Source organism: Macrotis lagotis, chromosome 2, assembly GCF_037893015.1.
Source record: "Macrotis lagotis isolate mMagLag1 chromosome 2, bilby.v1.9.chrom.fasta, whole genome shotgun sequence".
In the NCBI taxonomy this organism is placed as follows: domain Eukaryota; kingdom Metazoa; phylum Chordata; class Mammalia; order Peramelemorphia; family Peramelidae; genus Macrotis; species Macrotis lagotis.
In genome coordinates this window covers 69,641,571-69,785,749 of record NC_133659.1, presented here as the reverse complement: position 1 = coordinate 69,785,749, position 144,179 = coordinate 69,641,571, and the positions used below count along the sequence as shown (strand labels likewise).

Here is a 144,179-nt window from a genome sequence, read left to right as displayed (position 1 = left end):
TAACTGACAAACCCATAAGGGCTAAATAAAATTGAGCTATTGTGATCATTATTTTCTTATTATTTGAATTCAACACATTTAAGTTTCTACTCTGGTCTTGGTTGAAGATATAGAAACAAAAATAATACAGAACTAATCCTCAAGGAGCTTATAGTCTACTGAGGGAGATGATGTAAATTCCCGGAGAAGTAGAAAATGAGGTAATTTGTGGAGAATCAAGCATTTACAGCGGAGGGGTCAAAAAAGAATTCGTAGAGAAAATGATACTTGAGATGAATCTTGAATAAAAAGAAGTATTCCTGATGAGGATCATGGATTTAAAGGTAGATCACATAGTAAAGGTCATCTAATACAATCCCTTTATTTTAAAATTAGTAAACTCTGAGCCAAATAGATCAAGTAACTTTTCCAAGGTCACACAAATAATAAATGGCAGAACTAACATTTGAACTCAGAGCCTCTGACTCTTGATCTGGAACATGGGTTGAAGTTATATGAAACTCTAAACTCTAAACAATTTAAACTATTTTAAAATAAATCTCTATTAGCTTATACCTCATTTATAATTTTCTCATAAAACTGGAGTCCAGATATAAAAATATGGGAGAAGGGCAAGTTTTTTTTTAACTTCCTACTTGTTTGGATTCTGGATAAGAAGAGGTCATATTAACTTTGATTTGGCTAAGAAATAGAAAATAGTTGTAATGTAATTACATGAAGTAGGCAGTAATAGAGTACCAAAGTTGGAAAAGTCCTTTTAAGTCCTAATAAAAGAGGAGTTAAGCAAAGAAGACACAGGGAAAGCACTGTATTGTGAATGTGAAGACAGGTTCTAATTCAGATTTGTCATGGATTAGCTGAGTGACCTTAGCCAAGTCACTGAATCTCCCAGAGCATTGGTCTCCTCTTTTTTACAATGCAAAAGTGATAGAAAGAAAACTCCTTAAATTCCCTTATAATTCTACTGGCAATGATTTTCTGAAATCTAGAATAGATCCACAAGCAGAGAAAATGGAGATAGCCAGGGTACTTTCTTTTGACTGGGAACAAATTGATTGACTTATCTACAAATATCCCAATCCCATCCATTTGGGATTCAGTCTTTGAATCTCACTTGAAAGGTGTATGGGGAATGAAAAAAAATATATTAACAATACCCCATGCCGCCTCAACCAGACCACAGCAGACCATTGGCACCAATCTGTTTATCTGGAAAATGGAATAATGCAGACTCTATCATTAGTGTGGCTAACTACAATAAAATCTCTGAATTGGAGAGCCTGAACAATACCCATTTACCACAAAAGCCCACAAATTGAAGGCCACCTTTGCCAGCCATGGAATTCCTGAAAGGATTATCTCTGACAATGAGCCACAGTCATCCTCAGAGGAATTTCTTCATTTTGCCAAAAACTTGAGATGTTAAACACATCACAGTCAGTTCATGTTACCACAGAGTTAGGACCTTTGCAAAGGACTGGTGGTGAAATGCTCAAGGAATGAAACCATGAGACACATTGGATGATGCCAAAGCTAATGACCAAGACCCCTACCTCAGCCTATTCAGGGAGAGGAATGCTCTGTGGGCAACTTGAAAGTCCCTTTCCTGGTTATTATAGAGCCAGAGACTCTGCTCAGCACTCTGGACTGTGCCTGGAATGCTGGGCCCCAAGGCAGGAACTCTGGATCCTAGTGAGAGGCTGAATGACAACCACTACAAAAGTGTAAACCACAACCAAACTACTCACACCACTAGGCACTGGCCCACCCCTTCGGTATGTGTGAAATGCCGGCCCTCGGAAATCTGTGGCTGTCACTAAACATGACCAGGAGGTACTTCTGCATGTGTTTATGTTTAAGGCAATTCCACAGCCCCAAAGGCAGGTTCCAGAAGTGATCAACAATTCATTCAATAAATATTCCTACAATACCTACAAAGGGCTCAACACTAGACAAGGGCTAAAAGGGAGACCAAAAGTCTTAAACTATATTCAGGGAGGCATACAGTTCCAAATGAGGGAAGTGATGTTATTATTATACTTTGTCAAAAAAATGGAGTGTTCTAGGTTCTGTTTTCTAGGTAAAATGTTGCCAAATTAGAGCATATCTATAAGAGGGCAACAGGATGGTAGTAAAAGGATCAGAAGCCATTGAACCAATATGTACAGTCAAGCACAGCAGATTCTGCATTGACCAAATGTGAAAACATATATATGTGTCCTGTAGCCTGAGTCCATCACTGTTCTAAGTAGGAGCCTGAATAGGACCTTTTGAAGCAGAGACTATTAGACCATCACAATACTACTATACAGAGAGTTCTTGTTCAAATAAATCTTATTCTTGATTCAATTTAATAAGTATTAATTAAGCAGTACCAGACACTGTGCTGAGGTCTGAACAAAGAAAGTCAAAAACCAGAATGCACATTCTCAAAGAGCTTATATTCACCTGGGTGTGAGGAAAGGAGACACATATTATGTACACAGATGAATAAGTATAAAACAGGGTATGTTTAAGTGTCCCAAGTACTATATTGTATTTGAGAATTACATTTCACAGGGAATTCAGTGTGGGTTCAGGTAGGTGACAATGTTGTTCCCATATCACAGATTCTGGCTAGATGGATTTAGGTTAGAAACCAGGATGGAATAATTGATATAGGGAGAGGAGTTGAGGGTCAAAAGGAGGAAGAGGAATAAGAGAAGGGGGGGATGGGAAAAAATCAAGGGAGAGAGAGGATCTTTAGCAAGAAGATTAAAGGGGAAAGAAATGATCTATACTTTTTATACATTTTTATATATTTTATATAGTTTTTTATATCAGCTTCCCTAAATAACTCATGAATGATAGAAACTGGCTATATCCCCTCCAGTCCCATTGTGATGTAAATGGAAAGATTGGAGGAATAAAAAAATGGGAAATGGTAGTTTCCAGTCTTCAGAGGCCAAGGCAAGTTGCATCCTTAAAAAATGGGTGACTTCTTTGTAGTTTTCAGACAAGTTCGACTCTTCTGACCACTTTTATGGTTTTCTTTTTCTTTTTTTTTTTTGCTTTTTTTGCAAGGGAATAGGGTTAAGTGACTTGCCCAAGGTCACATAGCTAGGTAATTATTAAGTGCCTGAGGTCGGATTTGAACTCAGGTCCTCCTGACTCCAGAGTCCAGTGCTGTATTCACTGTGCCACCTAGCTGACCCCCCCCCCCAACTTTGGGGGTTTTCTTGGCCCATATTGGAGTGATTTGTCATTTTGTTCTCCAGCTCACCTATAAGTGGGAAAACTGAGGCAAACAGGGTTAAGTGACTTGCTTAGGGTCATACAGTTAGTGTCTGAGACCAGATATGAACTCAGGTCTTTCTGATTCCAGGCCTGGCATTCTGTCCACTGTCCCCTTCCCTAGTATTCTATTTTAAGTAATGCCCTTTGCTTTACTATGTTGTCACTTTTTTATGGAGAAATAGTTTTTTTTTAAATGGAGCTTTGTGATAAACAATCACCTTTTTTTGAGATTCTTGAAAGTCAGAGGTAACTAACAGAGAGGAAATATTAGAAGGAAAGTTGGGGTTACCTAAAGCTAAGATACTTGAAATACAGAGAATGCATTAACTACTGAGAGGATCATACAAGGCTTTCCTAGAAGGTGGAATGTCACTGAGCTGAAATAAAATAGGATTTCTAAGAAGTGGAGATTTCTAAGAAAGGAGCTAGACACACACTTAGGAAATAGAGAATTCTATATCTATAAAACATAGGCTTTAATGATCAAGTTGGGGAGCCAAGACATACATACATGTATTGAGCAACAATACCATACTGTATATGACTAAGCCTGAGCAGCAACTTTACCTAAGAACCCAAAGTCAAAGGAAAGTTTTGGTATTCTTAGCATTGGTGCCAATAGAGCCAGTCAGTTTAATTTTGTTTTTTGAAAATTATTCTATTTACTGAACAAGGAAAAAACTCAATTCAGTTGGATAACATGAAGGTAATAATACTGGGTATTAGTTTATCACTATATACTTCACAAAGGAGTTCATAGAGATTTTATTTCATTCTCACAACTTTAGGAAATAAACAGGTTAGGTTCTATTATGGACATTTTATAGGACCTAGCACCTAGCACAAAGAGACCAAATACAAACGAACACAGGCACTAGATAGGCAAATATAGACTGAAAATAGTGCTACAGTCAATCATACAACCAGTTGCCAGAATGCACCAGGGAGATAGTAGAAATGAAATTAACGGATATTTTCTGTAATCTATTGCCAATAACCAAAGCATTGTGCTATAAAGACTAATTTCAATCCTCTAAAGACTTCTAGAGGCTTCTTTCTAAATCCTCTTTGGCTCATGCCCCCAGCCATGATTTCACTTGGAAATTTCTGAGGAAATTATATTTTTCTAAAGACCCATACCTCCCAAAGAAATACTCAAACTTTTTTAATCCCAGGGAGAAGGGAAAAAGCTAGTTTCCTTGAGAGTCCTGCTTTCTGTTGAGTCTTCATCTAAGCAGATATCTATATAGTCTTCCAAACTTATAGTACTAATCTTGGTACCTTGCTTTCTCACAAGAGGAAAAAAACTCAATTTTGCTGGGAGACAAATAATACTTTGGGCATTATAACACAAAACCAGAGCAGTGTTAGGTCAAGGTTGTTCTTCCCAACATGATTCTCTGTAGTACCACACTTCTCCTTCCATGTTCCAGATTTCCCAACAACTGATCCTTATTCCTCCTTTCCTAATGGGTTATAAGGCTCTCTGGAAGGACCACTTGGGTACCCAATCCTCTCTAAAAGGAAGCAAGTTGGGGCAGCTAAGTGGCGCAGTGGATAGAGCACTGGCCCTGGAGTCAGGAGTACCTGAGTTGAAATCTAGCCTCAGACACTTAATAATTACCTAGATGTGTGGCTTTGGGCAAGCCAATTAACCCCACTGCCTTGCAAAAAAAAAAAAAAAAGGAAGCAAGTTCATGTTTGTAATAGGTTCTCTCAGTTTTTCTCCAATAAAAATTCAAGCTTAATGCTTTGCAATGATCTCAAAAATTTGCAGGAATGGTTCAATTTAAGATCTTTCTAGTGTCTAACAAATGCCTTGTTTAGGCTTCAGATTAAATGGCCTGTCCAAGGGCAAACAGCTAGTAGGTAGCTAGAGCTAGAACTAGATTCCATTTTCTCCTGATTCCATGCTTTCTAGGACATAATCCTACTTCTCAACTCAAGATGTTGGGGTGGGGAGGTGGGGAGGAGGAAAGTAGAAAAGAATAGCTGATTAACTTGAAACTGGTATTATAATGGAGGCTGAGGCACTAAATATACTCAAGTGACACCCATACCTGGCAAAAAGACAGAGTCCAAGCTAGAGTTTTTGGTGATGAGAAATAAGAGTAGTTAGTTCCAAAAAGTCTTCAGAAAAGACTCATGGACAGGAAACACTCTAGGGAGAGGAGAGAGAGAAATACTTGGAAAGCTGCAGTTGTAGAGGGTTTGTCAGTTGTCCCTGATTTCTAGCTCAATGCCTGAGGGATTTAGATGGAAGAGAATCTCACCTTAGAAGAAAGGAGAGTTTCTTCTTGGTTTGAGCTGAGTTCATATCTCACTTCCATCAAAACTCATTGATTTATGTATTTTCTGGTGTTTTCTACTCTATACAAATTCTTCACTTTCAGCTTTCTATCTACTTGCTATTCACAAAATGGGCTGTTTTTGTGTATAGTTAATCTTTGATGAGAAAGGACCAAGTTGTTTGAATGAAAGCCAAGAGTTCCAAAAGCATTTATGGAAGTTACTTTCCTTCTGAACTCCTAAAATTGTAGAGCAGAGATTTTTGAGGAATCAAATAGACATAATTCTATTTCATTTTCCCTCTTAGAGATTGGAACAAAAGAGAATTCAAAAGAGTTACTCTAAGTATATAAACTCCTCATAATATAGACTCTCTGAAGGGGCCTAGATTCCAAAGGTATATTTCCATACTACCAGAAAGCTGTATCTATAAATTTCTACAACCGATCAGGATATATCTGACATATTACAGATGAAATTATATATATTTTTGTATTTGGAATTCTCAGTGGAAAAAAGTAACAGTTTCATATGCTGTTGAAATATGAAGGAAAGGGAGTTTGCAAAGTTGAAGCCTGACACACAGTATGAGGAATCTGTGTCAAGTCCCCATAGAACCCATAGGCAGGAATTTGGAACCAAAAGAAGATACACAGAGAGAAATAGAATCCTTAAAGGCATGGAATGCTCAGAAAATTTCATGACATCAGAAAAGGGGCACCCCTTTGTGAGGAGTTATATGTGCTGAGAAGCTAACTGATGGAATGAATGGAGAGAGAAAAAGAGGAAATAGAGGCAAGAAAGATAAAGCATGTAGAGAATGTGAAATGACTTTTAAGACTGAAACATTGTTTTAGACTTAAATATTGAAAATGAAGAGCATAGTCTGGTTCATAACACTAATTTAGAACTTGATTGTGTCAATGAAAGTGAAAGGTTTAGGAGAGGACTTAGATGGTTAGGACAAAATTAATAGAATCATAGCTTTTTATTTTACATTTATTTTGCAGTTAATGAAATTGAGGTCCATATAAATTAAATGACTTGCCCCAGATCACATAGATAGTAACTTGCAGAGTAGGGATTTGCATTGAGGATCTCCTAATTCTATGTATACTCTGTCCACAGCACTATGCTGCTTCCCAGAATGAAAGTGAAAAGACTGAAGATGGGGGAGCAGATTAGGCCCCTTTATTGTCCAAATGATTGTCATAAATTATTTCATATCCCCTGGCCAGATGAATTCCAGTTATTATACTGAGTTATTAGTGACTTCTAAGGATATGAAGAGCAATGTTATAAGGCCAAAAACAAGTTCAGATCATCTTATTTTTCAAAGTGAAGGACAGAACATGGATTCTTGATTCTAAAGTATAGCAAACTGCCTTCCTTCTATTCCTTGTAAAATATAAAACAGATTGCTGAAGAGACAATTTGTGAGCACTTATAAAGAAAAGAGGTCATCCCTGAATGCCAGTATTGATTTATTAAGAATTAATAAGAACATCATTACTATGCTAGACTAATTACATTCCCTATTTCAGCCCAGTTCCTAGACCTAAAATAGCTTAGAAATAGATTTCTAGATTTCAAAAAAGGCATTTAGCAAAAATCTTGATTTTTTACCCTTATGAAAAAGATAGATAGATTTGAATTGGTTAATGGTACAAATACTTTGGTTCAGAATTGGTTGACTGACTGACTAAATCCAAAAAATACTGATGGATATTCTGGTATCTACATGGAGAAGTGGCCTAATGATCTGTCCTTGGCTTAATTCTTTTCAACTTTGTAATCAGTGAATCGACAACATGATTTCTAACATTCCAACTTTATGATTCAGTGGTTCCGATCCATTCAGTAAAGCTTACAAGCTGAATTACTGCCGTCTACCCTTCATTCTCAAAGATGACCATAAAAAGTGATGCCATATCATGTATCGACCTACTTTCACCTCTAGAACCAGATATGGGTCAGAATAATTGGAAATGGCCCTGGATGCATTTAGGTAAAATGAACCTCTAGTGATGTGTCACCAGTTAGTGCTACATACACCTCCTAATCTAAATGCAATCACAATATATTTGTTGATTCTCATTAGTGATATTAAAAAAGAGGCCATCATTTGTCCATACCTCAAAAAAACCCACATATCCTCCAAAGATATTGGTTTGGTCAAAGCACAAGGCACCCACAGATAGTGTTTCCAAATTGCTATTTCCATGTGATGACCAACTGGAAACATGTAGCAGCCAATGTTGTACCATGCACAGAAAGCATTTATTAAACAGAGCATTTATAATGATGGGGTTGACAATGAACCAATAGAGAAGAAATTACCACTGCCAGACATGGAACTCAGATCTTGTTTAGAAAGCAAAATATTTTGAACTCATAGGCTGTTTCTTTTCTTTCATATTCTTGAGGTCTATGAAGGCCCTTGCCCTTTGACACCAAGAGGAATCTCCTTTTCCTGTATATGAAGCTCTCTTTGAAGTCAATGGCAGTTTTAATCATAAGGACAGATGTGGCTGCTGGGGTGGAATGGAAGGCAAGAACCAGCCTCCAACTCAAAAAAGTACATTCCATTGTACAGACTGTTATGCTTATGTTGTTTCAATGTTAACATCTGAGGTAGCTATTCTTGTCTATGTTTATATGTCCGATTCATTGGAATCAGCCAGGCAGAATTTTATTAATATTATTGATGGTTGCCATAACAATAAGTGTGTGAAGATCATCCTCCAAAGACATTGTGACAAGTATTGGGCTGATCACAGTCTGTAAATTGCATCAGAAAGAAGATCTCCAAGGGTGAAGGGAGATGGAATTGGACATGACATTGCTATTTTCTTTGATCTCCTTGGGGGATTTATATAGTGACTGGTCCTGAATAACTTCCTACCAGGGGCCTTTCTCTGGGTGTGGTTTGGGGGTTGACTGACCATTGGAGAAGAGCCTAAAAGTTTCTTATTGGATAAATGAAATGAGACCAAGAGCAATGAACTAACTCATATCTCATTCTTTTCTTGACCTTTGAAATTTGTACTGTTTAGATGGATTGGGTAATAGACAGGAAACCAGTGGCCTAGTGCCTTTGACACAAATTTAGTGGGTGACCTTCAACCAATGAGTCAATCGATATTTTTTGAATATTTACTATGTACCTTACTCTGTATGACATGGATAGTCAAAAAATATAAGACATGGATCCTGACTTAGAAGAGCTTTCAATCTTGATAGAGGTAAATGGGTGATTCTTATTACCCAACACAAAGAGACAACATATAAAAAGTTTTTTCAAACCTTAAGGCACTATATAAATACTAGCAATTATCATGTATCATCATTATCTTTATTTTAAAAGAAAAATAAATTTGTGTTGCCCTTTACTTCCATCCTAGCTCACAAGAAGAAAGATGGGGATGAAAAGGATATAGAGAAGATGAGAAAAGTCAGATGTTTATCAAATATAGATGCAAGGTCATAAGAGGCAAGCACTTGGTCCCCTCAACTACTTTTTCTTCACCCAAGATTTCCTTGGGGCACTAAATTGTACTTTAAAAGGTATCAACTGGGCTTCAAAAGTTACCCAGGATGAAGCTTTTTTCTGAGAGAACCTGGCACAGTAAACATTTAGCTACCATTCCATTCTCTTTTTCCAACTCACAGATGTATCATTAGGATGAATGGAATGCCATCTGTGAAGTCTGTGAGTGATCACTTTAGAGAAAGGTGCTCTGTAAAATACAAGAGATTGTAATCACTAAACCATGATGAAAATGGCACCCGATTGAAACATTTCATTTAATGTATTCCCCTAAAAGGAGAGGAGTGGGCATGGAGGGAAGCCTAGTTGAACCATTGCCCTGAAGACTGAGGAAAGGGCAAGGGAGAGCCAAAATAGTCTCAAACTCCACCCCACCCCTATGGAGACATTTGTATAGTATTTTAAGGTTTTGAAAGCACTTTACAAACCTTATCTCTTAATTCTCATAACAGTCTTGAATGACAGGTGCTATCATTTACACATGAAAAAACTGAGACTTGAAAAGGATAAATGCCTTGCCCAGGATCACACAGGTAGAATTTGAACTCAGGTCTTCCTGATTTCAGATTCTGCACACTACAGAATATCCATTACACTAGCTAAAGAATAGAAAAATAGAAAATGAAGGTGCTGGCATAAGAATGTGAGCCCACAGAATATATTGAGCTCCTGTGCCAATTAATTTCCTCTACAATTTGTTTATCAGCAGGACAAGTTCTTATGCAGAGTTACTTCACTGGGAACTCCTGATAGAACAAATGACCTTTGGGTACATATCAAAGGAAACATGGGCTAGTCACACAAGCAAAATAATCTTTGCCCACTGAGGCCTGTTTTTTCTTTCATAGAATTTACATACTTCATTAAACCCTAACTAAAAAAAGGCCCCCTTCCAAATAATAAGAGATCCAGATCTCCAATTACATTACAAAGTGTTAAACATCAATACCAAATGATATTGGTTTAAAAAATTAGAAAATTAGATCAGCAGACTAATACTATTAAGAATCAGAAACAACTCAGTATCCAGTATTTCATAAATACTGGACTATAAATTACTTGAGGAAGAAATTCCCAAAGTCAATAGTGGCAGCATCTGTATTTCAAATATTTCAGATAAAATTAAAATGTGGAGTCAGAGATTTGGATTCAAATCCTACCTCAGATCCTTGCTTCTTGCAGTCCCTAGAGAAGTCATTTAACTTCTCAGTTATACCACTTATGAAATGGCCAAATTGTATTTAACAACCTCTAAGGTCCCCTCTACTTCCAAATATGTGATCCCATGAATTCTAGAGAGTCGTTTGACAGAAATTAGTTTTGATCAAGTTCTTATATCATATGAACTTGAAATATATATACATGACTTAAATATTAAAAATCAAACCATTAAAATTTATTGATTTGTTTTGGTTTTTGCAAGGCAATGGGCTTAAATGACTTGAGCAAGGTCACATAGCTAGTAATTATTAAGGGTCTGAGGCCAGATTTAAAAGCTCAGGTCCTTCTGACTCCAGGACCAGTGCTCTATCTACTGTGCCAGCTAGCTGCCCCCCAAAATTTTTTTTGAAGAGAACAAAGTAAGTTACCTTTCACAATTGTGACTGGAGGAAAAATCTTAACCAAACCAAAGATAGAGATAGTCATGAGGGATATGTAATTTAGATTACATGAAACTGAAATGCTTTTACTTACAAAGTCTTTGCAACTAAGATAAGAAGAACGAGTGTCAGTTGGAAAAAAAAAATTGTATCATAAATCTCTGATAAAGTTAGCTAAGTGGCAAAGTGTATAAAGTTCTAGTCTGTTTGCAGGAGGACCTGAGTTCAAAATCAAGCCTTCAGACACTTATTAACTGGGTAACCCTAGGCAAGTCTCTTAACCCTGCTTGTCTAGGTCTCCTAGAAGAAAATGTTAATTAAGTATCTTTGCCAAGAAAATCCTAAATGGTGTGACAAAAGAGTCAGAAAAGACTGAGAAATTACTGAACAATGACATAAATCTCTGATAAGGGCACCTTAACCGAGATACTTAGAGAATTAGCAACAGATCAGAGAGAACTTGAGTCTTTGCCCAGTGGTTATATCAAAAGACAAGAACAGCTTTCAAAAGAATTGCATACTATTAAAAAACATGAGATTGTTTCATATCACTAATGATAAGAGAAATACATGCCATAAAACCTCTGAAATTTCATCTCGTACTAGAATATTGGCAAGGGTTGATTAAAGTCAGAAATAGTCTATTTGGAGGCCTACAAAAGCCAAGCACACTAATATACTTATAATAAAACTGTTTATTGATTTAACTATGCTGGAAAACAGATTTTAATCATGGTCCTATTGGTTTTTTAAGTTATTAAACTTTCTGAGCTTTTTGACCCCATAGATTCTACTCCTAGAGATAACCCCCCCGAAGAAGATAAATAGATGATAGATATAAATAGAGGATAGACAGACAGACAGATATCCCAGCTCTTTTGTGTTAGTAGGGAGATAGAAACCAAAAAAAAAAAAAAAAGATGCCTATTTATTAGGGGAACAACTAAACAAATTGTGATACATGAATGTAATGGAAAATTATTGTGACTTAAGCCACTATAAATATGAAGAATTCCGAGAAGAATGGAAATACTTATATAAATTGAAATGGAGTGAAATAAACAGACCCACAAAAATTATCTATGCAATAACATTGGAAATGGAAATTACCAAAGAGTTAAAATTAAATATTATTTACTTATAATTACCAGACTTGGCCCTGGAGAAGAATTAAGAAAATTTACCTGCTTCCCCACTTCTCAGTGGTAGGAACAATTGGTATTGAATAGTATATACTCTCAGACTTTATTGATTTTTTTTGACTTTGGGAACTGCTTCTCTCTTTCTCTCCCCCTCTCTGTGTCTCTGTCTCTGTCTTTATCTCTCTGTTTCTCTTTCTCCTTCTGTCTATGTCTGCCTTTGTCTGTCTTTCTTTCTGTATCTCTGTCTCTATCTTTCTCTGCCTCTGTCTCTGTCTCTCTGTCTCTGTATCTCTCTCTCTCTCTCTCTCTCTCTCTCTCTCTCTCTCTCTCTCTGTCTCTCTCACTCTCTCTTTCTCTAGCCCTCTCTTCCTCTCTCTGTGACTTTCTGTATCTGTTTGTCTATCTCTTTCTGTCTGTCGCTCTCTCTCTGTCTCTCTCTGTCTCTCTGTATCTCTCTCTGTCTCTCTCTGTCTCTCTCTCTCTCTGTCTCTCTCTCACTCTCTCTCCCTCTCTTCCTCTCTCTGTGACTTTCTGTATCTGTTTGTCTATCTCTTTCTGTCTCTGTCGCTCTCTCTCTCTGTCTCTCTCTCTGTCTCTCTCTCTCTCTCTCTCTGTCTCTCTCTCTCATCTTTGTTACAAGGATTGGCCCGAGGATAGGAGAGGAAAGAGGTATCTAGTTGTACATGAAGGTGATGTTTTAAAAAAATACATCAATAAAACATAAATTTTTTTAAAGTAACCTTCCTGGTAGTAGTACATAGAGAACAATGCACACATCAATAACATTGTGAGATGAACAATCTTAATGGAAGCAGTTCCTCTCAACAGTCCAAGGAGCTAGAAGAACTGTATTTGATTGGCTATGGACTATATTATCCCCATCCAGAGGAAGAAAAACAAAACAAAACAAAACACACACAAAAAAAACAATCTTTCTGAAACTAATGAACATTTTATAAAAATTATCTCTTACATATCTCTTTCCCTTAATCCTAATTCCTTATACTGAAAATTACTAATTTGCAAACATGCTTATCAAAACATGCATGTACAATACTAACCTGACTGTTTGAGGGGAGTGGGGTGGGAAGGGAGTGTGGAAGGAAATTTTGTAACTTAAAAATATACTTGTACATATGGATGAAAATAAATAAATGCATTTAAAATAAAAAAGCCCCTCTTCCTCCTACTAAGGTTTTAACTTATAATTAAGGTATTAATAAAAAAGAGCTTTCACCTTTTAACAGGATCTAGTAAAGTCAAAAATACCTAGGTTGGCAGAATGGCAGGAAATGTGGAGGCTATTTGCATGTTGAAAGGCCTATCCAGTGTTGTTTCAAAACATATCACTTAGACAAATGCCTGCCCAGCCTACTTATAAAGCCTAACTAGATGTCTGTAAAGTCGTCCAGATGTCAGAGAGTTAATCAATAAGCCAATAAGCATTTATTATGCACCCATTTCATGCTAAGCAGAGTGCTGAAAAATTCATTGCTTCTAGATCATCTTTAAAGATATATTAACCATTCTTCTATTGCAGCATGGGAGTGTATTTCCTCTAAGCAGGTTTGGTTTGTTTGGTTGTTTGTTTGCTCTTTTTTTTTTTCCTTTGAGGAAAATACGAGAATATAGAGTGCTATAGATAGGTAGGAAAACAGAAAAAGAGCCCATCAGATGTGGAATTTCAGGGCTCCTACTTCATTATTTTACCCAAAACTGACCCTGGAAATCTGTTCCAGGGAGAGTTTCCCCTTGCCTTGGTTAAATCAAAACATGAATAAAGCCCTAGGTTTTGAGAACTAAACTAAATAAGTCTTTAAGCTTGTCAAATTCTTCCCCCGGGGCTTGCAAATATTCTTTGGATCAAGGAAGGTAAATTTGCCTTTTAACTTATATTGGCTGACATTTATGTGAGCTTTCAAGTTTACAAAGCCCTTTAATATATTGTATCATTTCAACCTCAAAACAATCCTTTGAGGTAGGTACCATGGTTATTATTACCCCCATTTTAGAGATAAGAAACTGAGTCTAGAGAAATTAAGTGACTTGCCCTGGGACAGTATGTGTCAGAAACAGATTTGTCCTGAATCCAACATCCCCCTCCCCTATGCCACAACAAAGCTTTTTCTCTTTCTCAATCTATAGAACTGCCTCCCTTCTCTTGACATATATCAGTCAACTAGCATTTATTATGACTTACTATGAATCAGACTATAATTCTAAGGTCAAGGGATACAAAGAAAGGCAAAGACACCTCCTGTCTTGCAGGAGCTTACAGTCTAATTTGTACATACAAATGGACATACTGTGACATGAGGCAATCCCAGGGAACAGGAAACCCACCCATGAATCTCCTTGTTTATAAATTGAGGGAATTGGACTCCCAAGAAGAGAAAGGAAACTATTCTAAGAACCAATTTCCTATAGTCCTTTGAGTAGGAAACAAGGAAGGAGGGTGGGTGCTCTTTGCAGCTGTCAGCTTCCTTGAGGTCTGGCTAATTACTACAGTGGCCTTCAAAGACTAGTCCCTGAGATGCCACATGTAAGGAGAGCCCTGAAGCTAAAAGTGGGAAATGGCCAATTTTCTCTTGGGGTACGAGCACCCTCTGGTGGCTTATTTTCAATACTGTGGAAAAAGCAGTGAAAGGGGAGTTTTGTAGGCAGTTCCATCCAGTTCATTCTCTTGCCTCCAGGCTAAACCGAATAATAGACCATGCAGAATAATGAGTGTTCCAGCATTTCTGTCAGTCCTTTCTAGAGTCCCTCCCATTCAAAAAATTTACTCTATTTTGTTCTTTTCTGTATCTTCTCCAACCTTTTCATCAACTACACTCCAGGCTCATACATGGTTGGATTCAAATGATCAATTTTATTTTTGTTTGTTGTTGTTGAGTTGTTTCAGTCATATTCAACACTTTGTGACCCCCATTTGGAGTCACAAATACTGGAATGCTTTCCTATTTCCTTCTCCAGCTTGTTTTACAGATGAGAAAACTGAGGCAAACAGAATTAAATGACTTGCCCAGGGTCACACAGCAAGGAAATCTCTGAGGCCAGATTTGAACTCAGGAAGATGAGGCTTCAGGTCAAGTGCTCTATCCACCATGCCACCTTGCTATCTAGATTTTTATTAGCACATCCTTATTGTAGTATTCTAAAGTATGTTTTCAGTATCCAGTTTCTGTCCTGTATCCAATCTTCCATGTCATTCTACTCAAAAGCCTTCACTGACTCCTCTCTGGCTACAAATTTAATTCCAGATTCCAACTTTTCTATTATCTGGCTCCAATTTAGCCAACTGGAGCCCACTAAATTTATCCCAATTTAGTTTATCTCCCATTATTCTCCTTCAGTCATAATAACTTGGATTTATTTATTTAGCATTTCAAGATTAGCAAAGAACTCGATATCACAGTTCTTACAACCCTCTGAATTAGTTACCTCTAGGTATTGTTATCCACCTATTATAGATAAGAAAAGTGACATTCCTATAGGATAAATGATTTGACCCTGGTCCCATAGCTAGTCTTAGACAGAGGATTCATTTCCAGGTCTCCCCTGATTGATCCCCACCTCCCCAAAACCTCTATGTTCAAGGTAAGCTGGGTTTAACTGCTATTCCCTGAGTATATTGTTCATTTAGTTTCTTTTCCCTGGCATATTCTCCATATCTTGCCTTCCTTCCCTCCCCCTTGAAAGAGCATTTTAATCAAACCTGTGAAGTTGAGATGAGGAATTTCCAGTGTACCAATCTTAGAGAGTGATCCAGGGAACTGTTCCCTAAGGTGTGTCATAGGTAAATTTTATCTCAGGTCTTCCTGACTCTCCCTTCCCATCTCAATATTTACCACTCAAAATTATGCCCATCCTCTGAGACTCATCTCAAATTCCTCTTCCTTAGAGAAACTTCCCTCCCAGAAGTAGTTTTTCTTTTCTATTCTCCCAAACTATTTTGCTTCAATTTCTCTTAAATCATATATCAGATCTTACCTCAGCCTCTATTTATTCCTGTTCCCGCCTTGCCTCTCCTCATAGACTACAAGTTCATTGTAGGTGGTGATATTTATATCTTTCACATACATGGGAGCCTGAGGAAGATTTGTGGAACTAAAGTGAATTAAATTGATGCCCTATCAATTCATTTTTATAACGACTTTTAGAACCTTCCCTTTCTCTCTATTCTTAACATAAGTTCCATAGTCCAGTCTCTCTTGTCCCTTCCCATCTGTATTATTGAAATAGCCCAGGGGAAGTTAGGTAGTACAGTGGAGAGAGTGCCAGCCCTGGAGTCAGGAGGACCTGACTACCTCAGCCACTTAAGAATTACTTAGTTGTGTGACCTTGGGCAGCTCTTAAGCCCATTGCCTTGCAAAAAAAAATAGCTTCTCAAGTGATCTCACTACTTCCAATCTCAATTCTATCCATTCCATCTTTGACACATCTGCGAGATTAAACATTAAAAGGCATTTTCTTCATTCTACTTTCCTGCTCCAAAACTGTCAGCAGCTCCACAGAAGGGGAAGGCCGTCGACATGTTGAGGATGTCTGGTCCACTAACGACACTATAAACCAGGTAGATTTGGTCTTTCATGTCCTTCATGTCCTCCTACATCCTCTTTTAGTGCTGCTTTTCTCCTTCCTGCCATCCCAACTGCATAGACTCAAGTATTGCTATCTTATCAGCATCCTAAAGGCTTCCTGACCCTTCAATTAGCCCTACAGCCACATCTTAAATACTAGTAGCTGCTTCCACCTGCCCTGCAGCTGAATCCTCCTCTATGTGCATCCTTCCAAATTAAAATCTGAGACCCTTGAAAACTGGAACTGTCTCTCATATTTATATCTTCAGGACTTGGTTTAGAGTAAGTACTTAATTTTTTTCATTAATTTTTTTATTCATTAATTCATCATGTTCTGTATTCATTCTTCCTCTCAATTTTTTTTTTCCTGAATGAAGCCCTGTCAAGGTATTGGAGGAAATTTTAAGTTTTGAGATGGTTAACGAAGTTCAAGTTTTGACTCCTAGAAAGATCTGAATCCTAAAAGACAAATTCAGACTAGCTCAGGAGAGCTAGCTGGAGAAGTAAACCTAGAGTCAGAAAGATCTGAGTTCAAATATGGCCCTCAGACCCATAGCAGCTATGTAAGCCCGGATAAGTCATTTAATCTCTGTTTGTCTGCTTCCTTAACTATAAAAATAAGAGTATTGATATCACCTACTTCTCAAAGTTGTTGTAAGGATCAAATGAGAAAATATTTATAAAGTGCTTAGCATAATGTCTGGCACATAGCAAGTCCTATTTCTCTTTTATAATAACAATCAGTAGGGTTGATATTTTTGTGCATGGAGCCATCACCTCCACAGATTTGTTAAGCCAGCCCTAGTTGGGGATCTTGGAAATCAGATGAGAATAAGCCTACCTGGACACACTTCACACCCTATTATCCATTCCTTATTCTGAGGGGAACCTGAAACTTAGAGCATCATGAATGAATGAATAAGTGAATAAGTGAATAAGTGGATGGATGGATGGATGAAATAATTTTTAAGTGCCTACTCTGGACTACATTCCTGGGATACAAATAGTCCTTGTTCTCAAAAAGATTAGATTCTTATGATGGAGACAGCACATTTGAATGGTTTCAGCTGCCAGTCAAGGTTCCATAGTCCTTCGGGTAAAGGATTAAAGCAGATGAAATGTCTCTTGACCAGAGAGCCAATGTGCCTCTTGAAACTAAGATCACAGAAGTTACTGCTGCCATATTCTGAAAAATACTTGGGTAGCAGCATGTTGCAATAGAAAGCAGATTTGATGGGGCAATGAAATCTTGGGTTGAGGCCTAGGTCTGCCAGTAATAACTAACTGTATACTTTGGCAAGTCTTGTCATTTTTCTAGGTCTCAATTTATTCATCTGGAAAATAAATATATTGAACTAAGGTCCATCTCCATTTGGAATTCTATGAATAAATGAGACTGACACACCATCATTTTTATCATTACCATCATCACTAACATTTATTCAGCACTTTAAGATTAGCAAAGTACTTTATGCATTGGATCTTCACAGCAACTCCATAAGGTAAGTACAATTACTATTCCTATTCTGCAAACAAGGAATTGAGGCCGAAAGAGATTAAGTGACTTGCCAAAGGTCACGGCAAGAACAGTCAGGATTCAAACTCAGACTCTATCCACAGCTCTCCCAAGTAGGAAGTTAGATTGGTCCTTCCAACTCTACCAAGATTCTAAAATGATTTTATGTTTCAGGAGTCCATGAATGTGAAGGAAGGAGTATGTTATACTGTTTAGCATGGACATTTCTAAATAGTCCTGCATTCAAGGACATAGGCAGTATCCTGGTATTAATCTAAGCCCTATTCTTGCATTTTACCATACATGGACTTGGGAAATGACCTCTGCCTGGATGTGTGCACTGAAGTTCTTAACATTAGATAGACCCTGGGAATGCTGAATTTACAAGCAGCTTAAGAAAACTAACCTTTGAATTAATGCCAATATATCTTTTCATGCAGCTTTTAAGTATACTAGCCCTGGGAATAATGACAATAATATTTGACATTAGTATCCCACTTTACAATTTTCAAAGTACTTATGAATTTGAAAATGTAATTTTTTAGGGCACCTTCTTGAACATAAACTGCACCAACCTCTATTTTAGGGGGTACATGTTGGGGAGGGAGGGGTGAGAATATTGGCATCAGTCTTCCCAAATTACAATGAAATAAGGCTAAGAATTCTGGGCTGGGCACCAGAGCTATGACCAGAAAATAACTGGGGTGATTATCTCCATTTTAGTTTTGGTCTATACTTAGCCTCCCCTGATTTCTGTTGTTGAGGAAGGAACCAAAATAATCAGTATTTTGAACTAATTCTAAAATTTCCAAAGTAGATTCAACTAGCACAAATCATGAACCTAAAGTGATTCTAAGAATCTTAGCCCACTGTGCCCAGCCACAGCCATATGACAGTTCAGAGGGACCAAAAACAAAACAAAACAAAACAAAGACAAGAGAACTTCATTATTGGGATGCAGCTCTTGCATTCAGAATAGGATCAGGTTAAAATTATAATAATAGTATGATGCTTAATGTAGTGGCTTTGAAGCTTAAACTCCTTTGCCATAAGCATCACTAGTTACACCATATATCATTTCATCAAGGAAGTAGAAATTTTTATTTGCTTCACTAAGTTGCAGATGAAGAAATTAAAGCTGAAAGTTGTTAGCATTTTGAAGTTGGGAGAATCTTGGACAACATCTAATCCAATCCTTTCATTTTACAAAGCAAGAGACTGACACTCAGAGAGTCTAGTTATTAGCTAATAATGCTAAGTAATTGGAAAAAATAAGAATTTAAACCTTAGACTTCTGGCTCTAAATCCAGTGAGCTTTCCACTCTTTTGAAACTAAGTAAACTGATCATACTTCCATCCAGCCCAAATTGAAACCTCACATTTCCTTCTATTTTGAAATTTTATATTCAGACTACTAATGTATAGGGCAAGATCAGAATGTTACAAAAGTGGAATTTGACAATAGAGATAACAGTAAGTGGCTAATCTTTTAACCTTCCCAATGGGCATGACTTGGGGAGCTAGAGAATAGGGAAGGAAGCATGTGGCTATGCAACTCCAAAACACAATATCTAACTTACAAGTTATACTTTGAGACTATTTAACCCCAAACATTTCCTAAATGGACAAGAAACTCTAACAGGGTAGTCATTAAGTATTTATTAAATGCTTACCATGTATCGTGCTAAGGTTGGGGGAAAAAAAGTAAAAGAAAGACAATTCCTGTCCTCAAGGAACTGAATTCTAATGTGGGAAGGTAAAATATTGGAAAAAAATTGAAGAAGGGTGGGGAGATGGTAGAAGAAGTCCGTAATACAACCTGGAAAGGAATGAGACATCACTGAACTAGAGCTCTTCCATAAATGAGGATTCTGGAAGGAGTCACACAATGAGAGAGAGAGACAGACAGAAGACATAAAAACACAGATATACAGAGAAAAGTGAGATATATAGAGAGACAGAGACAAAGAACAAGACAGAGAGAAGAGAGATGCTGCAAAAGAGTTGTTTTTTAATATGTGGATTCTAGAGCTGAGGTGAGACTTCAGGATGAAGAACTAGGTCAAGGTAGAGAAAGTCTAGTAGTGGGGTGGCTAGGTGGTGTAGTGGATAAAGTACTGTCCCTGGAGTCAGGAGTACCTGGGTTCAAATCCAGTCTCAGACACTTAATAATCACCTAGCTGTGTGGCCTTGGGCAAGTCACTTAACCCCATTGCCTTGCAAAAACCTAAAACAAAAGTCTAGAGAGCATAGACAAGACCTTTGTGCACTTGGAATCTTGACAATAGAAGAATGAAACAGTTCAGAAGAATCTGCTCTGTTAACTTCTATGGCCCTAGGACTATATAGACTGCCATATTCCTCTGCTTTGGGCTCCCTCAGATCAGATCCTAGAGGTAGCCTCTGTGACTACAAGGTCCCTCTTGAGGCAGTTAGGTGTTGAAGTAGAGTGCTGGGTCTGGAGACAGGAATATTTGAGTTCAAATCCTGCCACAGATACTTAACAAATGCATAATTCTGAGCAGGTCACTTAATCTCTGTCCACCTCAGTTTTCTCAACTATAAAATGGAGATAATAAAGCTGTTATGAGGATCAAATGAGATAATATTTGTAAAGGTCTTAGCACAATGTCTTAAAGAAAATAATTAAAGTACCTAATAAATTCTTGCCATCATCATTCTCTTCCTCTTCTTCATCATTTTCCCTTCTTCTTCTTCTTCTTCTTCTTCTTCTTCTTCTTCTTCTTCTTCTTCTTCTTCTTCTTCTCCCCCCCCCCCCCCCCCTTACACACACACACACAGAGGATGGGACTATTCAGACACACTTCTATTTTGTATGATTGAGGTATCAGGGAAACTCCTATTCCCTCCATCTTAAGCTGTCATTATTAGTAGGACTATAGAGGAGTGTGTAAAATATATTCACTAGAAACTTTAAAGTTAAATTTGCATTATTGACATATCTCTCACACCCTTAAGTCAAGACAATCAGTCAAATAATCACCAAAACTCTGATTTTTAATATTTATTCATTTCCAAGATATACATGCTCACACTGAAAATTTGAAAATGAACTCTTCTGAACTGGTTAGATCTGGCTCTAGCACCCCCCTAGATTCAGGTCAGCAGAAGGAAGGGAGAAAAACATTTTAAGAGGAGAAGTTGACCTGAACAGTTCCTGGAGGCAAAATAACAGAAAGCATATGTGTATATAGGACAGTGACTAGATAAAGAGATCTGGATGGAGAAGTGGGTGACAAATATAAATTTTATCATGATAGAATAAGGGAGAAAATAAGGCAGTGGGAAAGGAAGGCGTACTCTGTTGAAATCTGCTCTTCATATTTTTCTTACAGACTAAAAATGAGAAGCGAGTAAAAAACACTTTGGGGGTTCAAAAAATATCGTTACCAAGTGGTGTAAATTACATTTCAAATTATCATAATCCTTCCAAACACCTCCTTGGGTCTGATGCTTCTACACTCTCTAATTGCAACATTCCTCTTTCCCAGTAAAAGGTTAATTAGACTTGTCAACATCTTTCTAGAATATTACGGTTTTCTTTTCCTAAGAAAAAAATTGCATTAAATTGCTTATTAAATTGAAGTGCCACTAGGGGAATACTAAATCTATTGTAGTTAAGTTTCTGAGCTTTCCTTTGTTTTACTGCACTCAAATTTTAAGAATAATTTCATTTCAATCTGTAGCCAAACTTTGATTTTAAGAGTTTTGATTCAACCAAAAATCAGAGATATTTGTTGGTCCTAATGTTTTTCTCCCTTGATAGAAGTTGACTGATTCGTTCTTCTTTACCTCTCTTGTATCTGCCTCCTTCTCTTCCTCTGACCCTCTGTCTTTCTATCTGTCTTTGACTCTGTCTCAGTCTCTGTCTTTCTTTCTCTCTGTCTCTCACTCTTTCCCTCTCTCTGACTCTGGCTCTCAGTCTTTCCTCTGTCTCTCTGTCCATCTCTGTCTCTCTCACCATTGTCAACAACTTATATGAATAATTCTCTCCACTTAGTTCAAAATTAAAGGGCACATAACCTTGTGACAAGTCAGCTTTGGAAAAGCTTCGGAGACCTTTCCAGTCTCTTCTTGCTTTGTTTTTTGTTTATTTAGCTCTCTAGGCTACACTGAGAGAATATTGACCTGGAGTGGGGATGAGGGGTGTTAAGGGCTGTTAAGAGGTTCCTTGAACTTGTAATTTTGAGTTGCCATATTTTCCAGAAGCTTTGAACATGTCAAGGTTGAGGATCCCCCTAAGCTAAAATAATTTGTTATTGCACCCCAAGCTAGATGTCCTATGTGTCCTTGGAAGGCAATACAGATGCCAACTAGTCTCTGCAAGGCTGGGATAATGCTTGTGCAGCTAGGGTTCCTTTGCAGATAAATGAATCCTCCTATCTTCATAGTCTAGCAGTTTCTAAGGAAAAGGAATGAGGCTATTGACATCACTTTATTCCTCCCTAAGAGGAGTGAACTTGTCTTTTTTTCTGCCTTTGTTGCATCATTTCCCCTTCACGTGTCATGCTTCTTCCTGATATCTTCCTTTTTTCCACACTATTATACCATTGTAAACTTCTTAAAGGACTGTGAACTCTCTGCTCCACCTTTGATTTCCACATGAATGCTCATTCCTCTAATAGACCTAGTTTTCTTGTAAATTTTGTGAGGCTGTGATTTCCTGTTGACAAGGGTGAGCAGAAGTATTCTAAAGAAAACTGCTCCAGGGGCAGCTAGGTGGTGTAGTGGATAAAGCACAGGCCTTAGAGTCAGGAGTACCTGGGTTCAAATCTGGTCTCAGACACTTAATAATTATCTAGCTGTGTGGCCTTGGGCAAACTGCTTGACCCCATTTGCCTTGCAAAAACCTAAAAAACAAAAAACAACAACAAAAAAAACTGCTCCAGAAAGCACCTGGGGAGGGGCAGCTAGGTGGTGCAGTAGATAGAACATTGGGCTTGGAGTCAGGAAGAGCAGAGTTCAAATCTGGCTTCAGACACTTAATAATTGTCTAGCTGTCACTTAACCCCATTGCCTTAAATAAATAAAATTTAAAAATAAAAATAAAAGTAATTGGGGGCCAAAATGGTTCCCCACCCCAGTTAGTAACACTATAAGCTTTTTACCAAGAAGCTCTATTTAACTATCCAGCAGTCTGTAATAAGATGGGATACATATTGGGAATTTGTAAGCATATAGACTTTAGAGAAAAGTCCTAACTCAATAAAAACTTGAAAATTTATTAAAATGACTCCAATAAATTTATGAGTATAATTTTAAGCAATAACACTATGGATAAATGTAATCTGGGCTTCTCTGAGTATACCCAATTCTCTTAACAAGGAGATGCCATTGAAGGGCCATTTAAATATTCCCATTATCTAGCATGGAACCCACTACATCCCTTACCATGTGAGCAGGAATAACCACCTTTGATTGGAAAGATTGAACTGGTGGTTTTCTTTTCTGTTGTTTCTGCTGTACTTCTTTCAGTAACTCTTATCTACTTCAGAGAGAGGATGACAATGCCAGTCCTACCAAACACATCATGAATTGAACCAATGAGAGGGGGACGACTTTCCTTTCCCTACTCCTTTTTTGCCCAGGCTCTAAGAAATGGGTTCAGGGACTGTTTATTCTTGTTCTGTGTTGTTTGCCCTCAGTTTCAGGTGCCAGAAGTAACCACTTCAGAACTTCAGAGATTGTGAAGTCAGGATAGCTGGTGGGTGGAATCCTAGGCCATGGTAGATGCCAAGCTGCTGGGATTAGAACTACGGTTTGACTGATTCATTCTTCTTTACTTCTCTTCTATCTGCCTGTGCTCTATAGGAACTGAGTTGAGCTATGAAGCTAGTCCCCTTATTTTTCCCAGAGACTGAAGTGAGACAGAGAGGGAAGGGGATCAGGCCTCCCATAGATTACGAGAGTTGTGTTTAGAACGTTTGGTGCAAATGTTTCTGCATAAAACTAATCTGTCAATGGTTAAATGAAGCTGAAGGATAGGGAACATACACCTACACTTGGAAGAACCCCGCCAGTGGGGGGTTGAAGCCATTTACAAAGAATCTAATGACCCTGGAGAACCAAGGGGGTAGAAGTGAAAATATAACCTACCTGGCCTTCAGGAATGATGATCTATATTATATGCTGGGGCTATTCCTACCCACATGGAAGGGGATGAATTGGGGTATATTGAGCATGATCAAAAGGCCCCTCAATGATGTCTTCATATACTAGGGACATAAAGAGGGAAGTCTGGGCTACATAGGGGGTGGGGGGAATTGATAATAAAACGAGATACTTTGGGAAACAAACTTTATCTGGTCCAGGTTCATGTGTGCAAGAAAGAAATTATTTAAGGAAAGTTAATGCGACTAGGTGAATTGAACCAAGACCAAAAAAAAAAAAAAAAAGAATCAGTTGATTTCATTTTTCTGGATTGGGATCTGGCTTTTGAGGTCACTGCCATATAACTCCATCCCATTGCTGAGCTGTGGTGAATTCAAGCTATCACATCTTTCTGCCTAAGTCTCTGTCAATCCTGGGATCAAGTGTCTTTGTTGTCAGGAAATCAATAATTATTTAAACTTCTAGAAAACATCAAGGTTTACAAGATACTTCCCTCAGAGAATAACATAGTTAACAAGGCATATGAGTCAAGTTTTGGGGTAAGTATTGGGGACAAAGAAATTCAAAAGGTAGTTCATACTTTCAAGAAGTTCACAGTCTATTGGGGGGAAGGAGGGAGAGACAACCTGAAAACAACTACTTTTTCTATACAAGATGCAGGGTAACTAGGTGGTACAGTAAATAGATCACTGTGCCCAGAATTTAGAAAACTCATCTGCCTGAGTTCATATCTAGCCTCTAGCTATGTGTCCCTAGGCAAGTCACTTCACCTGTTTGCCTCAGTTTCCTCAGCTGTAAAATGAGCTATAAAAGGAAATGGCAAACCACTCCAGTGTCTTTGCCAAGAAACCTTCAAAATGGGATCATTTGACCCCATTCACTCAAGATATGGCTGAATCAACTCAACAACAACATACAAGATATATCCATGCTAAATTAGAGATAGCAGAGGGAAGAAGACATTAATATTCAAGGGCAATGGGAAAAGCAGATTTAAAAGATAGGATTTTAGAAGGGACTTGAAGGAAGTCAGGTAGTCCAGGAGATGAAGATGAGGAGGTTGAGGTTACTAGGCAAGGGAAACAGCAAGTGAAAATGCTAAATCAGGAGATGGAGAATCTAGTTCAAAGAACAACAGGAAGACCAGTGTTATTAGATAGTGGGGTGTCAGGAGTAAGGAATATAGATATGTAAGAAAGGATCAACAGAAAATTTTACATTTGATCCTGGAGGCAGTATGAAAATAGGTAATACAAGAATTATCATGTCCACTTTATAAATGAGGAAACTGAGTTTCAAGTTATTTGACTTGTCTTTTGTTACATAGCTGCATCACAGAGTTAAGAGTTGAACCCAGTACATCTAATTTCAAGCCTTGAGTACTTCCTTGATGTTCCTTTATTATAATAATAACAATAATAATGATAGTAATTCACATTGGTACTTAGAAATATTTATTCGTACACATACAAAATGAAGGCTTCCTTATGCCTAATTCCAAACTTCCCTTTATATTTTAGTAATGCAGAAGATAGAGTGCTGAGCTAACAATCATCTAGAAGACCCAACTCAAACACTTTACAAGCTGAGTGATCCTAACTATAAAATGGGAATAATAATATCACTTACACACCAGGCTTATAGTGATGACCAAATGAGATCATACTTGCAAAGTGTCCTGTAAACCTTAAAGTTTATTTAAAATGCTAGTAATTATTCTATCAAACAGAGAAAAAAATTTAAAACAGCAAATGAGCAACTTCTCTAACTTCTAACTTCTAACTCTAACTCTAACTTCTAACTAACTTCCCTAAGTAGTATTTGACATAATTGAATACTGTTGGTAGAATAAAATCTCCCTGAGGATAGGGGATGCTTTCTATTTGTCTTTGTAAATCGAGTGCCTTGTTAACACAAATGAAAAAATAACAAAACTATTTATTGAGTTGAGGTTATCATTTGTTTTTGTTTCTCTGAGACCTGATGCCATAACTACATATTTCTGAACAATGAGTTCAAAAATAGAACAAAAACTAAAACAAAGGTCTTAGAAATGCTGAACATGATCAGATTATATAGTTACCAATTCTTTTATATCTTATGCCATTTGATTCCCTCAAAGAAGTTAAAAATATGTGTGTACTCCATAGGTGTATGTATACACATTTGTGTATATATACACACATATTTATAATATGCATATATATATATATGTAGTATGGATAATTTTCCTGTCCTTCTCATTCAACAATGGGCTCTGTGGGAGTTAAATTAGGTTGTTTTCAATGTCTCTTCTGGTTCTAAATCCCAGGACCTGTGGGCCACTTGGTATTTCTCAACTTAATATTTTGTTTTTCATTCATATATATATATATATATATATATATATATATATATATATTTCATGATATTTCATGAGTTAGAGGTAGTTGAGTAGTAAAGCAGACAGAATACTGCCCTGGAAATCAGAAAACAAATTCAAATCCTGCCTCTGACAATTCCTTTGTGACTTTGGATGAATCACTTAATCTCTCTGAATTTTAGTGTCCTCATCTGTAAGAAGGGATTAAGATCTTACATCACCTGCCTCACAAGTATAAGGAAAATGATTGGGAACCTTTAAGCACTACAAAAACACAAGCTGCTATCATTAATATTATGATTACACATTTGGGGAAAATTCTACCTCAAATGACACCCTTTTTTTCAGCCATCTGCTTCAAATGGCTGTGGGATAAAAGAACAGAGGCTTCAATTTGTCAGATTCATTTTTAATATAGTTAAATCAACATTGACATACCACTGGTCATTTGAAAAGGTTTTTGTACTCATTAGCAATTGATTAACACTGTACTACAGAATGTGATTGAATCTTCTCTGTTTTGTGTGTGTGTGAAAGATTCTAAGTCTTTCACTTCATTTCAGGGTCCCATGGCTCTATGAAACAGATTTGGAGTTTTGTTTTTGTATTTTCATTTGGTCCTCTTTCATTATAGGGGCAAGAAGTGGTATCCTCACTATACCCAGAATTGAGCCTTGGCCAGATGCTGTAGTCAACTTAGTCAGAGTACCTGAGATCAGAGCCCAAGGAAGAGCTTTGAACTTGGAACCTGATGAGTCTGTTTTATATAGTGACAGAGCTAAACTGGTAATTAATTCCCTTTCTGTTCCTAGAGACTGTCGAGATACAAGGGGTGATTGTGCCCCAGGTATCTGACAAAAAATTGCATGTTTATCCTTTCCAGATCCTTGAAATAAATATTCTCCTCATAAAAGTTTATCTGACTGTTAAGTAGATATAATAGGTTAAATGGAACTAAGATATGAGAAACTCCTAAAATTTGGGGAACCCCATTGGTAGATATTGGAAGCAGTTGTAAAGAGACTAGACATCTCCAAATTCCCTTAAGAGTACCAGAGAACCCTGGGGCAGGAGTGAAATATAATATACTCAACCTACAGGCAATGTGAACCAGAGCAATCATTATTGTCTATTTTTATTATCAATGTTTAGCATAGCCAACCCTAGTAAATACTATCTATATCTATAGAGAGAAATATGTAGACATAGACATAAGTGTGTGAAAACAGATATATGCGCATATGTATATGCATATATTTACATATGTGTGCATGTAACCCTATAGCTCTTCATCTTTAGGATATGAAGACACTCATCACTTGTGAAAACTCATAAAGAAGAGGTAAGCTCAAAGGTAGATCGAAGGTCCTGGTGATTCAAGTGTAGAAACATAATTCAAGGGTCCTTTGAAAGCAATGACAAATCAAAGTCATTAGGAAGATCAGAAAGACTTCATTCAGAAGGCAGTTTTTGAGGTGTGTTTATATTTTTTAAAAAATATTAAATATTATAGCTATAGATCAGCTCCTAATGGATGAGAAATGTGCACATTATCCAGAAACAGTCTTTGCTCTCTGGTAGATTTTGTAGTGATTTCTTTGATCAATTCAGTCTTGGCCATGTCCTTTTATAAGTAAGATAGTTTATGCTGGGCAGATGTGATTAAACTTTAAATAGTTCCATTGGATGTAGAAATCCTTTTATACCTTTGGGATTAATGGCACCATCCACCTACATCTTCAGGATACTTTGTATGCTTTTCAGACACCAGGTGTTCTAATCGCCTCTCTGATTTATCATATGTACAATCTGCTTCAGATCCCTATGACACCCTATTGAACCAGGATTTCACAGGTCCCCAGTGTGAATTCCCAAGACCATTTGGAACTAGTCTCCTGCTGGTCAAGTGACAAATGGGCAATAGCACCATCTGCTGGTATTTGAAATAAATTACAACTACTATTACGGTCCATGGTTATCTAGGTATTCTTAGATTTAGAACTGCGAAGAATCATAGAAGTAATCTAGAGTAATCCTTTCATTTTATAGATGACAAGCAGGGGTCCAGAGAAATGAAGTGAGCTATCATGGTAGGCATAGTTTATTGACCTCCTTCCATTGAGTAGGACATTCTCATTGGTCAGGGGAAAGCACCCAGGGTCATCTCCAGGCTTCCTGATCTATATCTGACCACTGGACCTAGATGGCTCTGGAGAAGAAAGTGAGGTTGGTGATTTTGCACCATCCTCCCTCACTTAAATACAATTCACTTGCGAGTTGTGGTCCCCTTCAAGAACAAAGGACAAACAATACAACCCATTGGACAAGTTGGCCTTTGCCCAGGTGACTTAAAGGGAGAACCTAGATTTGGGCTACTTTAACAAGGAGGAGGAAGGAAAGAGTCATGGTGTACTATACTTTACTTAATGATTCTGTCATGTGACCTACATACAAATTATCATACAAATTTACAAAGCCAGATAACATATAGACAAGTGTATAGTTCAGGCATAAAATGGGAAGGAAATTTAAAGGTCTAGTCCAAATCCCTTATTCTTCATAAGAACAAACCAGAATAGAAAAATAAAAAGTGACTTTCCCAATGGTCACATAAGTAGCAAGTAATGTTGGGGCTTAACCCCAGGTCCTTAAACTGTAAATCCAACAATCTTTCTCTGACTGTGCTCCACTTAAAAACAAAAAAAAAAAACCCTCTAGAACCTTTTGTTCCATTATAATAATGATCTGAGGGAATTGACTTTCATTCAGATCATGAACTGGAGAATCAGATCCAAATCCCAAGTTTGCCATTTATTACCTGTGTAACCTAGTTCACAATGTTTCTAAAGTCTCAATTTCCTCATTTGTAAAATGAGGGTGTTAGACAAGATGACCTCTAAAATTATTACCTGCTCTATATCTGAAGTACTAATATTCTTTATATTTATTCAGCAGGGCTTGGGAATATAACCCTGAAATAAAGGCTTATTTTTCTAGGTCTCTACCATCCCTGGATCCACATCAACAACAATGATTAATTACATTAGATTTTCAGAGTACACCAATCATCCCTCATATAAGCAGACCTGACTTGGTGCTAGGACAACTTCTTAGTATTTATAAACTAAGTTGTAGAGTAATTGAATAGGAAACTCAGGAAATTACAGATCCTTCCTCTACTCACTAGCTCATTATAGACAACATGATTTTTGTTTGCTATCAAAGATAACTTGGAAAAAATGGAAGCCCTAGGGCAGTAATGAAGTGTATATCCTAAGTTTGAAAAGGGGTGTCAATACTTTTTTTATGGGAAGAAGTAAAGTTTAGGGAAGGAAGATACTGGAGATAAGAGAGTACTTGAAGAATAGGTGGTGATTATTGATGTTTAAGGTGGCCCAATGAATAGAGAACCAAATCTGGAGTCAGGAAATCCTATGTTCAAATAGGTCCTTAAGGGCAAGTTAATTAATCTCATTTACTTCATTTTCTTCATCTATAAAATGAGACATTCCGGTATGTTTCCAAAGAAATCTCAAAACAGGGTCATGAGGAGTCACATATGACTGAAATAACCAAAAAGGAACTCTAATGGTTTTGGACCAGTGCCTTCCCTACTATTAATTGTCTGAAATTTAACCACTACATAATATAGCTATAGATAGATCATTTGTATATCTTACTACTTATACATAGTTATATACATGTTGTTTTTCCAAATAAATGAACAACTGGAGAGTTTTTAACCTTTCTTTTTTCCTTGCCTTTTGCCTTTCACTGTATCTCTAATACCTAAGCACTTAAGCACAGTTCTTGAAACATAGTAGGTATTTAATAACTGTTTCTTGATTGACTAACTGGGTTAAAAGCAACAGAAACTATCCTCACGCCACTCCACATTACTGGGATACAAGTTATAGCTGCCTAAAGTGCTGAAATCCTATTTTCTATCCAACAAAAAACCACCTGAAAGTTGCTTGAAAGGAGTTTTCTTGGGGAAAATCTAAGCATAACATTTTTGTGGTTTATCCTCTGCCAGGGGAGTCTTTTCCAAAACCTGAAGACAGCAATAGCTGGGTGGTTAGGACAGGAGGATGTATTACAAGATGCATTCTCCAAACTGGGCAAGGAGTCAGAACAACTCCTTTGATAAGTGAAGTCCAATGCTTTGTCAAGGTGACCATGCTCCTGTGATCTAAGCACTAGCCTGGAAACTTTCCTTCACCCAGGTTATGATTGAGACCTAATTCCATCCCCCTTCATTCTTGACCTAGGTACAATCTCCTACATTAATCAAGAACTGATTCTTAGCATTTATTTGTATTTATACACACACACACACACACACACACACACACACACACACACACACATATATATATATGTATATATATATATATATATATATGTATGTATATTGTATTTCAGCTGTACTGCCATCTGGGAGAATAAATTGTTCAAGCAAATGTCCAAGGTTCCTTCATTTAGGGAAGAAACCAGTTAAGAAGCAGACAGATTCACTAATTATATAAACAGAAACTTATGAAAAGAGATGTTTAGAGTTTCATTTAACCATTGTTTTTCATTTACAAATGAGTTTAATCTATATTTATTTATAAAGTATATACTGAAGAAATTTCTTCTGATCAAATTTGAATAGCTTGTATTTCTAATATTGAAATCCACCATATGTTATTAATTTAGGAAAAAAAGCATGGAAAAAATAGAAACAATACAAATAATTCTGTACTTTATTGCCATATGACTTTGAAAACAAGGAAGGTCTATAGGAAAACTCATCAACATTTTTATGCATAGAAATGGTTAAATGGTTTATCCTACATAATTATTTGATTTTTTTTCTTTCAACAGATCCAAGATGATGGAGAAAAGATAGGGACTCGTCTGACTTTTTCCCAAATTCCCCTCCAAGCAAAGTTAAAATAATGACTCAAAACAAATTCTAAAGTGGCAAAATCAACCATAAGAACTGGGTGAAGAAGTATTCCAGTCCAAGACAACTTAGAAGGTCAGTGGGAAAGGCCCATCTCAGGGACATAAGAAGAGATCATAGCCCAGCTCATACTGTTGACCCCAATAAGATAACATTGAGACCCTGAGCCCCGGTATAAGCCAGTAGTCCAACACAAACCAGCAGCATAATCCCAAGTCCCTGTTAAAGCCAGCATTGGGGGTTCATATCCCAGGACAAGGCATTGGGCAACTGAATCTGTGGCAAAGGCTTCCAGAATTCTCAACCAATAGACTCTAAAGAGGTTGGACAACTGGTCAGAAAGAGATTACAGGGGACCATTAGTTGGCATTGGTTGCAGGACTCTGTTGCTTAGCCAATAGAGGGATACTCATTGTGATGCCAGGACAAAGAGGACTACTAGTATACTAGAGTTACTGGCCAGGGGAGCAAGGCCCCTGATCACAGTTCCATGTTCTCATGAAGTTGTTTTCACACAAGATCACAGGGCAGAAGAGGAGTAAAAATACCTCTCCTTAGATCATGACACCATAGAAGAACTGAGACCTTACAGACCTCTAGAATTAACTCTGTAAACAACAGAATAAAAACATGAAGGTTGGAGCCTCCTCAACCCCAGAAAAAACCCTCAATTTTAAAGGGACTCTAGAAGTCAAGAAATAGTCTGGAAAAATGAGCAAGCAACAAACAACATCAAAATCAAAAATGATCCTGATCATAGAAATTTACTCTGGTGAAAGGGAAAATGAAAATATAAACTCAGAAGAGGACAGCAATGTCAAAAATGTGAAGCCTCAATACAAAGTAGATTGATCTCAGTCCCAATAAAAATTTGCAAGAAGAGCACAAAAAAGGAGTTTAAAAATTCAATAAGAGAGGTAGAGGAAAAATTGGGAAAAGAAATGAAAGTGATAGAAGAGAATCATTAAAAAAAAGTCAGAAAATAAGATAAAATGTACAATAATTCACAGAAGAAAACAAACATTGAAAAGTAGAATTGAATTGGTCAAATGAAAAGAGAGGTACAAAAATTCATTAAAATAACCTCTTAAAAATAGAATTAAACAAATTAAAAAGAGGTACAAGAGCTCAATGAAGAAAATCATTTCTCAAAACTTAGAGGAAGCTAAAATCTTCACAACATATCAGGAAACAATGAAACAAAATTAAAAGACTAAAGAAATAGAAGAAAATTAAAAATAGAAGAAAATATGAAATATTTCATTGGAAAAGCAATTAACCTAGAAAATGGATAGAAGAGAGATAATTTAAGAATTATAAGACTATATCAAAGCCATGATTTTGAAAAGAACCTAGATAGAATATTACAAGAAATTATTAAGGAAAATTGCCATGATATTCTAGAACCAGAGAGTATGTATTGTGGCATAGAAGTCTCACAACCAAAAGAAAAAAAACAAAAATTAAGCCCATCATTTTCAGATCATAATGCAATAAAAAATACTGTTCAAGAAAGTCTATGGAATCATAGATGGAAAATTAATTGGAAATTAAATAATCAAATCCTAAAGTATGAGTGGGTCACAGAAAAAATAATAAAAACACTAAAATATCTCATTAAAGAGAATAACAACAATGAGATAATGTATCAAAATTTATGGGATACATCCTAATGTAGTATTTAATGGAAATCTTGTACCTCTAAATATTTACATCAACAAAATAAAAAAGGAACAAATCAAATTCCCAATTAAACAACAATTGGAAATCCTCAAACTCTAAAAGAAAGATTAATAAAATTAAAAGTAAGAAAACCATTGAACTTATAAGTAAAACTAGTAGTTGGTTTTTATGGGGGTGGGGGATAAAGCAGATAAAAGAATGGTTAATTTTATTTTAAGAGAGAAAGAAGAAAACCAACTTACCAGCATCAAAAGTCCATCACCAGAGCAAATTAAAGCAATTTTTAGAACAATTTTGCCCAATTGTATATAAATCTGACAAACCAAGTAAAATGGATGAATATTTACAAAAAAATATAAGGTGCCATATTAATAGAAAAGGAAAAAGAATATTTAAATAGCCCTACTTTAGAAAAAAAAAATTTAACAAGTCCTCAGTGAAATCTCTAAGAAACAATCCTTAGAACCAGATGGATTCATAAGGAATTCTGCAAAACATTTAAATAGTAGCTCATTCTAATATGACATAAACTATTCATAAAATTGGCAAAGAAGAGTCCTACCAAATTTCTTTCATGATACAAATATGGTGCGATTACCTAAACCAGAAAGAGTGAAAATGGGGGAAAAAACTATAGGCCAATTTCCCTAATGGATATTTATGAAAAATTTTTAAATAAAACACTAGCAATTTATCATGAGGATAATATATTATGATCCGATGAGATTTTTACCAAGATTGCAGGACTGGTTCAATATTAGGGAAAATATGAGAATAAAAAACCATTTGATCATCTCAATAGATGTAAAAAAAGCTTTTGAAAAAATACCACATCCATTCCTCTTTAAAACACTAAAAACACAGGAATAAATGGAGCTTTCATTAAAATAAGTAATATCTATCTAAAACCAACAGCAAATACTATTTGTAAAAGGAATAAACTACAAATCATACCAATAAGATCAGGGGTGAAAAGAGACTACCTAATATCATTAGTTTTGTTCAATGTTGTACTAGAAATACTAACTATAGCATTGAAAGAAGAAAAGGAAATTGAAGGAATTAAAATAGGCAATAGGGAAACAAATCTATCACTCTTTATAAATGAATCCCAGGGAATCAGCTCAAAAATTAGTTGAAATATTTAACAACTTTAGCAAAATTGCAGGATATAAAATAAAGTCATCATATATGATGACATTAAACATAAATCATCATCATCATTCTATATTTTACCAACAAAGTCCAGGAGAAAAACATTTAAAAATAACTGTAGTAGCAGGTACCTAGCACAGTGGATAGAGTACTAGTCCTGGAGTCAAGAGGCCTTGAGTTCAAATCTCACCTCAAACACTTTAAAAATTACCTAGTTGTATGACCTTGGACAAGTCACTTAATCCCATTGCCTTGCAAAAAAAAAAAAAACAAAATAATTCTGTAGACAATATAAAAAAACGTGGAAATCTATTGGTCAAGACAAATCCAGGAATTATAAGAACACAATTATACAAATAAAGTCATATTTAAACAATTGAAAGGATACCAATTGCTCATGATAAATCCAGTTCATATAATAAATATGTGATTATAAGTTAATATATTTATTTAGCACTATAGTCAACTATCAAAATTATTCTATAGAGCTCAAAACATTAATAGCAATTGATCAAGAATATGAATGAAATTGATTTAAAAAAATGAAGGAAGTTTGTCTAGCTATACCAAATCTCAAACTTAATTACAAAATGATAATTATCAATCAATCTAGTACTGTCTAAGAAATAGAGTGATAGACAATAAACAGGAGGAATATTAATATAATCTTGTATTTGATAAATGCAGTTCCAAATTTGGGGTATAAGAACTGACTATTTGTCAAAAACTGCTGGGGAAAAAATTGGAACACCTCACATAATACCATGTATCAAGATCAGGTAAAATGGGTACATGATTTAGAGATACCAGATAATATCATTGCAAATTAGGGGTTTATGGAATAATTTACCCATCCAATATATGGAGAAGGGAAGAATTTAAGACCAAAAATGAGATAGAAAATATCATAAAATCTAAGATGTATTATACTGACTGTATGAAATTTAAAAGGTTTTGTACAAATAAAACTAATACAATCAAGATAGGAAGAAAAGCAAAAAGTTGGGAAGCAGTATTTATAGCAAAAATCACTGATAAAGGCTTCATTTCTCAAACGTATAGTGAACAAATTTATAAGAATACAAATCATTCTACAATTGATGAATGATCAAAAGATATGAACAGTTTCCAGAAGAAATCAAAGCTAGCTACAATCTCTATATGATGCTATCTATAACTATATGAAGAAAAGTTCTAAATCACTATTAAGAAATTCAAAGTAAAACAACTCTGAGGTATCACCTAATTCCTTTCAGACTGATTAATATGACAGAAAAGGAAAATGACAAATGTTGAATGGAATGTGGAAAAATTGGGGTACTAATGTATTATTGGTAGAGTTGCAAACTAGTTTAACTAGACCAGAGAAAATTTTGAAACGATGTCCAAAGGGTTATAAAACTGTGAAAACTCTTTGACCCAGTAATATCTTGCTACATCTGAATCTCAGAGATCTCCCCAAAAAGGAATACTACTTATATGACTACAAATATTTTAACAGCTCTTTTTGTGGCAGTAAAGAATTGGAAATTGAGGGATGCTCATCAATTGAAGAAAGCCTGAACAAGTTATGGCATATGATTGAGATGAATACTATGTGCTATAAGAAATGATGAGTCTAATGAGTCTAATGCTTTCAGAAAAACCTGAAAAGACTGAACTGATGGAAAATGAAGTGAGAAGAATCAGAACACTGTATACTATAAGAGCAATATTGTATGATGATCAACATTGATTGGTGAGCAATACAATAATCTAAGAGAATTCCAAAGAAAACATGATGAATTATGCTATTCACCCCAAGAGAAAAAACTGATGAGTATGAATACAGATTGAAGCATAATTTTTACTCCATTGTTTTCTTATTCTTTTGCTTTGACTAAAATGGAATTATGTTTTGAATGACAGTACATGTGTAACCTTTATTCAATTACTTGCTTTCTCAATGACAGGGTAGGGAAGAAAGGGTAGAAAATAATTTGAAACTCAAAATTTTAAAAAACTAAAGGTTAGTAATGTAATTGGAAAAAAATTAAATAATACTACTTTAAAAAGAAAAAAATATATTTTTCTTTTCAAACATTTATGAAAGAGTCTTTGTATTAACACAAGTAAAAAAGGAAAGAAAAGATTAAAAAAGGACAAGAAAACCCAAAGGAAAAAATACCATAAATGAAATATATTTACTTTTGTTTTAGAAGAGTTTATTCACAGGAAAAAAAATTGAGTAAAATAGAAAAAATAATGGTTTTTCTCCTATAAATGAATCATGTTTAAATCATTATTAGAGACCCATCCAAAAGGATTTTGTTTTCCAAAAGTTGTTAAGTAAGGGAAAAATGTAACTGATTGGAGTGGGCTTGTCCAAATCTAAACTGGCAAAATGGTGTAATAGACTCCACTAGATGTGGAGTCAAAAGGAGCCTGGTTCAAATCCCACCTTTGACACTCATTAGTTTTTTGATCATGAATGAATTTCTCTGTATTAATTTTCTCATCTGTAAAATGTGAATGATAATAATTGTTTGAAGTTCATATCCACAGGATTTATGTGAAGTTCAAATGCTATTTGGCAGTTCTTCAAGCCATTATTAAGTACTTTACTCTATGTCCAACACTGAGCTCAGTGTTAAATATAAAAAGGTCAAAAATTAAACAATCCTTTAAGAATGTTACCTTTCAACTGAGGGTGAACAATATGAAGACAAATAATGATTGGATACAAAATAACTTTTGGATAGAATATTAATAGTTTTATATAATGTTAAAGTTATTTTTTATTATCATCCAAGCCATTTTCTTCAGTACACAGATCTCTTTAAGATTAAACTTTCTATATTGATTAAATTTAAGTCAACCACACTACCCTCCAAAATAAAATTTTAGTGACTTTTGGACAGGAATCAAATATAGAATATGTCAACTCAGAAGTGAGTTTCCCCTCCCCTCAAGTTGTGAGTAAATGAAAACAAGATCGGGGCGGGGGGGGGGGGGAGAATACTTTTTGGGTCTCTGGTTGACCAGAACCTGTTGATGTGACCTTTGACATGAGACCTCCAAAGGAATATATTTATTGACAATGATATCATTTTATTATATTATCATTATTTTATTACTTATAATCCATAACATCAATTTGCCTTCCAGAATTATTTTCCAGTTAAATAATCTCTCCCAAGAGGAACATGGTGAATTTTCGAAAATCTGTGAAGTCTTGGCAATTCCTATATTATTTACCATAAAAATTTTCACTTGGATAAAATTGCAGTAGGTCACTTGATATAAGCATGGGTGGATATTTGATGCATGATCTTTTCTCTCTGTGTTGATTTGGAAATTGTAAATCACATAATTGGATGAAATGGTTTTGATCTAGCCAAGTTGTTAATGATGGCATGGGGCTATAACTACATAAACTTGAAATTATAGCAGCAAATGACAAGCTATATTCAGGAGAAGATTGATTGGTTTGCTTCTGATTATTTTATATCTGATTACCCTGGATGAAGCTGGGGGAAAAAATGAGACTCACATCTGCTTATCTGTTGCATTTTTTTCTTTCTAAATATCATATGACTTCAAAACAGCATTGACAATTTATTAAAAGAAGAGAAAGAAAACATTATCACATCTACCTGAAAAAACCAATTTATTATCTATTTACCCCTGACTATTTAAAGCAACTTGTCCATAATTGGGTTAAAGATTTGCTTTTATGTTTTGGAGAAATGGTCTAATATAGTGCCTTGAATTTTACATTATAATCAAGTCTATATTTTTGGTTAATTTTTAAGAATTTCATGTTATGCATGTTTATCTTGTTGACTGTGACTCCATGATGAGGAATAATTCTCCCAACCCCCCACTGAGGATTTTAATGAGAATAGAATAATCTACATAATGAGGCAACTAGGTTGGACTGCCTGCTGATCCTAGAGTTAGGAAAACCTAAGTTCATATCTAGTCTCATATATCTATTAGCTATCATGAAAAAGTCATTTAGCTTCTGTCTGCTTCAATTTTGCCCTTGTGTAAAAATGAGAATAATAATAATAATTACTTCCAAGATCTCTTGTGAAGACCAAAATTAGATAACCCATGTAGTGTACTGTGTAAACCTTAAAGCAATCTTCAAATTCAATTATTAGCTATTGAAAGTTTAATTCAGAGCATATATAGACAAGTCATAGGAGGGAGCTTAATATGAAGGTATAATATATTATAAAGATGGAGTTAATGAGTGAAAAAGATATGTCCTGGGAGAAAAGGAAAGGAGAGGTACAATGGACTAAGATATTTATGGAAAAGAGTGAAGAAAAAGTTTTTGCAATGTAGTAAAAGGGGAGGGAAGGTGAGGGGAGGGGGAATGAGTGAGCCTTCATTCTTATTGGAGGAGGCTCATAGGAAATAATTTTTTTTATTTAAAAGCATTGAAAAAATATTGAAGCAACTTCTCTGATGGACTTATGATAAAGAATGTGATCCATCCCAGGGACAGAGCTAATGATATCTGAACACCGACTGAAGGACATTTTTTTTTCTTTTTTCTCTCACTTTATTTTTCTTGAGGTTTCTCTATCTTTATGGGGATGGGGATGGGGGATTATGTCTACTTTTTTTTAAGGTTTTTTGCAAGGCAAATGGGGTTAAGTGGCTTGCCCAAGGCCACACAGCTAGGTAATTATTAAATGTCTGATACTGGATTTGAACTCAGGTACTCCTGACTCCAAGGCCGGTGCTCTATCCACTGCACCACCTAACCGCTGCAGATTATGGCTACTTTTACGACAAGACTATTGTAATAATGTTTACACACACACACACACACACACACACACACACACACATACACACTTACTTCAAAGAGTATTCATTCACCTAATCACCATCTAAAAGATTTATGATCCTGTGCTAGGTGCAGAACAAGATAAATTGGATCACCAGGATTCATGTCCTCTTCTGACATTATTGTCAACCCTGATGTTAGTTTCTGTTCAGATATTTTGAATTATCTCAAAGAGTATTCTAGAGATCTCAAATATAATTTAACTAAATACATTTTCATCTTTTAAAAGTGTTGTTGGTCACACTCTAAAAACAACAGAAAGTCAGAAGGCAGGAGTTTTCATAAATTCAAATGAATAGGACATTGCAACTTCAAAAAAAATGGGAATCTCTAATCTCAGAAGTTATTTATTCACTTGCTGGCTTGCAGCCATTCCTATCCTAGCCCTAAGTCCAACCATTAAGTCTAGAAGTTCTGTTCCCAGTTCCTTTTATTTCCACTTCCCAACAGCCAATACCCAGGACAACAAGGGGTAAGAATAATCAGAACTCACTATGTACATAGGTCAAATTGGTAGTTGCCTATATGAGAGTAGGAAAAGTTCCACCTGATTAAGAAAATATCTGTTTCACCTGATTTCACCTATGATCTGGATATCTGAGGATTCAAAATGAAAATAGTCCTGAGTGAGGGAAAATATTTCTTTAAATTCACACTAAATTGTAAAGGATTGATAAAAGATTTTTTTCATGGTCATAGAGTGTTAGACCTGGAAAAAAAGAGTTGATTCTGAGTAAAGGTAATGCTAAAAATAGGGAGAAGATATCAATGGGAACTTGAATTCTAAAAAAAGACTTGAATGTGAAAAAGTACAAAAATGAAGTAACTATGGGTACATAAATATATACATTAATTTTGTTCAGGTTCAGCCCTGATACTACTTCTCCTCTTACTGTTGCTACACCCTCTGATTGACACCTTTTTTTTCTCATGACCACTTTCCGGCTCATTACTTTGCCTTTGGGGAAGCTAAATGGTGAAGTAAATAAAGTGCTGGATCTGAAGTCAGAAAAAACAGATTTCAAGTCTGACCTCTGACACTTACTAGCTGTGTGACCCTGGGCAAGTCACTTAGGCCATAATTATCCACATAAAACTGGAGAAGGAAACAGCAACCCTTCCAGTATCTTTGCCAAGGAAATGCCATGGTTACTTTGCTCAATAAGATCACAAAGAATCATATAAAAATGAACAGCAACAAACTTTTCCTTTGGCTATTAACTCTATTACAGCCATCCTTCATTCTGATGCCCCTGCTTGATAAGTATCATGAAGGCTCTAATCACACTTTGGGGAAAAAATTTTTTTTTAAACTGAGAGGAAAGCAACACCCAAGCCAAAGAAAGGTTTTTTATTTGGTTGTCCAAATAGATTACCTATTCAACCTTCTGAAATCTTAATCATATTATCACCATTCATAGGAGCTCTCTTCAATCCCAGATCACCCAGCGCTTAGACCCTTTCAACTTTCTACTCTTTTATCAACAAATGCACTTAAATCTTTGACCTTTTCAACCAATATTTCTTCTAATTCCTGTCCTCAATGAAAATAGGGCCTATCATGAGAATGTTAGCATGCTTTGTAATATTCCTTCTCTTACTTAGTCCAACTTAAAAGATAAGAAGTACTTGGCATCCTCGTTGATCCCAGTTTCTACTCCCTGATCATTTTTCTACTATCATCCAACAATGGCATTTTCATTTTGACCTCAAAATAATCTACTTCTTGTCATACTTGTTGCCATGATCTATAGACCTCCAGGCCACTCTTCTAACCTTTTAAATGAATTGAGTGCTACTTTGTTCATAGCCTACCACCATACTTAGATGATTTAATGTTTATTTTAACAACCCCCTGACCAAGAAGACCCATAAATTTCTCAACTCTATTTAGCTTCATCATCTGACTTCAGACACAGTTATACCTTAAATTTCACCATCTCACAGAATTGCACTATCTGCAAGGTATAGGATATTGAAAATACACTGAAACCCACAAATTACTATCTTTGAATCTCTCCTACCTTCTCACTCATTCTATATCTATGTGCCCTTTGATCCTTTGATTTATCCCTCTTCTTTCAGATCATCTCCCTCACTCTGGCACCATTATTATTATATACCTTTCAGTGGACACCATTTATTCTCCTCAGTAAACTAAATTGGAAAGGAAAATGGAAAAAAGAGAAAAATTGCCAAACCCAGTATATTTATTATTGGTATGTGGATTAAGGTTAGAAAATATGTAAATTAAAATGACTTGGTAAAATTATAGCATGTTTTTATCCATCCCTTAAATAGCTCAACAACCCATCCCATTCCCTTCATTTTCATTATTTTCTCCTTTTTTCTTCCTATATATTCACCTTCTTTTGTCTCACCTCTTCCCCTCACCATTCCTTTATTGTCGGCTAAATGTCTTATTCTCCTCTATTCTTTAGAAATACTGGAATCATATAGCTTAATTAGTAGGACTTCATTCTCCCACCAGACATTCCCTAAAATATTCTACAAATTCCCACGAAAGCCAAGATCTTCTAAAGGAAATGCACATTTAGAAAGATTATAAGACTAATCTTACTACATTAATAGATTCATAACAACTAACTTCTATGGTTAAGGGCATAAAAGAATTTCCACTCTAACCCACACACTTAAAACTTTCTGAAATGTTCTCCTTGTGGGCTGAAATGTTCCATATTTGATGTCAGATGAAAAATGATATTTCTCAAACACTTGAGGTAAATCAATTTGGCTGGCTTTTTTGAGGTCCATAAGTATGAAAAATGACATTCTAATCCCTTGAAAATTTTATTTGGCCATTTTTTAAAAACCCAATTGAAAATGGTTGAATCTTACAGCTTTATGTGTGGGCAGATTTCATTGAAAGAGGTAATTTTATTTAAATGTAGAAAAAATAATAAGCTGAAGTTAAATGCAATTTGAAAATACCTCAGTGAACAAATTGGAAGAGATTTCCAAGGATTTCTAGGGTGAACTTGGCAGGTTTGTTCTTTTGATCATTTGGAAATTGGAAATGGTCTAATAAGCCACAACTATAAGAAAGTCCAAATATAAAGTGACTATATTCACTAAGTTGAAAAGTAGGATGCATTTGGGCCAGTTCCTCAATTCTGGAAGTAGCCACTGGTCTGTAGAGTGAGTAAATTGGAAAAAATCTGTCATATGAAATCCACTATGATTAGTGAAACAAGACCATATTAATCCATCAACAGGAATTTATGAAGCACATATATGCCAGGCAGTCATTGAAGCTGAGCTTTGAAAGAGTTTGGGAATTCTAAGAGGCAGAAAGGAAGAAGTATATTCTAATCAGCATATTGACAGTCCTAGGTGAGTCTGGGCAAAGAGGGCGGATCAGCCATGGATCAACGTGATTAAACGGTTGGGGCAAAATAAATTTTGCTTTAGCTGAAGTGAAAAAAATCAGGGGTAGCAATCCTTATCTCAGACAAAGCAGCTGCAAAAATAGATAGCATTAAAAATACAGAAGGAAGGAAACTATATCCTCCTAAAAGGTACCATAGACAATAAAGTTATTTCAATACTGAATATATATACAGCCAATGGGATAGCATCCAAATTCTTAGAGGAGAAGCTGAAAGAAGTACAGGAAGATATAGAATCAAAATTCTACTAGTGGGAGACCTCAACCTCGCACTCTCAGATCTGGATAAATCGAATCATAAAATAAACAAGAAGGAAGTTAAGGAGGTAGACTGTTAGAAAAACTAGATATGATAGACTTATGGAAGAAATTGAATGGCGATAGAAAGGAATATATTTTTTTTCTCTACAGTGTATGGCACTTATACAAAAGTTGACCATTTACAAGGGCATAAAAACCTAATGATTAACTGCAGAGGGGCAGAAATAGTGAATACATCTTTTTCAGATCACAATGCAATAAAAGTCATATGGAATATTTGGCAAGGGAGATATAGATCCAGAACTAATTGGAAACTGAATAACCTCATTTTAAGTAATGAGTGGATCAAACAACAAATTAAAGAAAGAATTAATTATTTTATCCTAGATAATGACAATAATGAAACAACATACCAAAACCTATGGGATTCACTCAAAGTGGCTGTCAGGGGATATATTATATCTTTAAATGCTTACATGAATAAATTATAGAAAGAGGAAATCAATGAACTAAATATGCAACTAAAAAATTAGAGAAAGAACAAATTAAAAATCCCCAATTAAATACCAATTTAGAAATTCTAAAAATTAAAGGAGAAAGCAATAAAAGCAAAAGCAAAAAAACTATTGAATTAACAAATAAAAGCAAAAGTTTATTTTATTAAAAAACAATAGAATTTATATACCTCTGGTCAATTTGATTAAAAAAAAAAGAAAGAAGAAAACCAAATCACTAGTATCATAAATGAAAAAGGTGAACTCGCCACCATTGAGGAGGAAATTAAAGTAATAATTTGGAATTATTTTGCCCAACTCTATGCCAATAAATTTGACAATCTAAGTTAAATGGATGAATATTTACAAAAATATAAGTTACCCAGGTTAAATGAAAAGGAAACTAAATATCTAAACAACCCTTTCTCAGAAAAAGAAATTCAACAAGCCATCATTGAACTCCCTAAGAAAAAAATCTCCAGGGCCTGATGGATTCACAAATGAATTCTACCAAACATTTAAGGAACAATTGGTTCCAATCCTATATAAACTCTTTGGAAAAATAGGGGGGAGACTGACCTCTGCCTAACTCTGTTTGTCTATGAAACCAATATGGTGCTGATACCTAAACCAGGAAGAATTAAAACAGAGAAAGAAAATTATAGGCCTATCTCCCTGATGAATATAGATGCAAAAATCTTAAATAAAATTTTAGCAAAATGATTACAACAAGTTATCACTAGGAAAATATATTTTTGACCAACTAGGATTCATCCCAGGAATGCAGGATTGGTTCAATATTAGGAGAACTGTTAGTATAATCAATTATATCAATAGCAAACCTATCAGAAAATATATGATCATATCAACAGATGCTGAAAAAGCTTTTGACAAAATACAGCACCCATTCCTACTAAAAACACTAGATAACATAAGAATAAATGGACTGTTCCTTAGAATAATAAGCAGTGTCTATCTGAAACCATCAACAAGCATTATAATCAATGGGGAGAGGCTAGAGGCATTCCCAATAAGATCAGGGGTGAAACAAGTATGCCCATTATCACCACTACTATTCAATATCGTATTACAAATGTTAGCTTCAGCAATAAGAGAAGATAAAGAAATTGAAGGAATTAGAAATGGGAAGGAAGAAACAAAACTCTCACTCTTTGCAGATGACATGATGGTATACCTAGAGAATTCCAAGAAATCATCCAAAAATCTACTGGAAACAATGAGCAATTCTAGCAAAGTTGCAGGATATAAAATAAACCCTCATAAATCCTCAGCTTTTCTATATATAACTAGAAAGATGCAGCAGGTATAGGTAGAAAGAGAAACCCCATTCAAAGTAACCTCAGACAATATAAAATACTTGGGAGTCTATTTGCCAAGTCAATATCAGAAACTTTTTAAAAACAATTATAAAACACTTCTCACACAAATTAAATCAGATTTAAATAACTTGGCAAACACGCACTGCTCATGGATAGGTAGAGCTAATATAATAAAAATGACAATTCTACCAAAACTAACTACCTAAGTAGTGCCATACCAATCAAAATTTCAAAAAATTACTTTAATGAGTTAGAAAAAAGTCTTAAGTAAATTCATATGGAGAAATAAAAATTCAATAATTTCCAGGAATTTAATGGGAAAAAGTACAAAAGAAGGGGGCTTAGCCCTACCAGATCTAAAATTATATTATAAAGCATCAGTCATCAAAATTGTCTGGTATTGGCTAAGAAATAGAGTGGTGGACCAGTGGAATAGACTAGGTACAATAGCAGTAAACGATTATAGTAATCTCCTGTTTGATAAACCCAAAGAGTCTAGTGGGATAAAAACCCTCTCTTTTATAAAAACTGCTGGGAAAATTGGAAGATAGTATGGAAGAAACTTAGATCAGACCAACACATCACACCCTATACCAAGATAAGATCCAAATAGATACAGGATTTAGACATAAAAAAAAATACCAGAAGCAAATTAGAAGATCAAGGACTGGTTTACCTGTCAGATCTATGGAAAGGGAATCAGTTTATGACTAAGGAAGAGATGGAGAACATCACTAATAGCAAATTAAATTATTTCAATTACATTAAATTAAAAAGCTTTTGCACAGATGCAAGCACTGTAACCAAGATCAAAAGAAATGTAGTAAACTGGGAAACAATCTTTCTGCCAAAGGACTCATTTCTAAAATATACAGAGAACTGAGTCATTATTTTTTTTTAAAATAGCCATTCTCCAATTGACAAATGGTCAAAGGATATGCAAAGGCAATTTACAAATGAGGAGATCAAAGCAATCCATATTCATATGAAAAATTACTCTAAATCATTACTTTTTAGAGAAATGCAAATTAAAGCTTCTCTGAGGTACCACCTCACACTGTTCAGACCAGCCAATAGGACCAGAAAAGATAGTGATCATTGATGGAAGAGTTGTGGGAAATCTGGGACACTATTACATTGTTGGTGAAGCTGTGAACTGGTCCAACCTTTCTGGAGAGCAATTTGGAACTATGCCCAAAGGGCAACAAAAAAATGATCATACCCTTTGATCCAGCAATACCAGTACTGGGTCTATACCCTGAAGAGATTATGAAAAAGGGTAAAAATATCACTTGTACAAAAATATTATAACAGCCCTGTTTGTGGTGGCAAAGAATTGGAAATTAAGTAAATGTCCTTCAGTTGGGGAATGGCTTAGCAAACTGTGATATATGTATGTCATGGAACAACATTGTTCTATTAGAAAGCAGTAGGGATGGGAATCCAAGAAAGCCTGGAGGGATTTGCATGAACTGATATTGAGTGAGATGAGCAGAACAAGAAAAACACTGTACACCTTAACAGCAACATGGGGCAATGATCAACCTAGATGGACTTACTGATTCCATCAGTGCAACAATCAGGGAATATTTTGGGCTCTCTGCAATGTAGCATACCATCTGTATCCATAGAAACAACTGTGGAGTTTGAACAAAGACCAAAGACTATTGCCTTAAATTTAGGGAAAAAAACTGATATCTTATTGTCTGATCTTGCTACTTTATGTTTCTTCCTTAAGGATATTTCTCTCTTATCACACTCAACTTGGATCAATGCATACCATGGAAACAATGTAAAGCCTGATAAATTGCCTTCTGTGGGGGGTGGGGGGAGGGAAGTAACATTAGGGGAAAAATTGTAAAACTCAAAATAAATAAAATCTTTAATAAAAAAGAAAGTAAATTTTTGCATTGATTAGGAAAAATAAGGGATAGATATGGGGAGAGAGTGGTTACTAGGAAACATGCATAATTCTTTGTGAGGATCTTTTTCTCCCAAACCCAAAATATGGATCAGAAATATATTTGGCAGTAACTTTGACTGCTACTCTTAGTTCTTGTTCTCACTCAATTTTATTTGCAAGCCAATCAAAAATGATTTGAAGAGTTAATCCAAAATAATATGCTCCATGGCTGACTGGGAAACCATACATATACATACTCACTCATACACACCCTGAGGCATTGTATTGAATGAGTACTGAGTCATAACATGAACCTAGCATAACATTTTTAGGAGTCCATAAATATGAAAGGGTATGTCCCAGATGTTACACCTGCATAATTATGAAGATATCCTCCTCCCAGGTAGATTTATGTTCATCAGTTTCTCTCCCCCAAAGTATCAGGCTAAGTGAACTATGTATGATTTATGAAATTAAAAATAAAGGATCTTATTCTCTCAGGCTGAGGACAAGCTTATTGATATCAATTGAGTTTTTCTAATCTTTTTGTGTTATTCTCTGTCAATTCAAGATTCCTTCAGCTAGACATTGCCCTTCCTTACTCATACTTTTCCAATCTATTCAGAAAAGATGTGAGATATTTCCCTATTCTCACACAAAATTCTTGGAATCCTCTCTGTAAACTGTAGCATGGGCATTTGGTCATTGAAGGATATTGGGTGCTCAATTCTTGTTTTAAGATTCTTTGTCAGGACACTTCTGGCCAAGATGGTGGAGAGAAGACAGGTACTGTGCTAAGGTCTCCTGGTTTCCCCCTCAAAAATAACATGAAAGAAACCTCTTAACAGAAATTCCATCAACAAAACGTAGAAAGAGAAGCTAGGAGAAGAACACATACCAAAAGGTAAGGAATTGTGGGTGAACCAGGAGCAGAGAGCAGAAAACTAGTGCAGGGGCAGCAGCAAGTTGAAGCCAGAGGACTGATCCTAGCTGTGGAGGTTTTGGTGACTGGCAGGTCCAAGGACCAACATTAGCCACGGAATCTTTGGTTGGGGGAGTGGAAGTATGGGAAGTCTCAGCCAGACTGGAGGGCAAGTTCCAGCACAGTCTTGCAGAGCACAGCTAGACATCAACGGGGGGGCTGGGGGCCTGAGCTCCATACTTTTGGTGTAGCCCTCTTCCCAGAACAAACAGTAACTGCCCCTCCACCCCCTCAGGCTCAGGTGTTGGCAGCAGAGATCCCTAAACTGAAAAGGAAATTAACTACCCCCCGCAGGGCCCAGCCTATATTGTCCAAGGACAATTCTGCTGCCAACCCCTTAACACCTCCAGACCTAGGGAGAGGGCCTCAAACACTCCAGAGAAAGCAACCAACACCTCCTACTGACCAGCCCACTTAGAGTACTAAGCCAAGTATACAAAGCCTCTAGGGTTTTCAAAAGCAAACCTCTGAGAGTCAGCCCCTCCTCCAACACAAGATCCAAGGAAAATGAAGAAAGGCCATCAGAAAGGAGGGGCCCATTGAGAAATATTTAGAACTAACAGATCCTAACCCAGAAAGATCTAGAACTTCTGACGAGAATATGAATTGGTCTACAGCCCAAAACTGACTTCCTTGAAGAAATCAGGAAGGAATTTAAAAATCAATTGGAAAAACTGAGAAAAGAAACTCAAGAGAAAATTAACACCTTGCAAGAGAAAATTAACATCTTGCAACAAGAAAACAAATCCTTGAAAAATACAATTGGACAAATACAAAATGTGAATAATTCTCTGTGATCCTCAATTGGGCAAATGCAAAAAAGAAAATAATTCTCACAAAACTACACTTGGGCAAGTGGAAAACATCTTCAAAAAAAGAATTGACCAATTGGAAAAGGAGTTGTAAAACATAAATGAAGAAAATTCTTCTCTAAAAAAATGGAATCTGTGGAAACTAATGACTTTATGAGATAACAAGATTCTGTTAAAACCAAAAGGTTGAAAAAATAGAACAAAATGTAAAATGTCTCATCAGCAAAATCACTGACCTGAAAAATAGATTGAGGAGAGATAGCCAAAGAATTATTGGCCTTCCTAAAAACATTGAAGAGGACAAAAAGCCTAGACTTAATATTACAGGATTTAGTGATGGAAAATGGCCCTGATATCATGGAACCAGAGGGCAAAATAGTTATTGAGAGAATACATAGAACCCCTCTGGAAAGGGATACTAAAACAAAAACACCAAGGAATATTGTGGCAAATTTCAGAACTGCCAGATAAAAGAGAAAATCCTGCAAGAAGCCAGAAAGAAGCAATTTAAACACCAAGAAATCACAGTAAGGATTACACAAGACCTGGCATGAGAGATGGAAGGGCCTAAAGTGAGATATTCCAAAGAGCAAGGGAGCTTGGAATGCAACCAAAAATGCACTATCCAGCAAAACTGAGCCTTCTCTTCCAGGGGAAAAGCTGGACATTTAAATGAAATGGGAGACTTCCAACATTTCTTGATGAAAAGAACAGAGCTAAATAGAAAATTTGGACATCAAACAGGAGACTCAAGAGACACATGAAACTGCTCTCCAATAAGATGAAACTGTCTATATCCCTACCTGGGAGAAAGATTCTCATAACTTAAGAGTTGTAACTCTATTGAAGAGAATATACTTAGCCAGAAGTGATGTACACTCATGACTTTTCTGTGACTCAGAGTGATTAAAAACAACACCTTCTTAAAAGGGGGACAATAAGGAAATGGGAGGAGGGAGGAGATTGAATGGGGTAAATCTCATTACAGAGATAAAGGACCTATTGCAATAGAGGGGAAGAAGGGAGAAGGTGAGAACCACCTGAATCTTACTCTCATCAGCTTTGGTTTAAAGTTAACATGCATGCACACAGCTAAGTTAAGAGACTTATATTACCTTTCAATGATTAAATAGGGAAAAGTATGGGGGGGGAAGAAAAGGGGAATTAACATAAAGAAGGGAAATAAGAAGGGGCAAAAGGGAAAGGGGAAAGAAAGGGGAGGAGTTGGATATAGGGGGCAAACACACTGAAGGAGGCGATATTCAGAAACAAAATACTGGAGAATATGGATAAAGAGAAAAAAGAGGAAAAATGCAAAGAAAGGGAAGATATCATGGAGGGCAATAAAGAGTTAGTAATTATAACTTTAAATATAAATAGGAGAAACTCTCCCTAAAAACGAAAGTGAATAGGAGAGTGGATTAAAAACCAGAATCCTGCAATATGATGCTTAAAAGAAATGTATTTGAAGCAGAGAGATACATATAGAGTAAAGGTAAAAGGTTGGAGCAAAATATATTTTGCTTCAGTTGGAGTGAAAAAAGCAGGGGGTAGCAATCCTTATCTCTGACAAAGCAGATGCAAAAATAGATAGTGTTAAAAGAGAGAAGGAAGGAAACTATATCATTCTAAAAGGTACCATACACCATAAAGCAATTTCAATAATAAATATGTATGTACCAAGTGGTATAGTATACAAATTCTTAGAAGGGAAGTTGAAGGAGTTACAGGAAGAAATAGTCAGCAAAACTCTACTATTGGGAGACCTCAACCTCCTGCTCTCGTATTTAGATAAATTTAACCATAAAGTAAACAAGAAAGAAGTTAAAGAGGTAAATCGATTTTTAGAAAACTTAGACATGATAAAATTATGGAAGAAATTGAATGAGGACAGAAAGGAATATACTTTCTTTTCTGCAGTACATGGAACTTACACAAAAATTGACCATGTACTAGGGCATAAAAACCTAATAATCAAATGCAGAAAAGGCAGAAATAGTGAATACTTCTTTCTCAGATTACAATACAATAAAAATCACATGCAATATTGGGTCAGGGAAATATAGACCTAAAACTAATTGGAAAGTAAATAACCTCATTTCAAAGAATGAGTGGATCAAATAACAAATTATTGAAAGAATTAATTATTTTATCCTGGATAATGACAATAATGAAAAAACATACCAAAACCTACTGGATACACTCAAGGGGGCTGTCAGGGGGATATATTATACCTTTAAATGCTTGCATGAATAAATTACAGAAAGAGGAAATCAATGAATTAAATATGCAACTAAAAAATTAGAGAGAGAACAAATTAAAACCCCAATCAGATACCAAATCAGAAATTCTAAAAATTAAAGAAGAAATTAATAAAATCGAAAGTAAGAAAACTATCGAACTAATAAATAAAACCAAGAGTTGGGTTTTATGAAAAAAACAATAAAATTTATAAACCTCTGGTCAATTTGATTTAAAAAAAAAAGAAAGAAGAAAGCCAAATTGCTAGTGTCATAAATGAAAAAAGGTGAACTCACCACCAAAGAGGAGGAAATTAAAGTAATGATTTGGAATTATTTTGCCCAACTCTATGCCAATAAAGTTGATAATCTAAGTGAAATGGAGTAATATATACAAAAATATAAGTTGCCCAGGTTAAATGAAGAGGAAATTAAATACATAAATAACCCTATCTCAAAAAAAGAAATTCAACAAATCATTATTGAACATCCTAAGAAAAAATCTCCAGTGCCAGATGGATTCACAAGTGAATTCTATCAAATATTTAAGGAACAATTGCTTCCAATTCTATATAAACTCTTTGGAAAAATAGATGAAGACAGAAATTTGCCTAACTTTTTCTATGACATCAATATGGTGCTGATACCTAAACCAGGAAGAGTCAAAACAAAGAAAGAAAATTGTAGACCTATCTCCCTGATGAATATAGATACAAAAATCTTAAATAAAATCTTAGCAAAATGATTACAACAAGTTATCACTGGGATAATACATTTTGACCAAGTAGAGTTTATCCCAGGAATGCAGTGTTGGTTCAATATTAGGAAAACTGTTGGTATAATTACTTATATCAATCAATAACAAACCTATCAGAAATCACAGGATTATATTCATAAGATGCTGAAAAAGCTTTTGATGAAATACAGCACCCATTTCTACTAAAAACAATACACAACATAGGAATAAATGGACTGTTCCTTAGAATAATAAGCAGTATCTGTCTTAAACCATCAACAAGTACTTTATGCAATGGGGATAGGCTAGAAGCATTTCCAATAAGATCAGGGGTGAAACAAGAATGCCCATTATCACCACTACTATTCAATATCTTATTAGAAATGTTAGCTTCAGCAATAAGAGAAGAAAAAGTAATTGAAGGAATTAGCATTGGTAAGGAAGAGACAAAAATGCTCATGCTTTGCAGATGACACGATGGTATACCTAGAGAATCCAAAAAAATCATCTAAAAAACTACTAGAAATAATTAGCAACTTTAGAAAAGTTGCAGGATATAAAATAAACACTCATAAATCCTAAACATTTCTATATATGACTAGCAAGATGAAGCAGAATGAGCTAGAAAGAGAAATTCCATTCAAAGTAACTTCAAACAATATAAAATACCTGGGAGTCTACCTGCCAAAGCAGACACAGAAACTTTTTGAAAACACTTACAAAACACTTCTTAGACAAATAAAATCAGATTTAAATAACTGGGCAAATATTAATTGGCCATGGATAGACCAAACTAATATAATAAAAATGAAAATTCAACCAAAATTAAGCTACTTGTTTAGTGCCTTACCAATCAAAATTCCAAAAACAAAATTTTAGAGTTAGAAAAATCCATTTGGAAAAATAAAAAGTTGAGAATTTCCAGGGATTTCATGAAAAAAAGTACAAAAGAAAGTGACTTAGCCCTGCCAGATCTAAAGTTATATTATAAAGCATCAGTCATCCAAACTATGTGGTATTGGCTAAGAAATAAAGTGAGGGATCAGTGGAATAGACTAAATGCAATAGCAGGAAATGATTATAGTAATCTGCTGCTTGATAAGCCCAAAGAGTCCAGCTAGTGGGATAAAAACTCTCCCTTTGATAAAAACTGTTGGGAAAATTGGAAATTATTATTGCAAAAACTTGAATTAGATCAACACCTCACACCCTATACCAAGATAAAGTCAATTTAGACATAAAAAATTTTATAAGTAAACTAGGAGATCAAGGAATAGTTTACCTTTCAGATCTATGGAAAAGTAATCAGTTTATGCCCAAGTAAGAGATGGAGGACATCATTAAAAACAAACTAGAGGGGTGGCTATGTTGCACAGTGGATAGAGCATGGGACCTGGAGTAAAAAGTAAATGAATTCAAATCTGGCCTCAGATGCTTAATAACTACCTAGCTGTGTGACCTTGGACAAGCCACTTAACCCCACTGCCTTGCAAAAAAAAACATAAAACAAACTAGACAATTTTGATTACATTCAATTAAAAAGCTTTTGCACAGACAAAACCACTGTAACCAAGATCAAAAGAAATCTAGTTAATTGGGAACCAATTTTTACAACTAGAATTTCTGACAAAGGACTGGTTTCTAAAATACACAGAGAACTAAATCAAATTTTAAAAAAACAAGCCATTCTCAAATTGACAAATGATCAATGGATATGCAAAGGAAATTTACAGATGAGGAAATCAAAGTGATCTATAGTCATATAAAAATTGCTTTAAATCACTACTTATTGGAGAAATGCAAATTAAAGCATCTCTGAGATACCACCTCACACATCTCAGACTGGCCAATATGACTAGAAAAGATAATGATCAATGTTTGAGGGGATGTGGGAAATCTGGGACACTAATATATTGTTGGTGGACCTATTAACTCATCCAACCTTTCTGGAGAACAATTTGGAATTATGCCCAAAGGGCATCAAAAATGTGCATACCCTTTGATCCAGTAATACCACTATTTGTTCTATGCCCTGAAGAGATTATGAAAAAGGCTAAAAAACATCATTTGTACAAAAATTTTCATAGCAACCCTGCTTTTGGTGGCAAAGAATTGGAAATTAAGTTAATGTCCTTCAGTTGGGGAATGGCTTAACAAACTGTGGTATATGTAAGTGAAGGAACACTATTACAGTATTTGAAGCCAGGAGGGAGGGGAATCAGGGAAGCCTGGAAGGATTTGCATGAACTGGTGCTGAGAGAGATGAGCAGAACCAGAAGAACATTGTACACCCTAACAGCAACATGGGGGTGATGGTCAACCTTCATGAATTTGCTCATTCCATTAGCACAATAATTAGGCACAATTTTGGTATATCTGTGATGGAGAATACCACCTATATTAAGAGAAAGAATTGTGGAATTTGTACAAAGACCAAAGACTATCTTTAATTTAAAAAGTTATCTTATTATGTAATTTTGCTATCTCTTATGCTTTATTTTTCTTTCTTAAGGATATTTCTTTCTCATCACAGTCAACCTAGATCAATATATATATATATATATATATATATATATATATATATATATATATATATATATACACACATACTGTGGAAACAATGTAAAGACTAACAGCCTTCCTTCTGTGGGGGACTGGGGTGGAGGGAGGGAAGCAAGATTATGGGAAAATTTCTAAAATTCAAAATAAATAAAATCCTTCTAAAAAAGATTCTTTATCACTTTTGGCCAAAATGAAGAGAGAAGCCAGGCATTGTCCTAAGGTCTCCTGACTTTCCCTCAGCACTAATGTGAAATGAGTCTCTTAACAGAATTAAAATCCACAAAATCCAGAGAACAAAGGAGAAGAACATCTACCAACAAGGTCTATCTTAGGGTAATGTGGTTGAGCCAGAGGCAGAGAGCAGAGAGTCAATGCAGGGGAAGCAGGGTGAGATCTGGGACTAACCTCAGAACAACCACGGAAGATTTTGGCTTTGTAATCAGGCAGGAGATCTCCAGCAAGGTTGGAGGGAGAGTTCCAGTTTAGTGGGTGGGAGAGCTCCAGCACAGCAGCTACACATCAATCTGGTCAGTTCCAGTTGGCTGAAAGACCAGGGCCATGGACCAGTATCTTCAGTAGAGTCCCCATTCTTCCAGTCAAGTTCCCCCTGCCTCATCCCAGTGAGAGAAAAGGACTCTTCCCAGAACAAAAACAATAACAACCTCCCCATCCTACCCCCCACTCCTAGGCTCAGGTGTGGGCAGCACATCTCTCTTAATACTGAGAGCACAATAAGATTAACTATATAGCCCAAGAGTCCAGCATACATTGTTCACAGATAATTTAGACCCTGCTGTTCCCCCCACACCCCTCCCAATTCTAGGGAGTGGGCAACAAATCAAGGTCACAGACACTCCAGAGATAGCCTATAGCATTCCCTACTGACCAGCCCACTTGGAGTTACTAAGCCCAGTGAGCTAAGCCTATAGGGTTTTCAAAACCAAAGGTCTGTGAACCAGGCCCCCCTCCCCAGCACAAGATCCTAGGAAAATGAAGAAAGGTCAGTAAAAAGGGAGGTCCATTGAAAGATAAAGACCCTAACTCAGAGTGAGCTAGAACTTCTGAGGAGAATATGAATTGGTCTACAGCCCAGAGAGACTTCTTAGAAGAGATCAGGAAGGAGCTTAAAAATCAGTTGGAGAGGTGGCTAGGTGGCACAGTGCATAAAGCACCAGCCCTGGAATCATGAGTACCTGGGTTCAAATCTGGTCTTAGACACTTAATAATTACCTAGCTGTGTGGCCTTGGGCAAGCCACTTAACCCCATTTGCCTTGCAAAAACCTAAAAAAATCAATTGGGAAAATTGGGAAAATTAACACCTTGCAACAAGAAAGAAAATTCTTGGAAAATATGATTGGACAAGAGTAAAAAGAAAATAATTCTCTCAAAACCATAATTGGGCAAATGGAAAACTCCTTCAAAAAGGAATTGGAAAAGGTAAATAAATAATATTATTCTCTTTAAAAAAATACTGGAATCAGTGGAAACGAATGACTTCATGAGAGAATAAGAGCCTGTTAAACAAAACCAAAAAAAAATGAAAAAATAGAAGAAAACATAAAATACTTCATCAGCAAAAATACTGGCCTAGAGAATAGATCAAGAAGAGGCAATTTAAGAATCATTGGGCTTCCTGAACACATTGAGAATAAATAAAAAGGTAAGACTCAGCTTTTGAAGGAAAACTCCTAATATCATGGAACCAGAGGGCAAAATAGTTATTGAGAGAATACATCAATGCCCTCCTGAAAAGAATCTGAAAATGAAAACACCAAGGAATATTGTGGTCAAAATTCAGAACTTACAGATCAAAGAAAATCTTGCAAGCAACCAAAAAGAGACAATTTAGATACTAATGAACCACAGTAAGGATTACGCAGGACCTGGCTGCATAAATATTAAGGGATCAAAGGAATACAATATTCCAAAGAGCAAGGGAGCTTGGAATGCAGCCAAGAATTCACTATCCTGCAATACTGAGCCTTCTCTTCCAGGATAAAAGATGTACATTTAATGAAATAAGAGACTTCCAACTTTTCCTGATGAAAAGACTAGACCTAAATAGAAAATTTAGACTTCAAGCAGGAGAGTCAAGAGACACATGACAAGGTAAAAAAAGGAAAAGAAAAAAAAATTCTATCCAATAAGATGAAACTGGCTATATCCCCACCTGGGAGAAAGATTCTCATGACTTTTAAGAATTATAAATCTGGGGGTGGGGCAGAGTCAAGATAGCAGCAGAAAAAGCACCTCTCTTAGGTGCTCACTCCAAAATATTTCAAAAACATTAAAATTATGAGAGATAGGTCCTGTGTAATCCTTACTGTGGTTCATTAGTATCTAAAATTTCAATACAACCCACAGAAAGTTCCAGTGAGGCAATTCTCCAAGCCAAGGTAACCTGGAAAACAGTGGGATAACTGTTCCACTGGGTGGAGGGGCAGCACCACAGCAGAGTGAAGGAACTGCAGCCTCCCAGGAACAGGGTGCCTGGGAGTGCCAGCAGAAGCAGTTTCCTGACCTGCACCCCAGGGAGCACCAATCACAATTTGGAAGATCAACCAGGAGACTTCTGCCAGAAAAAGGGCAAAGTCCAGAACCTAAGCATGGCCATGGCATTCAGGGCAGCTGCCACATCCCAGATCCCAGTAAACAGAAGAATCCCCATGGAGTCACACAGCAGGAGCCTCCAGGCAACTGCCCTGAGTGTGCAGCCCACCAAAGGTAAGGGAGTGGAGGGAGACTGCCAAGGTCTGTCCTCTGTCCCTGGAACAGGACTCCAAAAAATATAGAAGTTGGACTCAGGTTATGACAGAGTTCAAAAAAGATTTTGAAAATCAAGTAAGGGAGATAGAAGAAAAATTGGGAAAATAATTGTAATTCTATTAGAGACTATACATAGCTAGAAGTAATGGACATTCATGACTTGTCAGTGACTCAGAATGATTTAAAATGATATCTCAAAAAGGGGGAACAATAAAGAGAGGGGAGGATGGAGGAGATTGAATGGGGTAAATCATGTTACATGAAGAGGTACAAAGGACCTATTGTAATAGAGGGGAAGAGGTGAAAACTGCCTGAATCTTACTCTAATCAGATTTGGCTCAAAGAAAGATTAACATACACACTCTCAGTTAAGTTAAGAAATTTATCTACTTTACAAATATTAAAAGATTCTTTACCTCAAATCACAGTTCCACTGGTTATTATATAGATAGCACTCAAAATAGACTCACAATTGTGAAACTACAAGTCACATGGGTTAGTCAAGACAAATTCTCTAAGTAGAAATTGGGGAAGGGTTACAATTAGGAAAATTAAAGCTGACTAGTTGGATTGTAAATGTTTTCTTTGGGTATGATATGCCAATCTTGCCTTGAGACCATTGCCCAAATATTGTAATCATCTCCTCATAAGTCTCCCAGTACAATTCAGCCTTCACACAGCTGTACAATGATTTAAATAATTTTCCTAAATCACATTGTTACTACTACCACTGCTACTGTTGCTGCTGCTATACCACACAGGAAGCATTCTATTTGCTCTATATCCTATTCTATTTGATTATGTCCTTGTTGGAATGCACTTTGTCCTCCTTTCTGCTTCTTATAATTCCCATCCTCTTTCAAAGCTCAATTCTAGTGATAACTTGTTTAACAGTTAATAAACATTTCTTAAGCACTTTCTATATAACAGACTCTGTGCTAAGTCCTGGGGCTACAAAAACCAAACAAAAAACAATCCTTGAACTGAAGGAGCTCACCATTTAACTAGGGGAAATAACAGTATGTATAAAAGCTATATACAAGATAAATAGGAAATAATTTACAGAGAGAAGGCACTAGGATTAAAGAGCTGGGAAGAAAGACTTCCTTTGGAAGACAGGATTTTAGTGTGAGTTTAAAAAAATTAAGGAAAGCCTGAAGATGAAGCTAAGGAATCTAGATTCAGGGACATATTGGCTTGTTTGTGGAACAGCAAGACCAGTGTATACTTCATTGCATCAAAGAGTATGTGATGCATCATAAGATATAAGAACACTGAAAAGGTAGAAGGGGACTTTATTGTAAAAATCTTTGAACACTACACAGAGAATTTTGTATTTGATTCTAGAGATCATAGGGAGGCAGGGAATTTATTGAGTATTGGAGTGATATGGTCAGACCTAAGCTTTCAGAAAATCATTTTAATGACTGAGTCTCTAGACTGAAGTAGGGAGAGAAGCAGACCACCAGCAGGTTATTGTAGTAATCCAGACACTAAAGTGGTGAACATGTCAGGTTGAAAGAAGGGGGCATAAAAAGAGCTGTCAAACAGGTGGAATTGATAGACCTTAGCAACAGTTTGGATGGAGCGGATGGTGAGAGATAACTATTATGTACCTAGGTTGTGAGCCTAAGGTTCTAGAAGGAGGGTGTTGATTTTGAGAGGAATAGGGAAATTAGGAAGCAGGGGAGGAGTGTAGGGGGAAAGAAGAGGTCAGTTGAACATATTTAATTTAGGATGTCTACTAGTCATCTAGTTCAAGATGTTGGAAAAATAGTTGAAGATGTGAGATTGGAGGTCAGTAGAGATTTTAGGACAGGTGAGATAAATTTAAGAATCATCAGCATGAGAGATGGTAATTAAATCCATGCGAGCTAAGATCACAAAGGAAGTAGTATAGAAAGGGGGAAGGAAAAGGGGCCAATGACAGAATCCTGTGGGACACCTATGGTTATAGAGGAATAATCTGGAAGATGATCCAATGGAAGAAACAGAGAAGGAGTGGTCAAAAAGTAGGAGAATCAAGAGGAAAATAATATCCTGCAAACCTAGAGAGAAGAGAACATCAAAATGAGCAATGCTCATCAGTGTCCAAGGCTGCAGAGAAATCAAGAATGAGGACTAAGAATTGACCTTAAGAATGGTGCACTCTCATTCCTCCAGGATAGCATTAATTCCTCAGTTAGGTATTTTAAGTCCTTCCTAATATGACTATAGCTTACTCTCTCAGAATTATTTTCCATCATTCCTCTTCATGCACATCCTTGTCAACTATCATACTTCCTACTGCCCAAACTCTGAATTCCATCTCTTGACTGTAGGCTCTTGCTCAAGCTAACTCTCATCTGTGGGGCAAGCTCCGGCCTGAACTCTGCCCCTTGGAATTCTTTTGCTCTCTAGCAAAAGTTCATCTCTAGTGTCACTTCTCTTCACAGGCCTTACCACTTTGTATCTATATCGCCTATATGTTGTATTTATTTCTTTTTGCTGTGAAGATTTTTTTTGCCCTAAGAAGCCTAGGACTATTTCATTTAGACATTTAATTCTACTCAAAGTTTAGAAAGTATTTGGTATGCAGTAAGCTCTTAATAATTCTTGTTCATTGATTTGTTTAATAAATACTTGTTTATTTATCGAATATTTTGAATGAAGCATCCACACAAACTCACCCATTCTTTTTAATGTAAATAAATAGCAGTCATCTCTGTGAATTAGTACATAATTTAGCATGGCTTGCGCAAATAGGAGACTTCACATTTTGATGGGACCTCTGCTAATATAAAGTTGTAGCTGTGACTGAAGGACTGAGTTAAGAGTGGAGAGGGGGAACAGAGTGAAAAAGTTGAAAAACCTGAATGAGGGGCCTCCCCTGAGGCCATTTCCTTTCCTCCCTTTATTACTCCCCTTTCTCCCTATCTCATGCACACACACACACACACACACACACACACACACACACACACACCCCGCAAAGCAATGATATTATGGTGTTATGGTGATATATACCTAGCAGTAAATTTCAATCCATTCCTTTTCAGTGAGATTTTGCAGTAGATAGATCACTATACCTGGGGTCAAGAAGACCTAAGTTCAAGTTTGACCTTAGATACTATTATGAGTCACTTAACCTTTCTTTGCATCTTCATCTATAAAATGAGGGTAAAAATAGCATCTACTTCTTGGCATTACTGAAAAGATAAAATAAGATAATATTTGTAAAATACTTTGAAACCCTATAGTTCTTATAAATGTGAGTTATTATTGTTATTATTATTATTATTATTATTATTATTATTAATCTCATTGATCATCTGTTGCTTTGGGACATTGGGGAAAAGGTTCCATATTTTTTCAAATATGTTGTATCTCACCCTCACCCCAGTATAATATAAGCTCCCTGAGGTAGGTTCTTTTTTTAAATCTTTATTTAGTGCCTAATACACTTTCTGACACAAATTCAAATTCAGACATTTATTAAACATCTACTATGTGACAAGGGAAGAGTCAAATCCTGAAGATTAAAAAAAACAAAGATAAAATGATATGATTCTTACCCTCAAGAAGATTTCTCTTTTGGAGAGTAACAATTTGTACACATTTAAGTAAAATACAAAATATATACAAAGTATTTGGAGAGAAGGGAGAGCATAGGTCTGTGTGTGAAAGGTAAATAAATATTTGAACAGGAATTGAAAGGAATGGAAGGATAGGAAAAAAATCATATGGGGGAAACTGAAGGAATGGGATTCCCATGGAGAGGTATGAAGAAACAGAGAGTATTCGTGAAAGTAAGGAGCTTTGGCTCAAGCAGTCTTAGGATTCTAAATATAGTCATAAGACAGTACATGGTCATGCTGATTATAGTAGCAAAGGCTATGTTGATGCATGGGGAAAAGGACTGAATGAGTGAGTGAGGAGGGGCCGTAAGTTAACAGTACCTGGTCTCACTGAATGGGCAAAGTTTTAGTAGGGGAAAGAATCTAAAAGGCCAGGCTGGACCATTGTTGTTCAGAACTTATTCCAATTATGAGTATATTATTCTGCCTTCCCCCAGACATGAGGAGGTTGAACTCAGAAGAAGCATAATAAATGCTTAGTTGGTTTCCATTCCTGGTGAAAGACTGCAGACTCATGACATGAATGAGTGACAGAAGCTAGCTGAATTTAAATGCCAAAGTTAAACAACTTTCATGAGGAAGTTAAAAATTTCATAATATCTGTTTTAATTTTTTTAGTTGGAGAAAAGCATTAATATGTAAATTCATCCTTTGTAATCTCACTGAAAATGTCATTATGTCACCTGCTATGGTAGACAGCACAACAAGGATGATGTATACATCAATTGGGTCCCACATAATTTTTATCTTCTCTGCTATGGCTCCATATTTGTAAGACTTTTTTGTTCTCTTCATATTAGAAATTGTAACCATTCGATATGGTGCCATCTGTTAAAAACATTACTCTTAAGTTTTTCTACATCAATACTATATCCTGGCAATTATGGGCAACAGTTTGGTCTGTGATAATGGTGTGACTCCAGTCCGTTTTAATGAATTCTCCAGGAAACTTCAAGGTCTATATTTATAGACTAAGGATTTATCATTTGTCAGTCTATAAAGGATGGCAAGCTTCCACTGCAACATTATTATCAATATCATTTTGTTTATGTTGGTAGGGGATACTTTTTCAGGTATAGATTGAACTAGATGGCATTTAAGTCTTCCATCCCTAAATATCTGTGGTTCCATCATAATAACTCTGACTTGAAAGCTACTTCTATCTGCATTGTATTTATTAAATTCATTCCAAAGTTCGAGGTCATCAGCATCTCTTTGAATCCTTAGTCTGTCATTCAGAATACTCTTCCTCCTAGTTTTGTGTCAAAGGAAAATCTTTGTCTTCTTTCAAATCATTGATAAAGTATTAAACAAAATTGGGCCAAGAATATCTTTTTAATGGAATGTTGCTTTATTTGGGCCTCATAGGTTGGGTTAGAACAAAGATTCAGATTAGAGAAATTGCATTAAATTGGAACTCAGGAAGCTAGAACAAGCATGAGGTCTAGTACTATGTGGTTCAGCAAGCAGACAGTCACCAAATGTGCAGGCACACACACACACACACACACACACACACACACACACACACACACAAATTCAGGCAGAGAGCCAACCACACACAGTTCCAGGAGCAACTATATGAGAGACAGGCACATGTACCCTGCATGCCTGTATGGAGTCTGAGCAGAGAAGTTTTATACCTTAAACATAGGTTTGGTTGAGAACAAGTAATTGATGCCAGATATGACAGGAAGCATTCCTAAGCAAACTTAGAAATGGCAGAGAAATTCCCCTGGGTCATTTATCAATATCAGATTTTAGTGGGAGAGTTTCCTATGTGGAACCAGTGAGGGTTCAAATTGGTAATTAGAATCCCAGGAATGGGTGTTAGCTACAACCTCTACAGTCTTGTCTAGTTAAATTATGTTTATTTACATGTTTGACAAGGGATCAGAATGAGTTAGGATAGTGGAAAAATGGTTGCTGTCTATCATTGCTAAAATGTTTATAGCTATTAGGACCACTTAACCTAAATGATTTTACATAGGAGTCCTATCAATTACAACTATAGGATCAAACTATACACACACACACACACACATACGCAGTCATGCATTCACACATACACACAAGTTATGAATACAGTTATAATTGTAGCTGTAATGTTATAATTATAATTATATACCTTGCTGTTCAGTTGATCCAGTTGTATCTTATTTTTCATGATTCTTTCCTGAGGGTCTTCTTGACAAAGATACTGGAGTGGTTTGCCATTTCCATCTCCAGCTCATTTTACAGATGAGCAAACTGAGGCAAATAGGATTAAGTCCAAGGTCCCACAGCAAATAAATGCTTGAAGCCAGATTTAAACTCAAGATGGTGAGTCTTTCTGACTCCAGGTTGGTTCTCCATATCCTCACTGGAACACATAGCTTCCCTAATTATGTAAAGTTATATTTACTGTTATATTTATAGTGGCTAGGTACCACAATGAGTAGAGTGGTAGGCCTGATGTCAAGACTTGAACTCAGCTGTGTGAACCTGGGCAAATCACTTCTTTTGCCCTCAGTTTCTTCATCTCTAAAATGGGATTAATAATAGTACTAACCTCCCAGGGTTGTTGTGAAAATCAAATATTTGTAAATTGTTTAGCAAAATTCCTCACACTTAGCAAAGCACTACCTAAAACTTACACTTCATATATTTGCATGCACACACATGTTATATATTATATAAAAAATTCTTATCACAATTATTCTACTAGAGACATTCTTCCAAATATCCATAATAACACTTGGTATCCAGTCATTCAACAAACTCAGAGTCCTCATAACCATATTATCATCTAATCTACATGTCAATTTCTTCCATAAGATTACCATGAAATATTCTGCCAAATTCATTGTTCAAATCAAGATAAACTATACCTTCTCTGACTGACAAGGCTAATGGTATGGTCAAGAAAGGAAATGAGGTAAGAACAGAATGACCAATCCATGTTGAAGCCAAAATGACTCCTTATAATCAAGTTCTCTTGTCAGAAACTAAAATCTACTTATAGAGAATCCAAGGCAGGTTCATGTTTTATAAAATTCTGCTTTATAACTCTGGTGTTACAGTGAGGTTTTGAAGTATTTGCTGACAATTCTATGAAATTGCTTGAAATACCAAATTGGTTATGTTGCTATGCTGATGACTTGCATCAAAATTTTAAATAAATATTTTCAATGGAGACAGAAATGATAGAGATTTAGTTACTGTATAACCAAAAGAATTTCCAGATGGATAAAAATAGAAAGCAATCTACTATATCTCCAAAATTAAAATTCCCTAAATTTCTTCCATAGCATGTCTTGAATTATAATGGAAAATATCCTTCCAATAAGAAGTTGATGAATATGATCTCTTACTGGACCTACTTTAACAATCATTTAATATCCAAACCTGAAAAAGCAAGGTAAGCCATACCATTGATAAACTCATAAAATATTAGGATATTCCATAAGAATTATTTGTTTAGAAAGATGGACATGTATGAAACTAATTTCTTTTTTAATGAGAAATCTTTTTTTAATGTCTCTTTCCACTTTTTGTGGAATTAGAAGAAATTCAAAAAGTTTGCCAAGATAAGAGAATCTGAGCAGTCTCCAATTTACAAATGGGTTGTGTTTCAAAAATTCATTTGTGAGTTTGTCCTTTGGAACTTGGAGTGCAGCTCTAAGATGGTCATGCTGCCAGACAAATCCGCAAAAAATTATTTAACACATAATGTACTGTATAATGGTCTAATAGAATTCACCCATCATGTGTAAAAATCTTAGTATAATAAAATGACTACAGAGTTCCAAAACAGTGTGCCTACAGTATATCTCCACTAATGAATTATTTCTTGACAATAAGGCCTCTCTTAGTGGTTCACTTCTGCAGCCATGGGGCTAGCACTGGCAAAACTGAAGGAGTGTTAGAGCTCTGAGATGGATAAACAAGATGTGAAAAAGTGAGCATTCTGGAGCGAGGACAGACCTGGATGACTATGGAATGATGAATGGGAACAGAGGATGGAAGACTTAAAAATATGTGGGATGGCATGAGAGATTGAGTTCCAAGAGGTAATGTTGGATATATGGGGAAAAGAGAATAAGGATGAAAATGGAAGGATTGATGAAAGGATTTGCATTTTCTTATACTGGGGATTGATGAAGAATGGTGACAAATTTTTTTCTATTGCCTACACCTTCCTCCTACTTTTACTCCATTCCATGTTTGAAATACATTCCCTTCTATGTCCAAAGGGTAATCAAACTATGCATAACTTTTGGTCCAGCAAAACAGCTACTAGGTCTGTATTCCAAAGAGATTACAAAAAAAAGGGGATAAGGACCTATATGTACAAAAATATACATTGCAGCTTTTTGTAGTGGCAAAAAATTAGAAATTGAGGGAATGCCCATCAATTAGGGAACTGCTGAACAAGTTGTAGTATATGTTATAGAATACTCTTGTGCTATAAGAAATGCTGAGCAGGAGGATTTCAAAAAAACCTGGAAAGACTTACATGAACTGATGCAAAGTGAAATGAATTATGTCCCTAATCAATCAAAAGTTTATTAAGCTCAAGTGCTAGACTCCGCTAAACACTGGTGACAAAAGAAAGGTAAAGAAAACTTCTGACATCCAGGAGCATCACATTCTAATAAGGAAGACATGTAAACAATTAAGTATTTACAAAATATGTGTACTCACCTCTCCCTTTCAAAATCATTTATTTTTTGGCCAATATGACCAGAAATGATAATGATCATTGTTGGAAGGGTTGTAGGAAATCTGGGACACTATTACACTGTTAGTGGACCTGTGAACTCATCCAACCTTTCTGGAGAGAAATTTGCAACTACGCCCAAAGGGCAACAAAAATGAGCATACCCTTTGATCCAGCAATACCACTACTGGGTCTATACCCTGAAGAGATGATAAAAAAGGGTAAAAAAATCACTTGTACAAAAATATTCATAACAACATTGTATGTGGTGGCAAAGAATTGGAAATCAAGTAAATGTCCTTCAATTGGGGAATGGCTTAGCAAACTGTGGTATATGTATGTCATGGAACACAATTGTTCTATTAGAAACCAGGATGGATGGGAATTCAGGGAAGCCTGGAGGGATTTGCATGAACTGATGCTGAGCGAGATGAACAGAACCAGAAAAACACTGTACACCCTAACAGCAACATGGGGGTAATGATCAACCTTGATGGATTTGCTCATTCCATCAGTGCAACAATCAGGGACAATTTTGGGCTGTCTGCAATGGAGAATACCATCTGTATCCAGATAAAGAACTATGGAGTTTGAACAAAGTTCAAGGACTATTCCCTTTAATTTAGGGAAAAAACAGATATCTTATTGTCTGATCTTGTTATCTCTTATACTTTTTGTTTCTTCCTTAAGGATATGATTTTTCTCTCATCAGACTCAATTTGGATCACTGTACAACATGGAAACAAAGTAAAGACTGACAAATTGCTTTCTGTTGGGGTGGGGTGAGGGAAGTAAGATGTAAGTAAAACACAAATAAAATCTTTAATAAAAGGAAAAATAAAAACAAAATCATTTATCTTCAAGGTCTACCACCTCCTTCATGAAGACCTTTTTAATCCACCCAGTTAAAAGAATTATCTTCTTCCTTAAATTTTGCCAGCAAAGAACTAGGGAAAAAAGGAATAAGCACTATACATTATTAACATGATTTAATATTATAGCATCATTAATTTATAAATGTATGATTCCAAGAAAATTATCATAGGGTTATATTCTAGAAATATATCAAATAATCCACAAAATATCCTAAATCATTTTATGATTCTCTTCTTTACCCCTACTATATCTATGCATATGCAGCATTCATCCAGTATAATGTAAGCTCCTTGAGGGAAGGTACTGTAGTATTTTTTGGTCTTTATATTTCCAGTGCACAAAACACTGTATGAGTAAGTATTAAATAGCTGTCATATTGAATTCTTCTCTATTATTAGAGTTAGATTGTTTCTGAAATGGGGCAAAACAACTGATGGAGAAGAATATGGAGTCCATAGCAATTCTATCTGCTCCAAGGGAAGCCCATCATAAATTCTGGATTTGTCATGTTTAAATCCATAATTATCATTTTGTTCCTCAAATTCACTCCTATTTCTGCCATTATTTCCCCTATCAGTGGAAACTATATTCAATTAATTTCCCAAGTCTGCAGCCTAGCTGATGCTTATACAACATTTTGAGATTTGCTAAGTATTTCATAAGAGGAGTTAGGTTTTATAGTGAATAGAAAAATGGAGCTAGAATCAGGAAGATTCATTTTCATGAGTTTAAATCTTGTCACAGGCACTTACTATGTGTCTCTGGGCAAGTCACTTAATTATTTGCTTCAGTTTCTTTATTTTTTAAAATGAACTAGAGAAGAAAATAGTAAACCACACTAATATCTCTGTCAAGAAAACCCCAAATGCAGTCAACAAGATTGAGACAGGTTTGAAAGACTGAACAACAACAAAAAGTCCTTGATGTAAATTATCTCCTTTGATTTCTAAAAGAACCCTGGGAGGCAGGTATTCCAAGCACTACCAGCCCATATAGCAGACAAATCTTATCCATAGAAATAGAATGATTTGATTAGTCAAAGAGCAAATGTCAGAGGTAGGATTTGAAACCAAAGAAATTCCAGTCCTTTCTTCAACAAATTCTGCTTTTCTCTGATTACCTTTGGCTATTGCTTGTACCCCACCCCATTTACCCAACCAATTATCAATATATTAGCCATTCTGCATTGATGTCTTAGATGATTCACTTTTGGTCAGTCTTATCACACCTCTCTCTATGGGTACACATTCTTCCCAAGAAGATAGCACATGATGCTCAATCTATTTCCATTCAGATGACGATGATGATGATGATGATGTTGATGATGATGAAGTTGATAACTAGCATATATGTAACGCTTTAAAATTTGCAAAGCACTTTACATATATGACTGCATTTGATCTTCAAAAAGCCCTTAGATGGGGCAGCTAGGTAGAGCAGTGGATAGAGCACTAGCCCTGGAGTCAGGAGAACTTGAATTCAAATTTGACCTCAGAAACCTAATAATTGCCTAGCTATGGGACCTTGGGCAAGTCACATCCCATTGCCTTAAATAAAAAAAAATTTAAAAACCCTAAGTAGTAGATGCTAATATTATTTTAATTTTGCAAATGCTTAAATTGCTGTTGAGAGGTCAAGAAATGTGTAGAGCATCACAGCATTTGTTGGTTCCTGAGACAGAATTTGTACTCAAACCTTCTTTACTTTTAAGTATAGAATTCTATCCATCAGGTCCAGTAGCTATCTATAGAGTGTGTCCCAAAAATTTTGGTATGGTTCCAAACTTTAATAGCTTAAAATTGTATCAAGGAGAAGTTAGGTAGCATAGTGTATAGTGTACTGTTCTGGAAAAAAAAAGTTCAAATCCAACATCAGACACTTACTAGCTATGTAAACCTGGACAAATTATATAACACTGATTGCCTCCAAAACAAAATTAAAGGCAACAACAACATAATACCAAGACTTTTAACCCACTATATGTTATATCCTTAGTTTCTTTCCAGGCTCACCTGAGGAATTGAATCCTCTGTAGAACCCTTCCTGGTCTCCCAAGTTGCTGTAGCTCCCTCTCTCTTACTATTATCTTGCATATATATCCTGTATACATATTATATCCCATATACATATTATATCCCACTAGAATATAAGTTCCTAGCAGCAGAGACTGCTTTTGAGACTATTTTTAAAAAGTTTAATTTTAATTTTAATACAACTTTAACCAATAATTTGAGATCTGGTAGAAAAACCCTCCTTCCTTAGTATTCCCCAATAACACCTTCTGATATTCCCCTCATTTATGTAATTCTGTAAAGAAGTCCATTGGTATTTTTATTGGTGTTTTTTTTAGTCTACAAATTAGTTTAGTTAGTGTCACCATTTTATTATATTAGTTTGACCCACCTATTTGCATTAGCAATCTCTCTAAATTACTTAATTTATTCTTTATTTGTGTCAAAATCGCTTTGCATTTTTATGTAGGTTTTTCTGCATGTCTTAGTAAGATGATGTTGGAGCATTTGGTACATTTCATTGTAATTGTAAAAAAAAGTAATTATCTTTCAATCCAATACTCATTTCTATTAATTATTTTGAGATATAAATGGTCTTATCCAGGTTTATCTTGGTAGTTTCATCTATTAATTGTTTCATGGCTTCTGGATTTTCTAAACTCAGACTTTATTTCCAAATAAAGATATTTTAATATTTTATTTCCTGAAGATTATCTATTTCTAACTAGTGAAATATTAGTAAAGCTAAGATTTCTAAACTTAAGATAAATTCTAATGGCTGTTTTTAGTATTTTTATCATATATAATGCAAACTAGAGAGAGAATGCCAGGACAGGCAGAAAATTTGTGAAAAAGTATAGAACCAGGAGATGGAAGACCTTGTTCAAGAACACAAGGAGGCAAGTGTCACTGAAACTTGAAGTACATAGAAGGTATTAAAGTATAAGAAGACTGGAAAGGTAGTAAGAGACCAGGTTATGAAGGACTTTAAAAGTCAAATAGAAGCTTTTATACTTTTTACTGGAAGGCATAGGGAGTAATTGGAGTTTATTGGAGAGTCACTGCACTTTAGTTAGATTAATTTGATAACTGAATGAAAGAAGGAATAGATTGATGGGCCTGAACCTGGGTAATTGAAGTGCCAGAAGAGAGAAGAGGGTGTATGAAAGAGATTACTAGGATAGAAATGACAAGACTTGACCATTGATTGGATATGGAGAGGTGAGAGTGAGGAGTACAGGATAATACCTAGAATGAAAGCCTGGGTGAGTGGGAGGATGAAAGTACCCCTGACAATATTAGAGAAGATGTAGAGGAAAGGATTTGAAACAGTAAAGTAAAATGAGTTTAGTTTTGGATACATTGAGTTTAAGATGTCTATTGGACAGATATCCCATGTATAATAAGTAGTGAAAGATGTGAGATTAAGAAAGAGGTAAGGGCTAAATAAATATATATGAGTATTATGGGAGTTAATCAAATCTCTTAGTGAAACAGTATAGAAGGAGGAGAAGAAAGGAAAAGAGAGAGCAGATGGAGAGGACAAAAGAAGGGACATTTAGAAGGTGTGACTCAGATGAAGATGCAGCCAAGAAAACAGAGAAAGAATGGTCATAAAGGTAGGAGGGAAACCAGAAGAGAAGTGTCATGAAAATCTAGGAGAAGAAAACATCAGAGAAGGAGGTGGATCATCAGTGTCAATGGCTGAAGAGAGTCCAAAAGCAATGAGATTGACAAAATGCTATTATTAGATTTGACTCAATGGTAACTTTTGAATGAGTGGTTTTACTTACTTGATGAGGTCAGAAGGTTGACTACAGTGAGTTATGAAGAGAGTCTAAGGAATGAAAATGGAGGTATCCATTATAGAGGACCTTCTCAAGCAGTCTAGCCACAAAAAGAAGAGATTTAGAACAATAACATAAATTAAAAAGAACATGTAAAAGTTTTCTGAGAATGGAAAAGACATAGGCATGTTTATTTGTACTAGGGAAATATCCAGTTGACAGATATTGACAATTATTAAGAGAGTAGGATTGATAGAAAAACAATCTACTGGAAAAGACAGGTCAAAATGAGATCACTTGTGCATGTAGATGGCATATTGCCTTCGCAAGAGGAAGCCTAACCCTTCATGTGAAATAGGTATGAAGGAGCTAATTGGAGATAGCATCTAAATGATATGAGCTAAGAAAACGGGAGAAGAGGTAACTCTCAGCAAATCATTTTGATTTTTTCCAGTGAAATACAAAGTAAAATTCTCAGATGAAAGGGTTAGGGAGAGGAGCCATAAGAGGTTTGAAAAAGAATCATGAGGTTTGGAAAAGATCCTGGAGTTAGTGGACTAATGAATCAATTAAGGAAGTATAAAGATGGAAAGACATGGTTCAGGCAATAATACAATCAATTGGATTTGGAACTGTTTGAATGACTGGATTGAAAGAATAGTTGAAAATGGTTCAATTTCAATGTAGCATTAGTTCTTGAATAAAGTATTCTGGTGACTTGCTGTTTAACATTTTTCTTAATAATTAGAATAAAAAGCAGAGATGCTGGGTTCATCAGATTTCCAGAAAACACAAAGCTAGGAGGGATAACTAATACACAGTGTCTGACAGATCTAATTAGATGTTTATTGACTATTGATATAGTCAGGATCCAACATTGTAGAGTACTTGGCTGAATCTAAGATGAAGCTAAAGAAGTCTAAGAGTAAAGTCAAATATGGCTCCATTAGTTTCACAAATTTAAGATGGAGGAGATATGGGTAGACAACAATTATTTTTTCAAAATCTACATATCTTCATAACTCAAAATCTTCGTAACTCACTGTAGTCAATCTTCTGACCTCATCATGTAAGTAAAACCACTCATTCAAAAGTTACCATTGAGTCAAGGATCTACATATGAACTGCATTAAAAGGGAGTGCAGTTTCCAGGAATAAGAAGGTTGGCAATTTCATCCAACTATGCCCTTGTCACACTTCCTCTAAAATATCATGTTCATTTCTGGAACCATAATTTAAGAAGGGCATTGATAAACTGAAAATTGTCCAGAGAAGAGCCCTCAGAGAAGTAAATGTATTATTAGCCCATGTCATCTGAGGACGCTTTCAAGGAATTAAATATGCTTAGTTGAGAGAAAAGCCACTCCTCCTCAGGGAGACTACTATATCGTAGACTAAGTAGTACTCTGACCCTGGATAGGATACTTATAAAATTGAATAAGTAACTTTTTCCTTTAGCTCTGAATCCTCAGTCAAATATTGCAGTTTCATAGGATGTTGTCCTTTAACTGCATCCCAATATTAGCTTTATCACAATTTCTGGCTTAGGAGACTGAAATAACCATTTAATACAGAATAAAATATAAATATATAAATATTACAAAGCAGGTTAAACTTACTTAAAGCCAATGAATTTAAAGGTAAGGGAAAAGGAGGAAAGGGAAGGGAAGAATCACTGGCTTCAAGATACCAAATTAGTTTTGAGAACTCAGACTATTCCCTATGTCTCATAAAATTCCATCATGCCACCTCAGTAATAGAGATCCAAAAGTATTGCAGCTGTGCTCTTGACCTCTATTCTCTTGATATTTCAAAGTTTTTATTCATCTCCTCCTCATGATCTCTTAGTTTGGGAAGATTTAGCTTGTCAGTCAAAATCAGTCCTTATCAATCCCAAAGTAGGTTGAAATTCCCTTTGGGGATAAAAGAGATCACTTGGAGAACTTCAGGAATGAGGAGATGTACCTCTTTAGCATTCTGTTAAACTAGTCTAGGAGAGCAAATTTTATAAATTTTGCAGACTCCTAGAACTTGAAGGAGAGTCAGAGAATGACTAGTTTGACCCATACTGAAACAGAAATGCCCTTTCCAACATCTCTGACAAGTGGTTGCTCAGTATCAACTTGATAACTTTCAATTAGTATATCACTCATTCTCTTGCAGTGGTAATCTACTTCACTTCTAAAGGTCAGATAAAAATGTGAATAGACAAATGTTTATGGATAGTTCTAATTGATAGCAGGATTTTCTTCACACCATTCTAAAATCAATCTTTGTTCCTTTTTTTTCTATCCTCTGGGACCAAGAAGGTCTCTCACATACCACAGTCTTTCAAACACTTCAAAGTAGCTATCATATCCCCCTCAGACTTCTCTTCTTTTTTTCTTTCCATTTTCTGCACACCAACAATCTTTTATTTATTCACATTCACTTAATAATTCAACTAATGTTTCCCAAATATGTTTCAATGTCTTGTAGCTATATTACTAACAAATATTTTTAGTTACTAAATATCTTACAGTTGGAGACCTGACTAGACAGGGCATTAACACCAAAGGCAAAGTGGTTTAAATCATTTCTGGGTATTTTTTTTCTTTTTAGTCTGAACCCAAATACTCAATGTTTGGTAGTGATTTTTACTATTTGTTCTCTGAGGTAAAATTTCTCACTTTTAAACTGACTGTTTTGACTTTGTATAAATGAAAATGCACAGAAATATGTCCTCCTGACTTTATTAGTTCATTTTATATACCTAACCACACTTTCTTTATCCCATTTCCCTTCTTCAGTCCATTAATAGACTAGTCCAACTTGGGCAAGTCAACCAAGCCCTAACATTATCTTCATGGGGTATATGAAAGCAATTAAGTAAAAGTAGTCACTTTTAAAATTAGGCATCATTTCCTCTAGCCTCTGTCTCTGCCACTAACTCTCATGTTTCATAAGAATTGTCCATTTTTAAATAGATATGGGGGAAGGGAATTAGAGTAAAATTTTTTGTCTTACATTCTTTATTATGACTGGAGATATTTCTGGCAAACATAAATATACCTTCATCAGTCAGAAAAAGAGCCATAAAGACTAGGTCACAACCACAATGCAAATAAATGATTCATTGAGTTCCTTTATAATAAGTCTTATTTAGAGACCAGCTATTCTGAAAAAAAAAGATCAATTAGATTTTTTTCTCCTTCAAAGAAAAATGTCTCCCTACAATGTCTAGAAGTCAGAATGATATTTGGACTATCTTGTAAAACTCCAAAAGTTTCTAGACACTATGAAATTGCTGCATATTAGGAGGATGTCCAAAGTATATATATTCTCCTTCAAAAATGCTTCTCAAAGTGAGAGTAAAAGCATTTCTCTTGTATCTTGACTCTTGTGGCATGATGGCTTCAGTAGGTTAATGTCAACAACTGTTTCGTGGTATAACAATTTACTTAGAAATTTCCACTTTTATGTCTCATCCATCTGTGTGATTTTTACCATTTATTCTAGTAAAGAATTACCAAGAAGAAATAATGAAGAATGTCATCAAAGAAAGGTAAGTTAGTGAAAAAATCTCATCCTCATTTATTAATGTAAACATGGAAGGTTCAAAAACTCTACTGATTAAATCAACCAAAAGTGTAAATTTGAAGCCCCTAGTCCCTTTTAATTATTCCTGTTATCTTTACAGGTAAAAAGGTGACCACCTGGCAAGGGTAGTAGGAGTTGGAATACAGAAAAGGTTCAGAAAATGGGTGTCACATGGAAAAGTCAAGATAAAATCAACGGACAAACTGTGGACTCCGTTTGATATTCATCAAAAGATGGAAAAAATACTTGAAAAAGGTCATAATACATTGGGTGACTCCCTGGACTTCCCATGGTGAACTTTCAGAGATGTGGAAAAGAGCGAGTATGAATAGTTTATTAGCTGCATCTTTGGAAGAAAATGTTCAAATCAATGAAATTACAAATTCACTGGTATATTTGGCATAATGGAGCAGAAACACCTGGGTAAATCACCTGATGGAAATTTATGCTTCACTGATCTAAGCCCTGAAAATTCAGACTTATAGTTCTAAAGCCACAGAAATAACATGATACCTTAAAGAGGAGTTCCAAGCAAACACTAGCATTCTAGAGATAGATTATGTGTCAATTTCTTGGAGCCTTTATTTGAAACTCAGAAACTGGACAAATAACTGAAATAAACCAGACTTCTTTAATCATCAAGGAAGGAGGGGTAGATAAGAAGCAAAAATATTTATATAGTACCAACTATGTACCAGGTAGTTTATTAAGCACTTTGTAAAATATTGTCACTTGATAAACCTTTGGTGATGAATTTAGAGATTTTTCTCATTAAAATGTTAAACTATTGTTCTATTAGAAACCAGGAGGGATGGGAATTCAAGGAAACCTGGAAAGATTTGTATGAACTGATGCTGAGTGAGATGAGCAGAACCAGAAAAACACTGTACACCCTAACAGCAACATGGGGGTGATGATCAGCCTTGATGGACTATGCTCATCCTGGCAGGGCAACAACCAGGGACAATTTTGGGCTCTCTGCAATGGAGAATACCATCTGTATCCAGAGAAAGAATTATGGACTTTGACCAAAACCAAAGACTATTACCATCAAATTAGGAAAAAAACATATTATTATGTAATTTTACCATCTCAAACTTTATTTTTCTTCCTTAAGGATATGATTTCTCTGTCATCACATTCAACTGAGATCAATGTATGACATGGAACCAATGTAATGACTAACAAAATGCCTTCTGTAGGGGGTGGGGGGAGGGAAGCAAGAATGGGGGGAATTGTAAAACTCAAAATAAATAAAATCTTTCTAAAATAAATAAAAAAATATTTGAAAGAATCAAAATAAAGCAGCTGCTCACCAAAAAAAAAATCTTTAAAGTTAAAACTCTGGTAATTGTTTAGCAATCAGCTCACTGATAAAAATAAGAATATCAACAATACACTTTTAAATTCAATCTCTTTTTTTAAACATTTTCTGCATCAATTTCTTAAGCCTAAACAATCCACAAAATAACAAACCATGCCTTAATTTGCAACATTTAATAATTTCCCAGGTATGAATTCTCACATTGAAGTGATTCTAGCAGACCCCTGGTTTTCATTTTTGAATGACCATCAATAAGCTTCAGGCTCTTCTTTTTCTTTTTTTGAGGTGGGGCATCTCTCATACTACTGTGATCATTCATTGATATTGTGCCAGAAGAGAATTTAGATGCCATTGAGATCAATCCTTTCATTTTGTAGTTGAGGAAACAGGGACACAGAAAAATTGAGTAACATATATAAGATTACACATGCAATAAGTGACAGAACTAGAATTCAAACCCAATAACTTCCAATCTATCACTCTGTTCACTAACTATTCTTCCAGAGGAGGAAAATAAAGAGAAAAACTGATGGAAAATGTCTAGATTCAACTAGAACAAGGGAACAATATGTTAATACCACAGTGAAAGTTTTATGAGTTTGAGTTTTTGCTTTTGATGAAGGCAATCAAGGCTAGGTGACTTGCTCAGGGTCACAGCTAATAAATGTCTGAGACCTAATTGGAACACAAGACTGCCTATATTCTAGGATGGGTACTCTATCCTCTGTACCACCTAAATGCCCTTGTTATTTTTTTGTAACAGACCTCAGAACTGGCCAAGATGGCAGAAAGAAGCCAGGTCCTGTGCTAAGGTCTCCTGATCTTCCCTCATAAACAATATGAAACAAATCTCTTAATGGAAATCCTATGGACAAAACCCAGACAGGGAAGCTAGAAAAACAACACGGACCTCAAGGTCTGTCTTCAGGGACTGGGGGGTGTGGTTGAGTGAAGAGTGCTGACAGTCAGTGGGGGAGGAGCCAGAGCAGGACTAATCTAAGATCAGCCTTGAGGGTTTTGCACTATGGGAACCACTTCCCTGTGGGAACCACTTTGCTCTGAGAAACAACCAGAGAGTGGAGGCATGGCAGTGGGACTGACAGTCTGGGATTTACATAAAGGGCTGAAGAGAAGGCTTCAGCCTCTATCACCCCCTACTGGATGGGAGGAGATGTTACATACAATAAGAAAAATCTTCAACACCCCCCTCCTAGCCACTCAGTGGGCAAAGCTTTCAGCATGACCTACTGGCCAGCTGGAGATAATACACTCATTGAGTAAAGCTTGTAGGGATCTCAATACCAAATCTCTGTGAACCATCCCCTCCCCCAACAAAAGATCTTAGGAAAATGAAGAAAGATCAGCGAAAAGGGGAGGGAACCATAGAAAAAATCCTAGAAGGAAAAAAACCCTAATTCAGAGAGAGATGTAGAACCCCTGAAGAGAATGTGATTTGGCCTCCAGCAAAGAAAGATTTCCTTGAAGAAATCAGGAAGGAGTTTAAAAATCAATTGGAAAATTTGGGAAAAGAAACCCAAGAGAAAATTAAGACCTTGTAACAAAAAAGAAAATCCTTAGAAAATACAATTGGACAAATGCAAAAAAGAAAATAATTCTCTCAAAATCTCCAATGATCAAAGGGAAAACTCTTACAAAAATAGAATTGACCAATTGGAAAAGGAGTTGTAAAAAGTAAATGAAGAAAATTCTCCCCTAAAAAAATGAATGGAATCTATGGAAACCAATGACTTCATGAGACAACAAGAATGTTTTAAATAAAACCAAAAAATTGAAAAAATAGAAGAAAATGTTAAACACCTCATCAGCAAAATCACTGACCTTGAGAATACATGGAGGAAAGATAGTCTAAAAATTATTGGTCTTTCTGAAAACACTGAAGAGAAAAAAATCTTGGACTTAATATTACAGGATTTAATTATGGAAATATGCCCTAATATTATGGAACCAGAGGGCAAAATGGTTATTGAAAAAAATACATCGGGTGCCCCCCTCCCCCCCCTGGCCCGGCCACCCCTGGCTACTGCTCCACTTGCCGGCTGGAGGGCAGGGAGCCGCTGCCCCCACAAAATGCAGCTCCCGCTGCCCCTTCCTGCACTGAGGCGACTAGGCACCCCGAAACCCTGCAGCCAAGGCCCTCGCGTGTTGGGGCTTCTCCGCTTCGCCTTCGCGTGTCGGGGCTTCTCCGCTTCGTCCTCGTGCAACCAGAGCAGAGCCATGACCAAGAGGCATTTATGCCAAAGAAAAGGATGCTGATGCTCTTCAGTTTACCAGAGCAGGAGACACATTTGATAAGCATGTATCTGGAAAACTGAGAGAACTTTTAGCCATATCTGGGCCTCCCCTGAAGACAGGCAAAACACGTATACTTTATGGTCTTCATCAGGACTTCCCCAGTGTTGTTGTAACTGGCCTGGGTAAAAAGACATCTGGGATAGATGAGCTGGAAGACTGGAATGAACCAAAGAAAACATCCGAGTTGCCATTGCAGCTGCATGCAGGCAACTTCAGGACTTAGAAATTACCTCTGTGGAAGTGGATCCCGGTGGAGATGCCCAAGCTGCTGCAGAGGAAGCTATTCTTGGTCTCTATGAATTTGATGAGCTCAAGCAAAAAAAAAAAAGACTGTAATTTCTGCTCAGCTCTATAGGAGTGGTGATGAAGCTTGGCACAAAGGACTTGTATTTGCTAAGGGGCAGAGCCTAGCCCAGTATTTGATGGAATCACCAGCCAATGAAATGACTACAACCAAATTTGCAGAAAAAGTTGAGCAGGAGCTCAAAAAGGTGAATAATAGCACAACGGTCCACATAAGGCCCAAATCTTGGATTGAGGATCAAGAAATTGGAGCCTTTTTAAGTGTGGCAAAAGGGTCCGATGAGCCACCAGTCTTCCTAGAAATCCACTATAAAGGCAGTCCAAATGCAGATGACCCACCAGTAGTATTTGTTGGAAAAGGAATTACCTTTGATAGTGGTGACATCTCAATCAAACCTTCTGCAAACATGGATCTCATGAGGGCTGACATGGGAGGGGCAGCAACAATCTGTTCAACCATCATCACAACAGCAACTCTAAACTTACCACTTAATCTTATTGGTTTGGCCCCACTTTGTGAAAATATGCCCAGTGGGAAGGCAAACAAGCCAGGAGATGTTGTTAGAGCCAAGAATGGGAAAACCATACAGGTTGATAATACAGATGCAGAGGGAAGACTCATACTATCTGATGCACTTTGTTATGCCCACACATTTAACCCTAAGGTTATAATAAATGCTGCAACATTAACAGGTGCCACGGACATAGCTTTGGGATCGGCTGCCACTGGAGTTTTTACCAATTCATCCTGGCTGTGGACTAAACTCTTTGAGGCAAGCACTGAAACAGGGGACCACATGTGGAGGATGCCTCTCTTTGAACATTATACAAGACAAATTGTAGATTGTCAACTTGCTGATATTAATAATATTGGGAAATACAGATCTGGGGGAGCTTGTACAGCTGCAGCATTCCTGAAGGAATTTGTAACTCATTCTAAATGGGCTCATTTGGATATAGCAGGAGTGATGACAAATAAAGATGAGGTTCCATATCTGAAGAAAGGAATGTCAGGAAGACCTACAAGGACCCTGGTAGAATTCCTAGTTAGAATGAGTAAAGACAATGAAAATTCTCAATGATCTTAAAATTCTTTTATTTCTTATATTAGATAGATAGTTAGATTAACAATCATTTTTTAAATGATGGCTTCCTAAACTTGGAATAAAATGAAACACATTTGTCTAGTATCATGAAGGAAACCATTTTAAATCATACAAATATTCAGTGTTGAAAGATTAACACATTTTTTTAAAAGAGGTTTACAAATTGATGTTGATTGCTTAAAAAAAAAGCCAGGATCACCTTTGAATTCATGTAATTTAAGAGGTAAAATGCTAATTATTTTTAGATTTGCTACAAGAAACCAACAAAGTTACTATGCACTGTTCTTAAGCAATAAACTCACCTTTGTATGCTTAAAAAAATACATCAAGGGTGGCTAGGTGGTGCAGTGGATGGAGAACTGGCTGTGGAGTCAAGAGCACCTGAGTTCAAATGTGGCCTCAGATACTTAATAATAACCTAGCTGTGTGACCTTGGGCAAGTCAGTTAACACCATTGCCTTGCAAAATCTTTTTAAAAAGAAGGAAAAAATACATCAATCCCCTCTGGAAAGGAATCCCCAAATGAAAACACCAAGCAATATTGTAGACAAATTCTAGAATTATCAGATAAAAGAGAAAATCCTGCAAGCAGCTAGAAAGAAACAATTTAAATACCAAGGAGCCACAGTAAGGATTACACAGGACCTGGTAGCATCAATATTAAGGAATCAAAGGGTCTGGAATTTAATGTTCAGAAAAGCAAGGGAGCTTGGAATGCAGTTAAGAATCCACCATCTGACAAAGCTAAGCCTTCTCTTCCAGGGCAAAAGATGGACATTTAATGAAATAAGAGACTTAAAACTTTTCCTGATGAAAAGACCAGAACTCAATAGAAAATTTGCACTTCAAATAGGAGACTCAAAAGATACATTAAAAGGTAAAATTTTTAAAAGGGGGGGAGGGGAAAAACTATTATCAAATAAGATGAAATAGGTGATATCCCTACCTGGTAGAAAGTCTTTAACAACTCTTGAGAACTGTGACTCTATTAGAGAGAATTTAATTGGCCAGAAGAGATAGATATGCATGACTTATTTGAGAAATTGTTATTCATTAAGATGAAACTGGATATATCCTTACCTGGGAGAAAGACTCTAATAACTCTTAATAATTATAATTCTTGTAGAGAACATAGCCAGAAGTGATGGAAACTCAAGACCTTTCTGTGACTCACATAGAATTATTTAAAAACAATACCTCCTTAAAAAGGGGAGCAGTAAAGAGAAGGGAGGATGGAGGAGACTGAATGGGGTAAATTACAATATATTAAGATGTACAAAGAAACTTATTGCAATAGAGGGAAAGAAAGGAGGAGGTGAGAACCACCTGAATCTTACTCTCATCAGATTGTCTTTAAGTTAACATAAACACATTCAGTTAAGTTAAGAAACTTATCTTACCTTTAAAGTCTTAAAAGGGGGAAAGGGGGGGGGGAGGAAAGGGGGATCAACAGAAGGAAGTGAAGGAAGAAGGGGCAAAGGGAAAGGGAGAAAAAAGGGGAGAGGGGTCAGATATAGGAGGTCAAACACACTGAAGGTGGTGGTATTCAGAAACAAAACACTGGGGAATATGGATAAAGGGGAAAAGGGTAGAATACAAACAGAGGGAAGATAACTTGGAGGGCAATAAAGAGTTAGTAATTATAACTTTGAATGTGAATGGGATGAACTCTCCCTTAAGCAAATAGCAGAGTGGATTAAAAAACAATCCTACAATATGCTGCTTACAAGAAACTCATCTGAAGCAAAGAGATACATAATACAGTAAAGGTAAAAGGTTGAAGCAAATTATATTTTGCATCAGCTGAAGTGAAAAAAGCAGTGGTAGCAATCCTTATCTCAGACAAAGCAGCTGCAAAAATAGATAGCATTAAAAGAGATAAGGAAGGAAACTATATCCTCCTAAAAGGTACCATAGACAATAAAGTAATTTCAATACTAAGTATGTATGCACCAAGTGGTATAGCATTCAAATGCTTAGAGGGCAAGTTGAAGGAGTTACAGGAAGACATGTACTAGTGGGAGACCTCAACCTCCTGCTCTCAGATTTAGACAGATTTAACCACAAAATAAACAAGAAAGAAGTTAAGGAGGTAAATAGATTGTTAGAAAACCTAGACATGATAGACTTATGGAAGAAACTGAAAGGGGACAGAAAGGAATATACTTTATTTTCTGCAGTACATGGAACTTACACAAAAAATTGACCATGTACTAGGGCATAAAAACTTAATAATCAAATGCAATAAGGTAGAAATAGTGAATACATCTTCTTCAGATCTTAATGCAATAAAAATCACACGCAATATTGGGCAAGGGAGATATAGACCTAAAACTAATTGGAAACTAAATAGCCTCATTTTAAAGAATGAGTAGATCAAACAACAAATTATAGAAAGAATTCATTATTTCAGCCTAGATAATGACAATAATGAAACATCATGCCAAAACCTATGGGATACATAGGCAGCTGTCAGGGGATACATTATATCTTTAAATGCTTACATCAATAAATTACAGAAAGAAGAAATCAATGAACTAAATATGCAATTAAAAAATTAGAGAAAGAACAAATTAAAAATCCCAAATAAATATCAAATTGGAAATTCTAAAATTTAAAGGGGATATTAATAAAATTGAAAGTAAGCAAACTATTGCACTAATAAATAAAATCAAGAGTTGGTTTTATGAAAATAACAATAAAATTGATAAATCTTGGACAATTTGATAAAAAAAAAAGAAGAAAGCCAAATTGCTAGTATCATAAGTGAAAAAGGTGAACTTACCACCAATGAGGAGGAAATTAAAGTAATAATTTGGAATTATTTTACCCAATTAAAGTTGATAATCAAAGTGAAATGGATGAATATTTACAAAAAATGTAAGTTGCCTAGGTTAAATGAAGAGGAAATTAAACACCTAAATAACCCTATCTCAGAAAAAGAAATTCAACAGGCCATTATTGAACTCCCTAAGAAAAAAGTCTCCAGGGCCAGATGAATTCACAAGTGAATTTAAGGAACATTTGGTTTCAGTTCTATATAAACTCTTTGGAAAGATAGGTGAAGACGAAATTCTGCCTAACTCTTTCTATGACATCAATATAGTACTGATACCTGAACCAGGAAGAATTAAAACAGAGAAAGAACATCATAGACCTATTTCCCTGATCAATATAGATGCAAAAATCTTAGCAAAACGATTTTAACAAGTTATCACTAGGATAATACATTATGACCAAGTAGGATTTATCCCAGGTAGCAGGGTTGGTTCAATATTAGGAAAACTGTTAGTATACTCAATTATATCAATAACAAACTGCCCCGACCCGCGGGGCAGAAAAGTGGGGTGTCGAGGAGGACCCAGCCTGAAATGGAATGGGTGAGAATAAGGAGAGTGAGACCCAAGGATGGTGGATAAGGTCTGAGTTTATTTGAGAAAAATACCTGCTTATATTTTGTAGAGAAGGAACAAGGGGATTAGCTTAGGGGTGGAGTTGGTATGCCTTGGCCTGAGAGAAGGGATAGTCTGTGGTCAGTTTGTTCTTGATAATGGAGGGTGACCTTCCTTTATCTTGGCCCTTAGTATGCCTGGAATTTTGTTTGCTCCTTTTATCTTATCTGACAGGGGGCTTCTTGGCTCCTGGTATGTCTGGAATTTATTTGCTCTTTTTATGGGGGCTTCTTGGCCCCTGGCATGTCCCCCTTTTTTATTTTAAATTTATGGGCAGGATCCCTGTCTTAGGCTGTGCAACTTGGTTTTCATGCTTGGTATCCTTGACCAGGAGGGGACCTTAGCAAGGTCCTTGTTATCTCCTGTAGGATCTGATGTTCCCAAGTCATGGAGTTGCACTAAATCCCGTCATTGGGTATCACTGCAGCCCTTAGGGGGTGTCTTTCCTTGAGCAGATGCGTGCATACCAAGGTGGGCGAGGTGTAAGAGCAGCGAACCTCAAGGGTTCCATTTGGGGGTCCTCACAGGACCCTTGGCTTTTCAATTGGTGATATAAGACCGAAACTGGTTTTCCAAGGGCTGAGTCAATTTGGGATTTGATAAAGTTGGTCAGTCTCCTGAAGGCCCATGGTCCAAAAGAAATTAGAATTAGGAAGCCAATTAATGGGCCTAGAAGGCTTGGGAGCAGAGTAGAGAGCCAGGGGGATGTGGAAAACCAATTTTTATACCATCCCTCACCTTTCTCTCTCTCCCTTTTTCTTTTTTCCAGGCTATCCTTAACCCTTTGCAGACTGTCTTCTACCAGGCCAAGTTTATCCTTAAAAAAACAGCATTCTTCCTTTAGTGCCGCGCAGAGTCCCCCCGTTGTAAAAATAACAAATCAAGACTGCGTCTATTTTGTAATGCTACTTCAGCTAGAGAGGCAACAGAATCTTTTAGGTGTTCTAACCCTGCTTGAAGTTCTGAGAGATCCTTATCAATAGCGGCGCTAAGCTGGGTGTACTGTGCATTGGAGGAGACTAAGGAGGCAATACCTGTACCAGAGCCAACAAACCCAAGTCCAATCAGGACCTCGAGTGTAACCGCTGTCAGGGGTTCTCTCTTGTCTCTGATAAGGGTACCCCTTCCATGTTCCCAAAACTGGAGGAATTCCTCCGGGTAGTGGACAGTTAGGTGAGGAAAAAGGGAGACAAGAACACAATAGTCCTTTTTCTCAAGGAATTGTTTGGTGTCCACAAAGGTGGTTAGTCCTGACGAGCAGGCAAGATAGGTATTAGGAGGAGCTACAGCATATCTATAGGAAGTATTAATAAGGGTACTTTGGTTACATACTGTGTCTAGCTGAAGAGGGGGGAGCATTTGCGGGCCAAGGAGACAATTTCCCTGACCGGAGATTTTTGCAAGAGTGAGGCCTTGGGATTCCCCAGTGCCCCATCTGAGATCATCTGTTCTGTTGGAGTGTGTGATGTTCCCAAATTGAGCAATACCTTCATAGAAGGGCGGGGAAGAGGAATAGCAGATCCAGCATTCTTCCAATGAAGAATTCTGTATCTGGGTCAAAGCTTGTACAGAGGCATTAATGAGGTGATCCAGTACCCAGTTCCTGTCGTCTCACAATCCCATTTTTACAATAGAAGTCCCCTGTTCTACCACATTGTGGGGCTGATGAGCGATGGTATCCCGGGCAAACATAAAAGGAGAGGGTCCCAAGCCTCTCTTTTCTATCTTGAGAGCCACAGCCTGTCATGCGATCATCGGACCCCCATACTGCGTCCCATCCACTGTTCCATTCGGATAATCGACAAAGATCTGGGTACAGGGGAAGCCAGGGTGTCATGGAGTCAACTTTCGAGGTAGTCCAGATGCAGAATCCTTGAGCATCTTCGACTGACCCAAGTGTAGTTAAGTAGTTGGTATGAGCAGGACAGTGGAAGGAGCAGGCACAGGACAAGTGCCTCCATGCTGGATCTTTTATCTACAAGAGAGCACAGAGGGGGATTCCTCAGGGGGTTCCCTGGGTGGATTATGTGATTTTACTAGACGCTCAGGTAGCCATCTAGCATTTTGAGCTGATGAATCATAAATACAGGCATGTCCTTTACCCCAGGAAAGGACTGGGTCAGGTCCTTGCCATTTGTTGGAGATGGGATCTCTCCACATAGCCTGTGCATAGTTGTGTTCAGTAGTGGAATGCCAAAGTGTTCAGTAGTGGAATGCCAAAGGCGATCTGCTGCAGATTTGGCATTAGCATCAAGGGAGAGGAAATTGAGGACAAAGAGGGCATGGTTAAGAATAGTTTTAGCATTGTTAATCTTGGGGTAGAGTGTCTCTGACCCTTTCTGTAATTTAGTAATCATGTTTTTGAGCGTTTGGTGGGCTCTTTCTACAATGCCCTGTCCTTGAGGGTTTTTTCATAAGCTCCCTTAGAAGTTTTATAGGTAGTTGAAGCAATGGTTTGACAACGATCAAAAAATTCAGCCTTCCAGGTGAGGAACTGTCCTCGTGTAAGTACTGCCTGGACGACCCTGAGCCATTCGGAGGGGAGAAGATATCCTCCACGGGAGATGGCTTCTAGTGAGAGAGTAAAGGGGGCATTAGGCCCCAGGGGCAGGAAGGCAGGGGCGGTTAGGTATGGAGGGGGAGCGGAGGCTAGGGGCCAGTCTGGGTTATTATATCTAGCAGCTTCTTCCTCAAGTTCTGCCTCATCGCCTGGGTCTGGAGGCTCTGAATCTGGGTCCATCTCTGGACTGGACTGGAGATTCTTATTTCTTGTAAACACTGGGCAGGTTATGGGCTCCTCTGCTGGTGTTATCTCAGAAGGGAGAGGAGGATAGAGGGATTTGCTTGGGGGGATTTCAATAGCTGCTGAGGGAGATCTAGCTGGAGTTTTAGGGGGTTTCGCTTCCTCTTCTTTCAAAGACTTTATAGAGGCTGTACGCGAAAGAGGGCGAAGGCAGGACTCTGCAACTGAAAGAAGCTGTTTTTTTGTGGGGTCCCTGGTTGCGCTTTCCACTATGTCTCTTATAAGACCCCAGTAAGAAAGGGCTGAAACAGGGACGGCATCGGGTCCTTCTATTTTCAATTTCTGATTAAGATCTCTTCCTACTTTCTGCCATTTGCCTGGGTGGATCTCAGGTCCTGTTACCAGAAACCATGGGCATACTTCATCTATAAAAAGGAAGAATCTAACAAGATCCTTTTTCTTTACTTTAACTCTCCTGTCTTTAAGTGCCAGTTTAAGGTCCCCTATAAAGACCTGTTATTTAGACAGCTTGGAACCCATGAGAAAAGAATGAGGCAGACGTCACTTACCTGTTCGTGGGGCTCTCCGGAGCGATCAGAGGGGGTCGCGATCAGAGGGGGTCGCGACGATTCTTCTTTACGGGGTCTGCCTGGCAAGAGTCCGTGCCTCGAGCCGCACGATGGGCGCCACGTGCCCCGACCCGCGGGGCAGAAAAGTGGGGTGTCAAGGAGGACCCAGCCTGAAATGGAATGGGTGAGAATAAGGAGAGTGAGACCCAAGGATGGTGGATAAGGTCTGAGTTTATTTGAGAAAAATACCTGCTTATATTTTGTAGAGAAGGAACAAGGGGATTAGCTTAGGGGTGGAGTTGGTATGCCTTGGCCTGAGAGAAGGGATAGTCTGTGGTCAGTTTGTTCTTGATAATGGAGGGTGACCTTCCTTTATCTTGGCCCTTAGTATGCCTGGAATTTTGTTTGCTCCTTTTATCTTATCTGACAGGGGGCTTCTTGGCTCCTGGTATGTCTGGAATTTATTTGCTCTTTTTATGGGGGCTTCTTGGCCCCTGGCAACAAACCTATCAAGAATCATATGATTTTATTCAATAGATACTGAAAAAGCTTTTGACAAAATACAGCACCCATTCCTACTAAAAACATTAAAAACACTAGACAACATAGGAATAAATGGATTGTTCCTTAGAATAATAAGCAGTATCTATCTGAAACCATCAACAAGTAATATATGCAATGGGGATAGGCTAGAGGCATTCCCAATAAGATCAGTGGTGAAACAAGGATAGCCATTATCACTACTACTATTCAATATCATATTAGAAGTGTTAGCTTCAGCAATAAGAGAAGAAAAAGTAATTGAAGGAATTAAAGGAAGAGACAAAATTCTCACTCTTTGCAGATGACATGATGGTATACCTAGAGAATCCAAAAAAAATCTTACACAAAAAACTACAAAAAATAATTAGTAACTCTAGCAAAGTCTCAGGATATAAAACAAACCCTCATAAATCCTAAATATTTCTATATATATGACTAGCAAGCTGCAGCAGAAAGAGCTAGAAAGAGAAATTCCATTCAAAGCAACTTCAAACAACATAAAATACTTGTAAGTCTACCTGCCAAGGCAGACTCAGAAACTTTTTGAAAAGAATTACAAAATACTTCTCACACAAATAAAATCAGATTTAAGTACCTGGGCAAATATCAATTGATCATGCATAGGTCAAATTAACATAATAAAAATGAAAAAATTAAACTATTTGTTTAGTGCCCTACCAATCCAAATTCCAAAAAAATTATTTTATTGAGTTAGAAAAATTCATATAAAAAAATAAAAATTTGAGAACTTCCCAGGATTTAATAAAAAAAAGTGTAAAAGAAGGTGGCTTAGTCCTGTCAGATCTAAAATTATATTACAAAGCATCAATCATCAAAACTGTCTGGTATTGGCTAAAAAATAGAGTGGGGGGGAGCAGTGGAATAGACTGGGTGCAATAGCAGAAAATGATTATAGTAATCTGCTGTTTGATAAACCCAAAGAGTCCAGCTATTGGAATAAAAATTCTCTCTTCAATAAAAACTGTTGGGAAAATTGGACATTGGTATGGCAAAAACTTGGATTAGACCAACACCTGATACCCTATACCAAGATAAGATCAAAATGGATACAGGATTTAGACATAAAAAAATATTATAAGTAAAATAGGATATCAAGGAGTAGTTTACCTGTAAGTTCTATGGAAAGGGAATCAGTTTATGACCAAGGAAGAGATGGAGAACATCATTAAAAACAAACTAGATAATTTTGATTACACTAAATTAAAAAGCTTTTGCACAGACAAAACCACTGTAACCAAGATCAAAAGAAATGTAGTAAATTGGGAAACATTTTTTATGACTAGTGTTTCTGACAAAGGACTTATTTCTAAAATATACAGAGAACTGAGTCAAATTTAAAAAAAAGCAAGCCATTCCCCAATAGACAAATTGTCAAAGGATATGCAAAGGAAATCAAAGCAATCCATAATCATATGAAAAATTGCTGTAAATCACTAATTATTAGAGAATTGCAGATTAAAACTTATCTGAGGTACTACCTCACGCCCCTCAGATTGGCCAATATGGCTAGAAAGGACAATGATAAATATTGGAAAGGATGTGGAAATTCTGGGACACTGATATAGTGTTGGTGGAGCTGTGAATGTATCCAACCTTTCTGGAGAGCAATTTGGAATTATGCCCAAAGGGCAACAAAAATGTGCAAACCCTTTGTTCCAGAAATATCACTACTGGGTCTATACCCTGAAGTGATTATGAAAAAGGGTAAAAACATCACCTGTACAAAAATGTTCATAGCAGTTCTGTTTGTGGTGGCAAAGAAATGGAAACTGAGAGAATGTCCATAAATTGGGGAATGACTTAACAAACCGTGGTAGATGTATGTGATGGATCACTATTTTTCTATTAGAAACCAGGAGGGATGGGAATTCAGGGAAGCCTGGAAAGACTTGCATGAACTGATGCTGAGCAAGATGAGCAGAACCAGAAAAACATTATACACCCTAACAGCAACATGGGAGTGATGATCAATCTTAATGGACTTGCTTCATACCTACAGGGCAGCAAGCAGGCACAATCGTGGAGTTTGAATAAAGACCAAGGACTATTGCATTTAATCTTTTTAAAATGTTGTCTTATTATGTAATTCTGCTATATCTCATACTATATGTTTCTTTCTTAAGGATATGATTTTTCTCTCATCACATTGGACTTAGATCAATCCATACTATGGGAATGATGTAAAGACTAGCAGACTGCCTTCTGTGGGGAAAGGAAGCAAGAAGAGGGAAAAATTGTAAAACTAAAAATAAATTAAACCTTTCTTTATTTAAAAAAAAGACCTCAAAACTGAAAAAGATTGGAAGAGTATTTCTGCTATCAGTTCATTAAAGAATTTCCAAGGACCAGGGCTGGAACAAAAATAACATAGAATGTCCTATTGCTGTGTCCATTCCCTAAGTTTCTCCTGCTTCCTGTGCAGTTTCTAACCTGGATTTGAAGGAAGGATAGATGGAAATGCTAGGTGAGAAACTTTCCCTCCCCTCCACATTTCTATAAAAAGTCTGTATAAAAAGTTCATCTATAATCACATAAACAGAGCCAGCACCACCTGTGCAATAGGCTGGCAAAAGGAGTCAGAATAGAGAACAAATGAGTCAAAGTTTGAAATTAAGTAGTTGTTTCCAGATCAGCAAACCCTGATAACAGAAATTTGGGGATATTTAAAGCCTGGGCTGAAATTATCAAACTCAAGATCTTTTACACTACAGGGTGGGCTCTCCCAGAAATGAACATGAACCCTATGTTTAAAGAGAAAAAAAAGGGATATGTCTAAAATTTACAGCTTGGTCACCTTAACTTCTGTACCTGCAAAGACTACAATCATCCATCAATCCATTAATAAAACACTAGGATCACAAGGTCTTGGAAAATAGTCAACATGGCTTGGCAAAGTGTAAATCAGTTCAGACTCATCTAATATCTTTCTAGAACAGTTTGCTAAATTTTATTGATGTAAAAGGAAACAAGAGATATAATAGATCTTGGTTTCAGTGGGATTTTGATTCTGTTCTTGGAAGACATGCACATAAATAAAACCAGGAAAACATAATTTTAAAAATGTATCATAAAGTAAATGCTAAAGTGGCTAGAAGGTGGGGCCTGAAAAATTGACTACTCTTTTTGTTCAGTAGTGTATAGCTAGCTATATATCACTGGAAGAAGAAAAAAAATTCTCTCTCCTGATTTTTTTCAACAAGGGAGAGAAGGGGAAGCAAGTACAGTCTGGCAAGAGAAATTGAGGGTAATTCATAGAGAGGGTGTGTGTATGCAGGGAGGAGTGGTATGTGTGATGTGTGATGTGTGTGTGTGTGTGTGTGTGTGTGTGTGTGTGTGTGTGTGAGAGAGAGAGAGAGAGAGAGAGAGAGAGGATAATATAATTATCACATTATTTTATCCTCACTACTTTGGAAAGTAGTTATTAATATTATCCCTGTTTTACAGAGAAGGAAACTCAGGTAGAGGTTAAGTGACTTGTACATGATTAGTATAACTAGAAAGTGTCTATAGTGAAGACACTTGCCCCTTGCCCCTTATCAGGTTCTTGGGATTAAGCTGGGTGTAGAAATGCTTTTATGGGTTTTTTTGTGGTTCTTCAGTCATTTCAATCATGTCCAATATTTCATGAACCCCTTTGATATTTTCCTAGCAAAGTTTTACAAATGAGGAAACTGAGTCAAACAGGATTAAGTGACTAACCTAGGGTCACACAGTTAGTTAGTTTTGGACTCAGATCTTCCTGACTCCAGGTCAGTGCTCTATTCACTGTGCCACCTAACTGCCTGTAAGACTTCATGGCCTATCTCTCAAAACCTCAATTGGTCAAATGGAAAGCTCTTACAAAAGTAGAATTGTCCAACTGGCAAAGGAGTTGCAAAAGGTTAATGAAGAAAACTCCACCCTAAAAAAGAATGACTTCATGAGACAGCAAGAGCCAGTTAAAAAAAAATCAAAAAATAGGAAAAATAGAAGAAAATGTAAAATACCTAATCAGCAAAACCACTGACCTCAAAAAAATAGGTCGAGGAGGGGCAACCTGAGAATTATTGGACTTCTTGAAAACATTGAAGAGAAAAAAAAAAGTCTGGACTTAATATTACAGGAATTAGTGTTGGAAAATTGCCCTGATGTCATGAAACCAGAGGGCAAAGTAGTTATTGAAAGAATATATTGATGCCTTCCAGAAAAAAATCCTAAAATGAAAACACCAAGGAATGCTGTGGCCAAATTCCAGAAATATCAGATAAAAGAGAAAATCCTGCAAGCAGCCTGAAAGAAACAATTTAAATATCAAGGAGTCACAGTTAGGATTACTCAGGACCTGGCTGCATCAACATTAAGGGATTGAAGGACCTGGAATAAGATATTTTGAAGAGCAAGGGAGCTTGGAATGCAGCCAAGAATCCACTATCCTGCAAAGCTGAGCCTTCTCTTCCAGGGAAAAAGATGGACATTTAACAAAATGGGAGAATTCCAAAAATTTCTGATGAAAAGACCAGAGCTAAATAGAAAAATGTGGACATCAATCAGGAGGTTCAAGAGACACATGAAAAAGGTAAAAAAAAAAAGGGGGGGGTGGTAAAAGAAAAAAAAACTGCTGTCCAATAAGTTGAAACTGGCTATATCCCAGCATGGGGAAAAAGATTCTCATAAATCTTGAGAACTGTAACTCTAACAGAGAATATACCTAGTCAGAAGTGATAGACATTCATGACCTATCCATGAGACTGCTATCCAATGGGATGTAACTGGCTTTAACCTCACTTGGGAGAAAGACTCTAATAACTCTCAAGAATTTTAACTCTATTAGATAGAATGTACTTAGCTAGAAGTGACAAATACTCAGAATTTTCTATGACTCAGATAGAATGATCTAAAAATCACTACCTCCTTAAAAAGGGGGACAAGAAGGAAATGGGAGGAGGGAGGGGATTGAATGGGGTAAATCTCATTACACTAAGAGGTACACAATACCTGTGGTTATAGAGGGGAAGAAGGGAGGAGATGAGAAACACCTGAATCTTCTTCTCATGAGACTTGGCTTAAAGTCAACTTACACATATTTAGTTAACTTAAAAAATATCTAACCTTTCAAGTATTAAAAGGGGGGAAAGGGGAGGTGGGATGGAGAAAGGGAGGGGGAGTGGGGGGAAAAAAGGGGAACTAACAAAGGGAAGGGAAAAGGGAAAAGGGAAAGGGGAAAGAAAGGGGAGGGGGTGATATAGGAGGGCAAACACACTGAAGGAGGTAATATTCAAAAACAAAATACTGGGGAATACAGATAAGTGGGGAAGGGGGAAATATTCAAACAGAGGGAAGCTAGCATGTAGGGGGTATTGCAGGGCAAATGGGACTGGGTGGTCTGCCTGGGGCCACACAGCTGGGTGATTGTTGGGTGTCTGTGGCCAGATTTGGACCCAGTGCTCCTGGCTCAAGGGTCAGGAATCTATCTGCCACCCAGCTGCCCCTACTATTATTATTATTACTATTTTTATTTTATTTTGGGTCTTTTGTGGGGGGTTGTAGGGCAATGGGGTTGGGGTGGCTTGCATGGGGGTTTTTATGTCCTAGTACATGGTCAATTTTTTTTGTATAAGTGCCATGTACTGCAAAGAAAAAGATATATTCCTTTCTATCCCCATTCAATTACCTCTATAAGTCTATCATATCTAGGTTTTCTAACAATCTATTTGCCTCCTTGACTTCTTTCTTGTTTATTTTATTGATTTATTTACCTAAATCTGAGAACCAGAGGTTGAGTTCTCCCACTAGTAGGGTTTTGCAGTCTATGTCTTCCTGTAGTTCTTTCAGCTTCTCCTCTAAAAATCTGGATACTACCCCACTGGGTGGATACATATTCAGTATTGAAATCACTTTATTATCTATGGTACCTTTTAGGAGGATATAGTTTCCTTCCTTGTCTCTTTTAATGCTATTTATTTTTGCAACTGCTTTGTCTGAGATAAGGATTACCACCCCTGCTTTTTTCACTTCAGCTGAAGCAAAATATATTTTGCTCCAATCTTTCACCTTTACTCTCCATGTAGATCTCTGCTTCAGATGAGCTTCTTGTAAACAGTATATTGTATGATTCTGTTTTTTAATCCACTCTGCTATTTCCTTATGTTTTAAGGGAGAATTCATCCATTCACATTCAAAGTTATAATTACTAACTCTTTATTGCCCTCCATGTCTCCCCTCTGTATTTTCCCCTTTATCCATATTCCCCAGTATTTTGTTTCTGAATACCACCACCTTCAGTGTATTTGCTCTCCCACATCCACCCCTCTCCCCATTCTTTCCTCTTTCCCCTTTTCCCTTTTCCCTTCCTATCTTTCTATTAGTTCCCATTTTTCTCCCCCTCCCTATCTCTGTCACCCCTCCCTTTTTCCTCTCCTAATACTTGAAAGGTAAGATGTTTTTTAAGTTAATTGAGTAAGTTAACTTTAAGCCAAGTTTCATGAAAGGAAGATTCAGTTGTTTCTCATCTCCTCCCTTCTTCCCCTCTATTACCTTAGTCTTTTGTACCTCTTAATGTAATGAGATTTACCCCATTCAATCCCCTCCCTCCTCCTGTCTCCTTCTTGTCCTCCTATTTAAGGAGGAAGTGTTTTTAAATCATAGAAAATCCTGAGTATCCATCACTTCTGGCTAAGCATATTGTCTCTAAAAGAGTTACAGTTCTTGAGAGTTATTAGAGTCTTTCTCCCAAGCAGGGATATAGACAGTTTTGTTCCATTGGGTACCATTCTCATGAATAATTCATGAGTGTCCATCATTTCTGGCTAAGTATATTCTCTTTGACAGAGTTACAATTTTTAAGGGTTGTGAGACTTTTTCCCATGCTGGGATATAGCCAGTTTCATCTTATTGGATAGCAATTTTTTTCTTTATCCCTTCTTTTTTTTAACCTTTTCATGTGTCTCTTGTACCTCCTATTTGACATCCAAATTTTCTATTTAGCTGTTTTTTTCATCAGGAATTGTTGGAAGTCTTCCATTTCATTAAATGTCCATCTTTTCCCCTGAAAGAGAAGGCTCAGCTTTGCAGGATAGTGGATTCTTTGCTGCATTCCAAGCTCCCTTGCTCTTTGGAATATCTTGTTCCAGGTCCTTTGATACCTTGTTGCTGATGTAACCAGGTCCTGTGCAATCCTTACTGTGGCTCTTTGGTATCTAAATTGTTTCTTTCTGGCTGCTTGAAGGATTTTCCCTTTTATCTGATAGTTCTGGAATTTGGCCGCAACATTCCTTGGTGTTTTCATTTTAGGATCTCTTTTTGGAGGGGAGCAATGTATTCTTTCAATAACTATTTTGCTGTCTGGTTCCATAATATCAGGGCAATTTTCCATCACTAAATTCTGTAATATTAAGTCCAGACTTTTTTTTCTCTTCAATGTTTTCAGGAAGACATATAATTCTCAGGTTGTCCTTCCTTGATCTATTCTCTAGGTCAGTGGTTTTGCTGATGAGGTATTTTACAATTTCTTCTATTTTTTTTTCTATTTTGGGGTTTTGTTTAACAGGTTCTTGCTGTCTCATGAAATGATTAGTTTCCACAGACTCCATTTTTTTTTAGAGAGGAATTTTCTTCATTTACCTTTTGTAACTCTTTTTCCAATTGGTCAATTATATTTTTGAAAGAGCTTTCCATTTGACCAATTGAGGTTTTGAGAGAATTATTTTCTTTTTGTATTTGCCCAATTGAGGATCTGAGAGAATTATTCTCATTTTGTATTTGTCCAGTTGTCCAATGATTTGTTTTCTTATTACAAGTTGTTAATTTTCTCTTGGGTTTCTTTTCCCAAATTTTCCAAATGATTTTTAAACTCCTTCCTTATTTCTTCAAGGATGTCTTTCTGTGCTGGAAAGTGGATCATATTCTCCTCAGAGGTTCTAGGTCTCTCTGAGTTAGGGTGTTTTCCTTGCAAGAATTTTTCTGTGGACCCTCCTTTCTGCTGGCCTTTCTTCATTTTACTAACACCTTGAGTTGGAGAGGGGCTGGTTCACAGAGATTTGGTGTTGGGATCCCTAGAGGCCTTACTCACTGAGTGTAATATCTCTAGCTGGCCAGAAGGGAGTGCTGGTTGCTTTCTCTAGTGTGTCTGTGACCTTGATTGAAGCCCTCTCCCTTGGCCTGGAGGGAGTGATTGAAGCTGTTAAATACTTTTGTCTTTGATCAATAGTGGGCTATAACATGGGGTGAGGTGATCACTCTCCCTATTGTCAGTAGAGGTGGTTCTGCTGCTCAAACACCTATGCCTGAGGCAGAGGTAGTTTGTAATTGTTCTGAGAAGAGGCTTCAGCAGAAATGGAGGTGTGGACTCCAGAACAGAGGAGCCCAGGGATGATGTCTGCAGCTCTCCTGCCACAGAACTCTCCCTCCAGCCCTGCCAGCAAGCTCCAGAGTGTCAGCACCAACACCACTGCCTCTGCTCCCTAGTTGACCTCTGCAGTAGACCAGAATCTAGGTCCACTGCTGATCAAGCATGTCAGATTCTCAGGCCCTCAGTTTCCCAGGCTCCAGCCCAGCTAAACAGGCTGATCCGCAGCCAATCCAGGCTCCCAGGTGCTCCCAGGTCCTGTGCTCCAGGCAGAGTCCACCCTCTGTCCCTGGACTCACCCACAATTAGGGAAGACAAATCTTGAGGTAGATGTTCTTTCTCCTGGCTTTTCTTTTCTTTCATATCATATACGGGAGAAGATCACATTTTAGAACTGTACCTGTCTTCTTTCCCCATCTTGGCCAGAAGTCTGATGCAGAAATCTTAAAAAAAATTTTAGCAAAGAGATTACAGGATCAGATAAGAATTATACCAGGTCGGCAGTGATGGCTCATTATAAGGAAAACACTCAACTTAATTTAACATATCAATAACATATCAATGAACAAAATCAACAGAAATTATGATTATCTCAATAGATGCTGAAAAAGTCTTTGACAAAATACAATATTCATTCAGTTAAAAACAATAGAAAGATAGGAATAAATGAAGATTCCTCAAAATAATAAGTAGCATCTATCTAAAACATCAACAAATATTATATGTAATATAGTTAAACTACGAACATTTCCAATAAGATCAGCGGTGAAGCAAGGATGCCCATTATCACTATTATTATTCAATGAAGTATTAGTAGTAAAAGAAGAAAAAGAAATTGAAGGAATTAGAATTGGCAATGTGCTAGCAAAGTTTTCACTCTTTGCAGATGATATGATGGTATACTTAGAGAACCCTAGAAAATAATCTTAAAAACTACTTGAAACAATTAACAAATTCAGCAAAGTGGCAGGACTTAAAATGAACCCATCTAAATCATAAACATTTCTACATATTAATATAATAAGGTTCAAGGGCAATAGATAGAGAAATTCCATTTAAAGTTAACTTTAGGGGCAGCTAGGTGGCAGTGGATACAGCACCAGCCCTGGAGTCAGGAATACCTGAGTTACTAATTATCTTGCTGTGTGTCCTTGGACAAGCCACTTAACCCCACTGCTTTACAAAAACCTAAAAAAATAAAAAATAAATAAAGTTAACTGCAGGCGACATTAAATACTTGGGAATCTATCTCCCAAGGCAAATCCAGAAACTGTATGAAAACAATTACAAAACACTTTTTATACAAATAATAAAGTCAGATCTAAATAACTGGAAAAACACCAATTGTTCATGGTTAGGCTGAGATAATATAATAAATATGATAATTATAAGCAAATTACATTACTTATTCAGTACCACACCAATCAAGCTACCAAATAACTATTTTATAAAGCTGGAAAAAATAGTAACAAAATTAATGTGCAGCAACAAAAGGTCAAGTATATCATGGGAACTTTTAAGGAATATGGAGTAGTTGGCTTCCACAGAATGAAAGGGGGGGAATTTTTAGTTTACATCACAAAGATTGGGGTCTGCCCATGGCTGTTGGAGCCTATATGCAGGTATGTGAGTGTAAGACAAAAGAAATGATCCTGACCAATCATTGAGCTGAGTAAAGTCTCCTCACCTGACATTAAGCCTCCTTACCCAGGGGGAAGTCAAAAATTAGTCTCAACTAGTTGGGGTTGACATAGGGTCTGTGTCCTCGTCCTCTGCACCTATGCAATGAAGTTCATACATATTACTACATAGTATACTCACCTGTGCCCATTAGTATAATGACCAGGGTGAGGAAAACATATAAGGAGGAATGTATTTATTAGATTGTAACCTTGACCAATGACTGGCATAAAGAGGAGGAACAAACCTTTCTCACTAGGAGAAATGGTTCTTCTTTGCAAAGAAGTTAATAAAAGCTATTTTAATCACTGGACTAAGTATTTATAATTATGAGCCATTGATAACAGAACAAAACTGATGAAAAAACCTGTAAAGGAAGGTGCCTAGGTGTACCAGATCTAAAACTTTACTATAAAGCAGCAGTCATCAAAACTGTCTGGTACTGGATATAGAATAATAACCCAATAGATTAAGTACAAAAGAAATGGTAGTAACTGACAGTAGTAACCTATTGTTTGACAAACTCAAAGACATTAATTTCTGGTATAGGAATTCACTATTCAACAAAAACTCTTGGGAAAACTGGAAAATGCTATGGCAAAAACTAGGCATAGAGTCACATTTCACACTCCATAGCAAAATGAGGACAAAATGGGAACAGAATTTAGACATTAAAGGTGATACCACAGATTTATTAACAGTTCAAGAAATAATCTATGGAAAAGAAAGAAATTTATGACCAAACAAGAAATAGAGTATATTATAAATTTACAAAATGAAATATTTTGATTATATTAAATTAAAAAGGTTTTACACAAGATTAGAAAATAGAAAGCTGAGAATCAATTTTCACAATGAGAATTTCTAAAACTTAGAGAAAATTTGAATCAAATTTAATCAAAAAGAACGTGAAGAGTCAGTTTACATACAATAAAATTAAAGCTATATATAATCATGTAAAAAATTATCCAAACCATTATCGATTAGAGAAATGCAAATTAAAACAACTATGAGGTAACAACTGACACCTATGAGTCTGGCAAAATGACAAAAAGGGGAAAACAATCAATGCTGGAGGGGTTGTGGCAGAATTTGGACAATAATGCACTGCTAGTGGAGTAGTGAAGTAATCCAACCATTCTGGAAAGCAATATGGAACTATGCCTAAAGAGCAATAAAACTGATCATACACTTTGACCAGCAATACCATTATTAGTCCTATATCCAGAAGAAATCATAAAAAATGGAAAAAGTCTCACATGTTCAAAAATATTTATTGCAGCTGTTTTTTGTAGTGGTAAAGAATTGGAAATTGAGGGGATGCCTATCAATTGGGGAATGGCAGAACAAGTTATGCCATATGAATGTTATGAAATATTATTACTATATAAGAAACTATGAATGGTCAGACTCTAGAGAAGTATGGAAAGAATTACAGGAAATGATGCTAAACAAAGGAATCAAAACCAAGAGAATATTATGCAACAATGTTGTGAGTTGATCAATTATGATGGATGCAGTTCCTCTAAGCAGTTCAAAGAGCTAGGACAATCCTGTGCAACCTGTTATAAACAATGTCATCCACATGAAGACAAAAAAAAGTAATTAAAAAAACCATAGAATCTGAATGAACACTATGTTCACTTTTTTAAAATGTCTCTTATGTTCTTCCTTACTTCCTATCCCTAAGTTTTCCTTTCTTTTCCCTTAGTTCTAATGTTATTGGTGTCACCAAATTTTGGTGATTGGTGTCACCAGATTTAAGATCGAGAGCTTTTTTTTTTGAAAACTGAAAGAATTTATGCACATCCCTGGGATTTAAAACTGCTCAGGATTTATTATAGAAGCCTACAAAGTGTACAGATTAAAACAGGAGAAGTAGCAAGCAGTCTGTAAGCAGTCAGAGGGCAAGAGAATAACAACAGGCTAGGCAAAGTTTGTTTGGGAGACAGAGAGACAACCAGGGAGAGCTAGCTGGGCCAAGGCTTTGTATTCTGCATGTCACAAGTTTAGGCCAGGTTTTTTTTAGTCTTGTCCATTCTCTGGGTATTGAAGGGTCTGAAGACTTGAGGAAAAAGGAGAAATTCCTTCCCCCTTATGTGGTTGAAATCAGGTAAAATGTTGGAAACTGGGGGGGGGTGGGAATGAGGAGATATTACAAATTTTACATTTAGCAATGGAACAATAGGAGTTAGTTCAGCTCACAGGAGCAGATAACATTTTCTGAAAAATTTAACAGTATAAAGGATTACAACATCTGTTTCCAATTACAAATCTCCTGTATTCATACCTCCCTGCATCCTATTCCCATAACTCTCTGCATGAAAACTACTAAAGAAATAGAAAGAAATGGAACATATCTATTTTTGATCGATATTTTATTTTATTTTTCCAGTTACATGCTATGAATGTTTTTCATCCACTTGCATATTTATAGGTTACAAAACTTTCTTCTACCCTCCCTTCCCATCCCCTTTCCCTCAACAGCGAACAGTTCTGTGAACATTGTACATGTACATTTGTGTTTGACATGTTTACATATTAGTCATTTTGTGCATGAGGAGCTATTGATGCAGGGATTTATGAATATAGGAGATTTGTAATTGGAAACAGATGTTGAAATCCTTTATACTGTTAAACTTTGTAAAAAATATTATCTCCTCCTGTGATGTAAATCAACTCCTATTGTTCCATTGCTAAATGTAAAATTTGTAGTCTCCTAATTCCCAGTTCCCAGCTTCCAACCATTTACTTGGTTTCAGTCACTTAAAAGGGAGAGGGATTTCCCCTTTACCCTCAGTCCCCAGACCCTTAAGGTATCCAGAGAATTGGCAAGACTATAAAAAAGTAACCTAAATTTCCCTCAAGGTACACAGATTCCAAAGTTTCAGTCCATCTAGCTCTCCTTGGTGCTTGCTCTGTCTCCATCTCTGTCTCTGTCTCTGTCTCTTTCCCTATCTCTGTCTATCTTTCTGTCTCTGTCTCTCTATCTCTGTTTCTCTCTGTCTCTCTGTCTCTATCTATTTCTGTCTCTGTCTCTTTGTCTCTGTCTCTCTCTCTGTCTCTGTGTGTGTCTCCCTGTCTCTGTCTCTCTCTCTCTTTTTCTCTCTTTCTTTTTCTCTATCTGTCCCCCCTCCTCTCTCTCTCGTCTGTCTCTATCCCCCTCTTTCTATTTCTCTCTCTTTGTCTCCCTCTCTCTGTCTCTGTCTCTCTCTGTCTCTGTCTCCCTATCTCTATCTCTCTCTGTCTCTCTGTCTCTATCTATCTCTGTCTCTGTCTCTTTGTCTCTGTTTCTCTCTATCTCTCCCCCTTCTCCTCTCTCTCTCTCTCTCTCTCTCTCTCTCTCTCTCTCTCTCTCTCTCTCTCTCTCTCTCTCTTTACTTTGTAGGCTTCCATAATAAATCCTGAGCAGTTTTACATCCCAGGGATGTCTGTGAATTCTTTCACCATTCAAAACTCTCAGTCTTAAATTTGGCAATATCAATCATTTGATGACATCAATTATCCAGCAACAGTTTATGCTCTCAGTCCTTCAGTGATGAGTCTCCTAACAGGTCTTCCTGGCTCTATTCTCTCTTCCCTCTAATCCATTTCACAAAGCTGCTGAATTCATTTTTCCCCTAAAATACCACTCTCAAAACATTGTTCTCTTGGTTAGGAACCTATTACAGTTCATTACCTAGCAAGTATGGACTAATAATAAAAAGACCTGTTGCACTGAGTCTAAATTTCTCTATCTAGATCCAATAACTTTTATAATGTGCCCCTTTTCTATATAAGCAACTTTATTTCCTAATAATTCTCAATATCCATATCTAGTGATTATTTTTTGACACTAAAGAATTACAATGACTTATTTTTAAGACTATATTGGAATGCTGATTATCATGACTGCAAGTTGGAGCCATCACTCCCAAGGCTTTGCCTTAATCAGATTCAATTCATAGAATGAGTTCAGGGAATGAGTGTCTTTTTTTCTCCTTTAACTACATTCCAATCTAACCAGTCATTCTAACAGAAAAGCAAAATCCAAAGGGGATGAAATTGATAGGTTATTATTTGCCATTGATAGTGAAAGTGCAGTCTCTGAAATGAATTCCATTGATGACTTTAGTAAAACATTAAATTATAACTCAGGGGAAATCTAAGACAAGTTCATCATCTCTGAACCCAGAGTGCCAACTGGAATTTCAAATGGGACAAAGAGAGATAAAGCATTTAGAACTCTGCATGTTTAATGGACTTAGGCTGTGATTGGGCATGAAATTCTACTGCTCCCTGGGGCCACATAACTCCACAGTACTCCTAAAGCAAGGATAATCTAGAGCTTTTCAGTGAGAATGTGGAACACCCACACAAGATTAAAATATCTAACTTTGGAGAAAGATTAAATTTAATTCTCATCTAGAGATACATTTGAAGAAATTATTTTTTTTAAATTTTATTCGTGGTTTGATCATAAATTCCTTGAGGAGAAGAATCATGGGATGCTCTGTTGTTTCATTTTGTTTTGTTTTGTCTTTATTTTCCATCTTCCATTATACCTGTCACAGAGCTAAACTGCACATAGTAGGTACTCAATAAAGATCTAAATAAATGGAGAAAATTCTAATGAAAGGCTAACGTGATTGAAAGATACAGACTTTACATCCAAGTTTACCTTTGGTCTCCTTTGTCCGTCTCCTCAATTTATATAGACAACTTTCCCCAAAGAATGGAAGCTCCTTGAGGGCAATTGATCATCATAGAGAAGTATTATTAAGCACCAGCTACATGCTAAATAATAAACAGAATGACAGTCCCTGCCTGCAAGAAGTTTGTAATCTAATGGGAATGGAGAGAGATAATATGTGAAAGGAGGCTGGAAAGGGAGGAAAGGAGATTCTTACCTAGCCTTTAATCCCTGAATGGGTGTTGACTTAAACAAACTGAGACCTGGGAAAGTCCTTAACTCAAAAACCTCATGTTCTCCCACTGTATCCCAAACCATCACCAGATGTCCTGACCTATGTCATGCTACTGGATTCTGATGACTAGAAGAGAGAGTTAGGTTGGTGACTTTGCACAGTCCTGCCTCACTTAAATCCAATTGACTTGGAAGTCGAAGACACCACCCTTCTAAGAATGAAGAACAACAAACCTGGCCTCTATATTAATGTTGTTCAAAGAAGCTGAAACTGGGCAGAGTAACAGATGCCAATACAAATCAATACAAAGCAGGGATTTAATTTTATGCTTGTATATCATCAATGCTTAAGACAGTGCCTGATATATAACAAGAGTTTGTCTAATTGCTTGTCCATTTGCTTGAAAATAAAATAACTCCAAAAATTTAAAGTAGCACCCTCTTTTTTACACTGTACCCTTAGAAGATAAAACTCTATAGATCTTATATTGATTCAGTGTGCTTTAATCTTAGAAGAGATCTTCCCATTTTATCCAAGGTAATATAGAAGACTTCCAAAGAGGCCTTAAGGACATTTATCCTTTAGAAGCTAGTGAAAACCAATGACTGGAAATTGAATAAACTCATTCAATGGCTCAAGAAGGTAAATTTGGAAATATTCTGGGTTTCTTTTTAGCTTTTTGCCTACTAGGATATAATCCAAGAATGAAGCAAAGTGCAACTTAATTTTTGAAAAGTAGAAAGGAAATCAATATTGTATTATCTTTCATGGAAGTAGAATGTCCATCTGGGGTTTGCATTTGATTGGTTGGTGGACATATCCAATAAAACAAAAATATAATATTGTAGGTCAATTCCTGGGTGAGTGCTTATTAGGAGGGACAAGCTTCAGCAAGGGGGTAATATCTCATGATATAGAGGATAAGAACTCTGTCCCAGAAGACAATATAGGGGATCAGTGAGGGATTAAGAGGAGCATCAACCAACTACCTCCAAGTTTCCTCCAAGTGTTAAAAACTCAGTGGACTCTACCCCATTGTCAAGACCTCCAGAGGCACTGGTACATCATTCTATTTAGACACTTGAAACTTATTTTAATTCCTTATACTTGATTATCACCATGCATGATGGTACATTCTACATCTTTTACCATCTGTAAGGGTATACTATTTAAGAACATGCTTTAAATGTTTAACAACTAGTTGTTTTTTTTAAATCTATACTTGACATTTTAAGTTTATTCTACATCATTAACATCTTCAACACTTTTCTAAATAAGATGAACTCTGAAATTTCTTATCCATTCATAATCTGTTGTCATTTTAACTCTACCTCTGCCTTGAAACTCCAAGTTCTTTCTTCAACCCCATAACTATCTCTGTTTCCTCCACCTATCAGTTCTTTCTCAAATTAGTACACCTGCACTTTTCACAATATTTCTCTATTCCCATACTGATCTCTTGGTGAATTTAACTCGATAATGTATTTTTTCACTTCCCCTTCTCTGGTCTGAAATTGCAGCCATCCTTTAGCATCTCACATCTGAACTATTTCAAAAACCTTCTAGTTGATCTCTCTACATTCCCTTTTCCTATTTCAATCCATCCCTCACTATGCTGTCAAATTTATCTTCCTAAAATCAGGTCTAACTATCTCACCCATCACAACCCCCACCACCACTACCACCACCACCACCATGATCGCTATTTCCACCAACACTACCTCCATAATCATTCAGTAAACACCAATGGCTCCTTGTGATGTCTAGAATCAAATAAGAAATACTTTATTTCACTTTTAAGGTCCTTCATAACCGGATCCCCTCCTACTTTTGCAGTATTCTTATACACTACAACTCTGCCTCCTACCATGTATTCTGCAATCCAGTAAAACTGGCCACATTCCTCCAATATAATGCTCCATCTCCCAACTTCTAGTATTTTCATTAACTTTCTCATGACTGGAATGCTCTTCCACCTCATCTCTACCTCCTGGAATTCCTGTCTTCCTTCAACTAAAGCTCCATGTTCTACATGAAACTTTTCCAAAGCCTCCTAATTTTAGTTTCCTCTCTGTGCTCAGATTTCATTTGTATATGAGAATTTTCATGTTCTCTCCTCTATTAGAGTTACCTCCATTAGAACAGTAATTGTCTTTTCTTTGTATTTATAGTTTAGCACCATGACTAGCATACTGTTTAATAAAAATGTCTTATTGATTTGTTATATTCATAAATATCTGAAGGTCAGGTACTGGACAGGACTGTGTAAGATTCTGGGCATGTCTGTGTAGCAAATGGAAGTCAGAGAAGTGGAACTTTGCTGAGGGGGGGCCATATTGAGGGAGAAACTAAGTTATAATGGACTATTTAAAAAAAAAGATATATACCCCACTGGAAGTGCTCAAGCATAGGCTAATAGGGAATAACATACATAGGATTTAAGCCATAGTAGACTAAATGAGATGACCCTTGAGGTCACTTCCAATTTTTATATCCTGCGATTGTACATATGAATTCTCTTGTAGTATGTTGTTGTTGTTGTTGAATCATTTTTCAGTCATTTATGACTCTTTGTGATGCTATTTAGGTCTTTTTACAGTGTTCTGGAGTAACTGACCATTTCCTTTTCTAGTTCACTTTACAGATGAAGAAACTGAGGCAGGTGGGGTTAAGCATCTTGCCCAGGTAAAAGAGCTAGTAAGTAGGGGTGGCTAAGTGGAGCAGTGGATAGAACACCGGCCTTGGAGTCAGGAGTACCTGGGTTCAAATCTGACCTCAGACACTTAATAAGCCACTTAGCCCCATTGCTTTGAAAAATCTTTTAAAAAAAGAGCTAAAAAAAAGAGCTAGTAAGTGTCTGAGGTCAGATTTGAACTCAGTAAGAGATTTCCTGACTCCAGGCCCTACACTCTATTCACTCTGCCATCCAGCTGCCTCAAATAGTATTTTACTCATCTCTGAATATCTTATTCATTTTTCTTGGTGCCACACAGTGCCTTAATATAATAAGCATTTAATAAATATTTGCTGAATTGAACAAGCTTCTATTATGAAATTTCATCATAACAGAAATGGTAATGATTTCTCAAAGGTTTCACAAGTGAACTGTAATCTCTGACAGGTTCTACCAATATGAAAAGGTCCTAAATATGTTTGGTCCTTAAATAGACTATATGCCTTTCATTTGAGTAAAAGTCTAGCTGAATTTCAAGAGATTCATTACCAGAATATTGACCAATTAGTGATTGGCAGGACAGAATACCTGGGAAAGCCTGAGCTGTGTGTTTCACTTTTAAGGTGTGCTGGTCTGTTTAACCAATTATTCAAAAATACATTATTTTTCTGTAAGGTACTGGTTGTGTGTGGGAGTACTGTAAACTTTCATCACCTGGTGTCCTCTAGAACCAGAGCCTTATTTTACTGGTTGATTGTAGAGTGCCATGGGAGTAAGAGTGGACCAGGGACTGGGGAGGATATTTAAGCACTTGTATTTGGTTTAATAAACAGAGAACTTGGAGATCTTGGAGAACTAGGAGAGGAGAACTTGTCATCCTTGTCTCCTGCCCCCTTCAACATTTGCCTGGGTAAGGATAAGCCAGCCAGCAGGAACCTAACGCTTCCTGAGCAGCTAGTCTAACAGGAACTTAACATTTTTTGAAAATTTTTATTTTGAAATATGAAAAAATACACTTTTTAAATTTCATCTGAACTATTCTTATTTTCTCCATCCCTTTCATAAAATTTAACTATCCAAAACAACTTATGAAATTTTAATCTGTAGCATTTTCTGATTCATGAGATGCAAAGGCATGTACTGGAAAATTTAACATTGGGTGTTCACAATCTAGTATGAGCTAACTCCAGCATGTCCCTGCTGTGGTTCAAATCCTAAATAAGAAACTTGCTAACTGTGTAACTTAAGTAACTTAATCTTTCAGTCTCAGTTTCCTCATGTGTAAAATGAGAGTGATAATAGCACTTATATCATAAGGCTGTTGCAAAAATCAAGTCAAATAAACTATGTAAAATGTTTTACAAGTCTTATAGCATTATATAAATGCTAGATATTAATTTTTGGCCATAATCCCTCATATAAATACCTATTAAAGTATGTAGGAATTGTGATATCTTTCAGGGAAGGGAGAACTCACTAAATAAATTCTTTGAATTATTGAGGATTTGAAAAATCATCATTACATAACTGAATTCCCAGTCTCTGTTGGGGAATTGACATCCTATGTTTGATCCTTACTTTATCAAGGAGGATATTTTTTTTTGGTTTTTGCAAGGCAAATGGGGTTAAGTGGCTTGCCCAAGGCCACACAGCTAGGTAATTACTAAGTGTCTGAGATTGGATTTGAACCCAGGTACTTTATCGGTGCTTTATCCACTGAGCCACCTAGCCACCCCAAGGAGGATATTTTTTGACAGATTCAATAATACTAATGCATTTGATTCTTAACCAGAAGTAATACAGAGGACATTGGCTATGTATAGTTCTAAAGAAGACAGTTAAATCAGATCCAGACTGCTACTACTCTGGATATTGCTAGAATCACTCCAAGACTTTCTTAAAGACAGCAAGCAGGTGCAGATCTCCAGTTGTCACTAAAAGAACTAATACAAAATGGAAGCATAAAGAATTTGATAACATATTCTTCATTTGTATACAAGTTTATGCTTTTCAAATAACTTTCATACATTTATTTTAACTAATTGGAGCTTCCTTCCAATGTGGTAAAGCAAGCAGAGAAGGTGGCATTGTCTCTGTTTTACAGAGAAAATTAAGCCAAAGTGTTTAAGTGACTTCTTTTTAAATTTCACAGCTGGTTAATAAGGGATACAGATACAGATCACCATGCTGTGTCATTCCAAACATGAAGCTCCCTTTCCAATCCCATCCATCTTTCATACCACTATCACATTCAACTTTCTTTCAAAGAATTCATTAGAGAACCACATTTTAAATTCATCCTTGTGCATTGTTTCATAATGAATGGTATTTTAAATACACACACCACACTGTTCTACCTTATTTTTGGCTATAGTCACTTGAAATTAGTAATTGAAAGTATTCCTAACTGCCATGAGCTGCTCTATATCTTCTTATATTATTCTGATAAGAAACAAAGAGAGACGAAGTTAGTTGCATTACTGAAGATAGCTTCATGAAAGCCAAGTGTAATGTGTTCAGGGTGAACAAGTTGGAAATCAGCAAATGCTGCCTTGTTATTATTTTGTTAATTATCTAGAGTTAAGAAATGGAGGAAAGGAGGAGGGAAGGGAGAGGAGGAAAAGGGGAGGGGAGAAAAGAGAAGAGAGAAAGAGGGAGAGGGAAAGGGGGAGAGAGAGAAAGGGGATGCAGCTAGGTAATGCAGTGAATAGAGCACTGGTCCTGGAGTAAGAAGAATTTGTGCTCAAATCCCACCTCAGACACTTGGTGCTTTCTAGCTGTGTGACATTGTCCAAGTTATCCCACTGCATCCCAAATTTTAAAAAGCTTGAGAAAATAGAGATTCAATTTAAAGATGTACTCTGAGTACATTTTTTTGGTAAGCTGGTTATTAAACATTTACCAGTACACTTTTGGCATATCACTTTTATCTTTAAATCTAAACTGAAATACAGAAACTACTGCCATTCCTGTACATTTAATAACTAACACTTATAGAAAACTTCATGGCTTAAAGGCTATTTGATTTTACTACAACTATTGATATAGGTGCTATTATTACTTCCATTTTACAGTAAAGGAAACTAAGATTAAGAAAAATTAGATGACTTGCTCGAAATAACATCTAATAGGTACATGCAGGAGGATTTGGATTTAAGTCTTATTGAGTTCACCCCTAGCACTCTTATCTATTACATAATCTTGATATCCAGTTTTGTCATGTGCCACTCTGGCACATAAATTTATCTTCTACTAATAGGAAAAATCAAAAATTTACTTTTCCAAGCATGGAAAGTCAATTTCTTTTCCTTAGATTGATGTTCCAATGTAATTTGTTATGGTTTCCATCTATTTAAGTCTTTTTAATATGTATGTGGATATTTTCTTTCTACTCTCTTACATTTTTGTTTAGATCAATAAAATGATTTTTTAATCATGGAGGCAACACTAAGGCATAGATTTAGTAGGCTCATTGACAAATATCTCTCTTTTCTTGGTTAGAGTACTAGATTAAATCCAAGTCTGACTTATAAGTAGAAGTACTAATAGTGGTGGTACCACTGATTTGTAATGCTAATATTTCATATTCATTCTGCTACTATCCATGAGCATAATAATGATGATTGTCCTTCCTTCTTTCTTTTTTTTTTTTTTAGTTTTTGCAAGGCATTGAGGTAAGTGATTTGCCCAAGGTCATACAGCTAGGTAATTATTATGTGTCTGAGGTCAGATTTGAACTCAGGTTCTCCTGACTCCAGGGCCAGTGCTCTATCCACCACCTAGCTGCCCGTTGTTGTCCTTCATTCTTAAAGAAGACCATGAGGTCAGGAAGGTAGTGTAATGACAACTACATGAATTGAATTTGAGTGAAGGCAATGCTTTGCTAAGTCACCAACCTCACTTTCTCCTCTGGAGCCAACTGGGTCCAGTGGCTAGACAGGAATCAGGATGACTGGAGATTGCCTGGATATAAGGTAATTAGGCTTAAGTAACTTGCCCAAGGTCACAGTGCTAGTAACTACCTGAGGCTAGATTTGAACTCCTGTACTCCTGACTCCAGGACCACTGCTCTATCCACTGCACCATCAAACTGTCCACCACCACTCTGGTACTGCAGGGGAATAGAAAAAACATAAATTATGACCAAGATAACAGAGCAAAGAAGCACTCGACCAAGCTTTTCCAAATTCTTCTCCAAACAAGGTACATTAACTACAGTAGTGAATTCGGGCACTCTCAGTCCACAGATAGTGGGAATGTAGAACAACTGATTGTAAGAAGATTACATCATATTTTTTTTACTGGTGGTGAGTTTGAGAATTTGTTGTGTTGTCCAAAGTTTCAGGGTCAAAAGAAGCAATAACCTTGTGATTGCAAGGAACAGGACTCTGATCAAGATTCCGGGGGAAGAGGAGTATTTGTGGTTGCTTATGGGGAAATAGAAACTACAGTCTCAATTCCAAGATGGGAAGAACCCTAGTAATTGTGATTGCAGGACAGCAAGGGACCTGGTCATAAACCCAGGACCAAGAGAAGTGATAGTACTGGTGACTACAGGGGAATAAGATCCTATTCTCAGTAAAGAATAGAGCACAGGTCAAGAGAGCAGCGACCACACTTCTCCCCAGATCTATCTAGAAGCACTGAAAATCAACAGACTCCAGAGCTAGCTCTGAAAACAACAGCAAGAAAGACTGAAGTTTGTGACAGGGTCCCCCTCCACCCTAGGAGCAGAGCCCAATTTTAACACAAAGTTAAAAAAGAAAGAAATAGACTTGGACAATGACCATAAATCAAAAAAAGAACTTGACCATAAAAAATTATTAGGTGATAAAGATCAAGAGACAAACACATAGGAAATGTCAAAGCAGCTACAATCAAAGCCTCAAAGAAAAATGTGAATGGGATACAAGTCCAACAAGAACTCCTAGAAGTACTCAAAAAGAATTTCAAAAAATCATCTAAGAAATCTAGAAGAAAAATTAGGAAAAGAAATGAGAGTTATGCAAGAAAATTATAAAAAGAAATCAAGCTCTTGATAAAGGAACTACCCAAAATACTGGGAAAAAGTACATCTTAGAAAGAAAGGACAAATAGTAAATTTCCTTCTCATAGAAGAGGAAAATGTCACCAAAAAATCAAAGTAGCCAAATGGAAAAAGAGGTACAAAAGTTCACTGAAGGAAAGAATAACAAAATTTAGAATGGGACAATAAGAAGATAATGACTCAGAATTGCAAAGAAATAATAAAAACAAATCAAAAGAAGAAAATGTGAAATTTCTCATTGGAAAAACAACTAACCTGGAAAATAGATCCAGAAAAGGTGATGTGAGAATTATTAGACTACCTAAAAGACATGAATAAAAAAATTAATAATCCTAGACATCATATTTCAGAAAAATATCAAGGAAAATTACCCTGATACCCTAAAAGCAGAGAGTAAAATAGACATCCTTAAAGAGATTCCAAAATGAAAACTGTCAGAGAAAAATAAATTCCAGAACTCCCAGGTCAAGGATAAAATAATGGAAGCAGCTAGGAAGAAATAATTAAAATATCCTGGAGTCAAAGTCAGGATCAATCACACAAGGTCTAGTAGCTTCCATATTAAAGGATCTGAGGTTTGGATGAGACTCAAGAGAAATTTCAAAAGTTAACATGAAAGAGAAATTACAAGGGAATCAATAAGGTTAAAATTTTTATATTCATGAGGAAATGATAATTATAATTCATAGGAACTTTTTCATTATTCAAGCAGTAGGAAGGAGCATACATGAAGAGATGACATGGATGTGAGATAATTATGAAGGGGTGTTCTCAAAAAAATAAAATAAAAAATGAGAAAGAGCAATGCACTGGAAAAATGGGGAAAGAAGAGAAAATGGGGGAAATTATCTCACGACACAAAAAAGAAAAACTTTTATGATGTAAGGGAATACAGGGTGGAGGGAAAGAGGCAATGCTTGAAACATGCTCTTATCAGAATTAGTTCAAAAAGGGAATGAAAGAGTCTATTGAATATAAACATTAATCTTATCCCATAGGGAAGTAAGATGGGAAGGGCATAAGAGAAGAAGATGGAAGCTGATAGGTGGGAAAGCATATTAAAAGAGGTAGTGGTCAAAAGCAAAAACAAACTTTTAAGAAGGGATAGAGTAAAAAGAGAGAGTGAAAAGGATCAATAGAGAGAAAAAAAAGAATGGAGGAAAATGAACATTAATAATCATAACTGGGAATGAATTTACCCATAAAATGGAAGCAGATAGCAGATTGGATTAAAACCAGAATGAAACAATGTATTGCTTACAAGAAACACATTTGAAACAGAAAGACATACACAGAGCAAAAATAAGGGGCTCAAGCATCAGTCATCAAAACTGGTATTGGCTAAGAAATAGAGTGGTGGACCAGTAAAATAGACTAGGTGTAATAGCAGGAAATGATTACAGTAATCTACTGTTTGATAAACCCAAAGAGTCCAGCTATTGGGCTAAAAACTCTCTCTTCGATAAAAACTGTTGGAAAAATTCGAAGTTAGTATGACAGAAACTTGGATTAGACCAACACCTCACACCTATACCAAGATTAGATCAAAATGGATACAGGATCAAGACATAAAAAACAAAATTATAAGCAAATTAGGAGATCAAGGAATAGTTTACCTGTCAGATCTATGGAAAGGGAATCAATTTATGACCAAGGAAAAGATGAAGAACATCATTAAAAACAAACTAGACAATTTTGATTACATTAAATTAAAAAGCTTTTGCACAGACAAAACCACTGTAACCAAAATCAAAAGAAATGTAGTAAATTGGGAAACAATTTTTATGACTTATATTTCCAACAAAGGACTCATTTCTAAAATATACAGAGAACTGAGGCAAATTTAAAAAAAAACAGACAAGCCATTCCCCAATTGACAAATGGTCAAAGGGTATACAAAGGCAATTTACAGATGAGGAAATGAAAGCAATCCATACTCATATGAAAAATTGCTCTAAATCTCTAATTATTAGAGAAATGCAAATAAAAACATCTCTAAGGTACTACCTCCTACCTTTCAGACTGACCAATATGACCAGAAAGGACAATGATCAGTGTTGGAAGGGATGTGGAAGATCTGGGACACTAATACATTGTTGGTGGAGTTGTGAACTCATTGAAGCTTTCTGGAGAACAATTTGGAATTATTTCCAAAAGGCAACAAAAATGTGCATACCCTTTGATCCAACAATATCACTACTGGGCCTATACCCTGAAGAGATTATGAAAAAGGGTAAAAACATCACCTGTACAAAAATATTCATAGCAGCTCTGTTTGTGGTAGCAAATAATTGTAAACTGAGTGAATGTCCATCAGTTGAGGAATGACTTAATAAACTGTGGTATATGTATGTGATGGAACACTGTTGTTCAATTAAAAATCAGGAGGGATGGGAATTCAGGGAAGCCTGGAAGTATTTGTACAAACTGATGCTGAGCGAGATGAGCAGAACCAGAAGAACATTGTACAGCAACATGGGAGTGATGATCAACCTTTTTTTTAATTGAAGATATTATTTGAGTTTTACAGATTCCCCCCCATCTTACTTCCCTCCCCCTACCCCCCAGAAAGCAATATGTCAGTCTTTACTTTGTTTCCATGTTGTACATTGATCCAAATTGAGTGTGATGAGAGAGAAATCATATCCTTAAGGAAGAGACAAAAAGTCTAAGAGATAACAAGATTAGACAATAAGATACCTTTTTTTTTCTAAATTAAAGGGACTAGACCTTGAACTTTGTTCAAACTCCACAGCTCTTTATCTGGATACAGATGGCACTCTCTTTTGCAGACAGCCCAAAATTGTCCCTGGTTGTTGCACTGATGGAATAAGCGAGTCCTTCAAGGTTGATCATCACCCTCATGTTGCTGTTAGGGTGTACAGTGTTTTGCCCAAGTGACTTCAGTGACTTGCCCAAGGTCATACAGTCAGTAAGAGTCAATTTTTTAAAACTCCTGTCCTCCTGACTCCAAGGCCAGTGCTCTATCCATTGCACTACCTAGTTGCCTCTAGTAAAAGATGTAATTTTAAAAATAAGTAAGAAAACCACATTTATGCTAAAAGGTACCTTATACTATGAAATACAAGTAATACTAAACATATATGCACCAAATGGCATAGTGTACAAATTCTTAAAGGAAAACTTAAATGAATTACAGGATGAAATAGATGGTAAAACTATACTAGTGGGGAACTTCAACTTTCCTTTCTCAGAACTAGATAAATATAACATAAAATAAATAAGAGAAAAATTAAAGAGATGAATAGAATTTTAGAAAAGTTAGACATAGACCTCTGGAAAAATAATTCAATGAGAATAGATAGGAATATACTTTTTCTCAATGGTACATGGCATGTTCACAAAAATTGATCATGATTCAAGACATAAAAAAATCTCACAGTCAAATGTAGAAAGGAAAAAATATTAAATAAATCTTTTTCAGATCATAATACAAAAAATTACATTCAATAAAGGACTATGAAAAGATAGTCTTAAATTAATTGTAAACTAAATAATCTAATTCTAAAGAATGAGTTGGTCACAGAACAAATCATAGAAACAAAAGAAAATTTCATTAAAGAGAATAACAACAATTAAACACCATACCAAAATTGTTGGCATGCACCCAAATCAGTGCTTAGGGAAAAATTTATATCTGTAGATGCTTCCAGCAATAAAATAAAGAAAAGGTAGTTCAAAGAACTGAGCATGCAACTAAATAACTGCAAAAAACAATTAAAATTACTTCTTGAATATAAAATTGGAAATTCTGAATAAAGGAGAGATTAATAAAAATAGAAAGTAATGAAAGCATTAAATTAATAAATAAAACTAGGAGTTTGTTTTATGAGAGAAAACAAGAAGATAATTTGTCAAATTTGATTCAAAAAAAGAAATAAAACCAAAAATTAAAAGGGTGAGTTCATCACCAATGAAGAGGAAAATAAAACAACTGTTAGGACTGTTTTGAACAATTATATTCCAATAAATCTCACAATATAAATGAAATAGGTAAATCATTTCACAATATTAATTGCCCAATTAATCAACAGAGGAAGAAATCAGTTCAGAAAACAGATCAACAGAAGTAGAAATAGAATATTTAAATAAGCCTATCTCAGAAAAAGAAATTGAACAAACTGTCAAGGAGCTCCCTAAGAAAAATTCCCCAAGATCAGATGAATTTTACCAAACGTTTAAAGAATAATTCATTCCAATGCTATGTAAACTATTGGGGAAAATAGGAAAAGAAAGAATCTTATCTTTCTTTCCATAAATTATGGAGCTGCTATTTAAACCAGGAAGAGAGCAAAAACAGAGAAAGAAAACTATAGACCAGTTTCCATAATGTATATTGATGCAAATGTTTTAAATAAAATGTTAGCAAGTAAATTACAGCAATGTATCACAAAGATAATGCATTATGACCAGGTGACATATACAGCAAGAATGCAAGGCTAGTTCGATATGATTTATAAGCATAATTGACCATTCCAATAACAAAACCAACAAAAATCTTATGATAATCTTATTTGATGCAGAAAAAGCTGCTGAGAAAATACAATACTTATTCCTATTTTAAAAAAACACTAGAAAGCATAGGAATAAATGAAGCTTTCTTTAAGATGATAAGTAATAGTATCTTATCTCATGAACAATCTATCTCATGAGTAAGCATTGTCTGAAAAGAGGATAAGCTAGAAATGTTTCCAATAAGATCAGTAGTGAAACAAAAATGCTAGTTATCCCTAATTCAATATTGTTGTAGAAATGCTAACAAGAGCAATAAGAAACAGAAATTGAAGGAATTAGATTAAGCAAAAAGGAAAAAAAAATCACTCTTTGGCAGATGATTTGATGGCATACTTAAGAGAATACTAGAGAATCAATTAATAAGCTAGTTGAAATAATTACTTCAGTCAATTTGCAGGATATAAAATAAAACCACAAAAATTATTAGCATATAAAGTCAGTATAAATAATTGGATAAATATTAATTGCTCAAAGGTAGTCTGAGCCAATATAATTGACAGTGCTACCTAAATAAATTTACTTAATTAGTGCCATATGAAACAAATTACCAAAAAAAAATTTTATAACTTGAAAAAAATAACAAAATTCATATGGAAGAGCACAACAAAGTCAAGAATATCAAGGCATTTAATTGAAAAAATGGAAAGGAAGATGATTTAGCAGTACCAGATTGCAAATTATACTGCAAAGTAGTAATCAACAAAATAGTCTGGTACTGATCAAGGGATGGAATGTTAGATTGAAGTGGATGACTATGATGACATGGTAGACCTGTATTTGATGGATCCAGGAATCTTGGATTATAAAAAATGAAATCACTATTTGTCCAGGACTCCTGGGGGAACTAAAGGAAGTTTGGCAGAAGCTGAGTATAAATCAGCATCACATACCACATACCAAGGCTAGTCATGATTTGGACATGAAGGGGAATAGCAAGGATATATTAGGGGAACATGGAATATTTTGCTTATCAAATTTATGGATAAAGGGGCAAAGAATGGTGAGTATTGCAAGATGTGGAATGGATAGTTTTTATTACATCAAAATGAAAGATTTTTGCAAAAACAGGATCAATGTGACCAGGATTGGAGGGGAAGCAGGAAACTGTATTTTTGCAGTGGATGTCTCATTTCTTGAGTGTATGAAGAATGAATTCAAATTTATAAGAATATAAGTTATTCCCCAATTAATAAAGGATCAAAGGATATAAACAGGCAACTTTCAGAAGAAATCAAAGCTATCTGTTAATTATATGAAAAAATACTCTAAATCACTATTGATTAGAGAGATGCAAATTAAAACAACCAGGAAAAGATTGTACACATTAAGAGCAAAATTGTTTGTTTTTCAAATTTGATGGACTTAACTCATTTCAACAGATCAATGATCAAAGACAATTCCAAAGGACTTGTGATAGAAAATGGCATCTACATCCAGAAAAAAGAACTCTGGAGTTTGAATACAGAATAAAACATATAATTTTCACTTTTTAAATTTTGCTTCTTTTTACAGGGTTTTTCTCCTTTTATTCTGATTCTTCTTTCAGAGCATGACTAATATGAAAATATGTTATTCATAATTGTGCACATATGACCTATATCAGATTATTTACTGTCATGAGGAGAAGGAGGGAAAGGTGGGAGGTAGAAAAATGTGGAACTCAAAATCTTACAAGAATGAATGCTGAAAACTATATACATGTAATTGAAATAAAATTAAATTAAAATAAAAAAGAAACCAATATTGAGGTATTAGTTCATACCTATCCAAATGGATAATATGACAGAAATAAATGTTTGAGAGGATGTGGAAAAATTAGGACACTGATGCACTCTTCCTTTTTAAGATTTTTTTTTGCAAGGCAAATGGGGTTAAGTGGCTTGCCCAAGGCCATACAGCTAGGTAACTATTAAGTGTCTGAGACCAGATTTGAACCCAGGTACTCCTGACTCCAGGGCTGGTGCTTTATCCACTGTGCCACCTAGCCGCCGCAACACTGATACACTCTTGGTAGAATTGTAAACTTATCTAACCACTCTGAAGAGTAATTGGGAACATGACATACCCTTTGATCCAGAAATATCATTCCAATGTCTGTACCCCATCATAGAAAAGAAGAAAGGCTCAGTTTGTACAAAAATATTTATAGCAGTTCTTTTTGTTGTGGCCAAGATTTGGAAATCAAGATGGGGAATTGGAGAATGACTAAACAAATTGTAGTCTATTATTATGGTGAAATATTATTGTACTATAAGAAATTGCAAGATAGATGATTTCAGAAAGCCTGGAAAGACATCAGCTGAGGCAAAATGAAATGAGTAGAACCAGAAGAATCTTGTACACAGTAACAGCAATATTACATGATGAAGAATTGTGAATGATGTAGTAGTCTAAACAGTAAGAGGAGGGAGGGGTCAGAAAGAAGTGGTGAATTATTTGAAGGGGCAAGATCTATATTTTCAAGATAGCAGCAGGCAGGATCCAGGAACAGAAGGCATATCTAAGATCATAGGATTCAGAGTTGCTATGAACAGTAGCAGTCACCTAATTAAACTAAATTATACATGGAAAAAATAAAATTCACAAAGTGATGTGACTTTTCAAAGGGCACCCAGATAATAAGCAGCAGAATTGGATCCAGAAATACAAGAGAAGAAAGGGGCAGCATTGGGATACAAAGGTTAAAGCAGGTAAGGGTTGTCTAAGTTAAGGCTAAAATCCAAGAAACCAAGAACCAAATTTTGCATTTTGATTCAATCAATGCAGAAACTATTCTAAAATCTTTTTGAGTCCTACTGTTTGGGATTTCTTTTCCTTCCAAATGGACTTTAAGGAGGGAAAGTGGTTTTGGAATCAGGAAAATCTAGGTCTGGGTTATTCCACTTCCAAGTTGCACAGCTTGACAGGTTGCTTTGACTCCCTCTTAGCCTCTTGTTTTCACCAACTATAAAACTGGAGTAAAAATGTTTCTACCACTTACCTCAAAGGACTTATGTTGCAAATGTATGAGCCTTAAAGTAAACCAAAACAAGCCATAAACAGCTGCCCACCATGACGATTCTGAGCATGATCAGCTTATTTAGGCCAGCAGTAAGTTTCCTCTGTGAAAACTTTGGAGTTTTCCCTTTAGTACAACATCCTATTTACTCGTTTAGCTGATAATAATAGCATTTTCTTTGCATTTTAAGATTTGCAAATATTATCTGATTTTTTTCCTCACAACAACCCTGGGAGAGAGATGCTATATCATTGGCTAACACAACTGAGACAGCTAAGTGTCTGAAGCTGAATTTGAATTCAGGTCTTCCTGATTCTAGGAGCATTGATCTACTCACTTTACTCACTAAGTCACACACACACACACACACAAAAAAAAAACAAACAAAATGAAGTATGATCGAATTTCCACCTTCCCCCCTTCTCTCCCAACATATTTCTTTTCTTAAGGGTCTGATTTTTTGCCCATTTTCTGTTTATTAGGAAGATACCTGACAGTCTTGACTCATCTCAAAACAAAAAACAAATCCTCAAATTGGCTCATTTACTGCCTGCTTTGCATGCCTGCTCCCCCAATTTTCTACTCCAAGAACAGTCAAACTAGACTGATTAAAAACTGATTCATTCCAGATAGCCTTCAGAGCCATGGAAATACATGAAAACCTTTGGGACTGTCAGAAATCAACTATTCTCCCTATTAGTGTAGAATGAATCCCTCCACCACCACCACCAAGTTCATTACCCAGGTAGAGAAGCCCTCCCAGGCTTTTTGACATAGGGGTTATTGGACCTAGGATCTCCCCTAGCCTGGAGTGGGCAGTCTGTATTCCATAGCCCTAACAGCTCAATTTGGCAAGATATTATAACTTCATCTTGCCAGGTTTTTTTACTTAGAAAGTGCTTCTTATGGTCCTGCTCCATCACAAGACATTCCATCAGACACCATTCTCTAATCAATATGTTACTTTGGCTCCTCTATTTATCTACATAAACAATCATTCATAATTCACTCTAGAGACCAATGCATCTAATGATACAGTGAGGGCCATCATATGCTATGATCTTATGCTTCTTCAGAAAAAAGAACTATACTATAAGGGGGGAAAAAAGCTTCTCACAGTAAAGTCTGCATTTGGCTCATAGAGACACAATCTTAAGAGAACATCACCCCACTGTTGTCCATTCATACCATAAAAATCTGGAATACTCTTAGACATGCTACTGCCTCACAAAAAGAGATGGAAGATTCATCAGAGATCCACCCACTTTGACCAAATATTCTTTCTATAAAATTGCTACAAAATCACAGATGATCATCTAGTCTCTGGTCAAAGACATTTAGTGAGGAGAAATTCATCACCTCCAGGGGTTTCCCTGTACAGTTTGTAAACAACTTTAATTATTAGTATAATTTTAGTTATGTCCACTGTATTCAAAGAACAAAAGACTTCTAAATAATAACCTTTCAAATACTTAGTACTACAGATGACTAGGAAAAAATACAATGGAAATATAATTATTTTGGACACCATGCCCCTTTTAATTACATCAAACAGTTTTTTTGGTTATCACATCATACCCTATTAGCAAATCTTGAACTTGCAATCACTAAGACCCCCCCCACTCCACCCAGTTCAAATAATATCAGATCCACTAAGTGTGATTAATGAATAGATTTAATTTAATGATCATCTATTTACTAAGACACTGGTTCTCTATGATACATTGTATGAAGAGGACTCACAGATCCGAGCTTCAGGACCATATCCCCAAATACTTAGTGGTCATTCCTGATGCATCTCAATCTCAATATAAACACATCAAAAAGATTATTTTTCCCCACAGAGCCAGTCCTCTTGAAAACTTCTCTACTTCAATGGGTCTACCACTTTCCCAGTCTTTCAGGTTTATAAATTTTACATTTTTTTCAACCACTCACTCTCCCTCATCCCTCATACCACATAATTAGTCATCATATCTTTCCATTTCTACTTCTATATCACTGTCATTCAATTCCTTTTCTCTGTTCACACAGCCCTCACCAATTCAAACCAACTTCACCTCTTATCTAGATTATTATAAGTTACTTAATTCTAGTCCTTCCTTCTCAGTGTTGCTAATAATTTTCATTAAACATGATCTGACTACATCAGTCTTCCATTCAATCAACTCTAATGGCTTCCTATTTTTTTAGGAAAAATAAAACTCTTCTTTTTAGCTTTCAAAATCCTGTGCACCCTGACTCAAATTGTTTTACCAATCCCATTGTACATTATTCCCTCACCTGCATTCTGTGACCTTGCCAAACAGACTTTTTGATTTCTTTTTTTTGTGGCATTCCATCTAGTATCAACATACCTTTGCCATTCCATGCCTAGATTATACTCCTTGCCATCTTCCTCCTCAAATAATCCCTGTTCAACTCACCTCTTAGCAGAGTTTTCACTAATGTTCTATACTCATTCTATATATTGTCTTCTAGCTCTGCTCATTTCAATGAGTATCAGTTAATTCATAGGAGAGCTAGATGACATAGTAGATAAAGGGCCAGGTCTGCAGTCAGAAAGGTCTGAGTTCAAAAGTCCCAGACATTTATTACCTGCATGACCCTGGGAAAGTCATTTAACCCTGTTTACCTCAGTTTCCTCATCTGTTAAATGATCTGAAGAAGAAAATGGCAAAATATTCCAATATCCTTGCCAAGAAAACTTCAAATGAGTGCAGAAAGAGTTAGACATCATTAAAATTACTGAACAACAAAATAAGTTCATATATTAGTTATCCTATGTTTTTCTAGATTTTCTTAAAGACAAACTGTCATTTACTACCACCATATGTTTCTTCTTGTATGGGGGTTTGCCTGATATTTTTCCATGAAGACCTTCTCTTAGAATTGGAGTTACCAATTCTGAATATTCCTTTTATTTTTTTATTTTTGGTTTCAAATCTCTCCTTCCCTCTACCCCTCTTCTATCCATTGAGAAGGCAAGAAGTTTGATATCCATTATATATATATATAGTCATACAAACATATTTCCACATTAATTTTGGCATAAAAAGCAAGAAAGATACAGGAAAAAATTGCTTCAATCATCTCTCAGACTTCAACAATTCTCTCTCTGGAGGTAGATAGCATGTTCATCATTAGTTCTTTGGAATTATCATGGATCATTGTATTTGATGCTGACGATTTCTAAACACTCCATTTGGTTCTCTGGACATTTTTATCTCTGTGAACTCTTTCTAACTTCGAAGACACATATTGAACATTACTTGTTCAGAGTGAAGCTTAAACAATACTGCTGATCTCCACTCCAAGAGTGTTTCTTTCCTTTGCATCTACAAATTATTCTTAATCATTAGTAACTACTGGTCTCCATACCTTTCCCTAATCCTGACATCCTTTACTCCAATAGTTGCCCTCTTTTCTTTAACTACTCCTTATTTATGTTTCTGTCCATTAGTTCTCCTCTTATGATTGCATCCTATACTGTTCGTGAATTTTTGGACAAAGAGCAGCATCCACCAAAAACTGATGCCTATTTTCCTGAATTTGCAACATGGTTCTATCAGTTCCTTTCTGAACTGCTTCCAAAGTTACTTCTTCCAGGTGCCTCTCATGGAGCACATATATCCAATTTTATCCAGTCCTCTGTTTGCTTTACTCTCAGGCTTTAAATATTCATGGCCAAGTATGAGGTTTCCTTTAAATTGTTTCTTTGGAGATTATATATGGTTATATATATGTGTGTGTATATATATATATATATATATATATATGTTTTGACATGTATACCTTGGCCTTTAATCACAAGTATACTACCAGCACTATAGAATCAAAGAACCAAAAGCTTCATTCTGTGGATTGAAACTCACATTGAAGGGGAGTTTTTGAAAGTTGCCACTAGGGGCAGCTAGTTGGCATAGTAGATAAAGCACCTGTCTTGGAATCAGGAGTACCTGGGTTCAAATCTCGTCTCAGACACTTTAATAATTCTCTAGCTGTGTGGCCTTGGACAAGCCACTTAACCCCATTTGCCTTGCAAAAACCTAAAAAAAAAAGTTGCCACTGACACCACTAATCCAACTAAAGTTCTTGTGATGCCCCAAATAGGGGGACACTGGAAAAAACTGAACTGAGAAAGGTACCTATTTAGCACAGAATGTCAGATGTGACAATTTGTCTTCTTGTTTCTGATCTCCTCTCCTCAATTCATTTTTCACACAGCTGACAAAAGAAAACACAAATTAGACCATGTCAGTTCCCTACTCAAAATCCTTTTGTGTCTATTTTCTTTAGGATAAAACAAAGACTTCTTATTCTAGTGTTTAAATTTTAAGTCAGCCTTTGCAGATAGGCATTCCACCTCCCTCACAAGTGATTCCCCATGTTTGTAATACACCCACTCTTTCTCTGGGATCTCAGAAGCCTTATCTTCCTTTAAGATCTTCTCAAATGCTACCTCAAACAGGAAAAATACACTGCTCCCCTCTGTTGCTATTGTTCCCTCCCATTTCCAATTACCTAGTATTTACTTCTCTAAGGACACATTGCATCATCCCTGTAGCATGTAACTCCTTGATTGCAAGGAGTTTTGTTTTTGTCTTGGTAGCTATGGTGCTTAGCCCATATACATAGTAGGGATTTAATAAATATCCACTGTCAGATTGTTGAAAGTATCTGGTCAAGATAACTGCTTTAACAGGGGAAGGTACTGGGAAGGTCAGAACCCTGGAAGATGATTGATGGGGGTGAAGCTAGAAAGTTTAAAAAAGGTCTGGAAATAATTTGGATTGTCTTGAGGTCTGGAGAACTTCAAAGCTAGGGCAACCTGGGGTCTATTGTGGGGTCATTTTGAATTCTGTCCGATGTAAATCTATGGCATTTGAATTCAGAAGGTAGAGTGGTAGAGACATTGTGAAGAGCTGGGAAGATACAAAGAGTGAAGGTGAAAGTAAAAGACAATGAAAGGGTAGGACCTGTATCAGAAATAAGAATAAACAGAAATTTAGAATGTCTAATAGAAAAAGTTATGAGAAAGGAAGCTGTTTTTTTTAATCCAGGTTTAAATGTGGGTTAGAGTCATTTTTTTAAATTTAGAAGCAATGTCTACTGATATACAATTATTTAAGAGCCATCCTATGTACACACACACACACACACACACACAAACACTCAACTTTCTTTTAGAAAAAAGAGCAATATAAAACACTCAAATACTTTTTTTAAATTGGAATAAGGAAGAGAATAGTATGCATAGTATTGAGCATGACATTTATATAAATAACTATAAGATAGACACAATCAGGACATGGTGCTATAAGAATGTAGTAAATCTGGGAAAGAAACTAAGACTGATAAGTTGTAATGTTTTCACCACTGTTTCTTAAGCCTTTGCTTCAGAACAAAATTATGACTTGGAATGCAGATAGTTACACTGATTGCATCTGAGAATGAGATTTGGATCTTGGGAACAACCCTTAAAATATAGGGAAAACAGGTTTCTAGCCAGAGGCAGAGCATACCTAAAAAATGACTGATTAAAAAAATGTATCTGCATACAATTTATTGAAAAGGATTCTAAACTTAAAGAGGGTGGGAAAAAATATCATATGTAAGTCTTCCACCCAGATGCCATAGAAAGTCGTTACAGTCCAGGAAGAGGAATGGTAGTAAAAATAAACACAAAGTTCACAGAAAATGAAATCCAAAAATAGAAAGTAATAGAACCCAAGGTTTCAAATGTCTACATACAATATACATGCCTGCAAATGTATGAAGAAGGTTAGTGAAGCAGAATGAAATAGATTCTAATTTGTAAGGGCTAGCATGGGAACTGATGAAAAAAAAGGAAAGGAAGGTGCCCTAGCTCTATCAGATCTAAAAATATAATATAAAGCAGCCATCATCAAAACTTCCTGGTACTAGCTAAGAAATGAGTAATGGATTAGGATAGGTTCAAAAGAAACAGTAGTAAATGAGTATAGCAATCTACTATTTGACAAAATCAAAGAAATCAGCCTCTGGGATAAGAACTCACTATTTGACAAAAACTGTAGGGAAAACTAGAAAATAGTATGGCAGAAGCTAGGCATAGATCCACATCTCACACCCTATACCAAAGTAAGGTCAAAATGGATGCAGGGTTTAGACATAAAGAGCAATACCATAGATAAATTAATAGTCCAAAAAAGTTTTATTTATCAGATCTATGGAAAAGGGATAAATTTATGACCAAACAAAAATTAGAGCACATTATAAACTGCAAAATGAATGCTTTTGACTATATTAAATTAAAAAGATTTTGCACTAATAAAATCAATGCTGCCAAAATTAGAAGAAAAGCAAAATCTTGGAAAAAAATCTTTACAACCAGGAGTTCTGATAAATATGTAGAGAACTGCATCAAATGTATAAGGTCCCAAGTCATTCCCCAATTGATAAATGGTCAAAGAATATGAAAAGACAGTTTTCAAATGAAGAAATTAAAGCTATATGCAATCATATGAAAAATGCTCCAAATCACTACTGATTAGAGAAATTCAAAAGAAAATAACAATGAGGTATTATCTCACACCTATTAGATTAGCCCAGATGATAAAAAGGGAAGGTGACCAATGTTGGAGAGGATGTGGGAGAATTGGGATATTGATGCATTCCTGGTGGAGCTATGAACAGATCCAACCTTTCTGGAGAGCAATATGGAACTATGCCCAAAGAACAATAAACTGTTCATACCCTTTAACCCAGCAATTCCAATTCTAGGACTATATCCAGAAGAAATTATAAAAAATAGGAAAGTTTTATATGTTCCAAAATATTCCTAGCAGCTCTTTTTGTAGTGGCAAAGAATTGAAAATTGAGGGGATGTGCATCATTTGGGGAATGACAAAACAAGTTATGGTACATGAATACTATGGAATATTATTGTTCTATAAGGTCATAAATGGTCAGTCTCTAGAGAAGCATGGAATGAGATATGGGATCTGATGCTGAGCAAAGAGTAGAACTAAGAGAACAGTAATCTTATGAGATGAACAACATTGATGGAAGCAACTCCTCTCAACAGTCCAGAGAACTAGGACAACTTTATTAGACTGGTAATGGTCTATATTATCCCCAAGCAGGAGAAGAAAAACAAAACAAAATAAAACACAGAAAAAACCACCCCTACTGAATCTGATGAACACTTTATAAAAATTATCTCTTTCCCTTAATCCTAATTCCTCATTCCAAATTACTAATTAATAAATATGTTTAACAAAATATGTATGTAAAATGCTAACCTGATTGTTCCCTTCTGAGGGAGGGGGGATGGGAAGGAAAGGTAGAGGGAAATTTTATAACTTGGAAATATGCATGTACAAATGGATGAAAATTTTTAAAAAGGAGAAAAAAATTATAAGGAGCAAATTTAGCCTTATAGTTACAGCAGAATTACATAATTTTAGAATTAGAAAGAATCTTATTGATCTTCTAATCTAATCCCTAACTAGAAAGGGATCTCCATTGAAATTCTTCTCTACTCTCTGCTATTAAATCTACAGGGAAGGAAATCTCATTGCCTACTAAGGCAGCCTATTCTTCTATGGGACATCTCTAATTGTTAGAAAGTTTCTCTTTATCTCAAGTGTAAATCTGGCTGTTTGCAACTTCTTATTATTGCTCCAATAATTGCTCATGCTCTGACCTCCCCCTCCCCATTTTTTGTGATTCATATGCTCTTGTTAAAGAACACATGGGACTAGGAGGGTCTCTTGAATGGGATAGGAAGGTGCTCTAAGAACTGAATCAAAGATTGATATTTGAAACAGGTTGCCTTGGAAAGAACGAGTTCACAGTCTCTCTATCCCCCCGCCCCGACCCCGGTCATTTTAGCTTTGTGTTTCTTTCCTTGAGCACAAGTCACCAAAACATTATCCTATAAGATGGACATATCTAGGTCTGGCAGGTGTACGTGAATCTAAGAGGTCAGGGTTTTCTGAGAAGTGCTTCCCTACAAAGTTCGCCATTGTAAAAATGATCCTCAAATGGGTCATATTTTTCAGAGGATGACATTCTGTTGTCAGATTGATTAGGACCCTCAATCCAGAAAGGCAATCTCCAAAGAATCATGTGGATTGCATTTAGGCAGAGGTTTTAAATCAGATTTCTATCATTCCAAAATGATTCCTTCAACTGGTAGAGCTATGCCAGTAGGCACTATCACATGAGGGTTGACCTAGACTATATCCTGGAACCAAATAAGCTGACCTGACCAGAATTTGGAGGCAGAGTTTCTAAATTTTGACTTTTGCCTTCTCTTTCTGTCACTCTCTTCCCTTCTACTACTGACAAGAAGAATAGTTGCATTCTGGTACTAATTCTGACTAGTGAAATTAAAAGCTTCAAGGTTTTTTCCCAACTTTGTCCCCTTCCCTAGAGTCTGGTTCAGTACTTCTAGAGAAGTATTGGCATTTTACTAGAATGAGCACTTTAGAAGACTCAACAGTTAGGGAAAATAGAGTCCTAGATTTAGGGTCAGATGACCTGAGCTCAAATCTCCATTCTGCCACTTATCTGTATGATATCTTAGAACCTGTTTGCTCACTTGTAAAATGAGGGGGGTTGAATTATATGACCTCTAAGGTGCTTTCCTATTCTAAATCTATTCTCTTTGGATTCCAGCAGGTTGATTAAGCTCAGCAAATATTACAAAATATCTACACAGAAAAGGGAACCTGATCAGAAGCCTCGCATGGAGGCATGAGTAATATAGTAGAGGTAGAAGTCTTTGACATCTAGTCATCTAACTGAGTTCTCCATCTGCAAAAGCAGAGCAGTTGCTAATTTATTGTCTTGTCATTCTTCAAAAAGTGGGAGGACCACCGTGGGAAAATTCTATTTTGAATCCAATTCTTTGAAACAATAGAGATCTCTTTGTGGAGTGAAAATGATAGGAACCTTGTGGGAAATATATATTCCATTGTACAATTTGTAACAGAAGAGAGAAAAGTCAGGCATTCTCTGCCATTCATCTTTGATTGAGGGAGAGCAGATTTTAAAGCATTCTGAGGGAGGATAGGTAAGATTTCATGCACTAAATTTCTACAGAGGATGATAACCCAGAAGAGATGGAAAACTTTCAGGAATGAAATTCTAAAGATACAAAGGGAAAAAATTTCTGCACAAAAGAAGAGGGGAAGTTTTCTAAAGAAATCATTGTAGATACATAGGGAACTTGTTGACCAGATCAGCTTTTAAAAAGATATGTATCTGGGGCGGCTAGGTGGCATAGTGGATAAAGCACCGGTTTTGGAGTCAGGAGTACCTGGGTTCAAATCCGGTCTCAGACACTTAATAATTACCTAGCTGTGTGGCCTTGGGCAAACCACTTAACACTTAACCCCATTTGCCTTGCAAAAACCTAAAAAAAAAAGATATGTATCAAATGCAAGAAATACATCTAAAATAAGATACATACAATATAAAAATAAGAGAATGGAACAAAATTTAATTTGTATTAAATGATTTCATAAAATCAGGACTTAAAGATCATTCTAGCAGACAAAGCTCAAATTGAAACTCACAAATCCAGAAAACATAAAGAGTACACATTATGTTTAAAAAACTATATGTGGGGCAGCTAGGTGGTGCAGTGGATAGAGCACCAGCCCTGGAGTCAGGAGTACCTGAGTTCAAATCCAGCCTCAGACATTTAATAATTACCTAACTGTGTGGCCCTGGGTAAGCCACTTAACCCCATTGCCTTGCAAAAACCTAAAAAAAAACTATGTGCAATAAACTAATATCAACAATAAATATATATGTATGAAAGGCATAGCACCTAAACTCACAATGGAAAAGTTAACTGAATTGGAAAAAGCTGCAAATAGTAACAAAAATCATAAGAAAATTATTATTCTAGAGCTGAATAAATATAAAGGAATGATAAACCAGAAAATAAAATATAGATATGAACAAGCTTCTAAAGAAATTAGAGATAAAAGACTTATGACAGATCTATAGTATCAAAGTAAATAATGGTAGGAGGGACAGAAAGGGAATTTGCACTTTGAGACATCAAAAAAGCAACAGTCATCAAAATCATTTCATATTTTTTTAAAAAATAGTTAGGTATCTATGGAACAGACTAGACAAGGAAGAATCAAAGGAAATGGAACTTAGTAACCCAATATTCAATTAAATGGAAAAAATAAATTATTTAGTTTAGTTAAGAACTTCCTATTTAATTTTTTTAAAAAAGCTCTTGAGGAAACTGAATAACAATATACCAGAAATTAAGCTTACACCAATGCGCTATACCATATTTAAAAATACATTCTAATTGAATACATGACCTTAATATTAAAAAATATACCATTAAAAATTATAAAAAAGGCAGATTATATACTTCTCACAGCTATGGAAAGGAGATATATTCTTAATTAAACAAGAGATCAGAAGGACTCACAAAAGTGGGGAAATTTCTCTGAAAAGAGTGAGACATGAACGAATGTATACATATATGTGTGTTTGAATAAATATATACAGACATTGAAAAGTCAGTCTCCGACTTGTAAATTATTAACAACCTTAGGAAAGAATACTCCAAATTATGAATAATAAGACAAATGTAAATTAAACTTCTCTGAGCTGTTAACTTTTTATTTTACAGGTTGGCAAATATGTCAGAAGATGAGAATAATTCAATATTGGAGGAAATGTGGGAAGGTAAACACACTAGTGCATTATTGGTAGAGCTGTAAATCAGAGCAACTGTTTTAGAAAGCAATTTGAAATTTAGCACTAAAGTGTCCACCCTCTAAAGATTCTGCTACTAAGTTTATTCCCCAAAGAAGTCATTGATAAGAATGCCTCCATATTTATGAAAATATTTACTTTTGTTATAACAAAGAATTGGGAAAAAAAGCAAAAGCTCAAAGAAACAAATTCCTTTACAAAGAGAGAAAAAATTCAATGTGGCATTCCATTTTTAGCAAGACAATATACAAAAATATATGTGGGTATGGAGAGAGAGAGAGAAAGAGAAGAGAGAGTCCAAAAGTAAACATTATTTGCAGTGAGGAAACACTAGAAATTTTCCCAATAGACAAGAATATTCATACTATGCCCAGTGTTATTTGATATAATCCTAGGAATAGCTAGGAATAGCAATAACACAAGAGAAAGAAATTTAAGCAATAAACATAGGCAAATAGGAGACAAAATTATCTGTATCTAAGGATAGCATAATGGTTTACTTAGAAGATCCCCAGAAAATTAGCAAATTGAGACAATGAAGAGCTTCAGTGAAGTTAAAAAATTGATTCATGAAAATCAATAGCATGTCCATATAATAATAACAAAATCCAACAGGAAATAATAGAAAAGAAAATTGTGTTAAAAAAATATAAAAGGCTTAATGTATCTTGGAATCAGTCTATCAAGACACATTCAAGACCTAGGTAATAACAGTTAATCTTGGTAGTACATGATCTGCTAGTATGCAGGCTGAGGCCAGTAGATTCATCTAGAAAGTTCTGACCTTATCAGGTATCCATGCAAAGTCAAGTGCCTGTGTGGTGAGTCTTTAGGAGTAGTGTGGGCATCAGGTGGTTTAAAGGGAAGGTCAACTTGGCCTTGGTCAGAAATTGAACATGATAAAACTTCTATGCCTATCAGCAATAGGATTAGATCCTTAAGGAGCAGGTATATTTTCAGCTTGGGTGATATAGGGAGACCAAGGCTCAAAAATAAATGAATGAAGTAATAAAATATTTAATACAATTGTAAATATACTTTTAAACAATATGAATAACTTGGAGACATCTTCATTGCTCAAGGTTAGCTGAACCAATGAAAATGACAATACTTTCAGAATTTATTTACAAATTTAGTGCTATGCCAAATTCATTCATGGAAAAAGAAGTTTCAAAATCCCAAAGGAAAAATAGAGGGAAATGTAGGAATGAAAGGGCAGCAAGCCTCAAATTATACTAGAAAGCTACAATCATCAAAAATAATTTGTAAAAATGATAGAAGAGTAGGAAACTTAATAGACTAGATAAGAAAGAAAAAATCAAACTCATTATTCAATGCTGAATAAATCTAAGAACAGAAATTATTTGGGAAAGACCTCCTTATTTGTAAAGATTTTTTGAAAATGATCTGTGGAGGCCCAGATAAGGACTTTCTATTTCTTTTCCCTGACATAAGTGACCCTCATCTTAAAATTAGCCTCTAGTTCTGGCATATTAGGCAATGACATATATTTCTTGGAATCTGAGTTCACCCCACCCCATAATCTTGTTTCTTGTTCATTAGGCCAACTGCAGATAAGGAAGAAGTCTATGTTCCTGTTGTTCCTTTTCTTTCTGGTCCAAACTTATTTACTTATTTTCTTTTCTTTCAAAAAAACAAGTTTTTTTCCCAGAAGATAAAAGCTCTTTCAGTGGAATTTCTCCATCTGATCCTCCTGTCACTACATATTTCCAAATAAAGCTTTCTTTGACCTGAATCTGGCAACCACTAAATTGCAAGTTATGATTCTTGTCAGAAAAGATGCTGGTGCTGAAGCAGCTAGTGCAGTACATCGAACACAGGAGGAATAGCTCTCCTCCCTGCCCGATGGCATCACACTGATGGATCAGAATCTGACAAGCATATATAACTATTTTCCCTGAAGTGATGACTAGTTCACTACTGAAAGTATGGATATTTCATTTTAAATCTCTATTTAGAGTATCACAGGAAGGCTGCCTACAGCTTCCATACTTGTCCAAGATAATCTGAATTTCCCCCTTTATAAAAAGAGCAAAAATATCTTTCTCCTTCCTACCTTCTATTTCTATGACAACTGGTTCCATAAGTGGAACCCTAGGGGGAAATACCATGCGAGCATACCCATTCAAGGAAATCCACAAAATTGAGATTTAGGAAGAATGGGCTGTCTGAATCAGTTGTCCCTAAGAGTGTTTGTTTATGAGATTGTACAAGAGGAAACCTCTGCAGGTTTCAAAACAGGGGCTTTCATCCACTACCCAGTTACTCATCACAAAAACTATCACAGCCAGTGATCGAAGGTTCAAGAAATATGCATATTGCTGAGCATCAGTTGTTCATGGTGCCATTCTCTGTCATTCCTTTTCTCTCTGAGTACACATGTGATTGTAAACCATCTATTTGTCAGAACTCTGACCTCTACCTCAGCAGAACTTTTATAACAGCCAAAATATTAAGTCAGCAGGTATCTCCTGCAGGGATATGAACTATATACTGGTAGAATAATGGTATGAAATGCCCTGAATTAGTCTTTCCTTTTTTTCCCCCTCTATGTATTTGTAATGGACCAGATCAGTCCAAGTAAGCTGTAGCACTCCAATCTCAAAGGAACTCCAGTTAACTAATTCTATGTGTATGAATTATGTTCAAAGACTTGCTGATTTCTGAACAAATGAAACATATACTAGGGGTTATCCCACTAAGTTCCTTCAGGAAGAAATATGGACCTTTGATGTTTGCTGAGTTTGTAATAATAAAAATAATAAGTATACAGAATAACATAAAAGGAGAAAAAACTTATTGACAGGGATTGAGTCTTTATTATGCAATTTATGTAGAGTTTCTAAAAATTGAATAAGATCATGCTTCAATCTGGAACTGAGTCTGAAAACTCAATCATTACAAAGTCAATCCATAGGAGTAGGTTACTATTGCTATATTCATTGTATAAAATGCTATCCTGGTCCTGCTTTCCTCATTCTACATCAAAGAAGGGAGGGAAGAACCTAGATGCACAACACTATAATTACTGGAGCATTCTCTGTTATAGCAAAAAAAAAAATACTGAAAGCAAAATGGGTTTCATTCCTCCTATTTCATGCAAAGAAGAACATAAAAGGAAAATTGTATATGACATATGCAATATGACAAAATTGTATATTATATATATCTTTTTAAAAGAATATGTTAAATTCCTTCTGCTTTTGTCTGTGTATATTTTTTTAATTTTTTAAGTGTTTGCTTCTTTTTTTTGTTTATCTTACTACTCTTCATCTCATCCCTAAATTCTACTCCCTCAAATAAAAGTCCAGTCCTGTAACAAATAAAGGTAAAAAAATAAATCTACACATTGATCATATCTGAGAATGTATGTCTTATTCTGGTGTCTCTAGTTCATAACGTCTTTGTAAAGAGATGGTAAACACGTTTCACCATCAGTCTTCTAGACAGAACATTGCATAGGATCAGAGATTTCAAGTCCTCCACTGCTGCTTTTTATGTTGTAGTCATTGCATAATTGTTCTCCTGGTTCTTCTCACTCTAAGTTAAATCAGTTCATAATACTTTACCTGAATTCTCTAAATTCATCTCTTTTGTCCTTTCTTATAATACAATAAGCACATACCTTATTTTCTTTAGTCATTCCCCAAATAATGGGAACTAACTTTGTTTCCAGTTTTTTAATATTGAAAAATTTTGCTACAAATATTTTTTGTGCTATGAATATTTTTGCTCTGTCATTAATTGCTTTGGAATAGTATAGTTTCCATTTGCTTTCTAGAGTGTTTATGTCAATCCATGGCTCCAAAAAATATCATTTTCCTTTTTTTGTCATTGTTAACAGGGATGAGAAGAAGCTTCCAAATTTCTATCATTTCTTCAAATAATTCTCCAAATATTGACTATTTTAAGCATTTTTCTCCCTTTATTTTTAGATTTTTTTGCAAGGCAATGGAGTTAAGTGGCTTGCCCAAGACCACACAGCTAAGTAATTATCAAGCACCTGAGGTCAGATTTGAATTCAGGTACTCCTGACTCCAGGGCTGGTGTCTCTGTCCACTGCGCCACCTAGCCACCCCTTAAGCATTTTTCTTACAGTTGTTTGTCTTATTTTTATTGAGACCTAGTCAGATTCTTTGACTAATTGAAAAAAATGAGCTTTATTCTTCTATAGTAATATCAATTTCCTATATATCTTGGGTACTCGACCTTTGACAATTTAGAACAATTTATTGCAGATTTCCTGAATTCACTATTTCTTTTTTTTTAAACTCTACTTTCTTTCTTTTGTACAAAACCTTTCCAAAAACATGTTCATTTTCTCTCTTGTGTCTACGCTTATTCCATCTCTGTGTCTTATTATTATAGCTAGAATTTCTATATCTAGATATAAAAATCCAACCTATGGTCATATCTTCAATATAACCTAGTAACACTTTATTGAACCTGATCCAAGGATATGTGTCTAAAATCACTCCCATGTCTTACTGTTTTATATTAACCCATCATAGAGAAAGGCTCTAATTGATCCCAATGCTGTGGGTACTATTCTAATCCACATGGCCACAAATTCTTCTGTATCTAATATCTTCTACATCTGATATCATTTTTAACCCTACAGGAGTCAGATCTTCTCAGCATACCCAATGGACTAGGGACCTGTGGTGAGGAGGAGGCAGAGGAGGTAGAGCTGAGTCTCACCTCTGCAAAAGAGTATGCACTCAATCCTTCACAATCAGAAGTGGGGCAGAGGTGAGGCACAACTCTGCCTCCCCTCACCACACTTCCCTACAGTGTACTATGTTATGGTCAGATGTGTGGACTTATCCCACCAGCTCACTGAAGAACCCTACTTCTCTAACAGCCCTACTGAAGAGCAGGTATCAGACAGGAAATATCTATGCTGTGGTGCAGTGAATCACTTCATTCATTAGGCTAGCAATTTTTAAATTTTCATCCATTTGCACATGCATATTTCCAAATTACAAAATTTCCTTCTGCCCTTCCTTCCCACCCCCCCTCCCCTCAGCAGGGAACAGTCAAGCTAGAACTTTACATACATATTTTGTTAAACATATTTATAAATTAGTATTTTTGGCATGAGGAATTAGAATTAAGAGAAAGAGATACATAAGAGATAATTTTTATAAAATGTTCATCATATTCGGTAGGGGTGTTTTTTTTTCTTTGTATTTCGTTTTGTTTTGTTTTTCTTCCTCTGCTTGGGGATAATGTAGACCATTACCAGTCTCATACAGTTGTCCTAGCTCTCTGGACTGTCGAGAGGAGTTGCTTCCATCAAGGCTGTTCATCTCATAATGTTGTTGATGTTATTGTACATTGTTATGTACAATATGTGTACATTGTTCTAGGCTAGCAATTTTAAACCAAGTTGTGTCTTTCTTCTGATTGGCCCAGCAATTCATCATTTGGACCTTCCCTGGCAAAGATAAGAGGATCCCTATTGGTGGATAATTTAATGAAAGGGTATTAAGTAGTTTCATGTCTCTCTATTACTTTCTCATTGGAAGACTGCAGTAATCCTGAGGTGATTGAATTAATCTGCAGTTGGAGAAAGTGGGCTTGCCTTCTGATGTGTGTCTTATTAAATTCCTCTTAGACACAAAAAATGCTAATTGTTTTTTGAATTCCGGTCTCTAGCAGTCTTGACTAGGAAAAAATTCTTAATCAGGATCACCCCTTGTTTAGCTTTGTCTTGGAGACCAAGTTACTCCTGATGTTCATGAGAAAAGGCTAGAACAGGAGAGTTGTCCCATAGGGAGAGCCTAATCCAAACTGGTTTTCTATTTACAGGCAAACAGAAAGGGGGAGTCCCATTTTAAACTGGTTGCCCTGGGGGTCTAGGAATGATCATATTCCTCAGACATGAGTTAATTCATCCTGGGAGAAATCTCCTTTGGAGCTAGGTTAAGAGATAGAGGTGAGACAAAAAGGGGTAAAGATTGGATTAGAGATATTCCCCAGATAGTATCATATCCTGCCCACTACAGGAGGGCAGCCAGAGAGAACAATGAGTATAGTAGTGGACCAGAAGTCATGAAAACTCCTCTTCTATTCTACTACTATTACTACTACTACTACTACTACTACTACTACTACTACTACTACTACTACTACTACTACTGGGTCTATACCCTGAAGAAATCATGAAAAAGGGTAAAAAATCACTTGTATAAAAATATTCCTAGAAGCTCTTTTGTGGTGGCAAAAAATTGGAAATCAAGGGGATGCCCATCAATTGGGGAATGGCTGAACAAATTGTGATATATGTATGGGATGGAATTTCAGAGAAGCCTGGAAAGACTTGCATGAACTGATGCTAAGCAAAATGAGCAGAACTAGAAGAACATTGTCCACCCTAACAGCAACATGGGGGTGGTGATCAACCTTGATGGACTTGCTCATTCCATCAGTGCAATAATCAGGGACAATTTTGGGGGATCTGTGATGGAGAATATCATCTGTATCCAGAGGAAAAAACTGTGGAGTTTAAACAAAGACCAAAGACTATTACCTTCAATTAAAAAAAAGTTTTCCTTTGTAATTTATAATTTTGCTGTCTCTAATATTTTATTTCTTCCTCAAGGATGTTTTTCTCTCAACACATTCAATTTTGATCAATGCATTATTTGGAAACAATATAAAGATTATCAGATTGCTTTCTGTGGGAGAGAGTAGGGAGGGAAGGGAGAGTGAGGAGAAAAATTGTAAAATTCAAAACCTTACAAAAAAAGATAGGTAGTAACTACTATTGTTTATACTTGGAAAACAAATAAAATATTTATATGATTAAAAAAAAGAAAACTCCTCTTCCAGAATTCAAATCTGTCCTCAAACATTTACTAGCTGGTTCCCTGTGCAAATCACTTAATCTTGTCTGCTTCAGTTTCCTCATCTATAAGATAAGATGGAGAAGGAAATTGAAAACCACTCCAGTATTTTTGCAAAGAAAACCCCAAATGCAGTCATGAGTAGCTGAAAACAACAGAATAACAAAAATTAATTATCAAATGATATAGCATAATAGTAAATTTCTTTGCTTTCAGAATATTAGAGTGGAAGACTCAATAATTCACTGACCATTGTCAAAATTTCATTTTGAAGTTTAAAGTTTAAAGAACTAGGGCAGCAAGGTGGCATAGTGGAGGGTGGCTAGGTGGTGTAGTGGATAAAGCACAGGCCTTGGAGTCAGGAGTAACTGGGTTCAAATCCGATCTCAGATACTTAATAACTACCTAGCTGTGTGGCCTTGGGCAAGCCACTTAACCCCATTGCCTTGCAAAAACCTAAAAAAAAAAGTTTAAAGAACTGTTACCTATCTCTTTAATTCCCTAGAAATGATTGCCATTACCACTACCTGTCTTCTAAAAAGATGTTTTTATTCTATCAATTCTCCTTAGATAACAGAGTCAAATCTAGCTCCCCCCCCCCCAACCCTTTCACTTTAGGTCTGTGCCTTAGCCAACACTTCTCAGAGCACCTACATCAACTATTACAAAATTAGAGACTGCTTTCTTAATGCTTTATTAGGGATGTTTAAGCATTATTTTATCACTTTGCAGTCTGGTAAAACCTATGGGCTCCTTTTCAGAATGTTTTGAAATGAAGACCTAAGTTTAAATCCTGCCTGCGGGCAGATAGGTGGGCAGTAGATACAGCATTAGCCCTGGAGTCAGGAGTACCTGAGTTCAGATCTGACCTCAAACATTTAATAATTACCTAGCTGTGTGACCTTGGGCCTTAAATTTAAAAAAAAGAAAAGAAAAAATATTCTGCCTGAAATAATTCCTAGCAGGGTGACCCAGGTTAAGTCACTTAATTTCTCTCAGTTTCCTTATATATAAAAATGGGATAATGAGGGTATGTCCCTCATAAGGTTGTTATGAGGATCAAAAGAGAATATTGGCAAAGTATTTTGAAAACCTTCAAGCACTAAATGAATACAGACTCGGAAAAATTGATCTTATAAAGGGTTAATCAAATTTGTTAGACTTTTCAAAGAAAACGTTTTTGGTATTGTCTATCATTTCTCTATAGGTAGCTAGGTAGCACATCAACTGTGTGATCCTGGGAAAAATCACTTTGTTCTGTTTGCCTCTATTCCTCAGCTAAAGAAGGAAATGGCAAACCATTCTAGTATCTCTGTCAAGAAAAGCCCAATGGGGTCACAGAATCAGATATGACTGAACAATAACAAAATCATTTCTCTAAGTATTTTCCATTTTATCTATTTCACCTCTAATTTTCTAAAATTACCTCTTTATATCTTAATCTTAATTCTGAGAAAGGAATTTCTCAGAGACCCTAACCTTAATAAGCAGGGAACAGAGATTTAAAGATATTTTAACCTTCCAATAAAAGTTAACTGTTTGGTGTATTGTACTTAAGGGAATTTCCTTAGTCCAAAGACTGTTTCATTTTTCTTTCTCCTTTTTCAAGGAGCTATTCTTTGCTAAAAAAAGAGAAATGTTAGTATCTTAGTTCTAGCTCAAGCCAGAATATGGAAGCATAGAAACTCCAGTAGTCTTCTGTCCTCTAGATTCATAACTGGCTAGGACCAGAAGCCACAATGGGATCAGTGAACTTGGCATCCAGGAACAACAGGCTGAGATGACTGATAGAAACTAAAATCTATGACTAATGAAGAGACTTCTCAGTTGGAAGTCTAACAGACATTATATACCTGACAGAAATTAAATGCTGTGAGAGACCAGTGGGACCTGGTACAGCAGAGTAATGACCCTAGTAGAAGACATTGGAGTGCCTCCAGGGTTTGAAGCTGTTGTCTTTGCATTTTCTTGATCTGGGGTATGTTTATGTAAGTATTCCTTTCCATTTCCTCTGATCTGGGGTATGTTTATGAAAGAAAATGACCAACAATTATAAGGGAAATATTTTATTGCTATTGTTTTACACTATGCTATTTCATTAAGTACCTTTGCATTTAACTAATACACTGAATAGAAACAGCATACATCAATGAGAACTTGTGAATATTTTGTTCTGAGTGGATACCTATAGAAAACTTTGATCCTGAGATAACTTTGCAGGAGGGATAAACTATGCAAGTTGGGAAGTGCCTCCCCATACTACATTATTAGATCTCATATGCATTTGCCATCTTGGATAGGGATCCACTGATTTTTTTTTCCTTTTTTCTTTTCAGTCTGTGGTTAGAAAACCAGTTTTCTGGCATATTTCCTTTACTGGTCAGACCAGTTTAACAGGTGATACATTTAATAAGTACAGTATTTTGTATCATTGGGTATGTTTATACGTATGGGAATTGCTGTTGTTTGTCCTTCATCTTGAAGAAGACTAATGACATGATGTTGGGGTTAAAGTACAATGTGTTCTACTTTGACTGATCAGACCAGCACCAGCTCTGAAAATTCTACCACTAGTTGAGTGCAAATAGTACATTTGAAAATTTAGGATGGATATGTCTCTAAATTTGCACATCTCATATTTCCTTTGTGCTATTGTGATTCTACTTATAGAGCAAAGCAATTTCTTTGATGTGGGCACACCATCCTGAGTGGTCCTGTGCCATTGTCTGACATGTCTCACAATTAATTCTGAAGTTCTACAGACACTTTGAGTGTATCCTTGCTTGCTCCTGCCCTCTGAGTGCTTGTGCAAGATAAGTAAAATAGTGGATGATGGATGATGTTTTGACCTGTCCATGACTGGGATTTAATTGAGGTAGAGTAGCACAAAATTGTCAGTCAGACAATGGGCAGCTAGGTGGTACAGTGGATGGAGCACTGGCCCTGGTACTCTCTCCTCCAGAGTCATTTGAGTCCCAAGGCAAGACAAAAATCAAGATGATCATTGGTGGTTCAGAAAGCAGTGAATTACCTAGGCATCCTTGATAGCTGGGCAATCTCTAATTAATCCAGCACTGCTTCAGCCATTTCCCTGTCCTCTTGGAACAAGTTGCTTCCATTTGTCCATTCCAACAGAAGTCTTCAATTTCTTGGAGCAGACATCTCAGCAAGTCACAGCTTTGATACATGTTGGCTTCCTTTAACCTGGTTTAGCCATCTACCAAGATAGTTTTATCCCTGTGTGACTTGTACATGCTACAGCTTTTTGTAACCACAGGTGAAAGTAGGGTGACAGGTGGACATCAAAGGTGGATGAGCAACACAGTAAAGGGATCAGCAAGGTCTTTCACCAAAGGAGTCCTCCTTGAATATCCCATACATTATTAAGGTAAACAGGATAACGAATAGGAAAAATGCTGGTTCTGAAAAAAGAGGACCTGGGTTCAAATCACACTCTGTCATTTTTGTGACATTAGATAAATTATCTAATCTCTAAGAGTATCAATTTCTTCATAAGTTAATTGAGGATGTTAGACTCAATAACTAAGTTTCCCTTCATCTCCAGATTTTTTTAATCCTATTACTTGTTGTTAAATATATAACTAATTGGGGTAGCTAGGTGGCACCTTGAATAGAGCACCAGCCCTGGAGGCAGGAGTACCTGAGTTCAAATCTGACCTCAGACACTTAATAATTACTTAGTTGTATGGCCTTGAGCTAGCCACTTAACCCCATCACCTTGCAAAAAAAAAAAACCCTAAATTTATATATATATATACATATATATATATATATATGTATATATAATATACCTTGTGACCTTAACAAAACGGATATAGAGATTCCTCTATTAGGCTGCTATACAAACTGGAGGGGAGGTGAAATACTAAATAACACTAAGATAAAATCCAGACACTGTCTGTTTCCTATAAATTACCTGAATGAGTTGATTATTTGTAAAATTCTTAGTGAATTATTTGGAGAGTAGTAGCAAACTGATCACTAAGATTACTTAGAAGAAAGTACTTACTTAGAATAGGAAATTTTATTGTACAGAGAATTGTTTCCAGAAATAAACAAAAATACCTAATTAATTTTTAAAAATTGTGCAATGATGGGAGTAATAGTTATTCCTTACAAAAAAGATATGAAAAGGACAAACTTTCTCAGAAATGGATGTAAGCTACTGAAATACCAGTTTGAGGATTTATGCAAATGTACATAGCTTTTGCCCTAGAAATTTCGCTGCTAGGCATATGCATCAAGGAGGTAAAAAATAGATAGGTCATTAAAATATTTATAGCAGCACTTTTGTAGAGCAGCAAAGAACCGAAGTAAAGTAGATGCCTGTAGATTGAAGGATGACAAAAGAGATTGTTATGTGGGATATAATAGAATGTTATTGTGGCATAAAAAATTACAAATATGATGAATTCAGAGAAGCATGGGGAGATGTATATGAATTGATACAAAGTGAAGAAACCAAAACAGGAAAATAATATACACATTCACATAGATAACATATACACAATATACACAATCTAAATAGATAGAGCAAGAAAATAGCTGTTGTTGAGTGCTATGAAATTATAATGATCAAATCTTAACCCCAAGGAAAATGATGAACTCATGAATCTATGATGAACCTATGGTTTACTTTATTCAGAGACAAAGTGCAAAATGTATAGAACATTTCATCTACTACAATACTTTATTGATGGGTTAGTTAGCTAAACATTCTCTGAATCTGGAGAGGCAGGGATGGAGATGGGGAAAAATAATAAAGATTTTTTTAACTAAAAAGAAGGCTTACAAGAAGCATATGGGGCAATTAGGAAGTGGCAAGATATCGTAGAAAGAGAATGATTTTTTTTCTACCCTTACCTTCCAGCATAAAAGGGAGAAATCCTCTGAGTTTTCAGATACATGTGAGTAAACTACTACAGAAGTTTAAAGAAAGTGAAGAAGTAAAATCCAAGGAAACAACTGAGGTCAAATGGCACAAAGGGCTGAGGACATGGAGGACCATAAATGAAGATTTACCTAAATAGTGATACAGTACAACAGAAGAAACTAAATTATAAGTAGCTGCTCCAAAGTAATATGATTCTAGAAGACCAGTTCTGCAAAAAGTGAACTAACACAAAGAAATTCAAGAGGGTTCCAGAATGTCTCCTGGATGAGCCACAAAATCAAGATGCAAAGCCATCATTGACCACTCATACTCACAGGAAGGGAACAATAAACTTGTTCCTCAAAGAAGCAAGAGTTCAGAAATCATAGAGGGTATCACCAAAGGAAAGCAGCAGATGTGGCAAATGTGTCTTCTATGGACAGAAAAACATGCATTGAATCATATCTATATCTATATCTATATCTATATCTATATCTATATCTATATATATATATATATATATATAAAACAAATTTATATCAACTAAGTCTGATACCTATATCAGAACTATAGTTAACTCTTCTTACAGATGGTCATTCATAGAAAAGAGTGACAGGTCTATGAAACAACTTTTTTTCTTTCAAATTTTCTCAATATTCTGTTTCATTAAATACCATTGTTTTGGAACAATGGTGTCTTCTATCAGACAAGGGAAAAAAGAATGCAAACGTTGGTTAGGATTTGTGAACTATAGCCAGGATTGGATAAAGATCTGCAAAATATCTTCAAGGTAGGGTAGGCTTGTCTGTGAAACCCTCTCAATGGGAACTAGAGGATGGGGAGAGAACACAGATATAGAATAATCCAAAATCAGAATGGGTTGTTTCATGTGACAGTAGATTTTCCCTTGCTGGAAATCTTTGAGTAAAAATTGGACAAGTATTCATTTGTTATGGTATAAGAGGTAATTTTTGTATAGATGTGTATAGGCCTGGATGCTCTCTGTGTTTGCTTCTTTCTTTTTTTTTGGCAGAGTTTAGTGACTTGCCTAGGATCATATAGCCAGTAAAGATATGGAGATGGATTTGAACTCAGGCCCTCCTGACTTCAGGTGTTCTATCTACTACCTATCTGCCCCCCTCTAAGTTTGCTTCCAAGTATAATAGATTATTGGAAAGTCTAGATTGGTTGGAATTATGGTGGGATACAAGGACAACCTCCTAGAAGAAGTGACACTTAGTTTAGACTTTAAAAAGTAGGGAAGAATCCAGCAGAATGGGAGAAAGAGAGAGAGAGACGAAGGGTAGAAGACACAGTAGGTATATAAAATAAGAGAAAATAGAATTGCAGAGTATAAAGAGAAGAGAAAAAAGTTCAGTCCAGTTAGAATATAGAGTATGTGATGGAGAATAATAGGAGATGAAACTGGATATCAGGGCAAGAATAGATTGTGGAAGCCTTTGAATATCATGTTAAGGAGTCTGAACTTTATTCACTAGGCAATATGGAGATACTGAAGTTTGTTGAGCCATGAAGTGACACAATCAGAGCCATGTGCCATGAAGATTAATCTGGCAAGAATGTGAATATATATATATATATATATATATATATTGGCAAAGAGATTGGACAAACTTGTCAGACCTGTTAGAATAAGGCAATAGTGGGGTGGTAACAGTGAGGATACCAAAGAAATAGGTAGAAGAGGTTTGTAGAGGTGTACTTGAAAGATTGTGGTGATTAGATATAGGAGGTATAAGAGAGGAATGAATCAAAGAAAATGCCAAAGATGATATCATGAGAGTATGAATTAATGATGATGGCAAATAAAAGAAATAATCAGTAGGAAAAGCAGGTTTGGTGAAAAGATTGGTTTAGGGTGTAGCAAGTTAAGCCTTTACTTAGCTTAGAGAAAATACTTGTCAGACTGATCCAGTGAAGTTCTAAAGGCTTTGAGTATTGGCCCAGATCATAAAAATAAAAATATTCTTCAAGGACTAGCTTAGATAAGGACAAAGAGGTTGCCACCAGTCTATGATGAAAATTTTGGACTTGGTATCTCTTGAAGAAATTCTAATAGATTATAGACACATGAAGATATTATATAGTCAGGAAACCTGAACTTAAATCCTATTTCTGCTGATCTAATCATTCTGGAGTGCAATTTGGAACTATGCCCAAAGGGCTATAAAACTGTGCATACACTTTAATCCAGCAATTTCACTACTACATCTGTATCCCAAAGAGATAATAAAAAAAGGGGAAAGACCCACGTGTACAAAAATATTTATAGCAAGTCATTTTGTAGTGGCAAAGAATTAGAAATTGAGGGGATACACATCAATTGGGGAATGGCTTAACACTGTGGAACATGAATGCAATGGAATATTATTGTTTTGTAAGAAATCATGAGCAAGTAGATTTCAGAAACAACTGGAAAGAATTACATGAACTAATGTAGAGTGAAATTAGCAGAACCAGGATAATATTGTATGCATTAACAGAAACATTGTGTGATGATCAACCATGATAGACTTAGCTCTTTTCAGCAATACAGTGAACAAAGAATTCTAAAAGACTTGTGACAAAAATACCATCCATATCCAGAGAAAAAACTATGGAGTCTGAATGTAGACCGAAGTATACTATTTAAAATTTTTTAAAATTGGTTTTATGAGGTTTTTTTCCTCATGATTTTTTTCCTTTTTGTTCTGATTCTTGTTTCACAACATGACTGATTTGGAAATGTATTAAACATGATTGTACATATATAACCTATATCAGAGTATTTCCTGTCTTGGGGAAGGGGGAGGGAAGAGGAGAGGCAGAAAAATGTAGAACTCAAAATATTCCAAAAAATCAATATTGACAACTATTTGTTCTATTGAACAAAACTATTTCAACTACTGAAAAAAATAAATTTTAAAATTCCTTCTTTTGACAATTACTAACTATATGGGTGTGAGCAAATCATAGTACCTTTCTGAATTTGGTTTTCTGAAAGTGGAGATAAAGAGAGGCAGGCTGGTATAATGGATATAAAAATATATTCAGAATGAGAAAGATCTGGATTCACATTCTGCCCCAACACATATTGACTTTGAGATGCTGGACAAGTTAATTAGGCTCTCAGCTTTCTAAGATTTATATTGTAAAGAAGGAATTAAGCTGAATTCATAGAAGAAACTCCTCACAGGAACCTTTCTAGACTAGTGAAATCATAGGTCTGTTTTTTTTAAAGTGTCTAGTTAAAAATTGTATTCCTATGCTTTAACTATTGCTATTAAGTAAATGGTGAAATCTTGTTGATGTTAGATGGTTAAACTGACAACCAAACACTAGCTACTGATATTAGGGAAACAATTCTGGAATAGAAGCTTGAGTCTATAGCCTTAGAAAGACACATTTCTGGGGGTACTTCAACTCTGGGGTACTTCAATACTGTGCCAGTTTCTTCCATGTTGTACAATCAATTCTAAAGTTCTTCAATGAGACCTTCACGATGTCTCAGCATTGCTTCCTCTGAATCCCTTATAAGTGTCATGTTTTTGCCTCATCTTGCTCAGAATCAGACCTCCATATCATTCCCTGGAGAACTGTATGCCAAACTGCATGACCAAGAAGGCAACTGATGTAAGTGCTGAGTAGTGATTAAAATATTAATAAATAAAATGCATTAAAGATGCCAAGGTCATCCACTGAATACACTGACAGTCATTTTGACTTTTGTCTTGCCACTAGACTTCAATGACTCAGGATGATAGTGTGAGGTTTAGGACTTTGTACAACTCTGTCTCACTTAAATCTAATTCACAGGCAAGACAAAATATCACCCTGTCTTGATCTTCTTAGAAAATAAAGGAAGAAGTACAAAATAATGTCACCCATCTAAGGGTACTTCTCTCCCCTATTTCCAGTTCTTCTTTATCTTATCTTTTTTTCCCCTCAGGATAATATCTATTTTTTTGAGAGTAGGGACTGTCTTGTTTTCTCATATGTGTGTCTCCTGCACTATCAAATAGAAAGCATTTATTCAATATTGTCTACCATCAACACATCCATCCATCCATAATCTTTTATTTATCTGCCCATTAGTTAATTAATCTATGTCCCCCTGAAGTCTTCAATTCAACTCAGCAAATATGTATTAAGCTCATATTACTCACAAGTCATTATGTAATGTGCTGGTACCTTTAATCTGGATAAGTCTCCAAATGAACCATCTTCAGGCCCTTTAACCAATGCTTGAACAGCGCTCTTTTCAGCCACCTCATTATTCAAGCTGACCTATTCTGGATGTTCTTCCACTTGTCAATGTTTCCAAAACTTCTTCAGATGTGATAGTGTAGGACTATCATTTCCATATCCTCCTTTTGTGTGGAAAGCACTGCTACTTTTTTAAGTGGTCATTTTATTTCTTGAAACAGAGAAATCAAAGGTATTTGTGCAGGACAATTCTGAGGACTTGAGAGAAATCAGACCCTCAGATAAATACACTAAGAGGATTTTTAGGAAATCATTTCAGAGGCAATAGCATTGACTGCCAGATTGTCAACAAGCAATTAAGCACTTACTGCTTACCAGGTACTATCCTAAGCATAGGGATACAAAGGGATGCAAAAATTGTCCTTGCCCACTAGGAAATAACATTCTAATGGAGAGAAATAGCATGTAAATCATTAGGTAAATACAGGAATATATACAGAATAGGTTGTTGAAGTGAATTTTTTCTGAAGCTAATTTGAATATGGCTTTTCCAGATTTTGTAATTAATCACTAAGTAATTCTGAATCAAAGAACTATTTGGGGACTATTGTATAATACTCTCCATCTCACTTGACAGAAATATGTATTTGGAGTTTTTATTATTATCATTATTATAAGGAAGAAATGTCACTTCAGATGAGAAGGCTCGGCTTTGAAGAAAGACAAAGCAGAGAACAGAAGACAAGGGAAGAAGCCAGTTGGAAGGAGAAATACAAGTGGTTACAAATAGAAGAAAGAAGCATATAAAGGCTATATATGCTTTTATTATTTATGTAACCTAAGACTGAATCAGCTTTTCTAGTTTCATAGCACAAAGCAGATCCCTGTTGAACTTGAATTCTACTAAAACTTTTAGGTATTTTCCACAGCTACTGTAGCCTAACTAGCCTCATATTTTCTGTTTCCTAAATATGATCTTGTAAAGTTCTTTTCTTAAATCCACTTGCAGAATTTTAAATTGATAACAACAATCTCACTATCCTGTATCTGTTCAGAAATGCTGATAATATATCATGTATTCTGTATCATATAAACATTCCCATATATTATGTCAAAGCTATCTTGTCCCAGACAGAGACCAGGAATCTGGTCCTGGAAGGGAGACTGAGGTATAGAATACTGAGATAATAAAATGTTAATTAGTAATGAGTTATTTATCATTGACTATTTCTTTTTTTGTTTTGTTTTGTTTTGTTTTGCCAGGCAATGGGATTAAGTGGCTTGCCCAAGGCCAAGCAGCTAGGTAATCATTGAGGCAAGCTTTAAACTCAGGTACTTACTCCTGACTCCAGGGCCAGTGCTCTATCCACTACACCACCTAGTCACCTAGCCACCTAGTCACCCCCCCCCCACCTTGACTATTTCTGATGTGATTCCTTAAACCACACTTGCCCAGAAGGCAAATAACTAGTCCGTCCTCAGTTCCTCTCACCTTTTCACCTTTGTTTGGATTTTCCTTTAAAAGTTTCTACCTATCCCCCCACAAGTTGCTAGCTCTTTCCTGGAACTCAGTCTGTTTGAAACACTTATATGTTCTTTGTACCCCTTTGCCACTGATTTTATAAATTCTTCACTTCTGCTCAAACCCTAAACTCCATCGATCTGATCATATTTCATTTATTTCTTCTTGATCTTTTTTCCATGTCAATTTTTTTCACATTTTTTACATTTTCTTTTACTTTTCCTCCCAATCTTTGGGTTTT

General features: G+C 36.0%; 1 pseudogene; it reads left to right on the top strand.

Annotated features, from left to right (window-relative positions):
- The first annotated feature begins 76,574 nt into the window (after positions 1-76,574).
- LOC141511043 (cytosol aminopeptidase pseudogene) lies at positions 76,575-78,214 on the top strand (annotated as a pseudogene).
- Positions 78,215-144,179: the final 65,965 nt, after the last annotated feature.